Here is a 144,179-nt window from a genome sequence, read left to right on the forward strand (position 1 = left end):
GGAGTAGTAGGTGGGATGGGAGTGGGGTGAGAGGGCAGGTATAGAGGGAAGAACTGCTATATTCCAAAAGCTGTACCTATGAAATTTATGTTTATTAAATATAAGCTTTCTTACAAAAAAGTACTCAGCACTGAAAAAGCATCATTCACCTGTGACTCAGCTGAGGCAAAGCCCTGCCTGAGAAAGATACAAGAAATGAACACTGCTCTTTATTTATACAAATCAAGAGTGCAAACTAAGTATGTGACAAAAAATATATAAACGCATCTTCTCCCAGGAAAAAAAAAAGCCAGATAGAAGGAAACGAATATCTTATTTGTTTTTAATATTTATTTATTTGAAAGGTAGAGTTACAGAAAGAGAGAATGACAGAGAAAGAGAGAGAGAGAGAGATCTTTCATTTGCTGATTCACCCTCAAAATGGCAGTAATGACCATGGCTGGCCCAGAGCAAAGCCAGGAGCCTGAGGCTTCATCTGGGTCTCCCATGTGGGTGTAGCAGATCAAGTAGCTAGGCTATTTTCCAATGTTTTCCCAGGTGCATTAGCAGGGAGCTGGATCACAAGTAGAGCAGCCAGGACTCAAACTGGTGCCCATACGGGATGCCAGTGTTGCAGGCTGAGGTTTAACCTGCTGTGCCACAACACTGGCCCAGAAATGGACATCTTTAAGCCAAGAAACGATATCTTATTTGCCTTTCAGAAATACAACTTTGGCTGTATGGTAGAGAATAGATGGAAAGCAGGTTCGATGAAGGGGAAACTCCTTAGGGGATGGTAACAGGGAGGCAGGAGGGAGATGAAGAGAGCTTGCACTCAGACAGTGGTAGTGTAAGTAGAGAGGGAGAAATGTCATTGAGAGCCACGTCCATGTTCTCATGATTAATTACCATGGGGCAGGATGGAGAAGGAGTCAAGGATGAGTCCCATACCTCTTGCTTCCAAGATTGTGTGGAAAGTTGTTTGGGAAAAAAGAGAATCCCAATTTCATTCAGTAGACACTATGAAGTACTGAACTCTCATTTCCTCAACAACTTGCATAATAGAGCAAATCGACAATGGAGTAGGACAAGAAAGGGCAGGAGGAGAATGAGGGAAGAAGTTGATGGAGGAAGGGGAGAAGGAAGATTGTATAAGGATTTAGGTGGAGCTGGGAGGATTTCAAGGGTTTTAACAGCAGATTTTTACGATTTGCCTTACACATTTAAAAGATCACTTGGATTTTGCTGTATAAAAGAAACCATAATTGGATGAGGTTGGAGGCAAAGGGACCAGTTAATGAGACTGTTGGAGCACTTCTGGTGAGAGAATGGTGGTCAGAACTAGGCTGGTTTCATGGAGAGATATGGGAAGAGGTCAGATCCTGAACAAGTTCTGAAGATGGAGTAGAAGTATTTGCCAACAGGTTAATCGGAGGGTGGGAGAAAGGGTCAAGAGAGAGTCCCAGCCTTTTGGCCTGAACAATAGGAGGATAGAATTGCCATCAAGTGAGAAGGTGGCTTTGGGAAGCTGTGGTAGCATTTGGGAGTGGCAAGTTTAAGAAGCCTACATACCATCCTAGTGGAAATGCCAAGAAGGCAATCAGCTGTGCAAATTTGTAATTCATTTAAGAAGTCTAGATTGAGGACATAAATCTGGGAGGTTGTCAGCATACGGGTGTTACTCAAAGACAAAGGACAGGTTGAGCTCAGTAAGGCTCTGTGTGCCAGTGAAACAGAGAACAGGATAGACTGAGATCCTGTTATATTAGGGTCTTGGGAAGAAGAGAAGAAACTGTTGGTCTAATAAGCACCTTAATTACTTATTTTCCCAACATTTTTACTCATTTTCAAAATGGAAATAAAGTACCTACCCCATAGATTTGTTGTGAGGTTAAATGCTCTGTTTAAGAGCTATACTGTGTTTGACACACAGTACACACTCAACAAATACTCCCTGTTATTATGATTAAAATGCTTTCCTATGTTCCCTGGGATGGTGCGAGAGTCCCAGTAATACTCATGGTAAGAATCACCAGGAGGGACCCCCAATGTGGCATAACTGGTTAAGCCGCCTCCTGTAGCTCTGGCATCTCATGTGGGCACTGGTTAGAATCCTGACTGTTCCACTTCTGATCCTGCTGCCTGTTAATGCACCTGGGAAAGCAATGGAAGATGGCCCAGGTGCTGTGGCCTCTGAACTCATGTGGGAGACCTGGAAGAAGCTCCTGGCTCTTGACTTCAGCTTGGCCTAGCTCTGGCCATTGCAGCCATCTGGGGAATGCACCAGTGGATGGAAGACTTCTCTCTCTCTCTCTGCCTTTGCCTCTGGAACTCCACCTTTCAAATAAATAAATATTTTTTTAAAAAAATCACCAGGAACATGAGCCTGAAATTTATCTGAGTTCTAGCACAGCTGGTCGAGTTATTCTGTAGATCACCCACTCTTTCCAATGAGCAGCGTCTGAACTCCCAGCCCATTCCTCATTGTGTTTCTTCCCAATCCAGAGTATTTATTATGAACAGTGGCACTTGATGCTGGAAGACTGTAGTTTGTTGTAGTTCTGACCAGGAAGACAGGTTGTTACTAAAGGGTCTAGTTTCTAAGGTCTAGTTTGTGGGAGTGTGCTAATGTTCAGGATAACAATTTAAAACATAAAAGCTCAAAATCAGAACAACCAGATTTTCTGTGGTCATACTTGCTTGAGCTCCTACTTCGAGAGCCTACCAACATGGGTCTTAAGTACTTCCTGAAAGCTTCTTCTGTGTGCAAACCTAGGCAGAGGAAAACAACTGCACCTGCCTTGCAAGGCCCAAGAAGCAAAGGCCCTGTAGAGCTAGGTAACCACACATTGCATCTACAGTCAGCTGTTCTTGGGCTTCATCATAAAAATTATATATGCATGTAAATTAAGAATAAATGATGACACAAAAAGAAATATTGGGAAAATATAATTTAAAATACTGTAACAGCTGACAGATTAGTGGGTTAGAAAAAAATGCAGCTACAAGAAGACAGTTCTGAAAATAATGAAGCAACTGAGAATGAAGTTAATGAGATTGAGAAAATGAAAAAAGAGGATTTACAGTATTATCACACACAAAAAAATCAAAATACGGGCTCCAGTCTGATGGATCCTGATAAAACAAGGCACTCTTGTCCCTCCCTTTTTTCAAGTTCTGGATGATGCGGTGTCCTCCACTCATCTAGAAAGCAGACTGTATCAAGGCCCACCTTCAGTAATCCTCCAAGATCGAGCTGTTTTTATGCCCTCTCCTCCTGTGGTTTAGAAGCAATTTCTAACCCACAAATGAGACAGCAAAGTAAAAAAATATATAAAGCAAAAGCCCACAATTTATCAAGTACCTGTCTCCAAACTACATGATTCTGCCCCTAGGTGGGTCAGGATTCTGTAAGTCCTGATGGCTGTTTTATTGTTGTATATTATTCCAAAGGCCTGATCCTGCCAAATGTGGGTAGTCTGGTGAGTTTTTAAATTACTTTGAAATGAGAACTGGAATCAAGCTATGAGATAATCATGTGAAAAATGCCATGTATTTGGTCTAACAGTTGAGACTGTGGGTTAAGATGCCCACATCCAGCGTTGTGATATAGCTGATAAAGCCACCACCTGTGACACCGGCATCACTTATGGGCACTGGTTGGAGACCTGGCTGCTCCACTTATGATCCAGCTCCCTGCTAATGTGCCTGGGAAGGCAGCAGAAGATGGACCAAGTGCTTGGGGCCCTGCACCTACGTGGGAGACTTGGAGGAAGCTCTATTCTCCAGACTGCTGGTTTCAGCCTGGCCCATCCCCAGGCATTGTGGTCACTTGGGGAGTGATCCAGCAGATAAAAGATTTCTCTCTCTCTCTCTCTCTCTCTCTCTCTCTCTTTCAAATAAATAATTATTTTTGTAAGAAAAAAAATGCCCACATTCCATAATGGGACCTGGGCTTGAATCCTGATTCTGTTCCAAATTCCAGCTTCCTGATAATGTACACTCTAGGAGGTGGCAGAGGTTGTTTAAGTAGTGATGTCTCTGCCACCCACACAGGAGACCTGGATTGAGTTCCTGGCTCCAGCCTCAGCCTGGTCCAGCCTTGCCTGTTGCAGGCCTTTGAGCACTGAACCAGCAGTGGGGCTATCTCTATCTCTCTGCCAAACAAAAATAAGAAAATAAAAGTTTTTAAGTTCCTTTCAATTTGTAGAAGGAAATGTGAACCATTTTCAAGTGATTTTCCATATAATCTATCATTAATTAACATATTTAACAATAGTTACTGAGCCTCTGCTGTTTTTAATCACTGCTCAAGGGCCAGGAATACAAAGAGAAATAGAACACAGGCTTTCCCTTCTGTGACCCTATACCTTCAGCTAAGACAAGTGTACAGCATGGTGCAGAATGATGGGAGCATTATGGATGTGTGCTCTAGGTACTGGAGAGGCACTGATGGAGGAGCACTGGGGCACCATGAGAAAGGGGTTCTTGTACTGGGACTTGAGCCAGCTGAAAAACACCAGGGAAGGCGTTGAATATTTTGGGTGAAAAGGCCACATGGAGAAGATAGGAGAGATCACAGCTTATTCCAGGACAAGCACCTGCTTGGCTTGGCTCAGGAGGCAGGAGTAAAGAAGGGACTAGAAACAGAGAATTCCAGAGACACACCTGGATGCAGTCATGAAGGACCATGTGCACCTGCTAAGACATTCAGATGTTTTCCAGAACATGGACCACCTTTGAACAACATCGAGGATTGACATGGACATATTGGACTTTTGAAAATGTTAATCTGGCTGAAGTATGATAAATGGTTTAAAGTTTATATTGACAATTCTAAGGAAATGATCAAGTTAAGATAAGGGATACCAAGACCTTAAATTAAACCAGTAACAACAATAGCAAAAATGGGGAAAGAGTATGGAAAATGAATTATTTACATGGTTGGTTCAAGCTGTAGAATATAATTATAATGAAAGATGAGCAAGGCAGGTTTGATGGCTTACAGTTTAAGAAGTAGGCAATTGATAAAATTATTTGTGAAGATAAGGAGTTTAAGGGAAGGAGATTTAAGGTGTCAAGGAATGAACTGTTTTTTTCACTATTTATTTTGAAGTGACTTATAAAAGAAGAGGCAGAACACATATAGGTGAAGTCATTGAGAAATGTATGGACCCAAGCTACAGATCTGGGGGAACTTAACATAGCTAAGCCAGAAGAGTGGATGAGGTTTTCCCTCCGTGTGCATGAAGAGTGAGAATAAGGGCTGAGAACACAAACATGGGACCACATTTAAGGGGACAATAGAGAAAGCATGATCTTCAAAGTGAACTAAGAAAAAGTAGTGAAGCAGTGGGAAGACACTAGAAGGGACTGGAGCTTTAGAAGCCAAAGTGCATTCTGTTCAACAGGCCTGGTGAGAAAGGTCTCAAGTCAGCCATTGATTCTGGCAACCACGAATTCAGCAGTAACTCATTCTGAGAAGTTTCTGTGATGGGTTGAGGAGATGAAGACAAAGAAAATGGATGATTTTTAAATAAATTTTGTCCTGAAGAAATGATGAGAGAGTGTGGTAGGTTGAAGGCAAGTTAGGATGGAGTTATTTTGGGTTTACATGTTTTTAAATGATTTTTCTTTTAACATGGAAGCCATTTGCTTAGTTTACACACTGAAAGGAAGGGACCAGCAGTAGTAGAACAGTTAAAAATAATGGAAGAAGTACTAAGTAGAACAAAATTGATCTTCTGTATATAAAGATAGTTGAAAATGAATCTTGATGTGAATGGAATGGGAGAGGGAGCAGGAGATGGGAGGGTTGTGGGTGGGAGGGAAGTTATGGTGGGAAAAATCCATTGTAATCCATAAACTGTACTTTGGAAATTTATATTTACTAAATAAAAGTTAAAAAAATAATGAAAGAAGTAAAAGAAGGAGGAAAAGGAGGAGAAAGAAAAGAAAGAGAGGATGACAGCCCTTAGAGCAACATCTCAGAGAAAAGAGAGGGGGAGGGGTTGATTATAAAATACGATTTATCTTACCCTCAACCAAGGAGGAAGACAGAAGGAATCTAGCAATGAAATATTTCTAAATATTCTAAGTAAAGCTTTCTAAGCTTCAGTTTACTTTTTTAAGAAATGGAAGAAGTAGTCATTAATATCTCATAGGGTAGGAAAAAATAGTTGTGATTATTATTTTCATAGGAAAGGCTGTGAAAATGTAGTGAAATAATACAAATAAAATGCTTTGCACCAAGAGTTATGCATAGTTAGTTACGGATATTGTTTTAATTAGATATCAACTTCTTTCTTATTTTCTCCTGATCTGGACTGACTCATCACCACCACCATCAACACTCCTGCCAACATCACAATCCTTTCACCAGGATTTATCATGCACATCCTATAAAGAGAAGCTCAAGGTCGACATTTCTTCATGAAGACATCTTCAAGTCCTCAGTTGTATTGAATTCTGAATGCACTGAGTTCCTATCACACAATTTAACACTTAAGTTGTTCCATCTATAAAATGAAGAATTTACTCATGATAGGCTATGTTATGCTATGGTAACAAATATCTCTAACACCTCAGTAGCCTAGCACACCAAAAATTGTTTTTCTATCTTATGCAAAACTCCCAAGATGGGTAGAATAATCCTCCCCACTCCCCATTCCTTCATTCAGACTCTCCGCTTTCCACCATGATCCTCCTCCATAATTGCCACATCAAGAAAAGAAAGGAGAGGCCAACACTGTGGCATGGTGGTTTAGGCCTCCACTTGCAGTGCTGGCATCCCATATGGATGCCAGTTCATGTCCCACAGCATGCTCTTCTTCTGATCCAGCTCTCTGCTGATGGCCTGAGAAAACAGTGGAAAATAGTACAAGTGCTTGGCCCTTGCACCTGTGTGGGAGACCTGGAAGAGGCTCCTGGCTCCTGGCCTTGGATTGGTTCAGCTCTGGCTGTTGCAGCCATTTGGGGAGTGAACCAGCATATGAAAGACCTTTCTCTCTTCCTTTCCCTCCCTCTGTCTGTGGCTCTGCCTCTCAAATAAATAAATAAAAATCTTTTTAAAAAAAGAAAGGAAATGGGGACTTGTGCTCCAAGTCTTACATCCTTCCAATGTGGGACATTCATCCCTTCCCTTTGTATTCTCCAGCCAAAGCAGTTCACATAATCTACTTCATGCTTGAGGGGTTGAGAGATGCAGATTTTCCAGGCACTAAGAAAGAGAGGGAAGTCAGGCATATTGGCTAATGGCAAGAATATGTATTTCAAGGACACTAGATTACATGGACTTTAAGGTCCTTCCAGATCTGTTATCTCCATTATCTCATATGGTTTTTTTTACCCTCTTCATAAAAGTTGCAAGATCCATGAGACTATGTCAAATACAGCTGATTCTTACCTCATAACACATAGCTCAGGGTTAGACTTCAGTACTCACTTAGTAATTAATTGAGTGACTGATACTATTTTTACTTAAGAAAAAACTGGTTCACTAATCAAATTTAGTTTATTGTATGCATGCTATATCGAAATATAAAAAGTTAGTTTCTCAGAAAGAAAACATGAGATGTGGTCCCTGATTAAAATTTTTTTCCTATTTATTGATCAATTACATACATTGTTGAAAAGTATAAAGTGATGTATACAAATGAGAAAAATAGTGAAATAGCCTTGAAGGTGGCAAGGAATGGCACACCATGGGTCTTGGCACTTGCTTTCTGAGTCACTGACATTTTACCATGATACAATTATGAGCCCTTTCAGGGTCCTGTAACTCTTATGGGATAAAGGTTGAGGGTCACAGGTGCAGAATGCAATTGCTTACTTGGGGTTGACTTGGCTGTAGAGTTAAATCAGAGGTTGAACTCATTAATAAATTCAGCTGTTAGGAGACTGGCCGGTCCAGGGAAGGCTGGTTCAGCAAGGTCAGAATCAAAACTGCCCCTTCCTTCTTTTTTGTAAATCAAGAAATATAATTGAAAGGGGAAGATTTATTTGTTGGGGGAGAAAACAAAAGTCCCCCTATGAAATTTTCAAACTCAGAATCGTAGACAAAGTATTTTACTTGTAAAATGCCAGATAAAGAGACATAAACTCATCTCTACAATGAAAATTACAAGACATTAAAGAAATAGAAGAAAACACAAAAAAATTGAAAAAAAAAACTCACATGCTTGTGCATTGGAAGAGTTAAAAGCATTGAAATGTCCATGAAACTCAAAGCAATTTACAGATGCAATGTGATCCTAATCAAAATACAAATGATATTCTTCTCAGATCTAGAAAAAGATGCTAAAATTCATATGATAGCACAAGAGACCACAAATAACTAAAGTAAACAGCAAAAACAAAACTGGAGACATCACAATACCATATTTCAAGACATACTGCAGGGCAGTTATAATCCAAACAGCCTGGTCCTGGAACAAAAATAGACATGTAGACCAATGGAACAGAATAGTAACTCCAGAAATTAATCCATGCATCTACAACCTATTAATCTTTGACAAATGAGCTGAAATCGATCCCTGGAGAAAGGACAGTCTTTTCAACAAGTTGTACTGGGAAAACCGGGCCTATATGTACAGAAATATGAAACAAGACCCTTACCTTACAACTCATACAAAAATCAACTCAAAATAGATCAAGGATCTAAATCTGTGACCTGATATCATCAAATTGCTAGAGGAAAACATCAAGGAAACTCTACAAGGCATTGGCATAGGCAAAGACTTCTTGGAAAAGATCCTAGAAGCATATACAATAAAAGCAAAAATAGACAAATGGGATTACATCGAACTAAGAAGCTTCTGCACTGCAAAAGAAACACTTGACAAAGTGAAGGGGCAACTGACAGAATAGAAGAAAATATCTGTGAACTATGCAACTGATTAAGTATTACTATCCAGGATCTATAAATAGCTCAAGAAATTCAACAAAAGAACAAAAAATCCAATTAAGAAATGGGCAAGAGTCAAAGGGATCACATAAACAAGACTAGTGTCTACTAATACTAACTGATAGAACAAAAAGGGGAGAGAACTATCCAACATGGGAAGTGGCATACACAGCAGACTCATAGCATAGCAGATGCCCTAAACAGCACTCTGGCCTCAGAATCAGCCCTTAAGGCATTTGGATATGGCTGAAGAGCCCATGAGAGTATTTTAGGCATGGAAAGCCAAGACACTCTGGGGAAAAAAAAAAAAAAAAAAACCTAAATGAAAGATCTCCACGAGTGAGATCCCAGTGGAAAAAACAGGGCCATCAAAGAAGGAGGTACCTTTCTCTGAAGGGAAGAGAGAACTCCCACTTTGACTATGACCCTGTCAGAATAACATCAAAGTCGGCGAACTCAAAAGGCTTCCATAGCCTTGGCAACTCATGACTAGAGCCTAAGGAGATTACTGACACCATAAACAAGAGTGTCAAATTGTTAAGTCAACAACAGGAGTCACTGTGTACTTACTCCTCATGTGGGATCTGTCCTTAATGTGTTGTCCAATGTGAAGTAATGCTATAACTAGTACTGAAACAGTATTTTACACTTTGTGTTTCTGTGTGGATGCAAACTGAGGAAATCTTTACTTAATATATACTAAATTGATCTTCTGTATATAAAAATAATTGAAAATGAATCTTGATGTGAATGGAATGGGAGAGGGAGCGGGAGATGGGAGGGGTGCGAGTGGGAGGGAAGTTATGGGGGGGAAGCCATTGTAATCCATAAACTGTACTTTGGAAATTTGTATTTACTAAATAAAAGTTAAAAAAAGAAATATGAAAAAAAAAAGAAATGGGCAAAGGATACGAGCAGGCATTTTTCAAAGGATAAAATTCAAATTGCCAACAAACACATCAAAAAATGCTCAAGTTCATTAGACGTCAAGAAAATGCAAATAAAAATCTCAATGAGGTTTCAGCTCACCCCCAAAATCAAAGAACAATAAATGCTGGCTAGAATGTGGAGGAAAAGGTACTCTAATACATCATTGGTGGAAATGTAAACTAGTACAACCATAAAACCATTATGGAAGACAGTATGAAGTTTCCTCAGAAATCTGAAAATATATCTACCATATGACCTAGCCATTCCACTCTTGGAAATTTACCCAAATTAAATGAAATAAACATATGAAAGCATTATCTGTACCCACATGTTCACTGCAGCTTAATTCACAATAGCTAAGATAGGGAATCAACCCACATGCTCATCAACTGATAACTGGATAAAGAAAATGGTGTATATATACACAATGGAATATTACTCATCCATAAAGAATGAAGTGTTGTTTTTGCAACAAAATAAATGCACCTGGAAACCATTATTCTTAGTGGAATAAGCCAGTTCAAAAAAGAAAAATACTGTATTTTTTCTCTGATATGTAGAAGTTAATATAGAACACAAAAAAATAGGAATGAAACAGACATTTTTTGATATAATTGTTTTTTAGCCATTGTTTTTACTCCTGTGGAACTGTTGTCTTCCTACTTTTTAATTGTTGAATATTATGGTTAGTGGTGAATTAATCCTGTCATCAGAGAGGGGATTGAAATAATATATTTGTAAAAATCAAAGAAAATAAGGAAGGAAGGAAAAGGGAGCATTGAAGGAGGAAGAGAGGGAAGGGGGGGAAGTAGGTTATCATCTTAGATATGTATTAATGAAATACATGAAATCTGTTCTGCTTATATTAATAAAATTTTTTAAAGTGTATAAACTCTCCAGCCATCCTGAAAGACTGTGTGAGGGGCAGGGAATGTGTGCTTTCATGCATGACAACAAAAGGTGAGGCACAGAAAGGCAAAAGAAATCTTGCCCTTGCCTATATTTCTGCTAACCTAGGCTCTTTTCATTTTTTTGTTATTGTCGTTGCTGTTGTTCTCTTTATTTGGTGGAACATTAAGCCATTGACTGTAATATAAGTTAAAAATATATCATCTCAAAAACAAAATAAAGAAAAAGAAGGAAAGCGAGGGAGGGAGGGAAGAAGAGAGAAGAAAGATGCGAGAGAAAAAGGAAGGGAATGTCATTATATTATAGAATTATGTTCACGAACTACATCGAATCTGTTAAAAACTAAAAAACAATCTGAAAATAAATTGATTGATTTTTTAAAAGGGAATCTAAATGCCATCTGGGGACTGCTTGTTGGGTGTGATGAGAACTGAGAGTCATTGCTCAAAGGCCGTCATCTGAAAGCATCTGGGAAGCAAACCAACTACCTCATGCCAAGCCACCAGGGGTCCACCTGAACCACTCTGCACATTGTGTCAGCACCTGTCTGGACAGGAATGGTGATGGCGAGAGCCCAATGAGCACAGGCATGTGAACCTCTTGGACAGAGTTGCTGCTATGGTAGGATGACCAAGAAGATTTCTATGAGCCAGACAGCAAAACAAGAGGTCAGGAAGGACATAACCTATGGCTGTCAATCTTGACAGGAGAAAACAAAGTCTAGAAGCTAAAACTGTATTCACAGCAAAATCACAGGGGGTTGCCTGTAGGCAACCTGTTTTCTGACTTCTCTTTCTAAATTTTAAGGTTATGAGGGCAAAAAGAAAAATCTTACTCACCTACGTCTTCAATACCAAGCCCAGTGCCTGCATATGGTAGGTGCTTAATAAATATTTGTAGAATGAATGAGTGAAACTGTGCACAACCTTGCTCCAAGCAAGGTCCTAAAGTGGGAGAAGCAAGAACTAGGATGGCCTAGTTTTAGGGTGAACTCTGTGCCTAAATAACCAGTGACCTTGTGCAAGGCCCTTAACCTTGAGGGACTTCAGTGTTCTTAGCTGTGACATGGCAGACAAAGCCAGGCGCTCTTTGGGATTTTTGTTATTTTGTTATGTTTTCTTTTGTGTTTTAATGCTTTGTTTTGTATGAAAAGCACAACGACAGAGACAAAGAACTTCCATCCACCAGTTCACTCCCTAAATCCCTGCAACAGTCAGAGAAGGGGCAGACCAAAACCTTGGAGCCCAGAACTCCGTCTTACTCTCTTTTTTTTCTTTTTTTTAAGATTTATTTATTAATTAGTTAGAATTACAGAGAGAGAGAGAGAGAGAGAGAGAGAGAGAGACCTTCCATCAGCTGGTTCACTCCCCAGATGGCCACCACAGCCAGGGCTGGGCCAGGATGAAGCCAGGAGCCAGGAACATCAACTAGGTCTCCTACATAGGTGCAGGGGCCCAAATGCTTGGGCCATTCTTTGCTGCTTTCCCAGGCTCATTAGTAAGGAGCTGGATTGGATATGGAGCAGGCCAAACTTCAACCAGTGCCTATCTAGGATACCAGTGCAGCAGACCACAGATTAACCTGCTGCACCACAGCACCAGCCTCATCTGATTCTCCCCGGTGGATGCCAGGGACCTAGCACTTGAGCCGTACTCTGCTGCCTCTCAGTGTGCACACTCGCAGGAAGCTGGATGGGAAGTAGAGGCTGGATTTAAACCCAGGCACCCAACACACAAGGCCAACCCCAAGTGGCAGCTTATCTGCTGCTCCAAATGCCACCCCCATTGAGCTTTGATTTGCCCCTGTTTCCTGTGATCAGTGACACCTGCCTAGACAAGAGGCCCCTAGCCTTAGTTAGGAAACATAGGGTGGGGGCAAGTGCTGTGGCATAGTGGGTAAAGCTGCCGCCTTCAGTGCTGACATCCCATGTGGGTGCTGGCTCAAGTCCTGGCTGCTCCACTTCCAATCCAGCTCTCTCTACTATGGCCTGGGAAAGCAGTAGAAGATGGTACAAGTCCTGGGGCCCCTGCACAGGTGTGGGAGACTAGAAAGAAGCTCCTGGCTCCTGGCTCCTGGCTTCCAATCAGCACAGCTCCAGCCGTTGCGACCTTTGGGGAGTGAACCAGCAGATAGAAGACCTCTCTCTCTCTCTCTCTCTCCCCCTCTCTCTCTGCCTCTCCTTCTCTCTCTAACTCTGACTCTCAAATAAATCAAAAAATCTTTAAAAAAAAAAAGAAAGAAAGAAAACATAGGATATTCATGATAAGGTTGGCTTTAAGAATAAACCTTGCCTTCTCCCTAAAGTTCCTTTTTGGGACAGAATTGAACTGGCTGCATAACCCATGCTTTTCAATCTCTGATTTGCTCCTTTGAACACACAGACCTGAGTTTCTAGCCATGTTTTTGATGCACAAATATGTATTTATTTTTCACATTAACCACTATTGTATTATTATATCCTTAAGTTTTCTTTCCTCAAATGTAAAAAGTAAGGGAGCTATGCCTCCAAATATGCCTTATCAATTACAAAAACAATAAAAATCCTGTGGGTAGGAAACAGCCCCACTTAGTCTTCCTTCCTCTAAGTCATAGGACTGTATTTATCAGCCAGTTGAAGGAAGAGTTACCTGGGATGGAATATGTATTAACAGGCAGATCCCTGGCCACCATCTGGAATTACTAGAAGTTTCAGAGGGCAGTCCAGAATTCAGCTTGGGTCTGAAGTTCACCCAAGAGCATCTTCTGAGACCGGTCTTTGGGCAGGCAGAGTAGGAGACAGTAACATTAGACAAGAAGGTAATGCTGCATAAGGATCTTGGATGATCTCAACTCCAGAAAATATTTCATCACTGCAAGATGACACAAGTTATAATGGAGACATCTGAGGATGGCATGCAGTGCCACCAGTGAGGCTCTGCCTAGGCCTCTCTCCCCTTTCCTGGGATAGTTGCAGGGACTCTGATCTCAGCCATGCACAGGGGAGGAGAGACTGGGCTGCAAGGAGCTGGGGAGAGTGAACAAAGACAAGCAACATAAACTACTTCGAAAAGGAAGCATTATTTATGTCGCTCAAGGTTGTTCATGGAAAACGGGGCCTCTTTTCTCATCTCTCTGTAATGACAGAAAGAGTTTCACAGCCAGGGGCATCTGGAGTCAACTATAAATTGTTTCCCTTGTTGTCATTTTGAAATATGCAGAGTGGAGGAGTGGAGATGGGAGAGGGCCTGTCTTTATCATCCCGGGGTCTGCCGCAGCCTCCTGCCCTTCCTGGCTTCTTCTCACCACGCTAACATCCTCTCCAGGGACCACCTGGAGGGTGGAAAGCATGCACTTTACTCATTAAATTCTCTTGAAGTTAATTTGGTTTTACACAAATGCCCTATCAAGGGTCTGGGACCAGGTGTGGGTTTGCTCCCTCTCTGACATTATTAGAGGAGGTTTCTGTCCTCGGCTCATTCATCTTCATACCCTTCGCAATGGGTGGATTTAATTCCCCGTGTTCAGCAAAGCCAGTTCTGTTGAGGAGCGCTGGTGCAGGAAATCTGCAGTGCAGGGTCCTGTGGTAGGTGCTGATGGGGATAGGAGAAGTCATAGGAACCTAGTGTAGCTGCTCACAACTTGGTATGAACTCACAGACGTCACTTTAACCAGGGTGGATGCAAACAGGAGCCTTCGAAGAGGGAAGATGTTCCTTTCATCTGCAAGATTTGGAAAGGAGTTTTAGAATTGGGTCCATACCAAAGAGTAACAGCCAAGTCCTGGAAACTACAGGTTGGATAAAGTCACTAGGTTGGATATGCAGAGCAAGTTCACGGAATAACGGCTTTCTATATGCAAGCACTTGGTTGGAATGAATAACGTCAGCACTGATTCACTCTTGGCAGGAGTTACCTACCGCGAGGAGCTGTGGTTGAATTGCTATAAAACAGGACATCTTTTTAAGGTGAACTTAGATGAGAAGGCTTCGCAAGACAACTTTAAGAAGCCACAATATCCTCCTAATCTCATTCAGTTAACTGAAGGATAATGGGAGTAAATGATGGACTGTGCCTGTTAACCGACATAACAGGAATGTAAGCTCTGCACAGAATTCACTCGCTTTAGGCAGTTATTTAAGAAAAGTCTCTAAAATTATTTCCATATCTTGTTTCGCTCAACAAGACTCTTTTTTTCAAAATCTTTTATAATTTTATGCTCAACTAGACACTAAGTTTATGCTCATGCTTTCTTCAATTTCATAATTCTAAGTGGTGGAGTCTTATGCATATATATACATATGCATGTATCTGTCTTTGTTCAAAGATAGCAGGTCTGCACTGTCTAGTATGCACAGGAAGTACACAAAGGCATTACATACAGATATAGACATGGCAGGTGTTCTCCAGTATATTCCAGATGTACATGTTTTCCAGATGTAGTCTAGTATAGAGTATAAATCAATATTTTTCATGTATTTTTGTATCTAGTCAATGGATTGCTACAGCTCAATTTCTTGTATCGCATTAGTTCTATAACACAAGGGAGTTTCTATCTTTTTCTAACTCCAGGACAGGCAAAAAAATAAAAAATGCCTAAAGAACATGAAATTTCCAACAGTGATCTATATTGACGTGTCTAGAAGGAGTTTGACTGAAACTCACACAGCAAAGAAATTCAGAGTTAAGGTTAAAACTCATTACTTAACTCACCCAATGGTGCCCTGCAGGGATCTCAGAGCAGTGGGTGGTCTCTCATCTCATCTGTGCAGAAACTGGGGACATGAGAGCTGACGTTGAGGGAGTGTTGTGCTTCATTTTAACTTTATTCATTTGAGCAAGTCTAGGTCAATGTTAGGTGTTCAGAGGTGTTGATAATGGGTGTTTTCTTCCTTCCTCCCCCCTCCCTTCCTTCCTCTCTCCCTCCCCCCTTTCCTTCCTCTCTCCCTCCCCCCTTTCCTTCCTCTCTCCCTCCCTCCCTCCCTCCCTCCATCCCTCTCTCCCTACTCTCCTTCCTCCCTCCTTCTTTTCTTCCTTCCCTCCCTCAATTCCTCATTCTCCTTCTCCCTCTCTCTCTCTCTCTCCCTCTCTCTCTCTCTCTCTGTCTGTCTCCTTTTGTTCTTATAGCTTAAGAAGCTTTTGATACTGCTCCTAGGAACCTTAATGGAGTTGCCTTGGGGACTTGAACAACAACCCTGTGTGTGTTGCATAATTTTTTTTTAGCTGCAGGTAAACCAAAAGTTAGGTTAAGTGAGAAAGCAAAGGTAACAGCTGCTGAATTCTTTTTGCTAGCCCAAGGAGACTTGATACTACATGTTACAAGCTGATTGGCAAAATTTTAACCTCCTCTGACCTGTAAAAATAAGAAGAAAAAATCCTCAGGCTTTTTTCAGGGGTGCCATTCCATCCATAGTTTAAAAAAAAAAAGTGAGGGATGATTTCTTTCTTTTTTTCTCTCTCTTCTGCTATTTTTCAAGGAGAATGGCCTGGTAGTAAAAGAATAAATTGAAAGGAAATCAGGTAGAAAAGGTCTGAATACTGGGAACGTAATTTTACAAGACTCGTTTCTTTTACTCTGTGTTTTTCTCCTTGAAGGAGATAACTCGATTTTATACTTTACTGTCTTATTAACAGAATGCATTTTGGAACCCTGCCACTGCTAACAGTATCAGAAGGATTTAAGGCTGCTGAAATACACTTGAAGATTTAATTCTGCTGACTTCAGCTTGGATCTGAAGTAAAATCTAACCATAGATTAAGTGTTTAGCACCGTATATTGCGATTGGTGCTGCCGGTCATAAATACTCGTGTCTATTTCTGTTTCAGACAGCTCTCGGTAGGTTTCCCACTCGGCATGGCACACAATGCTTGCTTCCCAAATGAGGTTATTCTCTATAAGGCTACCCCTTATATAACTCTTTTTATAGACTTGAGCCTCTGCTCTGTTGTGCAATTCATTATAAACTCCCTCGTGCGCTTTGCGATAACAAACACTGGGTTACTGGGAAGAGCCTTCTAGAGAGGGAAGCCTGTATTTCCTTCCAGACAATATTTAATCTCATAGCAGCACTGACTAATAAAAGCAAAAGATCAATACGAAGCTGTATTGCTAGGCTGAAAATTTACTAACATAGTCATTCCTATCACAGAACATCTGGTTAAAGCTTCAGGGCTCCCTTCCTTTCTTAGTTATGATTTTATGGGTCTCTCCAGACTCCTTTTTAGGGTTTTAGCAGGCATTTATAGCAGGCTGGACATTTTAATCTTTTTAATGTGGTTATCTGATCTACACTTGGCTTTCTCACACTGACTGGTCATCCTCTCCACTTCTCGCTTATTGCACTTGAATCAAGTTATGATAAGCTCACCCGGTAATAGCCGCTAGTTCTAAACGGGCCTAACTTCATGTAAGTGGCCTCCTGAGCTGCTATTTATGGCCATTTCTGTGAGGCACTGTCTTTAAAGTCTTGGCATTTAGTGCCTTCTTCCTATCCCATGACTTGGAATACATAAGGACGATTATAAATCATATAGCCAGACCAGCATATATACTCTATGCTATGAGAGATTTTGAGGGCCTGAGAGGCAAGCCAAGGAGTTCTGGTTTATAACCCTGAAGCAGACAGACATGCAGGAGGTTGACCAGATGACTTGGAGCATGTACCAGCCCAACATGGAACTGGCTTGTGATCTCCTCTATGGTAGGGGAACTTGTCTGCAGTTGAATCTGATGTTTTATTGTGTATGAATCAAAACCTGGTCCCTTCAGGAGACAAGTTGATTTGAAATTGGAGGTAAATGGAATACTAAAACCCACAGGCTAATTCAACAAAATGATCTGAAATATAGAAAGTAAATGTCAGGGTAAAGTTACATTAATGATTCCACAAATCCAAGCATGATGATGTTTCAGGAAGAGCCAGAGTACCAAGAGCTGTGGCACTTGCTATGGACAGATCCCTTCACGTGTATTGGAATATTTAATTTTACCATTATCTGAGGTGGATATTATTTGAACCAGGACTTGTTTATCGAATGCTTACTGCAAAGCCACCCTTGGGGCCAAGCAGCTTAAAACATTTGTGCTTCCTTGGCTCCTCATAACAAGTCAGCCAAGTCGGTAACATTCTCTCCTTGTTGGGAAAGTTTGGAAACTGAGTCTCAGAGACAATCAAGGAATGTTTTTGGGCCAAGCAGCCAGCAAGGGGCAGCAGCAGGATTCACACCGGTGTGTCCGAAGGGGTAACCTTTTCACAGAAGGAATGGCAATATTCTAGTGACTGAGAAAAAAGACAGAAGGCTGTAGTGTATTCTCCCCCAATCTTCTAAAACACCTCTGCTGTTTTTCCGTATCACCAGGTCATCTACTTCTGTCGAAAGCAAATGTGTCACATCTGTTTCCGAAGATATGCATTACCACAGATCTTCAGACAAAAGAAACAACACTAATTCACTTAGTCACACATTTTTCAGAGGAGGAAATTGAAATTCAGTTTTCACTCAATGATTTTGCTTTTTCTTACCTGGGAAGACCAAAGTCATCCCACCCTGCTTCCCCTCTCTTTACTATTTCAACCATGTCTTGATCAGGCTGTGGGTGAGCCACCTTTTCTCCCAGTTCCTCTGGGTCAAATAAAATGGAGAGACTGTTCTCTGCAGATGGGAAGGCTTTGTCACGCATCCGTTCCCCAAATTGGCTGCCTGGCACAGAAGATGATTTAAGGAAAACTGAAATAATTTGCAAAACTGAAACTTAAGCTCTTTAGCAACACGAGCCAAGTGCCATTTGTCTTGGACCCCCAACACTTTCTTGGCACCCATTAGCAGCTCAACTGTTCTTCGTTCGGTCACATTCATTAGCACAATCGTCCTAGATGGGCAGGATGGATAGTGTGCACAAGATTCTGGCAATCCAGCCTGTCACAAACCTTTGCTCTCAGAGATACTTCCCAGCTCCATCCCAAGGGACATTATGGAACAGCACCATGCAGGGACTGTTCTTTACACAGCCCAGTGGGATGACCGAGCAGTCTGCTCTGATGCAGGGGGGTCTGGGACAGAGAGGCTGTGGCAAGCCATGGAGGTGCCCAGAGCATTCCACGACAGGAGAGCCCGTGAGAATGCGCTCCTCTTAGCTCTGAGCTTCTCTTCTTCCCTGTTGCTGCTCCGGCCTTCGGTGATGACACAATCCCCTCGGAATGGAGCCCAATCTCCCCGACAGCTGGGCCCAGAAGGCTGTCAGTTCCAGACCTTGGCAGCTGGTGAGCCGCCAGCCAGCCAGTGCTGGCCTTGAGGTACCTACAGTGCCTAAGAGGGGAATGCAAGGATTGAGTTTCTCAGCACAGAACTTGACCATGGCCTCCAAAGACTGACTCACAAGAACGCACAATCTCACACAGGATTTTCTGATTATCAGCAAACACATTGTCCCCATTTTCTGTTTAAAGAAGGAACCGAGAAAAACTGGCTGGGGGCTCCTACCGGGCCAGAGAGCCTTCCTCTGGCTCTCCTTCCCTGCAATCGCTCTACCTAAGGGACTCTGTCAGCCTTGTCAAGAAATCCAGATTGAAAACGGTGACACGGGAAATTCTTCGTAATTATAGTTTTCCCTGGGGTGCAGAATGGTTTTGCTGGGTTGTAGGAGAGGATCAATACCTCCATGGAGGCTCCAAGAGTTGGCTTTTAGCAATGGCAGTGTTTGATGGAGTCAGATCCCAGCCATAAGGCCAGGATCATCCTGGAGTTCCAAGTGTTGTTCTTGTGGCTTCTGTTATCACAGGGGCTACAGCAGGGCTCTGGTGTTGTACCATCCTGGGCTCCAATTTCAGCTCTAACATTGACCGGTGAGAATGTCTGTGGATGAGCAAAGTCAGTTCTCTTAGGCTAAATGGACTCACCTGTACCACTGGATTGATGAAGCCATCTGTGCAGGCTGTTGGGCCAAGAGACGGAACAAGAAAACACAGGTAAAGTTCCTGGCGCAGGTAAGCACTCACTCAGCAGGGGGCTTCAAAATGACTAGGATTAGTATGTTATATTCACAATACTGCTGCACGTGCAAAGTGCGGGTCTCTTGCCTCTTAGAGGGAGGCTCACGTCTCAGGATCTCTCCAAGTGCTGGAGACAAAAACCAAAAAAAGCCCTGTGCTGAGATTTGTTGAAAGGCATCTTTCCCTTCCCAGATTCCCTGCCCCTCCGTGCCCCTTCTGAACATCTGGCCCCTTTTGTCCTTAGCTTTCCCTGCGCTATGAAAGCCAGTCCCCATCCTGAGCCACTTCCTGTCGACCTAAACATTTTTTCTTTATTATTCTTCACCTTAACACTTCAAGATGATCAGAACTGAAAGGCTAAGGACAAAGATGAAGGTTGAGCTTTTCTTTCTCCAGGGCTAATTTGATGCCAATAGCACTTGAAAAACAAAAACAAAAAAATCTCAAATAATATAATTTTAGTTGTTACGAATGAAGAAAGCATGATTCTTTTTTTTTTTTAATTCCCCTCCCTGACTTGAGAAAAAAAAAAAAAAAAAGGAAGAAAGAAAGTTGGTGTCTGGCAAAATATTCTTGGTGGACTGATGTGGTCATTCTTTTATCCAGAATATTCTCCGGGCCAGGTGCACGCAATATTGTTACATGAACTCCACTTTATCTGCTTGCTAACAGAGCAGAGGGATTTGTCAGGAATTCAGGGTCCTAGAACAAGTGTGCTTTGCGTCTTTCCCACAACCAACCCTGCTAGTTCCTGCAGGATAAACTGCTTGAAGTAAAACTCTCTGTGAAGAGCATGTCTGAATGGGAACCAGAAGAAACTTCGAGAGCTTTTATTTTTCCTCCCTGCCACCCGCCTTTTTTTGGGGGGTGGGGAGGGGGAGGTCCACACTGAGTGTCCTTTGCTTGGATTAGGCCACTGCTTATTACAAATTCAAATCCTATCTATATATTGTTCATGGTTCCTTTGTGTCATCAGGAAATTAAAGTTTGCAGCTGGCCCCTTCATCTCGGCTAATCATGCGGACACAAAGTCCTTAAAGGCCCTCGGAGTGGCCCCTGCGGGGGCCCCACTCAGCACCACTCTTCAGCGGGACATTGTTCTTCAAGCGGGCTTTCATCCTTTGCCCCCGGGGTATTAAGCTCCTGCTGCTTTGACCCCCCCCCCCCGCCATCAGACTGTCATCTTATCACAGGCAGTCGGACACTCCGCAGGAAACCGTGAGCCCGCAGCGCTGGCCTTGCTGCCCAGGGTGGCAGGGCCTTCTCCTGCGTGCTGTTCCGTGTGGCTGTTGTGTCCTGAGGCCCCCCACCCCGGGGTGGCCAGGGTGGAGCAGAGGGGTCCTTCCGCTGCCTCAGCCTGATGAGGGATTGCAAGTCACGCTGGCTCCCGGTCCAAGGACGGTGATTATGCGGACCTGGTACGGAAAGACCAGGCTGCTGCGGGGCAGCTGCCGATTTGCCAAGCGCCTCGAAAATCGATCCAGCGTGCTACAAAACCCTAAGTCTCTTCTCAGGGATCTTTTAATATCCGGCAGAGTTTACACCTGGTTGCTGAGATCCCTTGAATTAATTGGATTCTCATTACAATACTTCCTGCCTTTCCCTCTCCACCCTTGAGTGTGCATGATCCGGAGTTCACTGCGCTGGAGAAACTCAGCATCCCTGGAGTCTTCCATTTCACCTCCCACAGCGCCCCGTGCTCTCTCTCCTCCCCAGGGACGCCAGTCTCCCTCTCCTCTCCGACTGACAGTGGCGCTCATTACCTGCTCACAAGCAGCCTCATATTTGTGCCGTCTGACTGTCACGTCTAATACTCTTTCTGCTGTGTATTCCATAGGAAGTTTTCTATTCCAATGGCCAGGCTTTCTCATTGGCATGAGATACACTGTTGCCTTCAGTACCTGGGCAATGGCGGCTGTATTTGTGCTGTGCATCGTCATAAACATTCACTTGCCAGGAAACAGGAAAATGTGAGGCTCTTAAAAGCTGATTCTGTCCATATGCACAATGCGTGTCCTGCACATTTGTAACAATACCCACCATACATTCATCGTAGGACACAGTCTTTCCTGATGTTTACCATCTGGGACGGTTCAGGGATGGAAACCATTTTACATATCTCCCACAAAGTTGTAACTGTTTTATTATGTTGAGGCTAATTCCTTCTTCTTAAAGAGATCTAATTTCGCTTCTGATTTGCATTGGAATTTTTACCTCAGCTACAGCAGGCATAGTCTCAGAGTGACATCACCCTGGCTATAACATGGGAAGAAGAATGTTGATGGCGGAAAATTACTACATTGTCTAATCATCAGATTTGTAAGGCAGAAAGATCCGAGAAGAGAAACACCAAAGATATTAAGATTCCTTTTTGACTAGGTAAAAACACACTCATATGCCAACACTCAGTTCAAATGCCACTTTTTCTCTACCTCGTGTAACATCCCTCTATCCACCACCCATAAATCCTGTAGCCTGTCTTCTAGCAGACCACCTGTAAGGTTTTATGAGCAAATTTCCTTACACATCTGTATCCCCAGCAGATGGGAGCTGTCTGAGATCCGGGACCACATTTAAGTCCGAATTATAATCCCTTCCCCTGGAAGAGTGCTTATAGTTGAATGAATGAATGAACACATAACTGTCCGTTATATTCAAAAGTGAGCTACAAGCCTTTCTAACAGCAGGACCAGACCCAGAAGGAAAACCGTCATTTCAGCAAGCCCTTCTCCTGCCTCCAGCCACAGCAGGTGTTCTCAAAGATCAGGACCCTCTTCCTAGCAGTATTGTCTCCTACACCAACACTCCTTGTCACCTTATTCTCCTCAGTTTTCATTTTCTGGTCTCAGCTTTAACGTGACTTCCTCCAGAAGATTTCTCTGATTCCATAAAATAAGCCTCTTGTCTTTGGTGCCTGTCTATGGCTGTGGTCCCGACATGTCCTAGTAACACATCATGCTTAGAATCATGGGAACTTGAAAGAGTCTGCCTTCTGCAGGCAGAGGAGGACTGGAGCCTGAGATAAGACAAGCTGGGGACGGGGATGGGGATTGGGATGGGGATGGGGACAGGGATGGGACTCCAGAGAGCCCACTGGGCATGCTCGGTTCCTTCCTCCCCCACAGGTTAGCTGGCTCTACTCTTGGCAGACGGGCGAGGCAAGGAGAGAAAGGCCAGAGATGTGCCTGTGAACCCTTCCTGAGTTCCTGTGAACCTTTCCTGAGGGGTGGAAATCCCTTTCTTGCAGAAGTCTGCTCTTCTCCCCGCTCCAAGAAGCTGCTTATTTAAAATATAAATGCTAGGGATCTGTCGTTCTTCTTCCCCACTGCACCTCTGAACCTGGCAGAGTGCTTGTCTCGGCAGCCACACTAATCTACCAGCAGAAGGAAAGAAGGGAAAGAGGGAAGGCAGCCGTCCCTTACCATGCTCCCCAGCTCATCAGGTACAGTATCAGGCTAGATCTAATTTAGATTTACGAGAAGATAGGATTGTAGAAAATCTAACTAGTTTAGGGAAAACAGAAGCAATGCAGGCCTCCCTGCCACACATAAACACACCCACTTATACCTCTAGGCACCAAGGCTCTTACGCTGAAAATTCCAGGTTAGACCCAGAAAGCTGCAGCTTCAGACGACTTCCTAAGGGGAACTGCATGATCTTCAGAAGTAAACTAACATTTTCATTAATAAGTTCAGTGATCCTGGTGGCTCCTAAGCCTCGACCAGCAATTCCACCTCGATTTTTTGTGTCTTCTCTTACTAGTTGTTATGTTAGCAAACACTTTGTGAGGCTTCAATTGAGGGCAAGCTGTGGGCTGGGAACAGTCAGGTGCATGACATGTTTGTGGTTGTTAAGAAGTTTGCTGTGGAGTGAAGGGGACAGACAAGGGACAGGCAAGTATAACAGAGTGTCACTAGTCGTTCCATGGAGCAAATGCAGGAGGCCAGAGTGACCCCACATTTCAGAGGTCAGAGACAGCTTCTCCTGAGAAAGGGACACTTAGGCTGAGATTTAAAGGATGAAAAGAACAGGCCAGCAGCAGGGGGAGAGGCATTCTGAGCAGATGGAATGACACGTGCACAGGCTCGGAGGGGGGAAACATAGAGGATGCAGAGGGAAGCCCAAAGCAACCCTGACACGCCAGGGGACAGCTCTGGTCTTCCCAAGGGACGTGAGGCCATCTCTCCCGCCCTTGTAGAGAAGAAGGCCATACAGCTGGTCTAATGCCTGCTCTGCGTCCCCGTGGCGTCCGCTGAAATGCCACAGCCAGCCCTTCCGCACTTTAAGAAATTGGTAGAAGTTCTCCTTAACTGGCAACTAAATGAGGCTGCTGCTCAAGGAGCTGTGAACTTAAAGCTGGGGCGGGCAGTGCAGATGTCCAGGGACCACTGTAGGCGAGCACTTGGGCATGTGGCAGTCCTGCCTTTCAAGGCTACTCACGTGACGGCCTGGCCTGTCCGTGTCTCCTGCCCTTCTTCTCTTCTATCACACTCTGCTCATTATCACTCTCACTTCCTTCTAATCACGCGATCTTTGCTGCAGATACCATCTGCCTCAAACCCCTGCCCTCACAGCCATCCGCCCGTTCTCTACCTTCCTCCTTGCTTCCAGATCTCCATGTTGTTGACATCCTTGGAGCTGACCTGCCCTTCAAGGGAGGCTGACCCCCTCCCCAGTCAATGGTGGCAGATGGGGCAGGGGGAGAGTGTGACTGTAGAATGATCTAAGTCCTTGTGGGTGTCAACCATGTGACTGTGATGTGATTCTCCCCACTTAGACACAAGGGAAGGTCTTTGGGCTTTCTTGAGAAAGAATGCAAGACAGAGCTCGCATGTTTCTTTCTGAGCAGTGCCACCTGCCTACGGTACCTGTGGGCACCCTGTTGGGCCATGAGGAGAACCAGCCTTGGAGGAAAGCATCATGTGCTCAAGGAGACAAAGCTGAAAGCAGACAGAACCTCAGTTCTTGAAGTTGGAGTGGAACCAACCAGCCTTGGAGCCATCTTATCTGTGGCCTTCTCATTATTTATTGAAGCCATGTCTTGTTGGCACTTGTACCTTTTAGCATCCTGACATTTGAGGCCAGAGGACATCTGGACTTCCATTTTAAAGACAAGAAACAGATCCCGGGAGTAAGAGGATTCACCCTTTGCCCCATAGGTAGTGAACCATGAAGATAATACCTGACTTCCTACTCAGATTGTTTGTCACAGCATCTGTCCCTGTGGTAGATGGCTTGAGTTTCATGGGTCTCTAAGAAAAATCTCCACAAGTGCTAATGGAGACTGATTGACTTTACTCCAGAAATCCAGGACAGGATAATAGAGGAAGATCTTTTTAGAAAGCTAAGCCATTTGGTATCTCTCTAATTGAGTATATGAAAATATTTATTCCCTTACTCCTTAGAATATATTTTCTGCTGAAGCCATTTATTCTTTACACATCTATTTGTCAAGGCCCTGGAAAGATATGATGAGTAACAAACTTGATCCTTGCTTCATGATCCTGAATTTAAAACATCACCATTCTCTATCTGCTCCCATAAAGTTGAGCCTTCATTCTGAAAAAGGGAGAGGGCTCTCACAGTCAGCAAACAAACATGAAGAAGGAAAGACCTACAGCCAGAGAAATACAGCAAGGCCTGTTTGGTCTGAGCCCGACAGCTGAGAGAGAAGAGACAAGAGGGCTAAAGGGTTAGTCCCTTCTGATGTGGCTTGGTCCCTAAGGAACCTTGGGGAGAGGAGATTTGAAAGCTGTCTTTCCCTGCCAGGGTTTTGTTTGTTCCTTTGGGACAGGGACAATTTGGCCCAGTTTTGAAGCAGTTGGGAAATAAAATGGCCTTAAGCATAGCTGGGAAGAAGCATGCCCCTAACTCTGGAAGATGAAGCTATACTGAATGCCAATGGCAGACTCTACAGGGAATTGATGTAAGAGGATCCATGTTGAAGGTAAACAAGTTTAAACTTATACTTGGAAACTGATTCCCTTGGGACTTCAGATCTCCCATTCATGGGTGGAACACATTCTAAGGCATCCAGAAAGCCCACATTCCTTCCCTCTTCTAGTCCCCAAGGATTGGGTACAGCAGAAGCCTAGTTTGGGACCATCCTGTCTCAAAATCAGCAAAACAAAAGACTCTCTTTGAAAATTGGCAAAGGGTTTCCTTTTGGCTGAATCCAATCTCTTTATAATTCAGAAACTTAATGCAGTCACCATAGGCCTCTCTCAGTTGAGAAATAAGAGGAAACATCTACCTAGACCAAAACCTCAGCAAAGGTAACATGTTAGTCCAGTTTCAAAACATTGTAAGATACTAAGCATACAGCATACTCTGCTTCCAAGCTAACGCTTCAATAGGGGTCAAATTAAATGAAAGTAAACTCTAAGAACAGCCTTAGAAAGGTAGTCTTTGAAGAGAAGCCTGAGGGAAGTGGTAGAGAAGATGCAGTGCACTTGCCTTGCTTTGTAAATGGGTATGCAGTAGGATGATGGTGTCTGACTGTATACTGTGCAAGTCAAGAAGGAAGGTCCTGGAACCAGATGATTTGTCCACCAATTAGCTTTGTGATCTCCACAAGGTCCCAGGCCTCACTGTCTTTCTGTTTCATCATCTCTAAAATGGAATAATGATTCTCTCTGCTTCCTGCACTTGTTATCAGTTAGATGAGTTAATGCATTGGAAACATTTTAAACAAGTCCAGGCATAGAATAAGCACATCCGAACTGTGAGTGTTGCAGAATAAGCTGATCTTTCCACAGCAGCTGATGTTCCCCTTCTTGTCCTACCACCGTCTCTGGAAGCACCATCACCTTTCTGGAGGCCTCCTTTCAGAAGGTGCGGCCAGACGATCCACTCAGTTGATTGCTCCATAGGCCAGCTCTGGTTCTGGTGTCTCAAGATGATGGTTATCATCCACGCCAGAAGCTGACACACTTCCTGACCTCTAGGAGGCACTGACTACGTATTTGGTGAATGGACCACAGCACTTGCTAGTGGAACAGAGTAGAAATTGCTGAGAAGAGAATCTAAAAAGAGAAATGACTTGATGCCCAAACTTCCTAAGGCAAGATAGCCAGGGATCCTCCACATACCTGTCATAGATATGTTATTTATCACTACAGATGGGCCAACAAGACAGTGATGGGAAGAGTAGGGGTTCAAGGTCATCAAAGGCCAGGAGGGGCCAACACAAAGCAGGTATTCGTGCCTGGCATAATGACCTCAGCCTATTATGCATTTTCCTTTAATTCTAACCCCAATCATCCACGGTGCATGGTGGCTCCTCTTCTAGTCTAAGTTTGCTCTTTGGTGAATTGCAGAGTCAGAATCAAGTCCCCTGTGTTTGGATTCAAAACTCGGGGGCTTCCTACTGCACCAAGCAAGCTAGCAGTTTTCTCTCACTTCAGCAGAAGCTGGAATGCTGAGCTCGGTGCCCTGTGTGTTCTACTACTGGACAGAGTGTCAAGGAGCACAGTAGCTTCTTCCTTTACTGAAGGGTTGAATTCTGGCTTCTCCAAACTCGGAATCCTCACTCATCACCGCCTCCTTCTCTGCCCTCCCTGCTCTTGCTGGTGATCATTCACACTTCTGCCACCATCAGTTCTGAAAGCAGTCACAGAAACAAACACTGAGTGCATTTTTAGCCTCAGCCTCCAAGGCCAGCTCATGGTTGACCTTGTAATGGCTATTGATATACACCACCAACCCCACCTCACACCTCACGGGCACCCTCCTGATGCCACTGATTGGAGAACTGTGGGCCTAGACAGGCTGCAAAGGGTCCCCTAGGGGTAACAGCCAAAATCAAGATTTCACTCAGTTTCTTATTTGCCAAGAAAGGCCATGTTCAGTTAGGGTGGACAAAGCTTCCTGAAAACATAGTGATCAGACTTAATCCTTTCCCTAGGATCTCTCTGTCATTCCTTACACTTGGCTGTCTTGCCACATTCTTTAAAATGGCCTTGGTTATTTGGTAGTTTGCTCTTTGGAACTCCCTCAATGTCATACAGACACAATATGTCTCAACTTGAAATGAGTCACAGCTGTCCTCAGGGCATACAAGTCCATTACCCAGCAGGGGCTCATGCCCAAGCCCAATAACAATAGGAGAGTGTTATCCCCACTTTGAGCAGCAGTAGGATCTTGGAAACCACCCCCCAACACACACCACCCCCAAATACTTACCATTGGCTGTTTTGACAGCATTCCTTCTCTTCTTGCCTTACAATTATAATCCATGTCTGTTACATGGGTAGTGAGAGGGTAGAGGACATAACATCAAATATCAGATAGGGAGAATTTGGCAAAATCATCTTTTGTGGTTTTGATTGGCCTTTCTGGATGACTCCTTTCGAAAACAAAACAAAACAAAACAAAAGGAATCAAAATCACTCCTTGCATTTATGGACTTCTCTTATGTTGTAACGCAGCAGTGCACATGGTGCCCTGTCTCCTGCAGAGGGTCACGGTGAACACCCTGCACTTGGCGTGGCCCCTCGCTCTGCATGTCATTATCAGAGCTCTGGCCGCCAGATTCCATGTGCTGCTCTTGCTTAAGTTTTCACATCCAGTTTCCTCACCTCTTTAAGTTTTGCCAAGCACATGTTCGCCTTGCCTTTGGGGAAATATTTAAGAGTTAGATGTAGAAAACTGCAATATCAAGAACTGTGTTGGCAACTCTCTAATAGTGTTGAGAAAATTTACCCTATTACATCAAAATTGTGGTTATTTTATACACCGCCGACACCAATGCTCTGCCTATAATGGATGCTTTTCTTCCTTCAAGCTGGGATAAACTCTCCCAAGCCCTCATTGGGGCATTGGGTTTTACTTGTCCTCTTTTTTGTTGCCTTCCTGCTGTCACAATTGAGTTTGTACCAGACACCCAGACTTATCTGCTCATTTAGGACCACTTCTTAATTCCCTCCACACTGTGTTTTTTTCCCATGACCTCCACCTATTATTTCCAGAGGGAATCACCCCTCACCGAAGCCATGACAGGCTGCTTCTCCACTGCATGCCAAGATAAGACTATCGAATTCGGCCTCACTCAATATCTCTTAACTTTTGCCCTTGGCATCCAGACAACTCTTCGATTCTCAGGATGCTTGCCGCTGAACTTCCTGTCTATATAAATGCGCTTGGGGAGTCTCTCGTGCCTCTAGCCTGCTTCTTCCTCCTCCCAGAGCTTCCTTTTCCCTTTCCATGCCGAGCAATTATTCTTATTAATTATTCCAGCCAGCAGTAATTATCGGCAGTACATGCCCCAAGCCACATTAATAACAGAAATCTCTAGGACACTGAGCAATCAGCTGGGAGGCCCCTCTGCCTTCTGATTTGCCTGGCGCTGCAAGTTGCACTCGCTGCTCCCCATGCCCTCCCACCATACTCTGCTTTGTCTCAGTGGTCCGCAGCTGCCACCTTCTCCAGGCCTGTCTGATGGTGTGATGAACAGGGCCAGCGTCATCTGTGTGGTTATGAACACCACGCAACTGTGCTGGCACGGGGGGCATCCAGCCCTGGCACAGCTGAAAAGCATCTGTAAACAGCCTTCAACACTGCGTCCTGAGCAGCCTTGAACAGTGTATTAACCCCTCACCCCTTACCTGCAAGGGTTTTCAATTTGTATTTGTTCTTGCCCATTGCTCATTTGTTTTGCATGTCAATCTCAAAGGTAGGTGGTTGTATTTAGGTGGCCAGTGAAGACTCTTGTTAGGATATGCACATCCCACATAGGCATGCCTGGGTTCAATTCCCACCCCCAGCACCTGATTGCAGTTTTCTTTTAATATGGACAAAAGGAGGCAGCGCTGGTGGCTCAAGTAGTTCAGTTCCTGCCACCTACATGGAAGATTTGGAATGAATTCCTAGCTCCCAGCTTTGGTGCAGCCCATTCCAGGCTGTTGCATACATTTGGGAGTGAATCAGCAGATGGGAGGTCTCATTATATATATATATATATATATATATATATATATATATATATATTTCTCTGCCTCTCAATTTAAAAAAAAGTAAGAAAAAAATGAATAAAACTTGGGGTTTTTTTGGAACAATTTTAAAATCTATTTGGTTTGCACAATTATTTTTTTAAAAAAGATGCATTTATTTATTTGGAAAGTCAGAGTTATAGAGAGAGAGGGAGACAAAAAGAGAGATCTTGCATCTGCTTGTTCACTCCCTGGATGGCTGTCATGGCCAGCCCTGGGCCAGGCTGAAGCCAGGAGCCAGAAACTTCATCCAGGTCTCCCATGTGGCTGCAAGGGCCCAAACACTTGCACCATCCTCTGCTGCTTTTCCAAGGCCATTAACAGGGAGCTGGATTGGAAGTGGAGCAGCCAGGACACAAACCAGTGCCCACATGGGATGCCAGTATTGCAGCTTTACCCACTATGCCACAACACCAGACCTGGTTTGCACAATACTTCGGGTAACTTAGATAATGAAGGAAGTTCTTCTATCTCTTCTTGGGGAAGTGTGTTATTGATGGCCTTCTGAAAAATGTTGAACTTGACCTGATTGACTAAAATATTTTGGGAGAAAAAGCAGGAACAGAGAAGAGATACAAGCAATTTAGATGGGTGCACATTTCTTCCTGATGTGACTTCAGGTATTGAAATGAATGTGTGTGCTTGAGGAATGAAATGCAGCATTTCACTAACTTAGCTCCTAACCATGATTCGGAAACCATCTGCCCTTTGGAGCCTTCTTGTTTTTAGTGCAAAACAACGAAGTTTGGAACACTTGGATATCGCGTCAACTTTGACTTACTACAATTGCAAACCATCAGCAAGTTTCCAGAGAGGCTGCGATGCAAGGTGCTAATTTGCAGATGTTATAGCAAAGATCTTATTACTAAACCACTACAGACCACATGTGGCAATGGTAAGAACCAGGTGGGAAAGAGAAAGAACTTTCAGCATCCTCAAAACAGTGCCTCTATCAGTTGGTGCCAAGTGAACAACAAAAAAGATAAGCCCTTCACTTTTACTTTTGTTTTTTTTTTGTTTGTTTGTTTGTTTTAAGACAGGGTGGGACAAGTTGGGGAGTGTGAAGCAATCTAGAAAAGATAAAATTTGAAAGGTGACACTATCTCACTTGGAAGAGGCCAGGAATACCAAGTGAGGCCCATGCTGACACGGTGCCTCCTGACTTCCAGCAGGAAATACCGACGCATGATTGTTGAGGCCAGTGGTAAAAATTCAGTCCTTTGCAAATTTATTTAATTTAAATAAGCTTCCTCAACATTGGGGGAATGTGTTCTCTCAGTGTGCTTCATTAGTGTAGCTTACACCACAAAACTGGCTGTATTGAGAAAGATTGCACCATTATCAAATAATTAGGAATGCCTTAGCAGGTGCATACACTTACCTTAGTAATTAAACCCTTGTTAAAACACCAAAATCCAGAGACTTTAAATGGTTACAGCATCCCAAAGGAGGTAGCCCAGAAAGTGATTCTATAAGGTAGTGTCATTTGGGAACAGGGATATTGAGCAGAGTCTCTTTCCCTCTTGGGATGCTTACCAAGCACATCTGTGCACATCATGAGCTGCAATAAAAATTGCAATGACAATGTTAAGCAAACACCCACCGCACAAGCTGCTGGGCATCCCCAGCGCCATCCTGCTTGGAAGCAGATCCTGTGATTGGGCTTTTGCTACCATCGTTTCAAGCATGGATCATGAGACAAAGGGAAATCAAAATGAGAATCACTAAAACCAGACTGAAGCTCCCGCTCTTCCTTTTAGCGAGAAAAGGGCAGCTGATACCAATCACTCACCAAATGCCTTCAGAGAACTTGAAGTTTTTCTCTGATAGAATGCAAAGGTTGGATTTTTTTTCCCCAATGAAATGAGGCCTTGGTCCATGTATTTAGAACAAGCAGCCACCAATAAGCCAACATTCATGAGCAGATCCTTAATATCTTGCTACCAGGAATGTTAGAGGAGTCCATATATCTACAAATTAGATCCATTTACTGGTGTCTGGTTGTTGAAGCAAGAACTCATCTCCCATACAGAAATATAATTGTGATAAATCTGGACTCAACAGCCATGGGGCATTTTGAAGATGATATCTGGGGGTTGCCATGACAACTCCCTAGCATTCCTGCTGTCTTTCCATGGTGGAGTTCCTACATAAAGCCTGGAAGGTATCTGAAATAAATCATCAAAAGGTAGGACAGCTGGGATTGGCCCATGGAAGAAATCCGAGTAGATAAGTCCATAAGTTCTGTGGTAAGGAGGTTGTCACTTGAGGACAGATTTCTATCACGTTGTGGAAGTTAGCCTGAGTATTGGAAGCAATGGCACATTCATGGAGCTCAGTGTTCCTGAGGCTGAGGTCTATGGAACAGATACCAAGCACCTCATACAATGGCTGATGTCCACACTTACTGGAAGCAAAGCATCACACACCCCTGGGATGTGCACATGGCCCCAGGAGCTCTAAGAACTCAATCATGTGGCAAAAGGTGCCAGCCCCATAAACAGCAACCGTTTTAACTTCAGAAACCACTCTTTTTTTCTCAGAGGCCTTATGATGCCAGCAGTGGGGTTGGAATGTTGACTGTCTTCCTGGTTTGGGTTCTGTGGCTCAGAGAGCTGTCAGTGACTCCTAGTTAAACCGTTCATTTTACAGGAGACCTTGGAAGTCACTATAGCCATTTTCTGCTTTTGGAAAAAGAAAATAATACACTGACTTCAATTGGTAATTGAGACAACTGAATAAAAGACCAAATATAAAACACCTAACACAATGCCTGGCACTCAGTAAATACTCAGTGGATTTCCTTTTCTTTTTATTCTCCCCAAAAATATATAAAGCATGATACAAGTGTAAGACAAATATTATTATTGAATTCCAGAATCTGAAGATCATCGGGCATTGAATCAGTACTTGGACAAACCCATATTTCCATGCCAATTTTCATTGTGCATAAGAATGCAACTTTTCCAAGAGTGAGAGGAAGTAGTGGTTGCTATATCATCAATATCAGCAGACACACACATGTCATGTGATACTTTAAGTGATAAACAGTTGAGTGCACCAAAGCATTTGAGTCATCTGTATCTTCACATTGCAAACTTAGAAAAGTGGGGGTTCTGCCTCTTTCTCCTACCCTAAAATAACCAAAAGAGTTACTTAAAAGCATGTAGCAACTCCAGACCTGCAGGGATATTTCTAATATGTTGTTCACACAACCAAAGTATTATGTCATCCTATAAAATAGCATATCCACTAGAGCAAATGAACCCTCTGTTTATCCTGGTAAACATTTTGTTGAAGTATAACACATCTAGGAAAGAGACAAATCAGAAACGCATAACTTGATGAATGTATGCCAATGATAATTATGTTATGTTTTAATGTCAATATATCCTATTTACTACAACAAGTTAATATTTTGGCTGAATATATTATAAAGATTTTAGAATTTAAAGGTGACAAAGTTTTTATTTTTCTCTTTTTACATTTTAAAGTACAGTGATTTCTGACCTTTTTTGTTTACAATTCAAAGATTTTTAGTTCCTGTGTATATTCATGAAATTACCACCACAATCAAAATACAGAACATTCTATCACCCTAAAAATCTCCTGGAGCTATTCCTTTATGGTTGACTGCCAGCGATCATTGACCTTCTCTGTGCCATATAGTCTTGTCTTTTCAAGAACATCATAATATGGAATCATATTTTGAGTTTTGCTTCTTTAGCTGTGTGCAATACTTTTGCAATCCATCCATCCTGTTGCTTGTACCAATAATTCATTCATTTTTGCGGCTGAATAGTATTTCATTATATGGATATTCACAATTTGTTTATCCATTCATTCCCTGAATGACTTTGGGGATGTACCCATTTTGGATGCCTATAAATGGAAAGATGAACATTTGTATGCACATTTTTGAGTGAACAAAAGTTTTCATAAGTGTAAATATGTAGGAGAGAGATTACTGTTCTCAATCATGGCTGTGATTCAACAAATTCTACCTGGCATTACAGTCAATATTATATGGATCAATAATCTCGTTCTTTCTTGGGACAGGCAAAACTGCAAGTCTTTGAGAGATGGAAATGTTCCCTTATGATCTTCAGATCAGAAAGTGCCATTTCAACAATATAACATTCTATTTTGTTTTTATCATTTTGCTAGGTTTCAATTTTACTATAGGTAACATGGATCTTCCCCTGGCTCCTTACAGGATTTCTTTGCCTTTTATTTTCTTCAATTTGTATATGATAGTCCCAAGCGTAGTTTTTTTGGTTTGGGGTTTTCTGTGTTTTACCTTGCAGAGTATTTACCCATTTATCCTGCCTAGTATTCCCTGAATTTGTGAGGTGGTACCTGACAGTAACATGGGCATGTTATTTCACCTCTATTGTTTCAAATATTTCCTGTTTATCTTTCTTCTCCTTCTCTTACAGACATTACACACATGTTATACTTTTTGTTCTCATCCCACAGTTATTAGGAAAGCGGGGGTTCTGTTCTAGGTTGTTGGAAGATTTTTTCAGTCTTTTTTCTCTTACTCTTTAAGTTGTGGGGATTTCTACTGAGTTCTCCAGAGATTCTTTCTTCAGCTACGTCAAATCCACTATAAGCCCATCAAAAGCATTTTTCACTTCTTTTACAGTGATTTTGACCTCTAGCATTTCATTTTGATTTTTCCCCGGTGTTTTCCTCTCCCTGCTTACCTCTCCCCTCTGTTCTTGCCTGCTGTCTATTTCATTCATCAGAGCCCTTAGAAATTCACATAAATGTTTTGAATTCTTGGTCTGATAATTCCAATATCCCTGCCATAGCTGAAGCTGGTTCAGGGGCTTCTACTGTCTCTTCAAACTGTGTTTTTGCCTTTTAGTATGCCTTGTAAGCTTTTTCTCACCAGCTAGAGGTATGCAACAAAAGGAACTGCTGTAGCTAGGTCATATGTACCCTGAAGGCAAAGGACTGGGGAGGGGAAGGGCTCCAGCATCACATCAGTGGTCCCAGTCTTTCACTGAGCCCATGTCTCGGGCTGCAGACTTCACATGTGTTTCCCAGTCACCCCCATTCTCCCTTAGGTGGGACCAGGTGGCTAGAGTAGGCTGCAGTTGGTATTTCCTCTTCTCCATAGGGAAGGCTAGAGCTAGATAGAGTTGGGTACTTCCTTTCCTCCAGGGCTGTTATGCTCGGTTAAAACCCAGCAGGTGAGATTCTGATTAAACGGTCTCTCCTGAGGGTGGAAGCACAGAATCCTCTGCTGTGTTTCAAACTCCTTCCATTTTGCCCTCCCCTTGCTGGAAGCACAAGGGGATTTTTCCCCTCAGTATTCGCTGTGACAAATTGGTGCTGCTCCTAGAAGTGAAATTCAGGAAAGTGAGGAGAGGGAGCCCTCGATGACTGAGTCCCTTGGCAAGTTTGACTCTCAGACTTGTCTGAGCTAAGCCTCCAGCAATTTGTCAATTATTTAGTTTGGCTTAGGTTTTCCTGCCCCAGCACTGGTTCCCAAGAAGTTTCTGCTCTGGGTTTTTGTTTCTGTATCTCCAATTTGGGGGAGGCAATGATTTTCCCTATAACTTCACTTTCTTTCATCACTTTCATCACTTAACTTCCACTGATGGATCTAGATAGAGTTTTTGTGTTTGTTTTTTTCAGCTTTTTACTTGATGCTAGGATAGAATCCTATGATTCCGACTCTCAAGCTCCTTCCATGATGAGACAGAATCAGGAAGCCCCTATGATCAGTTTTACAATGTCATCTCTATCAAATCCATATGTAAATGTCTCATTATCTCAGACTGACCTTCTACCATCTTCAAGACCAGATCTGGGATCCAATTTAGTTTCAAGCTTTGCATTTCGTTGCTGTGTCTCTTTAATTTCCTTTAAACCAGAAGAATCTCACACACACACACACACACACACACACGCACACACCATCCCTGTTTTTCTCTTTGAAGACACTGACATCTCCTAGAGTTGAGACCAGTTGTGTTGCAGACATGCTTCCTTATGGTTGGACCCAGGCTAAACATGTGGCATAAACATTATTCCAGTGATTTATATGTTTCCAAATGCAGCATATCAGGGGGAACTTACTGACCATTTTGTCAGTGTAGATGATACTAAATTTGATACTTGTTATCTAAGAGATTTTTCCATTATAAAAAAATTTTGTTTTCTAATTAATCTGAAATGTCTCCAAATATGTATGATTATCTTGGTTTTCATCAACCCCAATAGTTTTAGTATCCATTGACTCTACTTGCCTAAAATCATTATTACATTACTATTTACATGGTAAAATGATGAATTTCTAATTATATCATTCTCTTACATGTGTTGTAAAGAATAGCTGTTCCCTTCTTTTGCTCCAGCTCTCTGTCCCACTGTGGATTTAAGGACTCTTTCTATTTTCCCTACTCGTTATTATTTTTGTTTCTTAATTGTCTCCAGTCCAGCCAATGAAGATGCCTGCAAGCCAGTTCTTGTGACTCCCTGTGTCCTGTTGACATGAGCACATTAATCTTTGAGCATATTGTTGCTCTCTAGCACAATAAGACGTCCCAGGCTCACCTTGTACTTTCTCTGCCCCAGCTTTGGAATCGGACAAGATTGAATGTTATTTAGAAACCAATATCTGGAGCACCAATCACTCCATCTGGATCAGACGGGTGATCAGGCAGTTTGCTATGCAACTCTCTAAGACTAAACCTGTGCAGTGTCCCTAAAGCAAGCTTCCTAATGCAGCCCCATCTATGCCTTCTATTCACACTGTCAATATCCCTTGCATCTGGTTTCTTCACAACCCTGTCTTTTGGCCTCTTTACCTCAAATCCAATGGAACACAACTTCTGCAGTGAGGTCAGGAGGAGAAAGCCATTTGGAGTCTTACACACCAATGCTTTGATTGACCCCAACTCACTATCCTGCTGATGGCATGACCTTTGGTTAACTACCAAGTCTTTCTATTTAAAAAATATATTAATATAAACACAAAAGATTTCATTCATCCCATCGATACAATTCCAAGAAGACAACCATACTTCCCTCAGTCCTCTGTTCCCTCTCCCTCCTTCCCCTTCCTTCATCAGGTTTTGCAAAGACATATTTTAATCCACTCCATATTCACAGGCTTAATTTGCCACTAATAGTAATATTCAGCAAGTAAAAAGCAGGAAGACCACTGTTCCACAGGACCTAAAAAAAAGTGGTATGGAATACTACTCAGCCATAAAAAAGAATAAAATCCAGTGTTTTGCAAAACAGTGCATGCAACTGGAAACTATTATGCTTAGTGAAATAAACCAGTCCCAAAAAGATAAATATCATGTTTTCTCTGATATGTGGCAGTTAATGTAGAATACAAAAAAAATGTATAGGAATGAAGTGGACATTTTGGGATATGATTGCCGTTTTTACTAGCAAGTCTTTCTAAGCCTCAGTTTCCTCATCTGAAAAGTAGAGATAAGAACACTAAGCCTCAGGAAGTGATAATTATAGATAAGCTGCATAACCCAACCATCTGTGAAAGCCAGCCGAGCCTTCAGCCTCTTCTAGAAGCTCCATCCTGCCCGAAGCCGCTGGAAAGAGAAACGTGACATTTGAGATGACCCCAGCAGGTTGACCAGTCTCTTTATTTTCATCCTCCTCAGTTTACTTCACATTTTATTTTTTCCTTTGTTCTGCTCAAAATATCAGAATACCACCCAAGGATGAGTCCTTAACAACTCGAGTCTGCTGTAGTCTGTGATGATGTTCTCTGCACCTAAGGCTTCAGGTTATCACCTCGAGATGAACAACTCCACATCTTCATTTCTGACCCATGGCTCTGCTGAAATCCTGACTCTTATTGCTGCTCTATCACCAGAGCATCCCCACTGGGATGACCCCTAGAGAAATCCAATCCCTTTGTCCAAACTGAATGCACTGTTTTGTCTTGAGAACCAGCTGCCTTTCCCCTCAGTCACCCTTGTCCACTCAATCAGTCATGCCAGGAAGCTGGGGATTGCCCTGAGCACTTCTTTATATGCATTCCTGACATCGAAGAATTTCCCGTCTGAATCTCTGAAATAGTCTGCCTCTTAACCCCTGTGTTGTGCCTGCCTTCTCAGGGTCTCTGCACCTCCTATCTGGTTTAGTGATCCTGCCAGCAAGTCTTCCCTGTAGTCAGCACCTCTGTTCTCCATCTAGCTGCTGCCTGAAGGTCTCTACACCACACATCAGATGATGTCATTATTTTGCTGGAAATTCCCCCATTGAATAAGACTGACCACCAGCCCTGTCATCTTCTTTAGTAACCTTTTATTTTGCCTGGATAGAACTCTTTTCAACCATGTACCGTCCTGTGGGATAGTCCTATTAATTGGATTGCTTTTTCACTGCTTAACACACACACACACACACACACACACACCATTTTTTAGCTAATTCCTAACCAGACCATGTCACACAGGCATGTCACCTCTCCCAGAACATCTAGGAGAGTCTCGTTGCATTCTGAACAAAACCTAAGCCCATTATTCAGTTTATAAGTGCTGCGTTCTTCTTGATCTTGCTTTCTACTCATCTCCCCATTGCTCTCTGCTCCCACTATAGACATCCTCTTTCTACTCCTCAGGCACACATGGCTTTAGCTGCCCAGTATTTGGAAAACCTATTCTCAGTGTCTAGATTCTTCCTCCTAATCTTCATATGACTAATTTCTTTTTATCATTCAGGTCTCAACTTAAAGTTTACATCTGAAGGTGGCCTTATATATATACTAGTTGCTACTACTAATGACATGCATAGACTTTGGAGTTTAACTAATAAGACTTTGAAACCTACCAGTGCCACTTGCAGTATGACCCTAGACAAATTTATTAATCTCTCTATGCCTTGCTATCCTCATTTATAAAATGATGACAATACAGCATATCAAAACTTATGGGATACAGCAAAAGCAGTGTTAAGGCGGAAGTTTACAGCAATTGGTGCCTATATCAAGAAATTGGAAAAGCATCAAATAAATGAGCTATCAAAGCATCACAAGGATGTCAAAAAATAACAGCAAACCAAACCCAAAATTAGTAGGAGAAAATAAATAATTAAAATTAGAGAAGAAATAAGAAAAATTGAAAAAAAATTCAAAAGATCATTGAAATGAACTGTTTTTTGAAAAAATAAATAAAATTGATACACCATTGGTGCAGCTTACCAAATAAAAGAGAGAGAAGACTCAAATTAATAAAATCAGAAATGAAAAAAGAAATATAACAGTGGATACCACAGAAATAAAAAATAATCATCAGGAATTACCACGAAGAGCTGTATCCCAACAAACTGGGAAACTTAGAAGAAATGGATAGATTCCTGGACATATACAATCTACCCAAATTAAATCATGAAGATTCAAAAAACCTAATCAGATCAATAACTAAGACAGAGATTGAATCTGTAATAAAGACCCTCCCAACAAAGAAAAGCTTAGGACAGGATGGTTCACTGTTAAATTCTACCAGACTTCTAAAGAACTAATTCCAATTCTTCTCAAGTTATTCAAAACAGTTGAAAGGGGGGGAACCTCTTAAATTCCTTCTATGAGGCCAGAACTACCCCTAAATTAGGTAAAGATACAACAGAGAGAACTACAGACCAATATCCCTGATGAACATAGATGCAAAAATCCTCAACGAAATACTAGCTAATCAAATCCAACAACATATCAGAAAGATCACTCACCCAGACTGAGAGGGACTTATCATTGGTATGCAGGGATGTTTAAACATCTGCAAATAAGTAAATGTAGTACATCACATAAACAAACTGAAGAATAAAAACCATATTATTATTTCAATATATGCAGAGAAAGCATTTGATAAAATATAATGTCCTTTCATGATGAAAACCTTAAGCAAACTGGTTAAAGAAAGAACATTCCTAAATGCAATCAAGACAATTTATGACAAATCCACAGCCAGCATCTTATTGAATGGGGAAAAGTTAGAAGGAGCATTTTCACTAAGATCCAGAACCAGACAAGGATACCCACTCTCACTGTTGCTATTAAATATAGTCCTGAAAGTTTTAGCCAAAGCCATTAAGCAAGAAAAAGAAATCAAAGGGAAACAAATTGGAAAGAATGAAGTCAAATTATCTTTATTTTCAGATAACATGATTTTATATAGAGAGGAACAAAAAATTTGACTAACAGACTATTGGAACTCATTAAAAAAGCTTGGTAAATTGGCAGAATATAAATTTTTTTTATTCTTTTATTTAATAAATGGGAATTTACAAAGTGCAACTTTTGTATTGTTGTGGCTCCCCTCCCCAACCTCCCTCCCTCCCGCGGCCCTCCCCTCTCCCACTCCCTCTCCCATCCTGCCCTTCATCGAGTTTCATTTTCAATCACCTTCATATACAGAAGATCAACTTAGTATACACTAAGCAAGGATTTCAACAGGCTGCACTCACACAACTTCACAAGGTATAAGGCATTGTTCAACTAGTAGTGTTGTTTTTAAGTTTCATAGTAAAACACATTAAGGACAGAGATCCTACATGGGGAGCCTGTACCCAGTGACTCCCGTTGTTGATTTAACAATTGGCACTCTTATTTATGACATCAGCAATCACCCAAGACTCTTGCTATGAGCTGTCTAGGCTATGGAAGCCCCTTGAATTCACCGACTCTGAACTTGTTTAGTCAAGGCCATATCACAGTGGAGGTTCCTTCCTCCCTTCAGAAAAAGGCACCTCCCTCCTTGATGGCCTGTTCCTTCTGCTGGGGTCTTGTTCACCAGGATCTTTCATTTAGATTGCTTTTTGCCACCGTGTCATGGCTTCCCATGCCTGTGAGACTCTCATGGACCTTTTAGCCAGATCCGAATGTCCCAAGGGTTGATTCTGAGGCAGGAGTGCTGTTTTGGGCATTTGCCATTCTATGAGTCTGCTGTGTGTCCTTCTTCCCCTGCAGGATCATACTCTCCCTTTTAATTCTATCCTTCATTATAAATACACAACCGATCAAAAAGATAGGGTAAGTGTTGAAGAGATTTCACAAATAAGACCAGTGTAAGCAAATAATGAAGAATATAAAATTAACAAAGAGAAATCAACAGCCTTTGTAAGCATAGAAAATGCTATGGTCAAGAAAGAACTTGGAAGATCAATCTCATTCACAATAGCTACAGAAAAAAATTAAATACCTTGGGGCTGGCGCCACAGCTCACTAGGCTAATCCTCTGCTTGCGGTGCCAGCACCCTGGGTTCTAGTCCCGGTTAGGGCGCCGATTCTGTCCTGGTTGCCCCTCTTCCAGTCCAGCTCTCTGCTGTGGCCCGGGAAGGCAATGGAGGATGGCCCAGGTCCTTGGCCCTACACCCACATGGGAGAGCAGGAGGAAGCACCTGGCTCCTGGCTTTGGATTGGTGCAGCGTGCCAGCCGCAACACACTCGCCGTAGCAGCCACTTGGGGGGTGAACCAACAGAAAAAGGAAGACGTTTCTCTCTGTCTCTCTCTCTCTCTCACTGTCTAACTCTGCCTGTCAAAAAAAATTAAATACCTTGGAATAAATTTAACCAACAAATTGAAAGAGCTCTATGATGAAAATTACAAAACATTAAAGAAAGAAACAGAAAAAGACAATGAAAAATGGAAAAATCTTCCATGTTCATGGATTGGAAGAAATAATATCATCAAAATGTCCATATTACCAAAAGTAATTTGCAGATTCAATGTAATCCCAATCAAAACACCAATGACACGCTTCTCTCTTCTCAGATGTAGGAAAAAATTATGCTAAAATTCATATAGAAGCACAAGAGAACCCGAATAGCTCTAGCAATTTTATACACCAAAAACAAAGCCAGAGGCATCATGATATCAGATTTCAAGATATACTACAGGGCAGTTATAATCAAAACAGCCTGGTACTGGCACAAAAATAGACATGTAGACCAGTGGAACAGAATAGAAACTCCAGAAATCAGTCCACACATCTACAACCAACCAATCTTTGACAAAGGAGCTAATATCATTCCCTGGAGAAAGGACACTCTTTTCAACAAATGGTGCTGGAAAAAATGGATCTCTGCATGCAGATGTATGAAACAAGATCCTTTCCTTCCAACTCATACAAAAAATCAACTGAAAATGGATCAAGAATCTAAATCTATGACCTGACATCATCAAATTACTAGCGGAGAACATTGGGGAAACTCTGCAAAATATTAACATAGGCAAAGACTTCTTGGAAAAGATCCCAGAAGCACAAACAATAACAGCAAAAATATGTAAATTGGATTACAACAAGCTAAGTAGTTTCTGCACTGCAAAAGAAACACTCAGCAAAGTGAAGAGGCAACCAACAACAGCATGAGAGAAAATATTTGCCATGAAATGATAAAGTATTGATATCCAGAATCTATAAGGAGCTCAAGAAATCAACAACAGCAAAACAAAAAATCCAGGTAAGAAATAGGAAAAGGACTTAAACAGGCATTTCTTAAAAGAGGAAATTCAAATGGCCAATAGACACATAAAAAAAAAAACTCAGGATCACTAGCCATCAGGGAAATGCAAGTCAAAATCACAATGAGTTTCACCTCACCCAATTACAATGGCTTTCATACAGCAATCAACAAACAACAAATGCTGGCACGGATTTGGGGAAAAAGGTACCTTAATACTCTGTTGGTGGAAATGCAAACTAGTATAGCCATTGTGGAAGACAGTATGGAGATTCCTTAGAAAACTGAAAATAGATCTACCATATGATTCAGCAATCCCACTCCTGGAAATTTATTCAAAGAAAATGAAATCAGCATATGAAAGAGTTATCTGTAACCCCCATGTTTATTACAGCTCAATACACACTATCTAAGATATGGAATCAACCCAGATGTCTATCAGTTGATGACTAGGTAAAGAAATTATGGTATATATACCCTATGGAAAACTGCTCAGCCATAAAAAAGAATGAAATCCTGTCTTTTGCAACAAAATGTATGCAACTGGAAACCATTATACTTAGTAAAATAAGGCAGTCCCCAGAAGACAAATGCCATATGTTTTCCCTGATCTGTGATAACTAGTAGAGTAACAAAAATGTAATTTATAAGAGTGAAATTGACATTTTGAGCTTTGATGATTGTTTACAGCCCTGAAAAGTGTTTCTTTTTCTTCTCCTTACTATTTGTTATACTCAGTATTAATCTTATGAGTGTAAGGTAAACTGAAAGTAGATCATTGTGAAAATTAAGAAATGGATTAGGAGAGGAAGGAGGAGGAAGGGTGAGAGCATGGGCAGGTAGCAGGGTAGGGTGGGAAGTATCACCAAAAAGGAAACCTGTTAAAGTGAAATGAACACTGTGAGAAACGGTGACTTGATCAGCCCTCGACCTGACTGTTGATGAACAACTTAATATGTTATCCCTCTTAGTATTTTTTGTTTGTTCTACTTAATACTTTTGGTTGAATACTGTAATCAATACACAATTCTTCTTAAGTGCTGAAACTTAACTGAAAAGTGATCCCTGTTAAATATAAGAGTGGTCGCTGTTAGGAATTTGGAAAACATTATGCTGAGTGAAATAAGCCAATCCCAAAGGGACAAATACCACTTTTTCTCCTTGATAGGTGACAACTAACTGAGCACCAAAAAGGAAACCTGTTAAAGTGAAATGAACACTATGAGAAATGGTGACTTGATCAGCCCTCACCCTGACTGTTGATGAGCAACTTGATATGTTATCCCTCTTAGTATTTTTTTTTGTTTGTTCTACTTAATACTTTTGGTTGAATACTGTAATCAATACACAATTCTTCTTAAGTGCTGAAACTTAACTGAAAAGTGATCACTGTTAAATATAAGAGTGGGATAAGAGAGGGAAGAGATGTGCAATTCGGGACATGCTCAAGCTGACTTACCTCAAATGGTAGAGTTAGAAACATACCAGGGGATTCCAATTCAATCCCATCAAGGTGGCATGTACCAATGCCATCTCACTAGTCCCAGTGATCAATTTTTGTTCACAATTGATCATACTGATAGGACTAAGAACCAAAGGGATCACACAAACAAGAATAGTGTCTGCAAATACTAGCTGGTAGAATAAAAAAGGGAGAGGATGATCCAACATGGGAAGTGAGATACACAGCAGACCCATAGAATGGCAGATGTCCTAAACAGCACCCTGGCCTCAGAATCAGCCCTTAAGGCATGCGGATCCGGCTGAAAAGCCCATGAGAGTATTTCAGGCATGGAAAGCCAAGACACTCTGGAAAAAAAAAAAAAAAAAAAAACTAAATGAAAGATCTCCGCGAGTGAGATCCCAGTGGAAAGAATGGGTCATCAAAGAAGGAGGTACCTTTCTTTGAAGGGAGGAAAGAACTTCCACTTTGACCATGGCCTTGTCTAAAAATGATCAGAGTCAGTGAACTCAGGGGGCTTCCATAGCCTTGGCAGCTCATGACAAGAGCCTAGGTTGATAACTGATGCCATAAACAAGAGTGTCAATTTGTTAAGTCAACAACAGGAGTCACTGTGCACTTATTCCTCATGTAGGATCTCTGTCCTTAGTGTGCTGTACATTGAGATTATTAATGCTATAACTAGTACTCTAACAGTATTTTTCACTTTATTTTTCTGTGTGGGAGCAAACTGTTGAAATCTTTACTTAATGTATGCTAAACTGATCTTCTGTATATAAAGAGAATCGAAAATGAATCTTGATGTGAATGGAAGAGGAGAGGGAGTGGGAAAGGGGAGGGTTGTGGGTGGGAGGGACGTTATGGGGAAGGGAGCCATTGTAATCCATAAGCTGTACTTTGGAAATTTATATTCATTAAATAAAAGTTAAAAAAATAAATCTGTATACATGAAATTTGTATACCTTAAATAATTTTTTAAAACTTTAAAAATAAAATTTACAAAATTGCTATGAATCATAAATAATTCTAGTACTTGACTTATCTTAAGTGATTAACCTATTCAAGCAATCAGTATTTTTAAATGGTAGCTATAAATATTTTTTTTGGTGCATATCATTATCAATGCTGATAGCATTGTGTGACTTCTGTGGTCCAAAAAGCCTCAAAAGGGCTTTATTCCTTATACCATTAAATAAACAACAACAACAACAACAACAAAAAACATTAGAAAGGGGTCTTCACCAGCAACACCAGCATCCCATGTCGGAGCACCAGTTTTGAGTCCCGGCTGCTCTGCTTCTGACCCAACTACCTGTTAATGTGCCTGGGAAGGCAGTGGAGGATGATGCACGTGCTTGGGCCCCTGACCCCCATACAGAAGGCTCAGATGGAGTTCCAGGCTCCTGGCTTGGGCCTGGACAAGCCAGGCAGTTTCAGTCATTTGGGGAATAAACTGGTAGATGGAAGAGATTCCTCTCTCTCTCTCTCTCTCTCTCTCTCTCTCTCTCTCTCTTTATACACACACACACACACATACACATATATACACATATATATATATCACTCTACCTTTCTAATAAATATATACTGATTTATTTGAAAAATTAAAAAGACTTTAGTCTAATTCTAAATTTTCTAAACTTATCAACTATTCTCCCTCACAAACTACAGCTCAGCTAATCTGGGCTTGCTTACAGGTCTTCTGCCTTTGTCTTTGTATGTAACAAGGAGACCTGCAGAAACTGTAGGCATTCTCAACTTTCTTTCTCAGCCCCCTTTTTTCATCTCCCAGAGTAAATCCTGTGTGTTGGAAATGTGTCTCTGACTGCTCCATTCTTCCTCTTAAGTATCCCAGGGACCTCGGGTTCAGTGGCTCTAGAACAGAATACGTCATCTTTTCCAGGCATTCCTATTGCTTCTTCTGCGTAACAAGTCTTAGGGAAGGTGCTACCTTCTGCTTGCAAACTTAGTGAGAAATCTGGTCTCCCATAACCATTCACAGAGTCTTGATGATACCCTAAGCTTCTTATATTATTTCCTAAACATCTTGTTTCTCAAAGTGCTTTGCTTCCGCTCCACTATTATTGTTGACTCAGGTCAAACCTTTGCCATCCTCTCCTGCATCAGGGCAAAGCCTTACCCCTGGACTCCCTGCCTGGCTTTTGCCTGCAGAGCAGTGGCTCTGGAGAAGAGGTTTAGCCATCTCTCTCTGCTTTCCTGCTCCACACATGCCAGGGGCTCCTACTTCAGAACCAAGTCCAAATTCCTTATCATGGCCCACATACCTGTCATTATCTCTTTCACCTTTCTCGTAACAGGTAAGTGTTCACCTCATTTCCTCCACTTATTACACAGGTAGTACATTTTAATTTTAAAGAAAACAGGAAATGTAGATAAACAAAGGAAGTACATATACAACCTCCATTATACTTCTACCCAGAGATGAGCCATACTGTTTTTTTTCGATATTTACATATAGATTTTTTTAATCAAAGTAGGGATACTAAGAATATCTAATATTTTACAACTTGATGAATTTTACTTAATTGCAAATCATGAAGAAGAACTCACTATATTATTTAATGTTATCCTTTAATATTACATTTTGCTGGATATGAAGAAGTCTATTGTATGACAGTACCGTAACATTTAATAAATCCTCTGATGTTGGATATTTAGACTACTCCTTTTTTACATAGCTCTAAACAATACTGATGAACATTGTTACTGATGAAATTATTTGAATGTAAATTTTAATTTCCTTTTTATAAATTCCTAAAGGTGTATTTTCTGACTCAAAAGATAAGCACTTTAGTGCAAATTGCCAAATTGCTCTCAGAAAGTTCATAGCAATAATTAAATAAAATATTTTCCAATTTAGTGGGTGAAATGGGGATTTTGATTTATTTTGTGTTTCTTTGTAGTGAGGTTAAGCATTTCCATATATTTCACAATCATTTACATATCTTCTTTTGTGAATTACCTTTTTCCATGTTTTTATTGGACTATTTAAGTTATTGAAAGCAAACTGGAAAAAGTGTTATGGCATGAACACTATACTGCATGCTGAAAGTACAGATGCTCCTCAATTTATGGTGAGAATGTGTCCTAATTAACCCATATTAACCCATTATAAATTGCAAATGTCATAAATTGAAAATGTCTTGAATACGACTCACCTACCAGACACCACAGCTTAGCAACACTGTACTCTGCAGCTTATCCATTGTTTCCCTGGTGATGATGCAGCTCACGTGGAGCTCCACTCACTGCCAGTGCCCAGCATCGCAACAGGGCATGGTGCCACATATTGCTAGCTCAACAAAAGATCAAAATTCAGGGGCAAGTGTTGTGGGCACTGAGGTGAGCTGCCACCTGAGATACCTACATCCCATATCAGAGCACCGGGTTCAAGTCCTGGATGCTCCACTTCCAATCCAGCTCCCTGCTAGTGCACCTGGGAAAGCAGCAGAACATGGCCCAAGTGCTTGCACCACAATCACTCATATGGGAGACCAGGATAAAATTCCTGGTTCCTGGCTTCAGCCTGTATCAGCTCCAGCTGTTGCAGCTATTTGGAGAATGAACCAGCAAATAGAAGATTCTCTCTCTCTCTCTCTCTCTCTCTCTCTCTCTCTCTCACTTTGATTTTCAAATAAATAAAAATGAGTCATGTAAAAAAGATCACAATTCATGCTTGAAGTACAGTTACTACTAAATGTGTCTCTCACATTATAAATTTGAACAAATATATATTGATCCATCATAAATTGGGAACTGTCTATATTTTGCCAGATTATTGTCTGCCTTCCAATTTCATCTGTGATGTTGTTTGGATGCTGGAGTTTTGCAATGTAGTCACTAGTCTGTGGAACCAGCTGTTGAGCTTAGATCTGAGCTCCAAGTGTAACAAATCTTCCACTATAGGACTGTTGTAAGGGCTAAATGAGATCATGCTAGGACAGTGTCTAGGACACTGTTTGGCACATGTTAATGCCTCCTGATAGACAGGTTACATCAACTGTAGTTCAGCTCTCAAGTCACCAGTTCAGGAGCCATCTGAGTCCTCGGTTGAGTAAACTTCTGTCCATCTGACTTTCTGGGTCGTTTTTCTTAATACTGCAAATTTTCATAAGATATATTCATGTCCCATTCTCACCTCAATGGGCTGGAAACTAATACAGTGGTCAGGGAAGGTGTTTTACTTTTTGCCAGTGTCCACCATCTGGCTTCTTCTGGTGGGTGCTCATAAAGTGTCTGAGACCTGGGCTGTAGCTCTTCAAGGTCACTCTTGAAGCACATACTTCCCATTCCTGTGACTTACAGTTGTATGTGTGTGGGGTCGGTGCTGTGGCTCAGTGGGTTAAAGCCCTGGCCTGCAGCACCAGCATCCCATATGAGTGCTGTTTCAAGTCCCAGCTGTTCCACTTCCAATCCAGTTTGCTGTGTGGCCTGGGAAAGCACTAGAAGATGGCCCACGTGCTTGGGCCCCTGTACCTGTGTGAGACCTAGAAGAAGCTCCTAGTTCCTGGCTTCAGATCAGTTCAGCTCTGACTGTTGCAGCCAGTTGGGGAGCAAACCAGTGGATGGAAGACCTCTCTCTCATTCTCTCTCGCTCTCTCTCGCTGTCTCTCTCTGTAACTCTGTCTTTCAAATAAATAAAATAAATCTTTTTTTTAAAAAAGGGGGAAAAAGCAATTAGAGATCACACATTCCTTAAGGGCAAACGTTTTATTCTAGGGCAAAATTAATAAGGGCAAAATTCTTTTATTTCTATAAAACCCATCTCTGGGCCTAAAATATTTTCAGTGCTCAACAAATGGAGGATGGCAAGAGGTTGGGAGGAAGAAAGGAAGTTATAGTTGTTGTTGTTGTTTGTTTTTTAGGAAAGAAAAAGGCAGAGTAGTTTTCACGTAAGTTATATACAAGCATTTTAAGATGTTGTGTTGGAATATTACACATCAGGTTATTGAGTACAGTCTAGTCCAATCCATAGTCACTCCATGAGCCAAATAGGAGATAAAGCCCCCAACCCTAGCTATACCAAATTGTAGATAGCTACTCAAGTCTGCATCACTTTAATTAACCACATTGTTTTCAGAGCACCATGCCAGCTCCTGCCCCTGGCAACTTCCCCCTTCCTTGCTTGTGCAGATTTGAATCCCAAGTACATTCTTGACCCAAGGATCTGTGAGTGCCTCATTCACAGCCCTGGTTGACGGGCCTAGGTGTGAAGTGATCAGAGCACATATTACACTTGTGACCTCAAGTGCATTCCTGGCCTGCATCAAAACAGGTGTCAACCCAGATGTCTGAGCCTACTATTCAAAATACCAACTCTGTATTTAATGTGGTTTCATAGTCATGACAGCCAAATTGGTAGGGGGAAAAGAACTCTTCATTCATCTTCAGTGGCGACATTGTTTACTCCATGGATTATCCCAGAGCTAAAATCCTTACATATTATCATAGGTCATAGTTCCTTCTGTAACCCATTTATTTATTCACCTTACTTAACAAACCCCTCAACAAATATGTAGTTTAGTCTGCTAGTAGAACACAGGAACCAACACATAAGAAGCCTTCAGTATATGCCAAATGAATGAGTGGGTTAGATGGTGGGTGACTGGGTGGGTGAAATGACGCAGTGATGAATGGATGGATGGGTACAGGGAAATCAAAATGCCTAGCACTGTCCCTTCACCCCCATCTTCTCCTGACCAAGCTGGGAGAGAAATCAAGAAAATTTATATTTATTTCTTGACATTTTCATCTCCCACTATAGGTTCCTTAAGGGAAACAATTATGTTCTTCCCGTAGGGTCTGGCACCAGGCATGCCCTTCTGGCTTTAAACATATGTGGTAGGCGACTATGTGCTCTTACTTCCATTCCTTTCCATCAGCCCCATTTGGCCCGCCCTTTCTTATGCCTGCTGATTGGGACTTGGCAGTGGCAAAGTCGGCAAAGTGCTCCAGTTTGGCCCATGCCCCAGCACAGAGTCTGTCCTTCACCAACAAGTCCTGCCTGGCACCAAGGTAATTTCCCAGACAAAGAGAGACCTGGTTGGCAGCCCTGGGAACCTGGGTTCTTCACACTGCCCACATTGAGGGTGGAAGGAAACCACTTAGGAACTGTCAAGACACACAGTCTGAAGTGCACAAATTATTAGGTCAAGACGAACATCAGGCTTATCGGAGATTGGAGCAGTCCCATGTAATTGGGCCAAATTGTGGTTTATTAAGCTAGTTTTTATCATAGTGACTCCTGTTAGTGCAGTGACAGCTAAGGGTCTGTCAGTTTTTCCATTATAAGATCCTGTTTCCGAGGCTTATAACTGCCAGGGAAATTCACTGCTGCCTGAAACTTGACACATTAGAGTGCTGGTCGCCGTTGGGTATATTTTGAAAATAAGAATAAAATAAAAATGACGGGGTTATTTCATTGAGCTATGGTTGGCCTCGGCCTGCTAGCTTGTGAGTAACAAGCTGACCTCGCGCAGGCAGTGGGCAGTGGGCTGACGTGACAGATAGCAGCATTTTCACATTTTCCTCGTCGTCGTTACAGTCCTGTTGTCAGTAATCTCCCTGTTAAAGAGCACTCAGTGACATGATGGACAATAATGGTCCCCTTGCAGTCAGCGCTGCCCATCACAAAGTAACCCAAGTTTCCGAGATTCCCATACATGGCACCCAAATGGGCTGTATAAAAGGCTGTGGAAAGGTTTTTGATAGAGCAGAGATGGGATCAGTTGCCCCTCCTAATCAATTCCATGGGTGACTGTAAGACCACAGGTGTGGTACACCTGCCACTATTCTGGGTCTGGGTTTATATGGATGATAATGAAGTGTGTCTATTTTCTCCTAAGTTCTTTGCTTGCAATGATAATCTGCCGCCGGCAGCCGGTCTGTGGTTATCTGGTTAGTGCCTTGTGTTCCAAAATAAAGGTTTTCCATCAGGAAAGGGGAACAGAAAATCAATGCACCTCTTGACTCTCAGACTTAACCCAAAATTGATACACAATTGGAGCAAAGGGTGAGAAATGAACACGTAAGCAAAACTTGCCACCTAATCAAGGCGCCCATCACCACCCCACTCCTTAACTTTACCTTGAGGCTTTAGCATGTCTTCTACTAAGAAGTTGTTCTGGTACAATGGCTAGAACGTGGCCTCTGACGTCAGCTGCTGCGGCTTACAAATTTTTAGTCCAAAATCTTTGAGCTCTGATTATGGGAAAGCTCTTAAGTTGCTGAGGGTCTCTGTTTCTCCCTCTTAATCCATAAAATGGGAATTTCACACAGAATTGCCATGAGTATCTATGAGAACAAGCCCCAGTCACAGCATCTTTGATGTTGTTCCTCATCAGTAAAAAAAATCTGAGCATACACATCTCAATATATGTAAAATATATTTCTACATCAGTAAACTAAATTGTGTGCCACTGAACTAAAGTACTATCTACAATTATAAAGCATACACAAAAATGGACATTTTAAATGTCTGAAATGAATAATACTTTAAATTATATTGCCATTCTGTTTTATTAATAACACAGATCATATTTTTGCACTTAGGGGAACTTTACTGTACTTGAATAACATTTTATATAGTGGTCTTGAACTAATATTTTTAAGAGAACAATATAATTAAAATGAGGCGCTTTTGTTGAATCTTACTTTAACACAATGATACAATTAATTTGAAGGTCTGTTTCCACTTTGTTTTAGTGACCATCACAGCTTAAAATATACTTCACTAAGATATGCATGTCGAAATGAAAGGCATAAATTTCTGGCTATACTTATTAAAATTTTCAAACTATTCACCAGTTATGAATAACTGTTGTTGGAATTCAATTAGAAATTATCCTTCTTCTCTAGTTTCAGTTATTGAAGAAAATAATCAGAAATTATCATATATTATAGAACACGTCCAAAGCACTCTGAAATTCTCCATCTGAGAGATTTTAAAATGGGTAAGAGCATTTTGTTTCTAGAATTGGTAGGTAACAGAAAACATTTTCAGCAAAAGAGAAATATAATGATAACCGCATTTCTCATATCATTTTCTTAAAAATTTATTAATTTTCACTTTATTTAAAAAGCAGAAACAGAAAGACAGAGAAATATGTTCTGTTTGCTGGTTTGTTTCACAAATACCCACAACAGCCAGGACTAGGTCAGGTGAAGACCACAGGCCAAAACTCCACGCAGATGTTGAACATGGGTGGTAGGGACACAAGTATCTACCGCCTCCCAGGGTGACCATCTGAAGCAAGCGGATTGGAAGCAAAAAAGCCGGAATTCAAACCAGGCACTCCGATATGGGAAGCAGGCATCCCAAGCGTAGACAACAGCTGCTCCAGGTGCACAATCCTAATATCCATTTTAAATGTTCTTTTTGGGCTGGCAATGTAGTATAGTGGATTGATGTGTGTGGCTTGGCCTGTGATGTCAGCATCCCATACAACAACCGGTTCAAGTCCTAGTTGCTCCACTTCCAATCCATCCCCCGGAGACCTGGAAGAAACTGCTGGCTCATGCCTCCTGCCTCCTGCCTCCCGCCTCCTGGCTTTGGCCTGGTCCAATCTTGGCCCAGCCTTGGCCATTGCAGCTGTGTAGGGACTGAATCAACAGATGGAAGATCTCTTTCTATGTCCCTCCTTCTCTCTCTCTAACTCAGCCTTTCAAATAAATAATCTTTTAAAAGAATAAATTTTTTCAAAGTTCATTTAAGGGATCTAATGCCTGGGAAACCCACATCCAATACCAGAGTAGAATTCTGGGCTCCTGGCTTCAGCCAAGCCTAACTCCAATTATTGTAGGCATTTGGGAATGTACCAGCAGATGGAAGATTTCTCTCTTTCTCTCTGTATCTCTCTCCCTCTCTTTCTCTTCTTTTTTTAAGAGACTGATTTATGTATTTGAAAGAGTTGCAGAGAGAGAGGGAAAGACACACACACACACACACATACACACAGAGTATAAGAGAGCGAGAGAGAGATCTTCCATCTGCTGGTTCACTCCCAAAATGGCCACAAGAGCCAAGGCTGGGCTGGGCTGAAACCAGGAGCTGAGAACTTCTTCCAGGTCTCCCACGTGGGTGGCAGGGACCCAAGTACTTGAGCCCTCTTTTGTTGCTTTCCCAGGCCATCAGCAGAGAGCTGGATCAGAAAAGGAGCAGCTGGGAAACGAACAGGTGCCCATATGGGATGCCAGCCCTGTGTCTCTACCTTCCAAGTAGGTGAGAGTAAATAAAGTATTTTAAAATGCTCTTTTCCTAACAGATATTTCTTTGGCAAAATTCCTACTTTTGTCTCTCAAGATACAGATGACATGTGCTGACTCCTCCGCCTGACCCAAAATAAGCTGCCAGAAAGCATGTTATTGATAGGCATTCACAATTTTTCACAGGAAAGAAAGTAGCAAATTTAGGACATATTTTTGTAGAAAAATGTGAAATTCTTGATGAAGTTTAACAACTCTTAGGATATATTTCCACAATGTCATCTGAGACCCTCTGAGTGGGACCACAGCCACAGCCATGTTGTTACACACTACAGCTGGTCCTTGGTTGCTTCTGGGAATTGCTTCAGGACCCCACTAGATCTCAAAGTCCAAGGATGCTCAAGTCACTCATAGGAAATGGCATAGTATTTGTGGACAAACTACACACACCTTCTTGTAAGTTTTAAATCATTTCTAGATTACTTATAACACCTAATACATATTACAATCTAAATGCTAAGTAAATAGTTGTTGTACTGGTTAGGGGATAATAGCAAGGGGAAAAAGTATGTGTATGCTTTGTACTCACACAATTGTGTTTTTTCTTTTGTTTTAAAAAGATTTGTCTATTTGAAAAGGCAGAGTGACAGAGTAAGAGAGAGTTATAGAGAGACAGATAGATATCTTCCATCCACTGATTCACTCCCCAGGGCTGCAACAGCCTGGGCAGGCCCATGCTGAAGCCAGGAGCCAGGAGCTCCATCAGGGTCTCCTGCATGGGTGGCAGGGGCCCAAGTAGTTGGGCCATCTTCCCAGGCACACTAACAGGAAACCGGATTGGAAGTGGAGTAGCCGGGACTTGGCGTTTCAGTATGGGGTGCCAGGTTGCACCATAACACCTGCCCTGCAGTTATTTTTTCTTTTCAAATATTTTCAACCTGCTATTGATTGAAGGCATAGATGCAGAACCCATGGGTATGGAGGGCTGACAGTTAGCGAGTCTACTCTTTAAAGAATACAGCCAGCAGACCCATTCATCTTGGTCCATATCACTATTATGTGCCACAATCCACTTAGAAAAAAAATGACTAAGTGCTAGACCTACTGCCAAATGCCCTTGTGCTTTGTGAAATTCCCATGCTTCCTCAGAACCCCTTAATCTGGCCTATGAATTGAGAGATGATATCAACCCAGGTATTAAGCATCAGTAACGATCATTTTTCTGTCACAATAGGAAATAGATAATTATAGGGTGGGCATTTGATGTGGTGATTTAGTCACCACTTGGGACATCCTCATCCCACATCAGAGTGCCTGGTTCTAGTCCTAGCTACTCCACTTTCAATCCATCTTCCTGCTGTGCACATCTCAGGAGGCAGCAGGTGATGGCTCAAGTACTTGGATTCCTGCTACCCATTTGGGAATCCTTGAATGAGCTGCAGGCTCCTGGCTTTAGCCAGCCTAGCGTTAGCTGTTGTGGGTATTTGTGGAGTAAATCTACGGATGGAAGGTTCTGTCTGTCTTTCTCTTTCTCTCCCTCTTTCTTTCAAATCAAATGAAAATAAATAACTTGAAAATTAGAAAATGAGTGAACTATAAATAGAATTTCAGCATTTTCTTCCCACAGTTTACTGGACTGTCTTGCTTGTCTCTGGAACAGGTAGACTCTACATTGGAACTACTGGCTCAGTGATGCACTGGGACACATGAACATTCAACAGTCGCCAGAGACTGCTTTTATCCTTCTGATATACATTGGTTCCCGGGCCAGAGGATGTGTACGTGTGCCCACCTTGACCTGATGCTGAAGACTGGCACTCCGCTTTTCATATCTCTGTACAAGGAAAGACATCTCTTGTATTTTTCACTTGTTTCTGCCTTGCTTCCCCCTAACGTTTAACTCTCCTTATACTGAATTCCCATAGGTCCTTGAAAGTCCCTCTGAAAAAGAAGAGAAAATCATGGTGATTTCCCCACGTATCTCAGCCCCCGATTCCAGTCCCACATGGTACACATTGTACTAGCAGAAGGTTGTGTGAGTCATCCTCCATCAATACGTGTGCACAAGGGTTAACTGGTTTTTAAAGTCTCTCTCTTTCCTCCTTACCTTCCTGAAAACAAGGTTTTTCTCAATCAGACAACCATCTTCCTGGGGGGAGATTATAACATGGACTGAAGATGTGTAAAGGGAAAGATCGAGTAATATTCAGCTTTGGAAATTCAAAGTCAGGCTAAAGCCTCACAAGTCAGGCTGTTGTCTTGAGAACAGATTTTCTAAATTCCCTTATCTCCTGATGTCAGGTAAGCCTACTCCTCAGTAGTGAGAAAACGTGGCACAGACGTCAAAGTCACAGCCTACCTTTTTGCTAATTCAGGGCATGGCAGGAAGAATAAAGGAGAGAGGAGGGGAGGAGAAGGGAGAGTGGGAAAGGAAACACCCTCATCACCAAAATGGTCCGGCACAGAGAGACCTGAGCACATAGAATTTCAAGCCACCCTTGGCTCCTATGTGGCATGGAACTAGGGCCAGAAAGAAAGTCTGGATCTACGGAGGGAGATGGTGTCCATGACTGGATAGCTGAGTATCCAGGGCAGGAGAGTGCATGCCTGGGGCACCCACGGGAGTCTCAGCAGACACTGAGGGCTCTTTAATACTAGCTGAATTAGTGGTCGAGTCTCCAGGGTGAATCACGAGGATCTGAAAGACAAGAGACACCAGCAAGCCCTGAGTGAGTGCAAGAGGCACCCGAGGGCTAAGAAGGATCATTCCAGAGACCAAAGGAAGCAGAAAAGATTTTGCTGTAAGAACTTGACCCTTCCCTACTGCCCTGGGAGGCTACAAAGGACACCCTTTCCTCATCCACCCAGCAGCGTCTGACACGTGAGCATGTGTATCCTGGAGAGATTGATCAGTACCTGTGTGTATGTTATTGGATTGGAGAGCTGGGTTAAGCTGGGTTAGACATTTAGTTAATGGGTTTCTCTCTCAAGCCAGGGGTAGGTGGGAGTGTTGGTGGAAGGAGGAGATGGTGTATGGGGGTGGGAGAGAGGGCACACAAGTCATAGCCAGAACCAGACTATGGTGTTTCCTATGCAAGTGTGAGTTGCAGTGGGAACCAAATTTGGCAACTCTGCAATAGGAGGAATGCAAGGCCACTCCCCACAGCTTCAGAGCAACAGAAGTTGAGGTTCATGAACCCATGCCCCTCTAAGTTCAGTAAAAACTCTCAATGCTGCATAACTACTGATTTTGGAGATAGAAAAACTAAGACCTCCCTCCCCGATTCATGTACTTGGAAGACCTACAATTTAGTTCTGTTTTGATCCTATTTATAAATGCTGACTTGCCGAGGTATCTCTTGGTTGATACCGGAAGACTCGGATTGGGTTTCTACTTATGTTATTGAATCCCTGTGGAAAAGAGAGTACTGTGTTTGTACAATCAACACACGGTGCTAGACTCTATCCCTCTGCCACGGATATTTTAAAAATACCTGATGCCACATTTGAGAGACTATCATAAGCTATCATGAAAGAGTCACATTAAACCCTGTCACAGGGGGCAAGAAGCTAGAGAGGGCAGGGACAGAAATGGAAGGACAGCCATGAGCCTGGTCTCCATGCCTTCTGTCACCATCTCTATTAAGATTCTCAAGCCCTTAACATTTTAACATTAATTATTCATTAGAATTAGACATAGCTAAGGAGTCATTTTAATGAGGTTTAATGGCAAATAGCCAAAACATCAGGCTGCTCCCCTAGTGTGTTACCTGAGGGGATTCGCTCCACATCCTTCTCTCTTCATCTGTAATAAAATACTGTTAACCCTTAATACCCCTAGCAGGGTTGCTCAGTGGCCTGGGGATACCATAATTGCTTCCTGAAGGGGGGAAGCAGGAAGAGATGAGGTGCATAAGAAATAGGAGAGAGACATGGTGTTTGGCCAAGCAGTTCGAATGCTGCTTGGGATGCCCACATGCCCATGGAGGAGTGCCAGCCCACTCCAGATTCCAGCTTGCTGCTAATATACACCCGGAGAGGCAGCAGGTGATGGCTCAGGTAGATGGGTCCCTGCCACCCACAGGGAAAACCTGGATCCAGTTCCTGGTTCCTGCTTCAGCCTGGTTTCTCTCTCTCTCTCTCTCTCTCTCTCTCTCTCTCTCTCTCTCTCTCCCCTCTCGCTTGCTCTTGCTCTCTCTTTCAAATACATGAATGAATTTTAGGAAAGAAATGAGAGAAATACCAAAGAAAAAATGAGAAGACTAGATATGCCAGTCATTGCAGGAAATGCTTTGACGACATCCTCGGCTGTAGAAAATCATAACGTTAAAAACCGTTAAGAAGTCTTAGAAGTATGGCATAGGTGAAGTTTAGGTAGCAAATTATTTTTCTAATCTTTCAAAAATAAGAATTCCACTGATAAAATCTATCCATTGTTTAATATTCACACATACGACTTCAGGGCAAATTTTCAGGAACACATCTAAAAGTGTAGACTTGCTTGCTTGCTGAATGAATGGATCTAAGGAATAGAACCTGGAGGTGGTTTTGGGAAAAGTTACAGGATTCCATTAGTAATTAACATATATTGCACTTCTTGACAGTCTCACTGTCACTCCGCCCTATTCCCAGCTGTATTTACCACTGAAAGCACATGCAGTGTGTATGCACACTCTATCGTTCTTTGTCTGAGCCACTTCCTGGTAAAAATGAAGAAGCTGACGAAGTACATTAGCTTTTGTGGGCCTGTCAGGATTCTTCATAGTACATTTCCTATGAAGCACGATTAGGGCCCCAAAAGTTTAAGTGAATTTGAATGCGTCTCCAAATACTCAGATTACTTTCTGAAAATGACTTGGGCACTGGGGGGGAATAGAGTGCCTGCATGATTGTATTTGGCCAGGTTGAGTGGTAGGGCAAGCTGAGCAGAAACAGACATGGGGAGCTGAGGTTCTGGGAGCTCTCTTTTTATGTCTTGGTGTGACTGTAGCTCTGGCAGGGAGTAAGTAACCAGAAGTTGCTGCTATGACTCTGTGGACAGAAATGAGGGAGATAACAATTTTAACATCACGCTTGCCTTCCCAGGATCAGCATAGCATGCACAAATAGAACTTTGAGGCCCGGTCGGAGTGCTAAAGAGATAGACACACTTCCAGTTGCCAGATGTCTGGCTATATAACTTTTTGGCACTTTCTGCAACATAGAGGCAGATCTATGGATTGAATCTATAAACATTACAGTTACCATCTGACAACTGTTCAGTGGCCTCAGTCCAGTTTCTAGTGGACAGGTGTTTGAATTACCAAAAAAAAGAAAAAACCCACACACAACCCTCGCACAATTGGAGCTACTAATTGATACGCTTATTGGAAGGCTCAGAATCAAGGCCAAGGCTTGAACAGGCGTGAAGGGAGAAATGTTCCCCCTTCCTGGTGGTCTGCCCCAGTCTGGGGAGAGGGTTGCCTGGCTGTTATGTAGGCCCGAGATGAGATGGCATCAGTTTCCGCTGTTTTGAATTTGGGGCATTGTCCAAACCCTTGATTAACTTTTAAAAATACTGAAGATTCCAGAGCTCCCTTTACCAGTCCAGCTTTCACAGTTTCTGTGGGGCCTTGACTGATCTGCAAACTTGACAATGATAAGTAATTTAGGCTTTGTTTACAGCTCAGAATAGACCTCATGCATCACTGCTGGTGTGTCTCTAAGACACTGATGCAGGGGTTGCTCCAGCCATAAAGACCCACCCAACGCTGGGCATCCTGGGGACATCCATGTGCCCCCACGCCACCAGAGACAGAAGAACATTGGGTCTAAGGGTCCATTAGTAGAATTAGAGCATGTATGAATGTGCCATACATTTAATGGTATATGAATACATTTGAATTTCTAAAATTCCCTGTTTGCCCTTATAAGAGCAAAATGGAGCATTATTTATTTCATCCTGGAATCTGCACTGCATTTACCAATGAAGCTTTGAAGAACAAAGAGAACTCACTATTCTTTGAAATATAGGCACTGAAAGAGCAAGTCCTACTTTTTGCTACCTGATAAATTTCTTCCTTCACAAGTTTCTAATTCAATGTGCCTCTGAATCACAATCAATAATGGAGCCAATGCTGATAACAGCATTGGCATAAGAACACTTTCCACTTTGGAGGGGTTCCTGTTAGGGCCAACAGTTTTGAAGCTGAAGCTGATATTAATGGTGACAAATGAGGGCTAAGCTTTCCCTGTTAACTCTTTTCTTCAATGTCAATGTGAGTATCAGACTTGAGGCACAGCATTCTTGTTAAGTTTGCATGAAGAAGCACTGTGATGACTAAGAGACCTTGAACACAGGAGTAGATGCACCACTAAAAGCTGATGCTTGGTCATCCATTTTCCATAAATGCAACACATTTAGGATGGCTTGGGGGGGTACTAGTAATTTGAATTACAAACAATAACAAAGTTTGCTTTAAAAATAAATTATATCAGGGGTAGGCACTGTGTCACAAAAGCAGGTAAAGCCACTGTCTGCAATGCCAGCATCCCATATGGGTGCCGGTTCAACACCTGGCTGCTCCACTTCTGATCCAGCTCTCTGCTGTGGCCTGGGAAAGCAGTGGAAGATGGCCCAAGGCCTTGGGCTCCTGCACCCATCCGGGAGACCCAGAAGAAGCTCCTGACTCCTGGCTTCGGATTGGCACAGCTCCTGCTGTTGCAGCCAATTGGGGAGTGAACCAGTGGATGGAAGACATCTCTCTCTCTGCCTCTCTGCCTCTCCATCTCTCTGTGTAACTCAGACTTTCAAATAAATAAATAAGCCTTAAAAATAAATTGCATCAAAGAGCTGTATCTCAGTAATCTGGAAATATTTCTAAGCACCGTTTTTGTTCTACAGCTAGAAAATTGATCAATTACATTTTTACTGTTCATTTTTAAATGCATTTTTTATTGTATTTGAAAGGCAGAGAGACAGAGACAAAGATGTTCTATATGCTAGTTCAATCTCCAGATGCTCTCAACAGCCAGGGCTGTGCTACACCAAAAACAGGAGCCCAAAACTCAATCCAGGTCTCCCAGGAGGGTGGCAGACTCTACAAAGAGATCAAGAAACTCCACAACAACAAAACAAACAACCCACTTAAGAGATGGACCAAGAACCTAAATAGACATTTTTCAAAAGAGGAAATCCAAATGGCCAACAGACACATGAAAAAATGTTCAGGATCACTAGCCATCAGGGAAATGCAAATCAAAACCACAATGAGGTTTCACCTCACCCCGGATAGAATGGCTTACATACAGAAATCAACTAACAGCAGATGCTGGCGAGGATGTGGGGAAAAAGGGACACTAATCCACTGTTGGTGGGAATGCAAACTGGTAAAACCACTATAGAAGTGAGTTTAGAGATTCCTCAGAAACCTGAATATAGCCCTACCACATGACTCATCCATCCCACTCCTTGGGATTTACCCAAAGGAAATTAAATTGGCAAATAAAAGAGCTGCCTGTACCTCAATGTTTATTGTAGCTCAATTCACAATAGCTAAGACCTAGAATCAACCCAAATGCCCATCAACAGAAGACTGGATAAAGAAATTATAGGATATGTACTCTATAGAATAATATACAGCAGTAAAAAAAAAATGAAATCCGGTCATTTGCAACAAAATGGAGGAATTCGAAAAACATCATGCTGAGTGAAATAAGCCAGTCCCAAAGGGACAAATATCATATGTTCTCTCTGATCAGTGACAACTAACTGAGCACCTAAAAGGAAACCTGTTGAAATGAATGGACACTATGATAAACAATGACTTGATCAGCCCTTGTCCTTACTGTCGAGGAACAAGTTACTGTTTTATTCCTTTTAGTATTTTTTTCTACTTAATACCATTGGTTGAACTAATTAACACACAATTATTCTTAGGTGTTTAAATCTAACTGAAAAGTGATCCCTGTTAAATATAAGAGTGGGAATAAGAACGGGAGGAGATGTACAGTTCAGCACATGCTCACTCAGACTTACTCCTAATGATAGTGCTAGAAACATGCCAGGGAATTCTAATTCAATCCCATCAAGGTGGCATGTATCAATGCCATCTTGCTATTTAAAGTGATCAGTTTAAGTTCATAATTGATAAAAAAGATGGGATTTAGTGTCAAAGGGATTACATAAATAAGACCAGTGTATACAAATAATAATTGATAGAATTAAAAAATAGAAAATGATCCTACATGGGAAGCAGGATACACAGCAGACTCATAGAATGGCAAATGCTCTAAACAGCACTCTGGCCTCAGAATCAGCCCTTAAGGCATTCTGATCTGGCTAAAAAGCCCATGAGAGTATTTCAGGCATGGAAAGCCAAGACACTGTGGCAAAAAACGAAAAAAAAATTACCTAAATGAAAGATCTCTGTGAGTGATATCCCAGTGGAAAGAACTGGCCATCAAAAAGTAGGTACCTTTCTCTGAAGGGAGGAGGAACTTCCACTTTGACTATGGCCTTGTCTAAATAAGATCAGAGTTGGCGAACTCAAGAGGCCTCCATAGCCTTGGCAGCTCATGACAAGAGCCTCGGGTGATTACTGACATCATAAATAAGAGTGTCAATTGTTAAATCATCAACAGGAGCCACATGTAGGATCTCTGTCCTTAACGTGTTATACTATGCAAATTAACGGTAAAATTAGTATTCAAACAGTACTTTATACTTTGTGTGTCTGCGTGGGTGCAAACTGTTGAAATCTTTACTTAGTATATACTAAGATGATCTGTATATGAAGATAATTGAAAATGAATCTTAATGAAGAATGGGATGGGAGAGGGAGTGGGAGATGTGATGGTTGCTGGTGGGTAGGAGGTTATGGGGGGAAGAGCTGCTATAATCCAAAAGCTGTACTTTGGAAATTTATATTTATTAAATAAAAGCTGAAAAACAAACAAACAAAAAATGACTTTGCTGTTTGGTTGAAGAAGAGACTGGGTTTTGCCTGTGACTTAACCACAGTCTGGATTTAGCTACACACTGGTAGTTATATTCAAAGCTGTATTAGATTAGTTTGAGTTTCTGATTTTCCATCTGTAAGTAGCTTCTTTAGCAGGGGCGGAAGGTCTGGTGCCTCTCTTTGTGATCTTAGCAGCAATGGCTACACCTGCCCAGGTCCAGCAGAATCTAACTCATCTAATTCCATAGGACTCACCAAATGGTGCCACCTAAACTCTATCATTCCACATTCATTCAGTTGCTGGAAGACTTCTATATAGAGGAACTTCCCTCATGAGCAGCTAAGTTATGTTGAAGTATGGTTCACATGAGAGGGAGCCCAGCCCTCAGCATGTTCCAAGGTGAGCAGTGAATTTGCTGCTATTCACCATCACAAAATTGTGGATTTAAGTGTGTCTCACATGTTTCTGTCCATTTTCTTGCTCTCCTTACCACTGATCAAATTGTACCATTTTGGTTATGGTAGCTCTTCAAAATGACTCCTGAATGCTTTTGATGCATCCTCTGTCATCTTTAAGAGTTGCCTTCAATGGTTCCAATGTCATATTTTTCATTTCATGCCTAGAATTGGAACCAGCCATTTATCCAAATATTTCTGGCTCCTTTTGTGATTAAAAGGTTTGTAAAGACCACAGATTTGGGCAGTAGGCATGCTCTTTGCTCCTGAATTCATAATTTTTCTTTCTGTCCTTTCTGTAGATAAATCTAGGATATATGGAGAAAGTCTTGAAAAAGTTCATGGAAAATACATGAAAAAAAATTTGGATTTCAATTTTTGGCACCAAAATAAGTTCATTTTCTAATGCTATTTTCCATAAACTTTTTGAAGTATTTTATAACAGAATACAAAATTAAAAATATATAAGCAGAGATAATAACATAATAAACATCTCTCACTCCCCCAACTTCAAAGCAATTCACTCACACACACACACACACACACAAATATAAACTGTATATAAAAATAATTGTCAATTCCTATTACTATTACAATACTGCAGTTCAACCTTAGAACTATAGTTTTTTTATTTAACCTGAGAAATCACATTTGGTGGTGACATTGACAGTCACTGGCTTGATCCCAACAGTCTCAGAACAGCAAAACCAACACTATGACCAATACTGTTTTGTTATATTTTTTTTTGTTTGGCAGTTCTTTTGTCTTCAGTGTGTATCTCAATAGAGATGAACCATGAAACAACAGTTTGAAAATCAACTAGATGCTTCTGTAGGCATTTTGTACTACCAACTGGCATCTTTTTTTTTTTTTTACCATAGCTCCCTGTAAGTAGGTTTTGGGTCAAAGAATAAATACATAAATAGTGTTACTGGATATTTCTAACTCTTCCTCATAGGTGTCAAACCGTTTTCACCCCTTCCTGCAGAATGTGTCTGTTTCCTTTCAGTCTCCTCAGTAGAACAGTTTGTCTAACTGTGGGATTTTGTTAATCTGATAGGAGGAAACAACATCTTGACAGTGTTTCAATATGTATTTCATTTATTATGTGTGACACTGGGGATGGGCAATTGGCCTAACAGTTAGGGCTGCATCTCATCTTGAAATGCCTGGGCTTAAGTCCAATCTCCAGCTTCTGACTCTAGCTTTTTGCTAATGCAGATCTTGGGAGGCAGCAACGATGGCTCAAGTAGTGGAGTTCCTGCCTCTCATGTGGGAGACCTGGAGTCAGTTCCTGGTTCCTGTCTTCAGCTTGGCCCAATCTCACCCACTGTGGACATTTAGGTAGTGAACCACAAGATAGGATCTGTGTGTGTGTGTGTGTGTGTGTGCACGCACGCATGTCTGTGCTCCTCTGCCTCTTAAATTAAAAAATTAAGAAATTGAGCATATTTTCCCATGTTTAAGAGTCAATTGATTTTTCTCTTGTGTGTACAGTCTTTTTCTTATGCCTACCCACTTTAGGGCTGCTGGTCTTGCTATGCTTTATTTTTAGGTCATTGTTTATTAGATATATTGATTGGAATATTAACATTAAGTACAAAGAATTTGCCCAGTGTAATTTGTCTTTCTTATTTTTGTTGTAGATGCATACGCCTATGTAAAAATATTACCTCATTTTGCAGAACCAAATATATTATTATTTGCTTTAGTGATTCTGAATCACGTACTTTAGAAAAGTTTTTTTACTCTCAGATTAAAGAGGAGTTCACTTGTGTTTTCTTCTTGTGTTCTGTGATTTGGTTACTTGTATTTAAATTGTGATTCATTTAGAATTTAACCTATCATATATGTGATGAATGGGTCTACTTTCATCTGTTTCCATATCACTCTCCATTTACCAATACTTCCTCTTAAATAGTCTAGCCTTCCTCTGTGGTTTGAAATGCCATTTTTATCGTACTATATTATATATATATATACTTACAAATTTTTACTACTATAAATTTCACATATGAGTTCATTTCTTGATTTTCTATCCTATCCTACTGCACTTATTATTAATATGCTAATATCAAAATGTTTTAATTATGTAGGCTTTATCGTGTATTTTAATACTTAATATCCCTAGCCCCATGCTTATTACTTTTCTTTTTCAAAGTATTCCTGTTAATCTGGTTTGGTTGTTCCTCCTAGAGGACTTCATATGTAATTTTTCTTTTTCTTCTTTTTATTATTTTTATTTTTTTTGACAGGCAGAGTGGACAGTGAGAGAGACAGAGAGAAAGGTCTTCCTTTTTTCCATTGGTTCACCCCCCAATGCCCACTGCTGCTGAGCGCACCGTGCTGATCCAAGGCCAGGAGCCAGGTGCTTCTCCTGGTCTCCCATGCGGGTGCAGGGCCCAAGCACTTGGGCCATCCTCCACTGCACTCCCGGGCCACAGCAGAGAGCTGGACTGGAAGAGGGGCAACCGGGACAGAATCCAGCACTCTGACCAGGACTAGAACCTGGTGCGCCGGTGCCGCAGGCAGAGGATTAGCCTAGTGAGCCATGGCGCCGGCCCATATGTAATTTTTCTAAATGCAGAAAGAAAAAAAAAAAAAACTAAAAGCCTGACAGTCTTCATGTGAAGAATCTTTTAGTTTATAAATTAATTTAAAATATAAGCACCAATTCAATATCCTCAATTTTGTCTCTTGGTCCTCAAATTCTAGAATATTTACTATCTGGCCCTTTATAGAAAGACTTTTCCAACTACTGCTGTAGATTATATAATTCATTAGATAAAAAATAGTGAGCTTATATTTTTTCATAAGGGCATGTTATTCTTCAATACCTGCATGGGAGACCAGGAGAAGCACCTGGCTCCTGGCCTCGGATCAGCGCGGTGCGCTGGCCACAGCACGCCAGCCGCAGCAGCCATGGGTGGGGGGGGTGAACCAATGGCAAAAGAAGACCTTTCTCTCTCTCACTGTCCACTCTGCCTGTCAAAAAAAAAGGATTCCCTATGTTAGGTGTCCAACTTTCGTTGGATTAAATTGACTTTAATTTTCTTTATTTCTTTTTTTTTTTTTATTTGGAAGGCAGAGTTACACACACATGCACACACACAAGAGAGAGAGAGAGAGTGAGAGAGAGAGTCTTCCATTTACTGGTTCACTCCCTAAATGGCCACAATAGCCTGGGCTGGGCCAGGCCAAAGTCAGGAGTCAGGAGCTTCTTGTGGGTCATTCACAGGGGTGCAGGGGCCCAAGCATTCGGGCCATCTTTCGCTGCTTTCCCAGGCACATTAGCAGGGAGCTGAATCAGAAGTGGAGCAGCTGGAATTTGAACTGGCACCCATATAGGATTCCAGTGCTGCAGGAAGAAGCCTAACCAGCTGTGCCACAGCACCAGCCCCTGAATTTTCAAAAACTACCCAGTTGAACACATTGCAGACTAATTTTTTATGAACATAGTAAGTTCTCATTCCTCTTTTCCATCACTTTACCAATTATTGTTGCTTCCTGTAGGGCCCCAAAACTCCTCTCCTATTGACCTCAAATGAGACTCACACCCGGCACTGCCGTTGTCACCTCTTATTGATTAAGTGCTTATCTAATGCTCCTGCTCCCACTTTCCTCACAGCCAAAATCATTTTACTCCCACCCGAAGCCTTGATAGCTACATAACCTACCTTAACCCCTTTTTGAAAGAAAGAGGCAGGTTATAAATTATGAACACTGGCAAATGTAAATACGAAATGAATACCCTCTTCATTTTTAATCATGGTGAGTTACAGTTTTATAATAAATGAATTTCTAGGTCAAAAGAAAGAATTTTTCATACTTGAATACTGAAGAACTTTCTAACATTGCTTCAAGTATATCAATATTTAAATAAATTACCCAAAGCTTCTTGTTAGAGTGCAGAGTACTGTTGATGCATCAGTCATTCACAGTGTGATAATTTGTTGAATTTCTGTACATATTATGAACCATAGTGAAATTAAGCTGCAGGTTAAGACATGTTTTTCAGGTTTACATAATGATTTTATTGCTTCAAAAATGGGCATGGGTCCAGGGAGGCCCCCTACGAGCGGGAAGTCCACCAAAATTCTCCTTGACTTTTTGTTTTCTTTCATTTTACATTTTATTTTATTTTATTTAAGATTTATTTATTTTACTTGAAAGTCACAGTCACACAGAGAGAAAGGGAGAGGGAGAGAGAGAGAGAGGTCTTCCATCCACTGGTTCACTCCCCACTTGGCAGCAATGGCCAGAGATCTGCCAATCGGAAGCCAGGAACCAGGAGCCTCTTCTGGGTCTCCCATGCGGGTGCTGGGTTCCAAGGACTTGGGCTATCTCCTACTTCTTTCCCAGGCCATAACAGGGAGCTGGATTGGAAGTGGAGCAGCCAGAATTCAAACCAGTCTGCACGTGGGATGCCGGCACTGCAGGCGGCAACTTGAGCTGTTATGCCACAGCACCAGCCCCATTTTACATTTTATTTGTTTAAGAGGCAGAGACAGAGAGCACACAAACTTCCATCTGCTGCTTCACTTTCCAAATGCCCACCACATCCAGCGCTGGGCCAGGCTAAACCTCAAAGCCCGGAATTCTACCCAGATCTTCCACATGGGTGCTAGAGACCCAACCACTTGGGTCATCACTTGTGGCCTCACAGGGTCGGCATTAGCTGAATGGAAGCGGAGCTAGAAGTCGAACCAGATACTCAGATAAGTGTCCCAAGCAGCTTCCTAATCACTGTGCCAGATGCCTGCCCTCTTCTCACTTTCCTCATTTCAAGGTTGGTGAGGAGCGTCTTCACTTCCTGTGGCTCTCTGAGGCTGACGCAGTTGGTTGCTGAGCAGCACCGAGTACCTGACTACTCCACCCTAGACTTTTACTGACAGGGAGCTCCTCCCAGCGCCCAGCGCCCAGTTTCCAATCTGCCTTGGGGTGGGGGTGAGGGGTGGATCGCCCTGGTTCTTCTGTAAAAGCAACAGGACACACTGTCCTTATCCACCCATGTGCCCCAGGCCCGCTCCTAGGGAAGACTGACACTTGTCAATTAAGTAGTCCTCACTTCACATTGCTCACATGGGTTTCTGAATCATCCGCCGGAATAATTTGTGCTTGTATCATCGCAGCGGCTGCATGCTGGAGAAGCCTTGGAGAGCCAGTGTAACCCTCTCATTTCTCACAGGTGGACCAGAGAGGCCACGCGGATGGCCCAAGGTCACCGAGTTAATTATGGCAGGAAGGGGGCCGCTCTCCGGATTCCTGCCTTCCCGGGGCAGTGCTACTCCACGGCACAGCGCTGCGGTTCCTCGTGATTTAGCCGCTTTCCCTCCGGGTAATAGAAGCCTGAGAGCAAATGTCTAAATGCGGTACATTATCTAAAATTAAATTTGCACAATCACAGCCCATTCAATTCAAGAAGCTCTGAACTTCAATTCACTTGAGTCATACTTCTGCAGACAGAATTGTGGCCAGCAGGCCGTCTAAGTTCGGAGGACAAGCTGCACCCGTGGACATGGCTTAGGCACTCCTTTGCTAAAAGGCAGCCCATGAGACAAGTCTGATCTGCCCGTCGGCCAATGAGATCTGGCCCAGTGTGTCTGTTCTTCCAAGGAAGAGCTCATATTTTTAATATCATTATTAGGCTGACAAACCTGGGTTCGTGCGCCACCAATGGTGCTGCAAACATGTATAATACAAGGGCTCAGCAGAAAGTCATAGAAAATGCACCTTATTTAAAAAACCAAGCGTAAAGTTCAACATTTGTTTTACAGAAAAATATCATCCTTTAAGTCCATTTTCCTTGAACTTTTGCAAGTATCCCCATACTTAGTGGCTCTGTCACTCCTTAATGTTAGAATTTAGCATCCATATTAGTCATTTGCAATTTTTTTGAATGAGAGAGTATGTTCTCCAAGTTTTCACAGGCCTTTTCAGGAGTGATGATTGTTAGATTCCAGCACTTGAAAAGATTTGGAGGATTTCTATGGCACTTACAAAGAGCTGAAGAGACGATGCTTATTTTTGTAAACTCATATGTTTTTCTCACATATATTAACTGATTTTAGTTTTGAAAGATTTCATAATTTCACTTTAGGATGTTTTGAAGGTTTCTCAAAAGTATTCTAATTTTTTTTTAAGATTTATTGTATTTATTTGGAAAGCAAAGTTATGGAGAGAGAGAGGGAGAGCCAAGAGAGAGATCTTCCATCCATTGGTTCACTCCCCAAATGGCAGCAACAGCCAGGGCTGATCCAGGCCGCAGTCAGGAGCCAGGAACTTCATACTGGCCTCCCACATAGGCGCAGGGGCCCAAGCACTTGGGCCATCTTCTAATGCATTCCCAAGCACATTACAGGGAGATGGATCTGAAGTGGAGAAGCCGGGACTTGAACCGACACTTTACAGGATTCCAACATCACAGGAGGCAGCTTTACCCACTATGGCCACAATGCCAGCCCTGAAAGTACTATAATTTTATACCTAGAGTTTTAATTTGGATATGAATAATTTAAATTCTTTTAATAAGCCAACAATCCCTTGTGATGTCTTTAATTGAGATGAAATAGGCAAAAGTGTGTATTTCCAATAATTGTCTTAGAAATGAATTGTATCTGGCATACTCAATCCTCTAAAATTAGTAGCATAATTTGTGAAGTAGATTTCCTAAAATATGGAGAAAATTAAAATCAATACTTTGTCTTACATTTTTAAGTTTAAAAAAGATTGAAGGAGAAGAAAACTCAATAAACATAGATTTTGCTTTTTTAAAGATCAACTTAAAAACAAGTGTGTAGCTTAGCAGTTAAGATGTCCGCAGGCTACATCAGAGTACCTGCGTCCAGTTCCAGGCTCTGGCTCCTCACTCTAGGTTGCTGCTAATACAGATCCCAAGGTCAGCGATGATGGCTCAAGTAATTGGGTTCCTGCCACCTATATGGGAGGCCTGGATTGAGTTCCTGGCTCCTGGCTTCAGTATGGCCCAACCCCACCACTGCAGGCGTTCAAGGGGTGATCCAGCAAGTGAGAGCTCACTCTCCCTCTCTATGTCTCACATACACACACACACAATAAATAAATCTTAGAAGATGCATTTTAAAAAGAAAAGATTAGCCCCAGTGTTTCCAATACTGAGTTCAGGAAGCTGTATCCATTTGCTTAGCCTTGAAAGAAGTCTCTTTAAGGAACACAAATTTTTGCATACATCTCTGGGTGACTTGCATTGCAAAGAGCAAATAAGAAGGTAGCCAAGACCCAGTTTGAATCTCAATTTTTTGTTTCACTAGGAAAGCAGGAACTTCGTAGAAATTGCAATGGTGGCAAAACAGGAGCCCCCTGTGCAGTTTCAAGTAAACCTTTATAACCGGTGTCCTCCTGCTGGGATAACTGAAGGGTCATTCTCTCTAGAGAACACAGCTGCTTCCACTGATGGCCTCATGGAATAATGTGCAGAGCAATGCTTGCAAGTTTCTTGAATATGATGAGCTGAGTTTCCCTTCCCTGGACTTCTGACACTCTGGGTGTGTACTTGTGGCTAAGCAGTGAATCTTAGTGACTCAGGGCACATTAGCATGACCTGGGTCACAAAGCCAGGCATCAGAGGTGACATTATGTGCACTTATTCTGTGTGTTCCCAATTATCTTTTGCACATCATCCAAATACCTCGTGTATCTCCTTGCAACTATTTGAACTAGCTGAAAGCAATCATTCATTTGAACAAATCGCATCCTCTCAATGGCAAATACAAGTCATTCACACCAAAATGTGAAGGGATTGAGGAATGAGAGTGTGAAAAGCTATGGGTGAAGATGGATTTTAAGTGACGTATCCAGGTGGAGAGATTTAGAAAGCTAGAATCTGGGTTCTCAGCACAAGGAAGGGGGGGACAGTTTACAGGAACAAAGGTCATGGCCAGATTCAATATGGAAGAGTTACAGTGTGCTCAGTGTCTCAAGGGACACGTGTGGATGGCAGCTCCAGCTGAAATGGCGGAGCTACGTTGATGATGAAAATGGGAGAAAAAGAGCATGGAAATTTGAGAAATTTCCCATCTCCTGTTTTTGTCTCTCTTGCCAGAACATGCCAGTGGGTGTTCAATAGCAGCATTTCTGGAATGGTGCTCCAGGTGTCAACGATATCAGAGTCACCTGGGCAGGTGTTTAAAAAAATTAAGATGCCTGATTTCCTGCACTAAAACTTCTGGGGATGGGCCACTGAATCTACATTCTGTATTTACTTATTTATCTATGCATTTATTGGAAAGGCAGCAAGACATAGATCAACTCCTATCTGCTGGTTCACTGCTCAAATGCCCTTAACAATCAGGGCTGATCCAGGCCAAAGCCACGAGGCTGGAACTCCATCTGGTCTCCCATATGGCTATTAGGGACCCAAGAATTTGGGCCATCACCTGCTGCCTGCAAAGGTGCACATTAGCAGGGAATCTACCCCAGACACTTAGATACGGGATGCTGTAGTCTCAAGTAGTATCATAACCCACAGTGCCAAATGTCTGCCCCTGAATCTGAATTTTAATCAGATTCCCCAAATGAAGACTTGAAATCCGAAAACCTCTGGAGTGGTTCATTGGATGCATCAGATGAGTTTTTCTCCTTAATAATATCTGCTGATATTTACATTACACTTTCATTTTCTAAATCCTATTGACATATATATCATCTCATTTTATTCTCACAATAATCCTTGAGATATTCTAATCCCAGTTTTACAACAAGTGAGTTAAGAATCCAGACTTCTAAGTGGCTTGCCCAACAGTCCACCTCCAAGTAGTGGCCCAGGAACTTGACACTGGGTCTGGACTTCACATTGGATGCCATATCTGTCCAAGTTTGCTCCCTCTCTCTCATCTGCTTGTCTTCAAATGAGGTGAAGTCTCACCAAGCCAATGTGTGTGCTTCATCCTAGGCCTCAGGTAGAGCTTACGGTAATTGCAAGCCAGTGTGCAAGAGAAAACAAACAGCCTCAGGAGCACAGGTCTTGAAAGTTCAAGCCTATAAACCTTAAAGGGATGAGAACTATCACCCCTCTGAGGCTTACAGTGCTGCTTTGTTCCATCAAAGCAAATTACACAGAGATATGAATTGATGCAAATCTGGTCCAGTTATCTTCAGCCTCTCAAGGGGCTGCTCCACAGTAACATGAGCCATGCTTTTCTTCTGTTTATTCATTTTCTCTGTAGTTTCTTTCGCCTCCTTTTGGCCATTGTGTGCCTTATGGGTACTTCCAGTACCCTAGGTGCTGTGAGAAGGAAGAGAGCAGAAAGAGAATGGAAGGAGTCTTGGTGCCTGTTAGCAGTGTCGTGGGAAAGCAGTTGCAATGATCACTTTATGTCAGGTTTTGGAATCACTTGTGTGTTCCAATTATCCTTGTGGCACACATTCCTTATGATCCCAGCTCAGTATTACATTGCAGTAGTGACATAGCCTCTTCACAAGTGGGCTGCTACTTGTTCAGTGCAATAAGCTCTGGTAATTCATGACTCAGTTAGACAAACACTGCACAAATTATTTCAAACCAATTATCAGTTATTCAAGGTTAATGATCCAGAATCTGGGGCTTACAAACACTTGGCTCTTTCTCTGTCTCCCTCCCATACCTAACTTTTTTTTTTAATTTGAGAGACAAAGGGACAAAAAGGGACAGTCAGACAGACAGACAAGAGAGATCTCCTATCGGTTCATTTACTTCACAAATGTCCACAACAGACCAAGCCAGGCACGGAAGTGGGGAGCTAGGAGCTCAATCCAGGTCTCCTCTATGGGTTGCAGGAACCCAATTACTTCAGCCATCACCACTGCCTCCCAGGGTACACACGAGCAGAAAACTGGAGCCAGGTGTTGGACCCAGGTTCTCCAGATTTGGTACAACGGGCATCTTAACCAGTATCTTAACTATTAGGCAAAATATTATCCCCTGCTCCTTATCATCAGGTCACTTGGTTACTGAAGAGCATTTTCTCTAGAGAATATTTATGTAAAATTAAACTCAAACTAATCTATTTCACTGTGCTGATGGCTCTTGATGTAAACTGTGATGAGAAAAAAGGGTCAAAAATATAATCCTCCATTGCTTTATACTTAAATTTAAAATCATACTCTTTCTCTCATGAACATACTTACACAGGATACAGTTAGCTTTAGATATAGAAATATGCTATTTTAATCCTGTCCTCTTAAAAATAATCTCTCATTCAGCTGCTAGGTACATTGAACAAAAGTACCGGAGTTCTTTAACCAAGCGTAAAATATAAGTTCACTGATAGACCAGAGAGTTCAGAAAAACTCTGAATTGCCCAATAAAGTATCCAAGCAATTCAGCTCAGTGTGAAAGCCAAGAAGTAGTCCCTCCAGTAGATCAACTGCCTTCCATCTTCTCCCCTTTTCTGTGCCACTCTCTGTGGGAGGGACTAACGAACAGGGGAAGGTCCCCAGGTGAGCCCTGCAGACGCTGGAGAGGGGGTGCACCTGGCCCCAGACAAGTGAGGCGAGACCCACTCAACTTCTCCTCCCCCTCCTCCTCACCTCCAGGAACTGCTCTTCCTCCCCATCTAGACAGAGCTCAGAGATCCACCGACTTCTCTGCCTGACTCTTGTTGCTGCCAATAGGCTTGTGTCACCCCCACATCAAAAGTGGACAACTTCTGATAGATACCAGATGAACAACAACCTATTACAGAGCCATGCATGTCATTGCAGGCCTAAAACCCTTCTGAGGGAACCTTCTGGACCTCCGCATGTTCAGGGTATGTGGGACTCCATGTGGCGTCTTCTTCAGCCAGACCCTCTACTGTGTAGTAGGAATGTGTGGCTAAGCATGGAGTCAGCTGTCAGGCAGAAGCGAGGCATTTTCTAGCATTGGGTTCTGGAGTGAAAGATCTCTCTGCCTCTTTGTGAACATATTGCCCTCTATGAGTTATCCTAGGGAGGGACATAGGAATTGTGCTGATTAAGAAGAATCCAGAACAAAACAGAAGTCAATCACCTGAAAAAATATTCACAACCTCTACCAAGGAAATAGAGAGAAATATAATAAATAAATAAATAAATAAATAAATAGCTAGCAGAAACCAGCCCTGGCTAATTTCCAAAAACATGTATTGTATAAGAAAAGAAACTTTGGGGGCCAGTACTGTGGCGCAGCAAGTAAAACACCAGCCTGCAGCACTGGCATCCCATATGGGCACCAGTTCGAGTCCAGGCTGCTCTGCTGCCAATCCAGCTCCTTGCTAATGCACCTGGGAAAGCAGTAGAGGATGTGCTTGGGCCCTTGTACCCATGTTGGAGAGCCTGAAGATGCTCCTGGCTCCTGGCTCCTGGCTTCGGATTGGCTCAGTTCCGGCCATTGCGACCATCTGGGGAGTGAACAAGTAGATGGAAGACCTCTCTCTCTGTCTCTACCTCTCTCTGTCACTCTGTTGTTCAAATAAATAAAATAAATCTTTTTTTAAAAAAAGGGGGGGTGCCGGCACCACGGCTCACTAGGCTAATTCTCCACCAGCACACCTGGTTCTAGTCCCGGTCGGGGCGCCGGATTCTGTCCAGGTCGCTCCTCTTCCAGGACAGCTCTCTGCTGTGGCCTGGGAGTGCAGTGGAGGATGGCCCAAGTTCTTGGGCCCTGCACCCACATGGGAGACCAGGATAAGTACCTGGCTCCTGCCATCGGATCAGCGCGGTGCGCCGGCCGCAGCACACCAGCCGCAGCGGCCATTGGAAGGTGAACCAACGGCAAAAGGAAGACCTTTCTCTCTGTCTCTCTCTCTCACTGTCCACTCTGCCTGTCAAAAAAATAAAAATAAATAAATAAATAAAAATAAAAGGGGGGGCTGTTAGAATGGAGCACTTGCAATGTGGGTGACAGTTTTACTTAGGAAGAGAGAAACCAGAAAATCTGTCAGAAATAGTAAGATTTTAGACTTGTTTTAGATGGATATACCAAACAAAATGGCATTGTGGACTACTGTGAATTTCTTTTTTTTTTAACTTGTATTTAATAAATATAAATTTCCAAAGTACAGTTTATGAATTACAATGGCTTTTCCCCCCAATAAATTCTTTTTTATTTAATAAATGTGAATTTACAAAGTGCAACTTTTGTATTGTTGTGGCTCCCCTCCCCAACCTCCCTCCCTCCTGCGGCCCTCCCCTCTCCCACTCCCTTTCCCATCCCGCCCTTCATCGAGTTTCATTTTCAATCACCTTCATATACAGAAGATCAACTTAGTATATACTAAGCAAGGATTTCAACAGGCTGCACTCACACAACCACACAAGGTATAAGGCATTGTTCAACTAGTAGTGTTGTTTTTAAGTTTCATAGTAAAACACATTAAGGACAGAAATCCTACATGGGGAGCCTATACCCAGTGACTCCCGTTGTTGATTTAACAATTGGCACTCTTATTTATGACATCAGCAATCACCCAAGACTCTTGCTATGAGCTGTCTGGGCTATGGAAGCCCCTTGAGTTCACCAACTCTGAACTTGTTTAGTCAAGGCCATATCACAGTGGAGGTTCCTTCCTCCCTTCGGAGAAAGGCGCATCCCTCCTTGATGGCCTGTTCCTTCTGTTGGGGTCTTGTTCACCAGGATCTTTCATTTAGATTGCTTTTTGCCACCATGTCATGGCTTCCCATGCCTGTGAGACTCTCATGGACCTTTTAGCCAGATCCGAATGTCCCAAGGGTTGATTCTGGGGCAGGAGTGCTGTTTTGGGCATTTGCCATTCTATGAGTCTGCTGTGTGTCCTGCTTCCCCTGCAGGATCATTCTCTCCCTTTTAGTGAATTTCTATATACTTCAAATTTCTTGACTGGGTCATATTCTGAATCTAGTCAAGACTTTCTACTTAATCTAAACAAGAAATTCTACCTTTACTTTCCAGAGATAAAATTAGAAAGACATCATAAAAATAAGACTTAACATCACTGCACAACCTACAATTAATTTCAGACTAGGATGGATTCACACTAGTCAGAGAAAAATATATTTTTGCAAGATGATAAGCTTTATTTTTTTCTTTTTTTTCTTCTTTTTTATTTTTTTGACAGGCAGAGTGGACAGTGAGAGAAAGAGACAGAGAGAAAGGTCTTCCTTTGCCGTTGGTTCACCCTCCAATGGCCACCGCGGCCAGCGCACTGCAGCCGGCGCACCGCGCTGATCCAATGGCAGGAGCCAGGTACTTATCCTGGTCTTCCATGCGGGTGCAGGGCCCAAGCAGTTGGGCCATCCTCCACTGCACTCCCTAGCCACAGCAGAGAGCTGGCCTGGAAGAGGGGCAACCGGGACAGAATCTGGCACCCCGACCGGGACTAGAACCCGGTGTGCCAGCGCCGCAAGGCGGAGGATTAGCCTAGTGACCCGTAGCGCCGGCCGATAAGCTTTATTTTTAAGCTTTCAGGATGAATCCTTAGAAATGTGTGTGTGTCTAAATTTTTTTCTCCTTTCATTGATGATGTACCTCTGGGGCCTGCGTTTGGTGTAGCAGTATAAGTTGCTTCTTGGGACGCCCACATAGCATATCAGTGTGCCCGGACTGAGTCCCGACTACTCTGCATTCAGTCCAGCTTCCTGCTAATGGGCATCCTAGGAGGCAGCAGTTGATGGCTCAAGTACTGGAGTCCTTGCCACCCATGTGAGACCCAGATGGAGTTCCAGGCTCCTGGCTTCTGTCAGGTCCAACCCTGGCTGTTATGGGCATTTGAGGAATAAACCAGAGGATGGAAGATCTCTCTCTCTCTCTCTCTCTCTCTCTCTCCTTCTCTGACTCTCTTACACACAACAGAAAGGGTATCATTTGCCTCATTTTATTAATCTATAAAATGGGGTAATAACTGCTGACATTTTTGATAAGTCCTGGCCAGCAGCATAAACATTATAATAATGTAGGCTTCCTCTCCCAGGGGTAACTTGAGAATGAATAATAATCAAAGCATTCAGCCCAGCATAAGAAAAATAATATCATGTGGACCTCGCACTGCATGATTTTATTAAATCTAGACTTCATGTCTCCATGGCAAGTGGATCCCCAAAGCCCAAGCAGCCAAAATGTTAGTGCTTCCTTGGAAGATAAAGTTAACAATATCTTTAAACACACACACACACACACACACACACCCCTTTTAATCTGTTGTCATTGTTTTGCAGAACTTGGCTGTGGTGTGTTGGGGTGGGGGCATCTGTTTTCTTTAAGATGTGTTATCCATCTTCCTCAGGCCCAGAAATGACATCCTAAATAATTAAAGTAGCAATGCACCTGCACTGACACTGTCTCCACAGTGGGAATCTGGACGGCGGGGGGAAGGGGCTGATGGCAGCCGGCGATGGAATTAACCTTCCTTTTCCGTAGAAAGCAGCTGAGTTTGGAATCATTTTCTTTATGGTTTTTCCTAATGTTCTCAGAGGAAGCAATCTACAACGCACGCGTCCCCAAGTATCCCTCCTGACACCATGTGAGATGAGATAAGATAAGGTGGCAACACGGCCGCCTGACCCCTGCGTCCACGTGAGCGGTGACAATTCTGCACTGGTACCAGGAATTCTCATTTACTGTGCACAGCACAGATGCAAACAGGTCTGATATTAAACGAGTGAGGATTACGCGGATGCCCTGCTTTGCAGGCCTCCTTTGAAGACTCCAGGGGCTCTCCAGGCATTCAGCCGTTTCCTTGGCTTTGTCTCCGGCGGCATCTGGCTAAGTCAGGTGGCGTGCATTCCACACGCTTCCATTTATTGCGTGTTCTCTCTGTGTGTTGGCTTTTCCCCTTCCCACCCATCTATCTGGCCTGGACTTCCCCAGACATCTCTATCCAGGACCAAACATTAGATTCGTTTCTGGGATTTCCATCAGGACAAAAAAAAGAGAGAGAGAGAGAGAGAGAGAGAGAGAGAGAGAGAGAGAGAGAGAGAGAAAGAAAAGAGAAAAGAAAAGGGAGCAGGTTCATGTCAGGGACACGCCCCACAAAGCAGAAACTGTAGAGTTGGCCGAACACACAGGCATGGGGAGAGGCCCCAGCTGCCTCTCAGGGCATATATTGGCCTTATTCATCTCATGCAGATAAAACCTGCTTTTATTTAAGGAGGGGGGATTTATTTAGCCACTGCCCAGATATAAATCATATTTACCTCTCTCAAGAAGGCAGGCTCCTTGGCTTTCAAGTATGTCCTGAAGAGGGAAATAGCACTTGGTTAAGCAGTGGCTATTCTCAGGGGTGCAGACTGCTGGCCTAGCTCTCTGGTGGACACACAAAGCCCAAGCCCAGGCGAGTCTGTGAGCGCTGGCCTCAGAAGGTTGCTGTCTCTTTGCCATCCTCTGCATGGATTTGCAGCCTACGGGCTGGAATGGCGTGCAATGCATAATTTTTCTTTGGCTTGTAGAGGACACTGAGACGGAGGGAGGTGACATCAAATGGATGAAGGTCAAGTGCTTCCAGACCTGTCCTGAAGCACGTCTTCAGGCCCGCAGTTCACTTCTGCAATGTGCGTGCTAATTAGCATCCATGCCCGTTCCTCCTGTGTGGGCTTCCTTCCTGCAGGTGCATCTGTAACCCATGGTGACCAGTGAGGGAAGAAGGACTGAGGGGGGCATGGGCCGGAGAGCCCAGCGGCAATCCTCTTCCTGCTCGCAGGAGCAGCAGGGGCAATGGGAGCAGAGGTGGTTATTGAACAAGGTTATTTTTTCTCTCCTTTCCCACAGTTTGTTCTTCCTTATTAATATGCTTCCAGAGGGCAAGGACAAGTTCTAGATACCAGGACCAAGCCCTTGTTGTGGAAAATTAGATATATTTTTCTCCACTGGAATCATGGTTTATTTGGATGATTTTCCTATTTATAATTTTTTTTTCAGAAAAACAATATGCATGCCCAAGGCTAAAACCTATCATGAAGGAAAAACCAACATATAATGAATAGGACCTTAGTTCCAGTTCCCCTCCCCAGAAACCACACGTGTTATCAATGTTTATATATCCTTCCAGAAATAGTCTGGATGCACATGCATTTATATACAAGAAATCTATGTGTGTGTTAATTTAAAACATACTTAATTATTTGAAAGGCAATTACAGAGAGTAAGAATGATCTTCCATCCACTGGTTCACTCCCCCCATTGGTTGGAACTGCCAGGGGTGGGCCAGGCAGAAGCCAGGAGCCTAGAATTCCATACAGGTCTCCCATGTGGGTGGGTGGCAGAGGCTCAAGTATTTGGCCATCCTCTCCTGCTTTCCCAGGAGCTTGATCAGAAGCAGAGCAGCTAGGTCTCCAACTGCATGCTAATATGGGATACTTAGCTCCTTGCAGCACAACACTGGCCCCTGTGTATGTGTTTAGATGCACAAGCATTTCCTTGGTCAGCAACTGCAGGCAGTTAGGGCACCACTAGTAGAGGTACAGAGTCACAGGCATTGTCCCTTCATACGGCTGTGTGTAAACAGAAGGACACCCCATAGCCCTGCATCCTGGCTGCCTGGATTACCCTGGGCTTGTACCCTTCTAGAGAAAAAGATTTTTGTTGTTGTTGTTGTGTCTTTTAAGAAATAACGACTGTATGTACATATATTTACTTTAGTAACAAATAGAGCCTGTGTATATACTATTGTTCATCTTGTTTTTAATTTTTTTAAATTTATTTATTTAACTTATTTGAAAGGCAGAGAGACAGATAAGCAGGCAGAAACAGAGAGAGAGAGATTCTGTCTCCCAAATGCCTGAAAAAGGCAGGCCCTGGCCAAGCTGAAGCCAGGAAGCTGGAACTCAGTCTGGGTCTTTCCTGCCTGCCTGCAGGATCCCCAGGGAAAGTAAGAGTCCCTCCCACCTTTGTCCCACAGATGCACGAGGGGCAGGGAAAGGTGACAACCCAGGGAGGCGGAGCTTTCTCTTGGTCGTCGCTGTCATCCTCTCCACACCCCCAGGGGAACAGACAGAAGCCAAGGTGTGACCCTGGAAGCTAAAGGTATTCAGGGATGGAGGCAGAGATGGGTCAGCTTGGACATGGGACACATGTAAGTTCAGTGTACTCATCTATAAACTCAGGATGCTCTCAGCAGTTACTGCGAGGATTAAATGGGCTGATACATGGAACGACAGAGTGCACGATCAGTGTCTCACTAAGTGATTTCCAACCCTACGAGCATGGTGGCTTTAAGTTAATGTGACTTGACTTACGTGAATTTTCTAATTATAGTTACTCCCCTAAATTATTTCTGAGAGTCTTCCAGTTCAAATAGTATATTACTGTGTGCTTCCAGAACTTTTCTGTAAATCCCAGGTGCCCAGGTGTCCTGGAGACACCTAGGGCTGGCCCAGGCTCTGCCAGGTTAGAGTGCAGGGTCATGGGTCTGGGTAGGGGTGGTGCAACTTCTTCTACCATGAGTTGTGGCTCCTTGGGCAAGTCTAACTACTCTTTCTCTGCCTCAATATCCTCATCTGTGAACTACCAGAAGTAATGGTTTCTGCCGTGCAGAGTTGTGAGCGTTCAGTAAGAGCACGTGTGTGAAAATGCTATGTAGCAAGGAGTATACAGTAAGTGCTCAAGAAAATGGTAGCTGTTCTGTTATGTGGCTATTAGCTGTTGACCCCCAGAATTGCTGAAGGTGACTTATCAAGATTATCTAGTAAACTGCCCCTTACTTGGTCCCAAGCTTCATTTTGTTAATGAGAAACTTAGTCATAGACAAGTTAAGTGATTCCACAAATGCTACAGGGTCAGCTGCAGAATCAGGACTGTAATCCAAGGGTTCCGGTGCCCACATCTGGGCTCTGTCACACCTGCAGCTGGCCAGCTTCATGGCTGAAAGAGGGTGCTGCTTTAGGCAATCCCTGCTTCCAATTTATTTGAAACCTTGTACAACCTGTACTCAAAAGGGATCTGAGACTCAATGCCAGGCCTTGAGTTTGGGTTTTCATCTCAAGGACTTAGCTGGCTTTTAAAAATTCATTGTTGTTGTTTTTTTTTTGGGGGGGGGGGAGTGGCATGTTTCACTCAGCCCCTCTCTACCCTCCTACTTGGCTGAGAAAGTGGCTTTGCCTTCTCTCCCCACTGCCCGCCTTTTTATACTGTAGTCTGTAGTGGAAACTCCCCTCTCTCAAGTGAAATGAAGCAGCTGGCACCTTTAGGGCTCTCCTATTATCATTATTATCATTTAACATTTATAAGTGCTCACAGTATGCTAGACACTATAACATACAGTAGTAAAGAACTTGCCATCTAAATTAGACACAGATAGATCCACATAAAAGAGAAAGAGAGAGGCAGGGGGCGAGGGGAGAGGAGGAAGCAAGGGAAAAAGTCAGGGTCGCTGCCACAACCCTTCAAACTCGTGCTGAGCCAATGGCTCAGGAAGACTTGGGAAGACACGTTCAATTTTCAGCAAAGCGATATAAAATTGCCCTAAAGGGACTGTGTGAAATACCAGGGTGTGTGTGTGTGTGTGTGTGTGTGTGTGTGTTTTCCCCATTTCTGCCAGAGAGTTTAGGAAAAGCACCTCCTTGTGAACAGAATTGCTCCAAATCTTCTCTCTGCTGCCTTTTTCCATCAGCTCCCCCGGTCCCCCCACAGCCCTCCTCCCTGTGCACTTTGGGTTTGAACTCAGAGTGCCAGCAGGGAGGCCAGGGAATAAAAGTGTGGGGCAGCCGGCATGTCTAATTCCATGACAGACGTGTGGTGAGTCTAAAGGCCACCCCTGGGAGCATCTTTGATCTCTGGAGCCCTCTCTGCATTGCATTTCCCTCCTCGAGGTCAGTGCCCGTGGTGCCGGCCCCTGCTGCCCCTGAGCCGCCCCCACCCCCTCTCTGTCTCCTCTCTTTGGAAGGCCAGTGTTGCCTCTGGTTAGGGATGTATTCTTGTGTCGCATCCTTGGCCTCAAAATTGTGACTCTTCCTCATCTTCCTCATTGTCCCTCTCTCTGTATTTACCCTTTAGGATTTGAGAATGGAAAGCAACACCATTCATAGCTACAGGGAAATATTTAAGCATAAAACTAAATATATTTGTCATAATCAGAGCAGGATCAATCATGGAGCACTTGATTGAACTAAGACAGAAAGTAAATATTTTTAGTGGCACCACTCCTAATAACCTGCTGCTCATGAAGGTTTCCTGGGGGCTGTCCCAAGGGATCCCCTCAACTGAGAAGAGGCACTGCAAGGTTGCTCAGAGTTCCTGTGCTCTAGATTTAACCAGCCACTTGGTATTGTCTCCTTAGCAAGCAGCAAACAGAAATCAAGAACCCTCTATGAACAGTGTACCTGCCAAGCCAGAGGGAAAAAACAGAGGGCACCTTTCTCTTTTCCCAGCTGCCCAGCCTGGCGTTCTGTAACCAGCTGAGAGAGGGCAGGTGCCATTTTGGATGTGGATAACAAGTACACCAGCTTGTGTCTGCACGCCTAGCAACCAGATGAAAGGAAGCACCTTAGTCTGGCTGGGAGAATTGACAGGGGTCTGGGTGCTCATGACTATGGGAGCTTTGAGTGCTGGGACTGTGAAAACACTGTGGCAGCATGGGAGTACACAGGGTGTGGCTGGGATTTTGGGTAGTCACTGTGATCAGCTCCACATGCTTGAGGTCCCCTGATTCCCTGGAGAGGGTCACTGATGCAGAACCACACAAAGGATCTGTGAAGTCCGCTGTATGAACACAGATCCTTTGTGTGGTTCCTGTGGAAGCACAGATGAAAATCGTACCCACTGGGGCTGGCGCTCAGGCATTGGTCTCTTTTGGGAAGAGAAGGTGAGCATGAGACTATGCCAACAGAGCTGAATAAACCTCCCTTCTGATGAAGAAGAAGAAGAAGAAGAAGAAGAAGAAGAAGAAGAAGAAGAAAGAAAGAAAGAAAGAAAGAAAGAAAGAAAGAAAGAAAGAAAGAAAGAAAGAAAGAAAGAAAGAAAGAAAGAAAGAAAGAAAAGGAAAGGAAAGGAAAGGGAAGGGAAGGGAAGGGAAGGGAAGGGAAAGGAAGGGAAGGGAAGGGAAGGGAAGGGAAGGGAAGGGAAGGGAAGGGAAGGGAAGGGAAGGAAAGGAAAAGAAAGGAGAAGAGAAGAGAAGAGAAGAGAAGAGAAGAGAAGAGAAGAGAAGAGAAGAGAAGAGAAGAGAAGAGAAGAGAAGAGGGGAGATTTACTATACCCTACTTGGGTGCCACTTAGACACTCCCCTCACCCCGAAGCACTGAACAGAGCACCCTGGCCACACTCAGCACACACCACAGGATATTCACTGAAAGAGCAGACACTCCACTAAGCCACAGAGGCTATTTCAAAAATAAAAGTCATTCCATGGAGGAAAAAAATAACAAGTATCACTACAAAAGCCTAATAATAAATAGCAATGCAAGAAACAAGAATAAGGAAGACAACATGATTCCCTCAAAAGAACACAACAGTTCAATAATAGAATGTGAAGATAAAGAGATTGACAAAGTGTCAGAAACAGAATTCAAAAAATTGATCATAGGATTACTTAGAAGTACGCAGAAGCAAACTCATGAATTAAAGGAATCCATACATGGCATGAATGAAAATTTTTCACAAAAATTGAAATTTTAAAGAGAAATCAAAATGAAATATTGGAAATGCAGCATTCAATAGAACCAATAAAATATACAGTGGACAGCCTTAAGAACAGACTTGGTGAGGCAAAAGAAAGAATATTTGAGTTAGAAGATAAATCTCTGAAAATTTTACAGTCACACCAAAAAAAGAGAAAGAGAGAAAGAGAAGGAGGAGGAGGAGGAGGAGGAGGAGCAGGAGGAGCAGGAGGAGCAGGAGGAGCAGGAGAAGAAGAAGAAGAAGAAGAAGAAGAAGAAGAAGAAGAAGAAGAAGAAGAAGAAGAAGAAGAAGAAGAAATAAGAAAAATAAAAACAAACAAAGTCAGAGATTTGTGGGATACTATCAAATGATACAACATACGGATCTTAGGAGTACCTGAAGGCAAGGAAAGAAAGAATAAATTAGAAGTTCTTTTTACTGAAATAATTACTGAAAACTTCCCTAGTTTGGAGAAAGAAAGGGATGTCCAAGTACAGGAAGCACTTAGAACTCCTAATAAACATAACTAGAAAAGATCTTCCCCACAACATACTGTAGTCAACTCTCCACAGTAAAACATAAAGAAAAGATTCTAAAATGTGCATGAGAGAAATGCCAGATTAGTTTCAAAGGATCTGCAATTTGACTCACAGCTGACTTCTCATCAGAAACCCTATAGGCTAGGAAGCAATGGCAAGAAATAGCCCAAGTCTTAAGAGAAAAAAACTGTGAACCCAAAATACGGTACCCAGCGAAGTTCTCATTTATGAGTGAAGGGGAAATAAAGACCTCCATAACAAGCAGAAATTCAAAGAATCTGTCACTACTAATCCAGCCTTCAAGAGATGCTTAAGATGTGTTACACACAGAAACACAGAAACATTGTCATCACTAAGAAAGAAAGTGAAGGCAGAAAATCTCCCAATAAAAGTTCAAAGGAAATCCAAAGTAAACAATAGGAATATTCATGGGACAATGGCAGGCCCAAATCATTACTTATCAATAGTCATCTTGAATGTAAATGGCTTTACTCTCCAGTTAAAAAATACAGACTGGCTGAATGGATTAGAAAACAAGACCTATGTATTTGATTCCTACAAGAAACACCAAACAAAAAGTACACATAGACTGAAAGTAAAAGGATGGAAAAATATATTTCATGCTAATAGAAAACAAAAAAGAGTGTCCTAATATCAGACACAATAGAATTTAACACAAAAACTATGAGACAAAGAAGAGCACTATGCAATGATTAAGGGATCAATTCAACAGCAATATATAAAACTATGATAAATGTATCTTCACCTAATTACAGGGCACTTGGCTATTTAAAAGAAATGTTAATGGATGTAAAGGGAAACATAGACTCCAATACAATAGTAATGGGAGACTTCAACATTCCACTTTCAGCAATGGACAAATCAACCAGTTGGAAAATCAGCAAGGATGGGGCCAGTGCCATGGCTCACTTGGTTACTCCTCCACCTGCAGCGCCGGCATCCCATATGGGCTCCAGGTTCTAGTCCCGGTTGCTCCTCTTCTAGTCCAGCTCTCTGTTGTGGCCCAGAAGGGCAGTGGAGGATAGCCCAAGTGCTTGGGCCCCTGCACCCACATGGGAGACCAGGAAGAAGCTCCTGGCTCCTGGCTTCAGATCGGTGCAGCACCAGCCATAGCAGCCATTTGGGGAGTGAATGAACAGAAGGAATTCCTTTCTCTCTCTCTCTCTCTCTCTCTCTCTCTCTCACTGTCTATAACTCTACCTGTCAAATAAATTAAAAAAAAAAAAAGAAAGAAAAGAAAATCAGCAAGGAAACAACAGTTAATCGATATTATAGGGCAAATGGACCTAACAGATATCTATAGAACTTTCCATCCCACGGATGCAAAATAAACATTCTTCTCACCAGTAAATGGAACTTTCTCTAGGATAGACCACATGCTAGGCCATAAAGCAAGTCTCAGCAAATTCAAGAAAATCAAAATCATACCATGCATCTTCTCAGAACACAATTGAATGAAGCTGGAAATCAACAACTCAAGAATCTCTAAAAAATATGTAAACACATGAAGACCAAACAACAAGCTCCTGAATGAACAGTGAGTCATTGAGGAAATCAAAAAATAAATGAAAAAAATTCTGGAAACAAATGAAGATAAAAAAACAACATGTCAAAATTTTATGGGATATAATGAAAGTAGTGTTAAGAGGAAAGTTTATAACAATTGGTGCCTACATCAAAAAACTAGAAAGGCACAAAATAAATGAGCTATCAGTGTGTCTCAAGGACCTAGAAAAACAAAAGCAAACCAAACCCAAAACTAATAGGAGAAAAGAGAGAATTAAAATTGGAAAATAAACAAAATTCAAACCAAAAAAAAAGTACAAAAGATCAGCAAAGAGAAAAATTTATTTTTTAGAAAAATAAACAAAGTTGACACACCATTGATCCAATTAACCAAAAAAAGGGAGAGAAGACTCAAATCAATAAAATTAGAGATAATCAAACAAATGTTACAGCAGACACCACAGAAATAAAAAGAATAAGCAGAAATTACTATGAAGAATTGTATGCCAACAAATTGGGAATCAACCCAAATGCCTATCAACTGAAGATTTGATAAAGAAATTATGGGATATATACACCATGGAATACTGCACAGCGTTAAAAAAAATGAAATCCCGTCATTCACTACAAAATAGATGAAACTGGAAAACATCATACTTAGTGAAATAACCAGTCCCAAAAGGACAAATATCATATGTTCTCCCTTATCTGTGAGAACTAATAGAGCACATATAAAAGGTAATCTGTACAAGTAAAATTAACACTTCAAGATGAAATGACAGGGCTACTGCTGTGGTGTAGTGGGTAAAGCCACTGCCTGCAGTGCTGGCATCGCATATGGGCACAGGTTCAAAATCTGGCTGCTCTACTTCCAATCCCGCTATCTGCTATGGCCTGTGAAAGCTGTAGAAGATGGCCCAAGTCCTTGGGCCCCTGCATCTGTGTGGGAGACCCAGAAGAAGCTCCTGGCTCCTGACTTCAGATCAGCCTAGCTCTGGCCATTGCAGTCATTTGGGGAGTGAACCAGCAGGTGGAAAATTTCTCTCTCTCTCTCTCTCTCTCTCTGGCTCTACCTGTCTCTGTGTAGCTCTGACTTTCAAATAAATAAATAAATCTTTTTTTAAAAAAAAAAAGATGAAATGACATTGAACAGCCCTTGTCTCGACTGCTGAGGAACATTTCTTTTTCATACAATTTGTTGAACACTTCGATTAGAGTAGAATTAATCACATGTGCATAAATTTAATTGAAAATGGATCTTAGTAAAAAATAAAAACGGGACTAGGAGGGGAGAGGACGAGGTGTAGGAGTACAGGTGGGAGGGCAAGTACAATGGAAAGAATCACTATATTCCTAAAGTTGTATTTATAAAAAGCATGAAATTTATATTCCTTAAATAAAAGGTTTTTGGAGAAAAATGTAAAAAATAAAATAATACACAATTATTCTTAAGTGTTGAAACTTACCTGAAAAGTGATCCCTGTTAAATATAAGAGTGGGAATAAGAGAGGGAAGAGATGTACAATTTGGAGCATGCTCAATCGGACTTGCCCCAAATGGTAGAGTTAGAAACGTGCCAGGGGATTCCAATTCAATCCCATCAAGGTGGCATGTACCAATGCCATCTCACTAGTCCCAGTGATCAATTTCAGTTCAAAATTGATCATAATGATAGGACTAAGAACCAAAGGGATCACATAAACAAGATAGTGTCTGCAAATACTAACTGAAAGAATAATAAAGGGAGAGAATGATCCAACATGGGAAGTGGAATACACAGCAGACTCATAGAATGGCAGATGTCCTAAACAGCACTCTGGCCTCAGAATCAGCCCTTAAGGCATTCAGATCTGGCTGAAGAGCCCATGAGAGTATTTCAGGCATGGAAAGCCAAGACACTCTGGCAAAAAAAAAAAATGACCTAAATGAAAGATCTCTGCGAGTGAGACCCCAGTAGAAAGAACAGGTCATCAAAAAAAGAGGTACCTTTCTCTGAAGGGAGGAGAGAACTTCCACTTTGATGACCTTGTCTAAATATGATCAGAGTCAGTGAACTCAAAAGGCCTCCATAGCCTTGGCAACTCATGACAAGAGCCTAGGGAGATTACTGATGCCATAAACAAGAGTGTCAATTTGTTAAGTCAACAACAGGAGTCACTGTGCACTTACTCCCCATGTAGGATCTCTGTCCTTAATGTGCTGTACATTGTGATTTAATGCTATAACTAGTACTCAAACAGTATTTTATACTTTGTGTTTCTGTGTGGGTACAAACTGTTGAAAGCTGTGCTTAATATATGCTAAACTGATCTTCTGTATATAAAGATAATTGAAAATAATCTTGATGTGACTGGAAGGGGAGAGGGAGCGGGGTGGGGGGGTTGCGGGTGGGAGGGAAGTTATGGGGGGAAAAAGCCATTGTAATCCATAAGCTGTACTTTGGAAATTTATATTCATTATATGAAAGTTAAAAAAATAAATAAAATAATAAACCTTAAACTCCAAGAGAAAAAAAAAAAACCCTGTGACAGCAGCTCTGAGGGTCATGAAATTAACAAAACCACATTCCCATCCTTGAAGGGACTCATTCAAGCCAAGGGCCTTCTTTCACTTCAATTACATAAGATGGAAGTCCTTTCTCTGTGTCTCTCCCTCCCTCCCTCCCTGTGTGTGTGTGTGTATCTCTGCCTTTCAAATAAATAATATATATACATTAAAATAATATATTAAAATATATTAATTATATATAATATAATTATATAATATATACTGTGTATATTATATAATTATATATTATATATTAAAATATTTATATATAGAGAGAGAGAGAGAGAAGAGCAAAGGAACCCTCAGCTTGAGAACCATACACAACAATTAGCACTGTTTCATTGTAGAAAATCTCATGGTATTAGAGCCACATTTTCCATCAACCTTGACAGATTTCTGCATGTAAACACTCAATGTGGCTGTCCTCTGTGATTAAGCACGCATGTGCCAGGAACTGAATATATAGCTACCCATGTGAAACTTCACAAAAACCTTATGAGCTTGCTATGATTAATTTGGTTTACAGACAGAATATTGAGTCTTACCAAGATTAATGTCATGTAACAATTGTTAGTGGAGCTAGAATTCAAGCCTAGATTCTGTTTCCAAACTATGCATGTATATTATTTTGGAAACCACTTTTTGATTGTAGCAATTTCTAATATATTTAGTTACTATTAAGTACTAAAGTAGTGTTGTTATTTTCTCATACCACATCACTAAAGAAGAAACTTCCCATAAAACCACTTCAGACTTTGCAGTCATGCAAGAAATTACTTAGGAGCAAACCCTAAGCCCCCTTCAGCACCTCCCTCCCACTTTCTAAGGGACCAAGGCAAAATTTTTTCTGTTTATTGAATTTATGGCTTCACAGTACAGCAACTCCAACGGAATGCCTTTCTTGGCTACAGGGAGACAGTTCCTCTGTAATCAGTTCCTTTGTAATGCTCGGTAATCATTTATATTTTCCAACCATGTCCTGGCAAGAAAGACCTAGCTTATAGCCACTTAACTGTGCCAAAAAACAAAAGCAGCAAAGTTCTGCAGTCCCCCAAGGATGACGTTAATAACTGACATCAGGTATGCCTACCCATCCTTGACATACGTTGAAAACATTGTAGGGGCCGGCGCTGTGATGTAGCAGGTAAAGCCGCTGTCTATAGTCCCAGCATCCCATATGGGCACCAGTTCTGGTCCCGGCTACTCCTCTTCTGATTCAGCCCTCTGCTATGGCCTAAGAAAGCAGAAGAAGATGGCCCAAGTCCTTGGGGCCCTGTGTCTTCGTGGGAGACCCAGGAGAAGCTCCTGGCTCCTGGCTCCTGGCTTCGGATCTGCCGAACTCTGGGTTGAGGACACTTGGGAAGTGAACTAGCGCATGAAAGACTCTCTCTCTCTCTCTCTCTCTCTCTCTCTCTCTGTCTCTCTCTCTGCCTCTGCCTCACTGTAACACTGCCTTTCAAGTAAATAAACAAATCTTTATAAAAAATTCTAATAGAGCAGTTAAAAGTCCCAACCAACACTGCATATTTCAATTTCACCGAAAAGATATCAGAACAACAAGGCTTGTTAGCTTAATTACAAAGGAGAAAGCACAACCACAATTAAGTATTAATATGCAAAAATATGTCATAGCTAATGGGAAATGTGGCTCTAATACTCTGAAGTTTTCTCTTGGAAAGCCTAAAAGGACCCTGTCAAGTTTGACAGGCCTAAAATGCAACACCCACACACCGCTGGGTGCAAATACTACATTTGCCTTTTGAGAAAAGCCTCTTGTTAGATACCTCACTATCAGTCTTTGGAAATGATCGCAAGAGAAAAATAAATAAATAAATAACAGAAAGCTTTGCAGCCCTGATCCCCTGCTAGGTTGTGAGAATAGATTTGGCAAGAAGAGTGGCACTCAAAATCACAACAAATCCGAGGAACCTGGCTGGTTTTTCTGCAGCCAGCTAAGGACAGGGATTTTAACAGCCTTACCACCTTTCATTTTGGAGGCCTCCTGGGTTTTCACTGTCAAGAGAGCATGCCCAAGTGAAAATAGTGATAATAGTAATAATAATTCACTCAACAGCCATGAGCTATGTCTTCAACTTGTTCCCTTCTAACCATATACTTTAGGAAAAGTATTTCTTTTATTCACAAAGCAGTCGTAATAAGTAAGCAGACCCATCCCCAAGACTGGCAAAGATATGCAAGCAGAAACTGGTGCCACTCACATTCCCATATCGTAAAGGATGCAACACTAGGAAAGACTCCTACACACTAAGTGGCTATGCTTTCCAGGGGTGGGGAGCATCTGGCCGGTGAACCGTGTAAGGTCTGCAAAATGATGTGGTGCAGCCCTGCCAAAGCAACTTCAGGCAGAACTCAAAATTCAATACATCTACAGCAGGCTCATTTTTAAGTTGATCATTTTGTATGGCCCATGGATGATGTTATAAATATCCAAATGGTCCTTGGCAGAAGAAAGGTTCCCCACCCCTGAGGGTTAGCTAGGCAGTAGCTTTCATCTTGTAGAAAGCTAAAGAAAGAAAGCAACCAAGGACTTCCATAGCATGTGGTTTAAATAAAAAGAACCCAGGCATCAGTCCTCTGATTTTTCAATTCCACCTCCTCGAATGCACTCTCTGTTAATCTCCACAAAGCATTGTTTGGATAGTTTGACAATGATGCAGTATGTATGTATTGAGTGCCTACTCGGAACTGCCTTCCTCCTTTCAGAGGAAGGAAAGCTCTCTCAGGGAGGGGCGCTTGCTCAAACATGTCAGTGTTTCCCCATTACTTACAGAATCAACTGTAAATTCTTTAGCCCATTATTCAAGGTTCTACAAAATTTGACCCCAGCCAACCTTTGCAGACTTTCCCCTCACTACTGGCCTCCACTATCTGTGTTATCCAATATGGTAGCTGCATCCACATGTGGCTATTTTACCTCAAAATGCGGCTGCTCCAAATTTATAAGTTCTGTGAGTGCAAGATGCATACAGGAGTTTAAAAACTTAGATCAGGCTGGCGCCGTGGCTCACTAGGCTAATCCTCCACCTGAGGCGCCGGCACACCCGGTTCTAGTCCCAGTCGGGACGCTGGATTCTGTCCCGGTTGCCCCTCTTCCAGTCCAGCTCTCTGCTGTGGCCCGGGAGCGCAGAGGAGGATGGCCCAAGTGCTTGGGCCCTGCACCCACATGGGAGAACAGGAGGAAGTGCCTGGCTCCTAGCTTTGGATTGGCGCAGTGCACGGACCATAGTGGCCATTTGGGGGGTGAACCAACGGAAAAAGGAAGATCTTTCTCTCTGTCTCTCTCTCTCTCTCTCTGTCACTGTCTAACTCTGCCTGTCAAAAAATAAATAAAAAAAATAATTTAAAAAATGAGACGAGAAACCAAATTTAAAAATGAGCAAAATATTAACGGACTTCATGCCAACGAAAATATATGAGTACAAAAGGCAAGCATCATAGAAAAATGCTCAGCATTATTGGCCAGTAGCTGAGCATAAATAAGAACAATAATGACATAACTGACAGTGAATCATGGATGTGAATGTGAAGACTAAAACTTCAAACTGCTTAAAAGAAAATAGCAGTAATCTTGAAGAGCATAGATTAGGAAATAATTTTTTAAACAAAATACAAGCTACAAAACTAAAATATATAAATTGAACTTCTCCAAATTTAAACTCTTTTTCCATTTCAAAGAACCCCCTCAAAAAAGCGAAATGAGAAACGGGTTAGCTGCCTCTTGGAATGCCCCCATCCCATATCAGAGTACCTGGTTCAAGTCCCAGCTACCACCTTAGCTTCCTGCTAATGTGCCTGGGAGGAAGCAGATGATGGCTCAAGTACTCGAGTCCCTGCCAACTGCATGAGAGACCTAAATGGAGATCCTAGCCCCATCTTCTCCTGGCCTAGCCCTGTTGTTGTGGACTTTAGGAAGTAAACCAGCAGTAGGAAAATCTGTCTATTCTCTGTCTCCCTCCCTCCTTCCCTTCTCTCCCTCTCTTTCACTCTGCCTGTCAAAAGAATATTTTTTTTTTTTTGGACAGGCAGAGTAGACAGTGAGAGACAGGGAGAAAGGTCTTCCTTTTCCATTGGTTCACCCCCCCAATGGCCGCTGAGGCCGGCGCACCGCGCTGATCCGAAGCCAGGAACCAGGTGCTTCTCCGGGTCTCCCATGCGGGTGCAGGGCCCAAGGACCTGGGCCATCCTCCACTGCACTCCCAGGCCACAGCAGAGAGCTGGACCGGAAAAGGGGCAACTGGGACAGAATCCGGCGCCCTGACCGGAACTAGAACCTGGTGTGCCGGTGCCGCACACAGAGGATTAGACTAATGAGCCGCGGCACCGGCCAAATGAATAAATTTTTTAAAGTTTATTTATTTATTTGAAAGTCAGAGTTACACAGAGAGAGAAGGAGAGGCAAAGAGAGAGAGAGGTCTTCCATCCACTGGTTCACTCCCCAGATGACCACAACAGCTGGAGCTGTGCTGATCCAAAGCCAGGAGCCAGGAGCTTCTTCCGGTCTCCCACGTGGGGGCAGGGCCCCAAGGACTTGTGTCATCTTCTACTGCTTTCCCAGGCCATAACAGAGAGCTGGATTGTAAGTGGAGCATCCAGGACTCAAACTGGTGCCCATATGGGATGCCGGCACTGCAGGCAGCGGCTTTACCTGTTATGCCACAGCAACGGCACCCAGAATAAATATTTTTTTTAAAAAAAGTGAAAAGACAATTCGGATGGCAGAGCATATTTGCACATTATATATGTAGTAAGGGATTTGCATACAAAGTAGAAATGTTCCTCAACTTACAACAGGGCCACATCCTGATCAGACCAGCAGGTTACCCAACACCATTCACTATAGAGTATCCGTTGCTTATCCTCATAATACGTGGTTGACCAGGAGCCAGTGCTCACTGCTGCCGCCCAGCACTGAGAATCCATTGTGTGGGATATTGTTAACCCAGGAAGAGATCACAATTCAAAATTCAACGTATAGTTTGTACTAAATGAATACAGTTTTTACACTTTTTTCTTTTTTTTTTTTTTTTTTTTACAGGCAGAGTGGACAGAGAGAGAGAGACAGAGAGAAAGGTCTTCCTTTGCCGTTGGTTCACACTCCAATGGCCGCCGCGGCTGGCGCGCTGCGGCCGGCGCACCGTGCTGATCCGATGGCAGGAGCCAGGAGCCAGGTGCTTTTCCTGGTCTCCCATGGGGTGCAGGGCCCAAGCACCTGGGCCATCCTCCACTGCACTCCCTGGCCACAGCAGAGGGCTGGCCTGGAAGAGGGGCAACCGGGACAGAATCCGGTGCCCCAACCGGGACTAGAACCCGGTGTGCCGGCGCCGCTAGGCGGAGGATTAGCCTAGTGAGCCGCGGCGCCGGCCTCAGTTTTTACACTTTTTTAAAATTAAAAAAAATCTTAATTCAAGCCATTGTAAGTCAGGGACAGTCTGCACATAGGAACTCTTAAAAATCAACAATGAAAAGACAAATAATCAACTTAAAAATGAGCAAAGATTTTGAATAGATATTCCTCAAAAAAAGATATATGACTGGCCAATACGTACATGAAAAGATAATAAAAATTGGTGGAGGGGCCGTGCAATTCAAACCACACAGAGATCCCACTGCACATGGCCTAGTATGACTAGAATCAAAAAGATTAACAATAATAAATGTGGGCATAGATACGGAGAATTTGGAACACTCAGATAATGCTGGGTATGGGGGCGGGTGATAGAATGTAAACTAGCACAATCACCTTGTCAAACAATTAGTGAGCTCCTCGAAAAAGTAAACAGAGAGTTGCCAAATGACCCAGCACTGCCAGTTTTAGGTATATGCCCAAGAGAGTTGAAGACATATATCCAAATACTAACCTGCAAAAGTTTGTGGCAGCATTATGTATAATAGCGAAAAAATGCAAACAATCCAAACTTCAACACCTAATGGATAAACGTGCTGTATCAGTACAATGAACTACAATTCAGCCACAAAATGAATGAAGTACCAATACATGCTACAACCTGTGTGAACCTTTAAAACATTCTGATAAATGAAAGAAGCTAAATACAAAAAGTCACATACTGTACAATTTCACTTATATGAAATATTCAGAATGGATAAATCAATAAGTACAGCAAGTATATTAGTGATTGCCAGAGGCTTGCAGAGAGGGAAGTGGAAAATGGCTGCTAATGGGTATGGTTTTTCTTTTCAGAATGACGAAAATGTTCTATAAGTAGAGAGTGGTGATGTTTGCATCTCTTTGTGAATATATAAAAACAACTGAACTGTACACAAGAAGATAGTGAATGTATGATATGTGAACAACATCTAAATAAAACTATTATTTGGAAAAATTAACACAACTAAATTAAAATAGCTAAAAGAAAAAAACCCACAATACTAATTGCTGGTGAGGATGTAGGGCAATGAGAACTCTTCATTCTTTGCTGATGGGGATGCAAAATGGTACAGTCTATTTTGAAAACAATTTGACAGTTTCTCACAAAGCTAAATATAATCTTACCACCTGGCCCATCATTGTGATCCCAGGTTTTTACCCAACTGATTTGAAAACTTATGTTTATTTACCCTGACACCAGAAAAACACAAATGTTTATGGCACCTTTATTAATAATCTCTAAAAACTTTTCAAAGAAAATTATTAATACATTAGATTTTAGGGTCACAGCAAATGCATGATAATTACAACACAATTCTCAACAATTTTCATATTAATGTGAAGTGAAATCAACCAAGATATCTGTCAATAGGTGAATGGATAAACAAAATATTGTACCTCCAGACAATGGAATATTATTCAGTAATAAAAGGAATGAGCTATCAAGTCATATAAATACATGGATGAATATTCAATATATATTGCTAAGTTTAAAAAAAACAGTTTAAAAAGCTGTGTAGTGAAATAAAAGTTAACTCAAAATGGATTAGAGATCTAAATGTAAGAGGCAAAACTATAAAACTCAGAAATAAGCATATGGGAAACGCATCACGATATTGGACTTGCCAATGCTTTCTTGGATATGACCCAAAAAGCATAGGCAACAACAACCAAAAAAACCTAGATAAACTGGACAGTAAAATTAAACCTTCTGTGTATCAAAGGGACACTATCAACAGAGTAAAAAGTCAACTGACAAAATTGCAGAAACAATTTCCAAATCAAACATCTGATAAGTGGTTATTTTCCAGAATATACAAAAATTTCTATAATACAACAAAACAACACAATGTAAAATGAGACAAAGGGCTTGAATGGACAATTGTCCAAATGTATGTAAATGGCCAAGAAGCACATGGAAATATACCCACCGTGACTAATATTAGGAATATAGATCAGAACCATAATGGAAAAGCACTTTATACCTTTTAGGATAGCTGTCATTTAAAGAAAACAAAAATAAGGAATAGAAAAAATGACAACTGTTGATGGGGAATGTGGAGAAACTGGAACTCCTGTGCACTACTGGTGGGAATATAAAATAATGCAGCCACTGTAGAAAACAGTATGGAAGTCCTCAAAAACTTCAACAAAGGATTACCATATGACCCAGCAATTCTAATTCTAGTTATACATTAAAACAAGTTGAAGTAAGGAGCCAGATATGAGTACACCCATGTTCATAGCAGCATTATTCACAATAGCCCAAAGGGAGAATCAATTCAAGCATTCTTCGGTAGATGAATGGATGAACAAATCATATATATATATATATATGATAAATATTATTCAGCCTTAATAAAAGGAAATTGCAACACATGCTACAACATCGAAGAAGCTTGAAGACTTTTTGTTAAGTAAAATAAGCCAGTCACAAAAGGACAAATACTATATAATTCCATTTACATGAGGTACCTAGAGTAGCTAATTTTAGAGATAAAGGGCAGAATGGCAGGAGGGAGAAGAGGAAAGAGGGAAGTAGTGTTCAGTGGATACAGACATTTTTGGTCATGTGAAAAGTTCTGGAGCTACATGGTGTTGATGGTGGATCAACAAAGTCAGAGCACTTAATGTCACTGAAGTACACACTAAAAATTATTAAGATGGTAAATTTTATACTATAAATACCTTGATTAAAATTTTAAAAATATGATTCCATGCTTACAACATTCTGAAAAGGACTCAACTACATGCTGGCAAACAGATCAGTGGTTTCCAGGGGTCTCAGAGGGCCAGGGTGTGTTCATGTTGGCCGGGATGGGGATGAGGGTGCAGAGATATAAGTTATAAGTTAAACACAATGAATTTTTAGGACATTAAAACTCTCGTGTGTGGCACTGTAATGGTGGATATGTGACACTATCCCTTAGTCAAAATGCACAAAAATACAGCATGATGAATGATGCTCATTGTAGGAAAGTTTTAAAAAATTATTTAGAAGGTTGGAGGATCTGAGGAGAGAATGAAACTAGACATGAGAATTTGACTGTATTAGACATGTGTGAAGCAACATCGCTGAAGGAGACAAAAGATCATGCTCTAACTACCTTGGAGGCGAGTGGAGCCCATAAGACCAAAGGCAAAAGGCACCGGACATAACCACTGGACTCTAGTAGACAAAATCATTTTTCCATGATAAGGGATTGATAACCTGATGTCACCTTATTTATACACTGTAACTGAATAATGTAATAAGTGCACAGTGATTGATGGAGGCCACATTTTTCACAATTAGAATAAGAATTTACAGATAAGTAAGGGGAGGAATATAGAATTAGCCATTAGTAATAGAGTTGAAGACACAGTATGAATTTATGTTTGGTTTAACATAGGTACAGCTTGCTGCACATAGAAATATTCAGAGAAATGTATATACATGTGGATTGGGATACTTATAAATATGCATATAGAAGTATAGAAGTATTTAAATTTTGTGGAAAATGGAAATTAAAGGTAAATTTATTTTGGTGCAAAAAATTTTGAGACTCAAATGTAGCTTTATCATAATAAATATTTTCCACTAATTTTAAATTTTAATGGGTTTATTTGCCTGAAAGAGAGGGGGCCAACTCTGTGGCATAGTGGGTCAAGCTGCCACCTGCAGCGCCGGCATCCCATATGGGCGCTGGTTCAAGTCCTGGCTTCTCCATGTCAGATGCAGCTCTCTGCTATGGCCTGAGAAAGCAGTAGAAGGTAGTCCTTGGGCCCCTGCACCAGTGTGGGAGACCCAGAAGAAGCTCCTAGCTCCTGGCTTTGGATCAGCTCAGCTCTGGCTGTTGTGGCCATTCGGGGACTGAAACACTGGATGGAAGACATTCTCTCTCTCTCTCTCTCTTTCTCTCTCTCTCTCTCTCTCTCTCTCTCTCTCCTTCTCCCTCTGCCTCTCTGTAATTCTGCCTTTCAAGTAAAATAAATGAAGCTAAAAGAGAGAGAGAGAGAGAGAGAGAATGTCCCATTGATTGCTTTACTCCCAAATGTCTGCAACAGCGAGGGTTGGGCCAGGCTAAAACTAGGAGCCAAGAATTCAATCTGAGTCCTCTACATGGGTGGTAGGGACCCATGTACTTGAGCCATCACCTGCTTCCTCCCGCAGTGCATGTTATCCGGGAGCTGGAATGGAGAGCAGAGCCAGGATTTGAATTCAGGCACTCCAAGTGGCTTGTTCCATCCCAAGCAACAGCCTTATCACTGCATCAAATACTTGCACTTCTATAATTTTTTCAAGATCCTTTGCATGCATCGATTTAAAAAAATGCACCAAAATAAGCTTCTCTTTGAATTCCATTTTTCTATGAACCTGTTGGAATACCTTCATTTTTCCCCTCTGTCAATGGAGAGAAGTTAGAAGCAATGACAGTCCAATAGCAACAAGCATTCCTTGATTTCTCATAGTATTCTCCTGTAAGAGGAACCAGAGCTTTTTGAAGAAATAGCTGATTCTAGAACTGAGAGCAAGAAGTATACAAAATAAGGTTGGAGGACTTTGTACCATTAGAGAGTAAGAAAGTGCTCAAGGAAAGGGCGGATGTACAAAGGTCACAGGGGTCAACTAAAGGGGCCCCCAACAGTTAAAGCTGGAACAATTTGAACAACAAAATCAAGTAATACTGGATTATGATCCAAAATATAAAATAAATGTCCCTAGGTCCATACTGATATAGATAAATGATTGAACAAATTAGTAAGTGGGTAAGAACAGACAAGTTTTCTGTGCAGTAGAATTCCAAATAATTTATGTAGATCATCCCCAAGGAAGGAAGCACAATTTCCCATTCCTTTCAAGTGAGGTCACAGCAGTGACTCCTTCAAAAAGAGTATAGATATAAAAGGGCGGAGGGCAGATAAGTGTAAGCTGAGAAACCTAATGAATACTGCTCAGCCTAGTGATAAAGGTTAAACTCACCATGCCAACAAATTAATGTCAAATCAAGAGTAAGTGGCTTCTATACCCACAACCTCAATGGAATAAGACAAAACATCAGACAATCCCAAATTAAGGGACATTCTATAAAGTATTTGGACAGTATTCCTCAAAACTGTCAGAATGATCAAAAACAAGAAAAGCTGAGAAAATGTCACAGCCGGGGCCGGCACTGTGATATAATAAGCTAAGCCTCTGCCTGCGGTGCTAGCACCCCATATAGGTGCCGGTTCAAGTCCCAGCTGCTCCACTTCTGACCCAGCTCTCTGCTATGGCCTGAGAAAGCAGTGGAAGATGGCCCAAGTCACTGGGCCTGTGCTCCCGGAAGAAGCTCCTGGCTCCTGGCTTTGTATTGGTGCAGCTCCAGCCTTTGCGGCCATCTGGGGAATGAACCAGCGGATGGAAGACCTTTCTCTCTCTCCATCTCCTTCTTCCTCTGTGTAACTCTGATTTTCAAATAAATAAATAAATCTTAAAAAAAAATACTGTTCCTAATGTAATATGTAAACAATAGAAGAGGCTGAATGTGGGCAATATTGGAACTCTCTATTATCTTTGCCATTTTTCTTAAAGTATAAGGCTAATCTAAAAGTAAACATTTATTAAAATTTTAAAAAGAAATTGTGTGTGCTTCCTAATCCTTCTGAGAAACTGGCCAAGATTGAAATTTCAGTAATACTTGGAACACTTACATCTTTCATACCCTCTCTGTTCTACATTCTTGAAAAAATAGGTCTTTAACTGTGACACTGTGATTTATAATAAGATGGATAAATGTTGACTTCATCTTCATTTCCTGGCACAGAGTTCCTAAAACTCTCAGAATTTTCAGAGAACTGGGAGTGCCTTTTGCATGCTATATGATGACTCTGTCTAGGGCCAGTCACCAGAAAACCAAAGCATGATTATAGGGTTTCAACTTTCAACCCCAAACCCCGATCTCCAGCAGGGAAGAAGAGCCAAAAGTTGGGTTGATCATCAATGGCCAGCGGTGCAATCAACCATGCCTATGTAATAAAACCTCCATGAAAACCCAAAGGGACAGGAGCCAGAGAGCTACCACATAGATGGCTAAGTATGTGGATCTCCCAGAGGGTAACAGGCACCGCAAGGGTATGAAAGCACTATGTGCCTTCTCTCAAATCTCACCCTATACACTTTCTCCATCTGACTCTTCAACTATATCCTTTAATAATCTTCTGTAGTGGGGCCAGTGCTGTGGCATAGTGGTAAAGCCACCACCTGCAGTGCCAACATCCCATATGGGTGCCGGTTCACATCCTGGCTGCTCCACTTCGAATCCAGCTCTCTGCTTTGGCCTGGGAAAGCAATAGAAGATGTCCCAAGTACTTGGGCCCCTACACCCAGATGGGAGACCCAGAAGAAGCTCCTGGCTCCTGGCTTCGGATCAGCCCAGCCCAGCTCTGGCCATTGGCCATTGCAGTCATTTGGAGAGTGAACCAGCAGATGAAAGACCTGTCTCTCCCTGTCTCTGTCTCTGTCTCTGTCTCTCTCTCTCTCTCTCTCTCTCTCTCCCTGCCTCTCTATAACTCTGCCTTTCAAATAAATAAATCTTTAAATAAATAAATAAATAAATGCTGACCATAATGTAATCCTGTTTTGTACATACACACACACATACATTATACAAAAAAAATCTTTTGTTATAAGCAAGTAAGTGTAAGTGTAGAGTTTCTCTGAATTTTGTGAGCAGCTGTAGCAAATTCAGCAAATGCATACAAGTCATGGAAACCCCAACTTATAGCCAGTAGATCAGAATTCCAGACTAATACAATTTGTAATTACTATGTGAAGTGGAGGGGGTGCAGTCTTATGGAACTGTGTCTTCAACTTGTGGAATCTGATGCTATTTCTATGTAGTTGGTTTCAGAATTGAATTGGATTAAATTCTGGTGTCCTCTGAAGAATTTCTTGGTGTTGAGGAAAACCCACACACATCTGGTGCCAGAAGTGTTCTGTTGAGTGGAGAGCAGAGTAGGGAAGCACTGTGTTTTCCCTGGATGTGTTCTACTAACAGCCACTAATTGTGAGTTGCTCTGTCCCGGCTCCTATCCCAGCACCAGCAAGGACAAAAACCCAATCATTACCACTTTCTGTTTTCCCAAGCTACCCCTTCCCCCTACTCTCTGTCACACACTCTACTACCTTGTCCTGTTTTTCTTAGCATTCCCATCCTTAGAATTTCCAGGAGAACATTTATAGAACTTCCATTTTGCTAAATAAATAAGAACAATACCTGAGATACCTGGGGAAAATACATACACAGGAAAATGCATACACAGAATAATTCTATCATCTTTCAAAATGAAAGGCTTCAGAGAACGACTCAGATCTCAAATCTCCTCCAGAATCAGCAAAGATTTTCTTTCGTCACATGTTCATTTACCTCTTTCTTGCAAAATGACCTGAGTTAAATTTTACAAACTAAAGCTTAGACCACAGCAAACAAAATGATCTAATAACTGAGAAAAACAGTTAGAAATGCACCTTATGGAATATAAAAAATATTACATAAATAAAGATGTAATTGGCCAAGTACTGGAAATTAAGTGGGCCCAGAAACTGTCATTAAAATCACTTATGCCTCTAATTTTTACCTGCCAGTTAAGCCAGAGGTTACCTCTGAAATATCAAATGGCCAGTGTGAAGGAATTTATTGTGAAAGACGTAATTCCCAATTCTGGCTGGTAAAACAAACTTTACGGAGGCCTCCTGGACTTTTATAATGATGGAATACAACCCGAGGCAGTATAAATTCATAATCTCTTAGGACAAATAGCCTTTAAAAATTCAACTTGGTATCCAATTCGCCATTGAAATGAGTGGAATTTTCTGTAGAAGTCATGTGACATACCCATTGTATGGCTTGAAACCTCCCATTAGCAGGAGCTCAGGCCTACCTCTCCATTTACTCTAATTTTACAGGGTTCATAATAACATCATTGAACACATACATTCTTGTATGTGCATGCTTAAAATGATAAAAGTCTTAAGTAGTAATTACCCATCAGAAATCTGTTATCACGGCCTAGTGGTGTGTACTCTACGTCACTTTGATATTATACAAAAGGGACCTACCTATAATACTCAAATTGTCATTGTCACTAAACAAATTTCTTTAAATAAAGGCCTATAAAAATCCAATTAGACTGTGCATGGAGCACTGTTAGGTTGAAATGCTGCAACAGTAAAAGTCAAGATTAACTTAACCTTTTAAAAAGATTATATTACAGGCAATGCCACGCTGGCATGTGGAGGACTTTGTGCTAACTCTGTGTCCTGGAAACACCGGAAAATGGCAAATGTAAGTGTGTCTTGAAAGTCCCCGTGGTATCCTGGAGCCTGGCTACCATTTCCTCCTCCCTGGGGTTCACAGCTCCAGCCATGGGGGCCTCAGGGCAGGGCCCACTCTGTACCCTCTGATTTCTGCAGCACTGATGCTGCTCCATCCCCTGAAGCTTTTGAAGTGAAAGGAAACTAGTAGCTATGTTGGCTCCACTCCTTCCAAGGGATTTTTCTGTCCCAGGGTATTTTAAACACTACCAGATCCAAAAAGAGCAGGTTTGTGATGGCTTACTACCACCTTAGGTCTTGGTGACATTGAGAAGAAAAAAAAAAAAGAAAGAAAAAAAAAAAAAACCACACAGACACTTTTCAAAGATCACAAGATGAGAGGGTTTGGCCAACTAATTCAAATTCCCACATGCTGTCTCCTTTCTCCCTTATCAGATCCGACAATCCAAGTAGAAAATACACTATCTTGAGAATTATTTGTAATGTTACGGCACAGGTCTAATTGCTAGAAATATCCATTGTATTGAGCCAAATTCTGCCTCCCAATGGCTTATACTTATTGGTCCTATTGGGTCCTTGGGAACCATAGAAAATAGGCTTGCACATTCAACTGTCACACACAGCTTTTAAAATATTTAGACAGGGCAGATGTTTGGTGTAATGATTAAGATGTCCTCATTCCCTATCAGAGTGCTTGAGTTTAGGTACTGGCACTGCTCCGGATTCTTGATTCCTGTTAGTGCACACCCTGGAAGGCACCAGGTGATGGCGCAATTGTTAGGTTCCTGCCCCTCACATGGGCAACCCAGATTGAGTTCCAGCTTCTCCTAGCCTACCGCTGGCTGCTGTAGACATTTGGGGAGTGAAACAGTGAATGGAAGATCTTTCTCTCTCTTTCTCTCTATGTCGTTCTGCTTTTGAAATAAATAAATAATTTTTATTTAAGTTTTTATTAGATATTTAAAAATTTATCCAATGTTTATTTTTTTTTATTTTTTTGACAGGCAGAGTGGACAGTGAGAAAGAGAGACAGAGAGAAAGGTCTTTCTTTTCCATTGGTTCACCCCCCAGTGGCCGCTGCAGCAGGTGCGCTGCAGCCGGCACACTGCACTGATCTGAAGCCAGGAGCCAGGTGCTTCTCCTGGTTTCCCATGCGGGAGCAGGGCCCAAGGACCTAGGCCATCCTCCACTGCACTCCCGAGCCAAGCAGAGAGCTGGACAGGAAGAGGAGCAACTGGGACAGAATCCGGTGCCACAACCGGGACTAGAACCTGGTGTGCTGGCGCCGTAGGCGAAGGATTAGCCTAGTGAGTTGCGGCGCCGGCCCCAATGTTTAAATTTTAAATACATATTTATTTAAAATTTCATTTATTTTAAATAAATATTTTTTAAAAAATTAAAAAGCAGTCAACATAATTATAACAGAAGCCATAATCATTCCCTGAGCATCTACTGGGAGACAGTACTCCACTGGCTATTTTATATATGTAAGTAGAGGATGTTTTGTTTCATATGTGTAAGAAGAGGTGATCTTCACCTGAATGCTTCATGGCAAGGCACTGAGTATGTCTCCAAGAAAAATCTGAAAGCCCTTGGGAAGAAATAAGTTTGCTAGCTAGGGTAGGTTCTGCTGCATCATCAGGTGGCTGTTTTGCTGAGAGTCATCATTAGGTTTTTTGGGTTTGGGGATAGGAACAAGGAGAAGGAGAAGGAGAAGAAGGGGAAGAAATGCAAAGATTTCAGGGTCTTGGAAGGATAGAGAGGCGTCAGTCAGTGACTTTGCAGAGATCTGCAGGGGGCTTTAAGCTTTTTCTTCTGAGGCGTGTGCAGTGTATCCCTCCTCATTCTGTCTCTGGCTCATTCCATCACGATCCTTATTTGACTTCACTGGTCCCTCCCTCACAGTCACCTCTCCTGAGTTTTGCATCTTCTCAGATCCTCAGATTTGGCTTCGAATCCCCTGTGCTGTCTCTCAGTTCTCACTCCCTAAGCAAGGTCGTCAAGTCCCATGGCTTGAAATAGCATCCATACAGGAATGAATCCTGCATCTCTATCTCTAGCCTTGCCTCTCCTGAACCCTGCCACAACCCCATACCCCTGCTGCCTGCTTGGCATCTTTTAGATGTCTAAGTAGAGCTCAAACTAAGCGTCCCAAAGCAACTGCCTGATATTTCCCTCCAAATCTGCTCCTTCCACATTCTCCCCTCTTTCAAGAAGTAGAAACTGCACTCTGCCATTCACTCTGCAGACACTTTAGGCTCTTCTCTCTTTCATACCCTACTCTGCAAGGCAGACAACAGAGCACACTGATACTCTGTTCCCAACCATCCTCACCACCAGAGTCTAAGCACCATCACAGTTCCCTGGGGTATTGCAGTAACCTTCCAACTGGCCTTCCCACGCCCATGATGCCACCTCACTGTCATTTTCCACACAGCAGCCCCAGGAAGCATTCCAAACATAACTCGCTCCGCGACACTCCTCTGCCCCAAGCCTTGCAATGTCCCCCACTTCCCTTGGAGTAGCTAACACTCCGCACTCTGCCATGGCCTGCCAGCCCCCACCAAGACCTCACGGCCTGGCTCTAGAAATCTCACTGACATCACTTTGCCTTCACTCCTCCTATTTCAATCCCGTTAACCTTGCTGCTTCCTGGTCCCACAGACACTCCTGCTGCAGAGCTTTTGCCCTCCCAATTCCCCCAGCCTAGAACATTCTCCCATGTATCTGTGATTCCTCAGGTCTCTGTTGACTCAAATGTCACCTTCCCAGAGACACCTTCCCTAACCACCCTCTACACAACACTGCCTCCCTTTCTCTACAAATCACTCCATGCCCTCACCTCACTGTCTTCTTGTGTTACACTTGTCCCATTTCATTATAATATTCTAAGTGGGTTTTATTGGCTTTCTTCATCTTTCTCCCTGAAATACAGAGAACAAAGTTTCTATCTTTTTCCCCCCTCACTCCTATACTACCAGTGTCTCATATGTGCTTGGCACATACTAAGAATCCAATGCGTATTTGTTGACTGCATGAACTAATAAATGAATGAATGAATCTCTTGACAACAATGGGTTGGTCTGGAGAAGAGACCCACAGCTCAGAATTCCCCAACTGGAGAGCAGAGGGGCTCTGTCTCCCATTGCTGGTTGCTTATGAGTCCCTCAGGGTTTGAATGCCCCATGAGTCCCAGGCAGCTCTGCTGGTGCACAAGAGAACCAATTGGCACAGCCAGGCCCTCAGGAACTTCCTTTGCTTCTGCTCCTGCAGCCAGAGCCCTCCTTGAGAACAGGGTTCCCTGCCCGGGGTGCCTCCCTGTGCCTGAAGCAGGAAGCATGCTGGGAACCATCTCCCAGTGCTGAAATTAAATGTAGAATTTCAAAAATGGATAGGAAGTGGTGCAGGGGGACATCAACATCCTCTGCTATGAGGATCAATAGTCTCATCTTTAGGAAAAATAAGCATTTATTTATATGCAAGCATCTATACCAGACTCTGGGTTGTAGACATGCACAAATCAACACAGTCCTGTCCTCATGGAACTTACTCTCTAGCAGCTTAGAGGAGTCAAATAATTGTCCTTGGATCACACAGGCAATGAGTGCTAGAGCTGGAACTCAAATCCACATTGGTCACCACGACTCAGCCTCGCTTTGATTCACTTTTATCCGTTATTAGATGTTTGAACTGTATGGACACTAGACATCACCAAATTACTGTCTGACTTTGTTAACTTCAGAAACTGAGAGCCCCAAAATCTGTGTGCTTGTAAGAAAACCATCGGGCACATTTGAGGCAAAACTGGGTCTGGAACTCAGATCTCAGATCTCTTGGTCTCCATTCTAGTTCACTGTCAAGTAGAGTCCTTCATGATGCCCCCTACAAACTCATCTTACAATTTCCATTTTGTAACAGCTTTCTTGGGATACAGTTGATATATAATAATTTCCATTTTAATAGCTTTATTGGGATAAAATTGATATACAATAAGCTATACAGGTTTAAAGGGTACAATCTGCTACATAATAAATATCGTGTGTGTGTGTGAGTGTGTGTGAGAAACCATCCGCATAGCCACGATCATGACCACAATTCCATCCCCAAAATGTTCGCCTGATTCCCCTTCCCTCTCATGCTTCCTGGTTCACCTCCCAACCCCTGCATTCACTGAGCTGCTTTCTGTTTAGAGACTGGTTCATACTTTCCAGAATTTTAAAGAATGGAATCATCCAGTGATTCTAATGTCTGGCTTCTTTCAAGCAGTATAATAATTTGAAGATTCATTTATGTTGTAAGTATCTATAGATTTTTGTATTGCTGAGTGGTGGAATGTAATGATAAATATGTGGATAAGTGATGAGTTCTTTTTTAAAAAAAAGTCCATTCACCCATTGATGTAGAATAAGGTTTATTTCCAATGTTTTGCTATAACCATAAAGTTGTTAATAACAAATAAATCAAAAGGCACTCCACAAAGTTCATGAAAAAAATGGAGGTAGAAAATAATGCATATTTTTGTGAACAGTTTGAAGTACCCTCATATCTAGGAATGTAATCCCTATAAATGGAAGGGCTGGGTCATATGGTAGGTGAGTGTTTATCTTTTTTTTTTTCTTAAAGGTTTATTTATTTATTTGAAAGTCATGGTTACAAAGAGAGAAATGGAGAGGCATAGAGAGAGAGTGAGGTCTTCCATCCGCTGGTTCACTCCCCAATTGGCCATGTTAGCCGGAGCTGCGCCAATCCAAAGTCAGGAGCCGGGAGTTTCTTCCTGGTCTCCCAACATGGATACAGGGGCCCAAGGATTTGGGTCATTTTCTGCTGCTTTCCCAGGCCATAGCAGAGAGCTGGATCAGAAGTGGAGCAGCTGGGACTTGAACCAGGGCCCACCCACTACGCCACAGCGCCAACCCCTGCATATCTTAAAAATTAAAAGACAAGACATCAGTAACTGCCACAATAATCTTGCTACTTATTTTTTATTCACCCTATCTCATCTTTGTTCTTTTTTCATCTTTTTCTTGTTTCATTTGTAAAAATAGAATTTTTTGATAACTCTCTTTTATCCCCTCTGTTGGCTTATTAGCTACAACCCTTTCTTTCATTATTTTTGTTACTACTTTAAGGCTTTTTATACACACCATCTTCCTTCAAGTGATATTCTAGCATTTCACATTTTAGAAATGTAAATTATTGATATTATACATTTTATCTTTATATATGTTAAAAAACCCACCAATCAACTTTCACTTAGACATTTGAGTAAGAAAATTTTTTGCATATTCACCATGTAGTTACCAATTTCAGGATTACTTTTTCCATTGTACAGGTTTGTATTTCACACAGCAACATTTTTTCTTTCTGCCTAATATTCATTATAATGTGATGGACTATTAATAAATTCTTACCATTTTTATACATCTGAAAATGTCATTACATTGTCTTTTTTTGGGGGGGGGAAGGCTTTTTTTTTTTTTTTTGGCTGTGCATGGAATTAGAGGTTGAGAGTTTTTTTGTTTGTTTGTTAAGAATTATTTTATTTATTTGAAAGGCAGAGTTACAAAGAGAGAAGTAGAGCCAGAGAGAGAGGTCTTCCATTCCGCTGGTTCACTCCCCAAATGACCACAACGTCCAGAGCTGAGTTGATCTGAACCCAGGAGCCAGGAGCTTCCTCCGGGTTTCCCACGTGGGCACAAGATCCCAAGGACTTGGGCCATCTTCCACTGCTTTCCCAGGCCATAGCAGAGAGCGGATAGGAAGCAGAGCAGCTGGGACCCGAACCAGTGCCCACATGGGATGCCAGCGCTGCAGGCTGAGGCTTTAACTCGCTGCACCACAGCAATGGCCCAGAGAGTGTTTTCTTTCCAGACTTTAAAGATGTTGCTCCATTGTCTTCTCACTTACTTTAATTCTAATGCAAATCTATATTTGTTCTTCTGTGTGATTTTCTAATTATTACTAGTTTTTAGCAATTTTGATTATGGTATACCTCAATGTATTTTATTTGGTGTTTATTTTTTTAAGATTCATTTTATTTATTCGAAAGGTACAGTTAGAGAGAGAGAGACAGAAAGACTAAGAGAGAGGGAGAAAGATCTTTCATCTGCTGACTCTCCCCCAAAATAGGTGCAATGGCTGGGGCTGGGCCAGGCCGAAGCCAGGAGCCAGGAATTCTATCTGAGTCCATTACAACACCGGCCCTTCCTTCATGTTTCTTATGCTTAGGGGTCATTTAGCTTCTTGGATCTGTGGTTTTATGAGTTTCATAAAATTGGAAAACTTTCAGCAGTTGTTTTTTCAAATCTTTTCTGTAGTCCCCAATACTTTCTCTGCTCTGGAGTCTTCAGTGACATGCATATTAGGCCACTTGATATTTTGCCATAACTCAGTGATGCTCTGTTCATTGTAAAAAAAAAAAAAAAAAAAGTTTTTCTTTATTAGCGCTATGTTGTCCACTTCACTAATCTTTTCTTCTCTGATGTCTGCCACCAATCCCACCCGTTGTAGGCTTTTTTTTTTTTTTTTTTTTTTTTTTTTGACAGGCAGAGTTAGACAGTGAGAGAGAGAGACAGAGAGAAAGGTCTTCCTTCCGTTGGTTCACCCCCCAAATGGCTGTTACGGCTGGTGGGCTGCGCCGATCTGAAGCCAGGAGCCGGGTGCTTCCTCCCAGTTTCCCATGCGGGTGCATTTGGGCCATCCTCCACTGCCTTCCCAGGCCACAGCAGAGAGCTGGACTGGAAGAGGAGCAACCGGGATAGAATCTGGCACCCCAACCGGGACTAGAACCCCGGGGTGCCGGCGCCGCAGGCGGAGGATTAGCCTAGTGAGCTGCGGCGCTGGCCCCATTGTATGTTTTAATCTCAGATTTTATAAAATTCATCTTTTGAAATTTATACTAAGTCGTCTAAATATTCTTTCATGTGTAGTTAACTTTTGGGTCATATAGAATATAAATTTGTCAACTATTTTGATGCTTCTGCATACTAATTCTAATATTTGTGACAGCTTTGATTAATGAACAAGTGGTTATCAGGCCTTGTGAATTTTGCTTTGTTGAGTGATGGATATTTCTGTACTTCTAAATATTCTTGAGCTTTGTTCTAGAATGCAGGTAAATTGCTAGCAAAGTGTTGGCTTCTGTCAGTTCTTGCTTATAAGATTTTGTTAGGTAGGACTTGAACAGTGCTCAGTCCAAAACTCATTATTCCCTCCCACCAAGGAAGACCCTTCTGTGTACTCCACCTGATATCCTGTGACTCTTAAAGTTTTCCAGCCTGGCTAGTGGGAACAAGCACTATTCCTAGCCCTTGGGAGCATTGGGCATGGTTCCTTTATTCCAGGTTTTCATTTTGTTAATGGTTGTCAGAACTGAAATGGGGCAGGGGTAAAGGAGGGGGAGTGGAGATAAGTGCTACTGGCATCTGCTAAGTAGAAATCCCCATATCCTACAGTGGAGGGCAAGTGTTTGGTCCGGCAGTTAAGACCTTGGTTGGGGCACTTGCAACCCATATCAGAGTGCCTGGGCTTAGGTCCCAGTTGGGCTTCTGATTCCAACTTCCTGCTAATGTGCACCACTGTAAGGCAGCATGGATGCCCAGGTAGCTGGGTCCCTGCTACCCACATGGGAAACCTGGGTTGAATTTCTGGCTTCTGACTTCAGCTTGCTAAGCCTGTGTCTTTGCAGGCATTTGGCGGAGTGAATGAGTGGATGGGAGCTTTATCTATCTGTCTATTTCTTTCTGTCTCTGCCTCACAAATAAATAATAAATAAATATTTTTTAAAATTCATCTATTCCTTTATCAAATAATCTGCAATGCCCAAGACATTCCTTATATCCCTCACAGCAAAGCATGATGAAGCCATAAATGTCACTAGTGCCAAAACTTAGAAACAGTGTTCTAATCTTTTGATGACTCTTTCCCCAGTCTCCTGGAGTTCCATCAGATGCCTGCGTCAATCAACACTCACTGAATACTCAAGAAGGACTCTCTGCAGATCCCTGGGGCTCTTCTCCGTGAGATTCCTCCTCTTGAGGACTCTGCCCTGTAGACTGTGTGGCCCCTGGTTTTCCCTGGACTATCAGGTCTATCTTCTCAACTCAAAGTCTCCTGGACGTGGTTGGGTTCCCCTCCCTGCACCATGACCTGGCCACTCTTCCAAGGCAGTAAATTGGGAAGGTCTTAGGGCCACCTAGTCTGTTGCCATCTCTCAGAGTCACTGCCCTTTGTCGCCTGCTGTGCAGTGTTCTGCAAACTGTTCTTATGTGTTGTTCACATTTGGTTGTTCCTGGTGGGAAAGTGAAGCCGGTTGCTGTTAACTCCATCTGGACCCTACGCTCAAGGACCCAGGTTTATTTTCAAATGAATTAGATCCTGCCTTTCCTTCCTGTTGACTTGCCAGTGTGATGTAGAGCTGTGTTAACTATGCAAGTACACAGCATCTGCAGGAGTGCCTGCTTAACAGCGTCTGCATGCATGCGGTGCAGAAATACAACAGCCGCTATAACAAGCCTCACCTTGCTCACCTTCCCCTGCACTATTCTTCCTGGGATTCTTTTATGGCTCTTGAATTTTTAAGATGGTTTACCCAATAATAACTTTAAAATTTCAAAAAATAAAATGCCCTTGGCCTAGGAATTCATATGCCAGTTGTAAGTTTTATTTGATGGTAAATGGTTGAAATAGATGCCCTGGAGAGAACGGGTCCTTTTGGCAGCACTGGCCTTAGGCGAAATTGTTAAGTAGGTGAAGTATATCTTCAGGGAACTCCTGGATTCTGTCACCCCCTCTCCCGTATTCCAGAGCCCTTGAGTTCTCTCCCTTAATGCTGGAGCCAGTGCTACTTTCAATTTTTTTTGGCAACATTTAGTTGTCAGTGACTGATAACTTAAATTTTTATTCTTCAAATATTTGCATTTTCATAGAGAGCAAAGCTCTAAGGCAGATAGAGGGAAAATGGTTTTAATGCTTCTAATTGGCAGTGGCTGCTCATAGTACTGTGTAGAGAAAGGTGATTCAGCAGAAAAGAACAGTGATTGATTAGTGATGCCTGCATGTACAAACACAGGAGTTGAGAAATTTTCCATCTCTGCCCTAATCTAGAAGTATTTGTTCTACTGGAAAATTTCCAAGCACTAGAAATCAAGTGTAAAAAAGACCTTTGGGGGTAATTGAAGCTCAATAATGCCCTTGAAATCAGCCCAAATAGGACTGTTGTCTGGCATCAGATAAAAACTTGAGACTGCTTTTTCCAAGTGTAACCAGAACTTGGTGAAATATCATAAATAGAATACAATGCCATAGTTGTCTTTTATAGTAATCCTCCAGTCCATGTGTGACCTTAAAGGATTTTCCTTGTTGTTCCTACTCTACCTCTCAGCCATCTTCTTTGGGCCCGTATAGTAACTTGTACACAGTAAGTACCTCCAAAACCACTCAAGTCTGTCTTAATGAACTGAATGAAAACACAAAGCCCCAAACATTTCACTTACTTATTTTCAAACCATTTGATGGACATATTAAAATGATGAGTGTTGGGGCCAGCATTGTGGTATAGCAGGTAGAGCTGCTGCCTGCGGTGCCAGCATCCCATATGGGCGCCAGTTCGAGTCCCGGCTGCTTCACTTCTGATCTAGCTCTCTGCTATGGCCTAGGAAAGTAGTAGAAGATGGTCCAAGCGCTTGGGCCCCTGCATCCATGTGGGAAACCCGGGAGAAGCTTCTGGCTCCTCGCTTCGGATCAGTGAAGCTTCAGCCATTGCAGCCATTTGGGGAGTGAACCAGCAGATGGAAGACCTTTCTCTCTACCTCTCCCTCTCTGTAACTCTGCATTTCAAATAAATAAATATTATTTTTTAAAAAGATGAAAGTTTTCTAAATTAGAATGCAATGTATTTCTTTCTGTCTGCTTTTCCAGAATATGAAAAGATGAGGCACATACAAGCATACGTCGGAAAGTTCGTGAAAAACAATGAAATTAAAAGATAAGTTTATTTAGGTGCAAAAAATTTGAACTCTACAGTTTTTCATAATATGCCTTTGCATGAGTTGTTTTTTTAGACCTCTCCCATTAGCTTCTATGGCATAGAATCACAGAAAGGATAAAGTTCTAGGCTGTTCTTTGTAAAAATCTTTTCAATAGAGTCTCTAGGCTAGCGTTTTCACATAGTTTGCCTCGTTAATCCTGAGACTCCTCCAGGGAACCCCAGGACATCCGCATCACTTCAAGTCACCTGCTTGTCTTAAAAATCCCACTGGCCTAGGGCAGGCCAGGTGGTGCAGCAGGTTAAGCCCCTGCTTTAGACGCCCGCATCCCATCTCAGAGCACCACTTCTGGTCCAGCTCCCTGCTAATGCACCTGGGAGGCAGCCAAGGATGACTCAATCACTTGAGTCCCTACCACCTACTTGGGAGACTCTGACAGAGTTCCTGGCTCCTGACTTCAGCCTGGCCCAGACCTGGCTGCTGTAGCCATTTGGGGAGTAAACTGACAGATGGACGAAGTCTCTCTTTCTCTGTCTCTCTGCCTTTCAAATAAATAAATGTTTACCAAAATCCCACTGGTCCGCAGGTGTGAGTGAGATCGTGCTGATGGATTTCTGGCTCAAAGGCCCCATCTGCTTTGGGGTCCCTGTCTTGCCTTCCACAGACCTCTGGGGATATTGGAAAAACGGTCACGATTCATCTGCTCATATTCTCTGCTTCTGTTTCCTGAAAGCCTCCGGCTGCTGGCCACCCAAGGAAGGCCCTTGCTACCGCCCTGCTGCCAGGGCCCTTCTTGGGAACATGATTCCTCTGCCTAAAGTGCCTTTCTTGGAGCTCCAACCTTCCATACCCCATGTCACTAAGTGGTACTGGGGTTCCTGCAGTCTTGACCCTTGTGGGCACTCTGGGTGCAAACTGGACTACGTGGTTCACTCCCCAAGTGTGGAGAAGAAAAAGAAATCCCTTAGAAAACAGCTCCTTGAGCATCTGTCTGGAGCCCTGGGCTGACTGAAGACATCAACTTAGTCTATTTCCCAGTCCTCCAATAAAAGAACTTCCTCCTTTCCCCTATGCACATTAACTCATGCAAATAAAGACCGAGGTGAGGAGCAAATCCCCCAAACCTGAGTTGTTGCCCCTTGTCCCTAAATCCCACCATAGGTTTGGGTTTGGTGTGCAGGTATTGATAGTGGAGGAGACTGAGAATCAGAGGAGAGAGGGCTGGCCTGAATCCATGCCATTGGCAAGCCTGCCCTGCAGGCTCACGCCCATGCCCACTCCCATCACCAGCCAGGGCCACACGCCAGAGGGAGGCTGCCTTCCATCTCAGAGAGCCCTCCTCTCCATTTCCCAGAGGCATTCACACCACTCGGAACAGTGAGTGGCAGAGTGTGGGGTTCAAGTCCCTGCTGCTGTCTTCTTGTCTCCTGTCACTGCTTGTGATTCAAAATGCCCAATATCAGGTTTCTTGGTATTGTAGGCAACTTGTGCCACGGCCAGGTGGGATGTGCTCTGAGGGCTGGAAAGGAGGCTGGGGAGGACTGCAGCTGTGGCTCTCCTGGCGGCTGCAGCCGCGTCACTGCTTAACTCTTTCCTCGTGCGAATACAGCGTCTTGGGTTGTGGCGTTGTTTTGCAAGGAACTGGTGTTTGATTACCAAGTTTCCAGAAGCTCTGGGCACTGCCAACAAGGTGGGCTGTAATGAGCCTTATCTGTCAAGGAAATGCCCAGGTGGTGGTGAGTCCTCACAGTCAATGAGCCCCTCTTACTAGGACACAGATTTCTTTCCACACAGAACTGCAATGAGCCTGAGGGGTAATGTCCGTGCCCACCGATGTTAGCAGCCAACCACGTTCATTTCTGCATCTAACAGAGAGAAGCCAAGACAGGGGAGAGCAAGAGAGAGAGAGAGGGAGAGAGGTGATGATGATGATGTCTTCTGTACCCCAGCAACCATGTTCAGATTCAATAGCATTCCAAAAAAATCCACATGTACATTACCCAGTTTTTAAAGGCTATATTATATGTCTGTCAGGAATTTCATAATTTTCAAGAAATTTTGATGGAACCATATGAATATCCTCTTCAAGGTAATAATTGATTTCCTGGGGAGAATTTTTTTAAGTTCATTAAAAATCATGTTATTGAAGAGGAGAGAACAATACCAAACAGGAACTCAGCACATAAGCTACTTGACAGCTACGTCTTTCTGAGGATTCAAAAGGAAAATGAGTGCTTCAACCATTTGCACCTCAATATTTGTTGCAGCTCAATTCACAATAGCTAAGACATGGAATCAACCTAAATGTCCATCAATGGATGATTGGATAAAGAAATTATGGGATATGTACTCTATGGAACACTATACAGCAGTAAAAAAAACACATACAATGAAATCTGGGCATTTACAACAAAATGGAGGAATCTGGAAAATATGCTGAGTGAAATAAGCCAGTCCAAAAGGGACAAATATCATATGTTCTCCCTGATCGATGGCAACTAAACGAGCATCTAAAATGATACCCATTGAAGTGAAATGGACACTATGAGAGACAATGACATGATGAGCCCTTATCTAGACTGTTGAGGAACAACTTACTATTTTATTCCTTTTAGTATTTTTGTTGTTGTTGTTGCTCTGTTTGTTCTACTTAATACCACTGGTTGAACTCTGTAATCAATACACAATCATTCTTAGGCATTTAAAATTAACAGAAAAGTGATCTCTGTTAAATATAGGAGTGGGAATAAGAGAAAGAAGAGATATATAGATCGGCACATGCTCACTCGGACTTACCTCCAATGGTGGAACTAGAAATGTGTCAGGGGATTTCAACTCAATCTTACCAAGGAGGCAGGTACCAATGCCAGTGCACTTGGTAAAGTGATAAGTATAAGTACATAACCGATCAAAAAGATAGGGTAAGTGTCGAAGAGATTTCACAAATAAGACTAGTGTAAGCAAATAATGAAGGATAGAATTAAAAGGGAGGCCGGCGCCACGGCTCAATAGGCTAATCCTCCACCTAGCGGTGCTGGCACACAGGGTTCTAGTCCTGGTCGGGGCGCCGAATTCTGTCCCAGTTGCCCCTCTTCCAGGCCAGCTCTCTGCTGTGGCCAGGGAAGGCAGTGGAGGATGGCCCAAGTGCTTGGGCCCTGCACCCCCCATGGGAGACCAGGAGAAGCACCTGGCTCCTGCCTTCGGATCAGCGCGGTGCGCTGGCTGCAGCAGCCATTGGAGGGTGAACCAACGGAAAAAGGAAGACCTTTCTCTCTGTCTCTCTCTCTCACTGTCCACTCTGCCTGTCAAAAAAAAAAAAAAAAAAAAAGGAATTAAAAGGGAGAGAATGATCCTGCGGGGGAAGCAGGACACACAGCAGACTCATAGAATGGCAAATGCCCAAAACAGCACTCCTGCCTCAGAATCAACCCTTGGGGCTTTGGATCTGGCTAAAAAGCCCACGGGAGTCTCACAGGCATGGAAAGCCATGACACGGTGGCAAAAACAACCTAAATGAAAGATCCTGGTGGACAAGACCCCAGCAGAAGGAACAGGCCATCAAGGAGGGAGGTGCCTTTCTCCGAAGGGAGGAAGGAACCTCCACTGTGATATGGCCTTGACTAAACAAGTTCAGAGTCGGTGAACTCAAGGGGCTTCCATAGCCTAGACAGTCACTGGGTACAGGCTCCCCACGTAGGATCTCTGTCCTTAATGTGTTTTACTATGAAACTTAAAAACAACACTACTAGTTGAACAACACCCTATACCTTGTGCGGTTGTGTGAGTGCAGCCTGTTGAAATCCCTGCTTAGTATATACTAAGTTGATCTTCTGTGTATGAAGGTAATTGAAAATGAAACTCAATGAAGGGCGGGATGGGAGAGGGAGTGGGAGAGGGGAGGGCCACGGGAGGGAGGGAGGTTGGGGGGGAGCCACAACAGTACAAAAATTGCACTTTGTAAGTTCACATTTATTAAATAAATAAATAAATAAAAGAATTTAAAAAAGGAAAGAAAATGAGTGCTTCAAGAGCAGGTGCCTGATTAAGAATTTGATCTTCTAGATCTGAGTGCAATAGCAATATTTTAATCATGTGACATCTTTGTTTTTAATTTATTTGACAGATAGACAGTGAGAGAGAGACAGAGAGAAAGGTCTTCCTTCCAATGGTTCACCCCTCAAATGGCCACCACAGCCGGAGCTATGCCAATCCAAAGCCAGGAGCCAGGTGCTTCTTCCTGGTATCCCATGTGGGTGCAGGCACCCAAGCACTTGGGCCATCCTCCACTCCCTTCCCAGGCCACAGCAGAGAGCTGGACTGGAAGAGGAGCAACCAGGACTAGAACCCAGTGCCCACATGGGATACCAGCGCCGCAGGTGGAGGATTAACCAAGTGAGCCACGGTGCCGGCCCCAATCATGTGACATCTTACTGCAATATATCCCGATTATCACCCAGTGCTTATGGTGCAAAGGTGTCCAGTCCTAGGACCGGTTCTGTGGAGAAGCGGGTAAAGCCAACACCTGTGACCTTAGCATCCCATATGGGTACCAGTTTGTGTCCCAGCTGCTCTACTTCCAACCTAGCTCCCTGCTCATGGGCCTGAGAAAGCAGCAGAAGATGGCCCAAGTGCTTGGGCCCTAGCCACCCATATGGGAGAGCAAGATTAAGCTTATGGCTCCTGGTTTTGGCCTGGTCCAACAATGGCCATCGCAGCCATCTGGGTAGTAATCCAGCAAATGGAAGATTCTCTCTCTCTCTCTCTCTCTCTGTAACTCTTTCAAAATAAATAATATATATGTATATATATATATATATATATATATATGATGTCTAGTCCTGTCACAATGTCACAAGGCAGCATAAACAGGAGCACAAAATGTTTGTTTGTTGGAAAATCTAACATGAATCTGCAGTACCCAAATCCCTGGACTTCAGCTCCAGTCAGAACTGGTTGACTTTACGATGACATGAAAGTGGTGTACATTCAGTGAAAAACATACTTTGACCACTTTCCCCTGGCTAGTGATATGCATATGTTACTCTCTCAACATCACCCCTGCTGTTGCAGGGAAACCACCCACAGCAACAGTGGGCTGTGCTGCTAAGCTGATGTTCTATAGGTTGGAGCTGGGAAATGCATTTTCCACTTAACATGGGCTCATCGGGGCAGAAACCCTTGGTTCAGACGAGGAGCATCAACACAAGTAAGTTTCTGGGATTGCAGGTCAATTCTCTTTTTCTTCCTCCTCTCCATGTCATCATGCCCTTCTCACAAGTGGCTGATCAAATATGGAATTGTGATGCTCCTGCAGTTAGTTTGTGAAGATGTGACAGAGTGTGTTTATTAGGGACAGTTTGTAGGAGCCTTAGAGACACACTTCATCTTCCTAGGGTCCCATAATTGGCAATTCGGTGTGGAATAAACATAGTTACCTCATTGTGGTTTTAGTATGCACAAGGATCACCAAATATTACCTTGATTGAGAGTTGTGCTATTAGAAAAATGGAAAGAGGAAAGAGAAGAGAACTCAGTTTCAAACCCATCCCCTCCTCTTCAGCTGGTGTTGCTCCCCATCGATGAAACTATTGCTGTCACCTCTCAGGGCCCCTGTCAGGGCTGCTCAGCCATCTGCCTGCCTCTTCTAAATATTTTTCCTTGGGTGACATCCCTGGTACATGACTGGTGCATCCATCGACAGTTGGACATGCCATATGAAATCAGACGACTTTGATTGCAAACACTGATGACCCTGATTCAATGGTGCAAACAACAATAAAACTTATTATCACTCATGACAAGAAGTCCAGAAAAGCAGCTCAACAAATTCACCAGGGATGCAGGTGTTTCTTTCTGATAAAGCTCTTCCCTCTGACATTCTTAGCTCAGGCATCACCTGAAGGCTAATTCTGCTCATTGTTACAACGTGGCTGTAGCAGCTCAGAGACAATAGAAAGACCAGCATTTTCTGGTGCCTTTAACAGTGAGACAAGTTCTCGCAGGGGCTCCCAGCAGGCCTGGCCTCCCCTTTCTTAGGTGACACCCACATCACAGCCAGGCTCCACGCTAGGAATGCAGATGAGATTACCTAGACTACCCACTGTCTGTCCCCGAGGTAGGGGTAAGGTCATCATCTCTGAGAGTTGGTTGCTGAACAAGAACAGGCCTCTGTTAACAAGGATGATGTGAGAGATGCGGGGAGAAAAAGTGGCCATGTACGTCTGCTCATTGCTGCACGTGTCAGACCAAACAAAAGAAAAAATGAAATCCTCCCATGCATCATGTTTTTACGCCCCCAAAAGCTATTTTGTATATCTAGCGCCCATTCAAAATCTTAACTTATATTCTCCATTATATATAGCTATCAGTAAGTGTGTCTGTGAAGAAAATCATACTACCCAGATTTTTTTTTTTTTTTTGACAGGCAGAGTGGACAGTGAGAGAGAGAGAGACAGAGAGAAAGGTCTTCCTTTACCGTTGGTTCACCCTCCAATGGCTGCCGCGGCCAGCGCACCGCGCTGAATCGATGGCAGGAGCCAGGTACTTCTCCTGGTCTCCCATGCGGGTGCAGGGCCCAAGCACTTGGGCCATCCTCCACTGCCTTCCCTGGCCACAGCAGAGAGCTGGCCTGGAAGAGGGGCAACCGGGAAAGAATCCGGCGCCCTGACCGGGACTAGAACCCCGTGTGCCGGCGCCGCAGGCAGAGGATTAGCCTATTGAGCCACGGCGCTGGCCACTACCCAGATTTAAATATCTCTAAGACCGTCCATATTATTCCAAACAGATCTGTAATTTTATTGCAAGTATGTCGTAGTATTTGATTAATATGACTGCATCATGATTTATTTGGCTAATCCCCTACTGATGGACATTTAGATTTTTTCCAGGTTTTGCTGTTGCAGTTTTTAATGTTAAAGATGATTAACCACGGACTCTCATTGCACTCTCAACTAACTAGTTATATTTTGAGAATATATTCACAGTGTATATTTCCTATGGTACAACTGTTTGATATTTTAAAATTTTGATAAATGTTCCTAAATTGCTCTTCAAGAAGGAAGCATTAATATATTTATTCAAAATATATTAAAATTTTCAACCACATCCTTGCCTTGGTCTTTATCATACTGTTTCCTTTTTGTCAATATGTTAGATGAAAAATGGTATCTCACCATCATTTCTCATTTTTACTTTTGACTCTGGCAGGTCTGTGCCCTGTTTGGATGCTTTGATGGTTTTCCTAGCACACAGGTTTGCTGCTTGGACATGGCCTGTGTGCAGCTGCACGACTGAGCCCTGCTCACCATCTGTACCACTGCATGCTGCTTGTCTCCCAGTTCTCTATGTTCTTAGCCTCGTGGTATGTTCTACTCCTAAAGCCTTTCCCCCCTCATCCTATTCCATCCTAGCAACACCTAACTTAGACTCATCCCTCATACTTCACCTAAATACCATATCTTTATGATCCTTAGTCTAGTTAGGGTCTCCCTGTTAGGTCCACCCATTTGTGTTGAATAATATGCATTTATTGCATTATGTGTAAGTGCTAGGCTGGCATTGTGGTGTAGCAGGTTAAGCCGCTGCTACTGGGCACCAGCTCATATCCCACAGTGTCTGCTCTACCTATGATCCAGCTTCCTGTTCATGCAGGAAAACAGCTGGGAAAACAGCAGAAGATGGCCAAAGTACTTGGGGCCCTGCATCCATGTGGGGGACCAGGATTAAGCTCATGGCTTCAGTCTGTCCAAGCCTTGGACATTGCAGTCATTTGGGGAGGGAACCATTCAGTAGAAGATATCTCTCTCCCTCTCTCTCTCTCTGTCTGTCTCTCCTTCTCACTCTCTAACTCTTTCAAATAAATAAATGCATAAATAAATCTTTTTTAAAATTGTAAGTGCAAAGTTATTGTGATTCTCTTTTTAAATAAATGTCCCTCCACTACAACACCACCTCCCTCCAAGAGACCAGGCCAAAGCTGAATGCCAGGAATGCAGTGTAGATTTCCTTTGTGGGTGGCAGAGACTCAGCTACTTCAGCCATCACAGCTGCCTCCCAAGGTGCACAAAAGCAGGAAGCTGGGATTGGGAACAGAGGCAGGACTGCAACCCAGGTCCTCCAACATAGCATATGGGTGTCCCAAGCAATGTCTTCATAACCTCACAAATGTGCTGAAAACACATATTTCACTACATAGCCTAAGAAATCATTGAAAGTTTTTGTTTCTGAAGTACACACCAAATATGTCTATCATTTGAACTTGAATTCAGAAAAAATTTACCTTACATTTTCACTACATTCTATGCATGAATAATACTTTTACATAATTATTGCATTTAATTTCCATAAAATGGTACTTTTAGTCCCACTTTGCAGGTGGAGACACTGAGTCTGAGAATTTAATTTTCCCAAGTCACATAGCTCGAGAGCACTGACCCACTCTTCCAAGTCAAGTTTTCTTTTTTTTTTCTTTTTTTGTTTTGTTTTGTTTTTTTTTTTTAACTTTTATTTAATGAATATAAATTTCCAAAGTACGACTTATGGATTATAATGGCTTCCCCCACATACCGTCCCTCCCACCCACTACCCTCCCCTTTCCCACTCCCTCTCCCCTTCCATTCACATCAAGATTCATTTTCGATTATCTTAATATACAGAAGATCAGCTTAGTATACATTAAGTAAGGATTTCAACAGTTTGCTCCCACACAGAAACATAAAGTGAAAAATAATAGATGATTTTTTTAAATGATGATGAAATCAGATCAGACCTATTGTCATGTTTAATCCCAGTGAGAGTCAAGTTGGGAGTTGATAATTTCTTTTTTTTTTTACAGAGGATCAGTTTAGTATATATTAAGTAAAGATTTCAACAGTTTGCACCCCCATAGAAACACGAAGTGAAATATATTGTTTGATTACTCGTTATAGCATTAAATCTCAATACACAGCACATTAAGGACAGAGATCCTACATGAGGAGTAAGTGCACAGTGACTCCTGTTGTTGACTTTACCAATTGACACTCCTGTCTATGGCATCAGTAATCTCCCTATGCACCAGTCATGAGTTTCCAAGGCTATGGAAGCCCTCTGAGTTCTCCGATTCTTATCTTGTTTAGACAAGGTCATAGTCAAAGTGGAGGTTCTCTCCTCCCTTCAGAGAAAGGTACCTCCTTCTTTGAAGACCTGTTCTTTCCACTGGGATCTCACTCACAGAGATCTTTTGCCAGAGTGTCTTGGCTTTCCATGCCTGAAATACTCTCATGGGCTTTTCAGCCAGATCCGAATGCCTTTAGGGCTGATTCTGAGGCCAGAGTGCTATTTAGGACATCTGCCATTCTATGAGTCTGCTGAGTATCTCACTTCCCATGTTGGATCACTCTCCCCTTTATTTATTCTATCGGTTAGTGTTAGCAGGTACTAGACTTTTTTATGTGCTCCCTTTGACTCTTAGTCCTTTCATTATGATCAATTGTGAACTGAGATTGATCACTTGGAATAGTGAGATGGCATTGGTACATGCCACCCTGATGGGATTGAATTGGAATCCCCTGGTATGTTTTTAACTCTCCATTTGGGGCAAGTCAGCTTGAGCATGTCCCAAGTTATACATCTCTTCCCTCTCTTATTCCCACTCTTATGTTTAACAGGGATCACATTTCAGTTAATTTTTAACACTTAAGAATAACTGTGTATTAATTACAGAATTTCTCTCATTCCAATATTTGTGCCCTTTCGTTGCTCGTATGGTATCAATAATTCTGTGATGGAAAATCCAGATTCTGTGATGCAAAATCAGAATTGTAGGTGAGCCTATAAAACACTGGAAGTGAGAAAGCAGTAGGGAAAAATTGCTTGATGCAAAAGTTTGGATGTTAAAGGAGGAAGTGAGTTTGGAAGTAGCTCCAGGGAAAAGAGAAATGAGGAGACTTCTGGTGAAGTCAGTGGTTCTCAAAGCTGAGCCCATCAGCATCGCCTAGAAGGCTTGTTCTGCAGGACTGTGGGGCTCTGCTGATGAGTTTCTCAATCCCTAGGTCCGGGACGGGTTCAGGAACTTGCACTGCTAACCAGTGCCCAGGGAACCTTGTCCTGCTGCTGTGCAGCCTGCGCTTTGAGAAGCAATTTTGAAAAAGGGAACATCTGCGTATTTGCAAAGGAGGATGAAGGGAGTAAATATAGAGTGATCGACTGAAGACGCTGTGGAGGTAAGAGATTTTAGGAGAGCAGAGACAGGATGGAAGAGTTCCCCACGATGCAGCCAGCTTGAAAATGAGGAAGAAGACTCATTCATCTGAGAAAGAAATGGAAAGAGAGGATGAAAGCTGAGCCAGAGAAAGAGCTGGAGAGGAGAGGAAATAGGGAAATGGAGCCAGGTTGTCTTGTCTGAGTTTCATCGGTTGTTTTTATTCATTTGGGTGAAGGTAAATTCTTTTCTCAAGTTGGCTAGAACTCAGGAGGAGGATGGGGAGGGCTGAGCAAGCACACAGCGGGGGTGTGCTGGGGTGGCATGGGGGTGATATCAAGAATCCTGAGCACCAGGAAAGGGCTGGCTGGAGTTGAAGGCCTCATTCTGTGAACCTGATCTCCTTCATGGGCCTGTGCCCATGGGCCTGACTTTTCCAGCCTGTGAATAAATGTATTATTAATTATTCTATTTAAATTATGAGACGGGAAATAACATTTGCTGATGCTGATTTTAGATATTTGCTGAGCCATTTCTTTATCACTCATCCGTGAAGAATGAGGTCAGAGAACATCACTTGGAAATGAAGTTAACTCACCTTAACCTATAGACATTGGAACAAGGGAAGTGCCAAACCACTGTTTGCTATCATCACCCACACATATGAAACCACAAACAAGGGCCAGGCACACAGGCCAAGTTGAGTCACTTGCCTGGTGTGCGTGGCACAAGGTGAGAGATTAGTTGTGGCAGGAGGAAAGTGAGGTAGGTTAAGCAGCCTCACCTGTGTGGCAGTACTTCTGGGACACCTCTGGATATTTCCTGAAGCCCGTGGTCAGCCACTGCTTGGCCTGTGTAGAGACACTTGCACACAGGTACTCGATAAACGATTATTGAATGAGTGATCGTGATCATTCAACAGCATCGGATGAACAACTCCATTCCAGGAGGAGGAAGAGGGACTAGGGAAAGCAGAAAGAAGGGGCAGTACTGACCCAGACTTGCAACAGCCTGATGTTGTGGAGGCTTGCAGACCATGTTCCGGGTGGGGAGAGATGGTCAGTTTGGGCATGAGATTTGAATAAATCCAGAAGTTCTAGAGCATGAAGAAGGACTAGGAAAGCCAGCTTTAGCCAGGCTGCAGGGACTCAACAGAGTGTGGAATGTACACGTTTATTTCCTTGCAGAGGATGGAAAAATCAAGTTTCTTGATCATTAATTGATTGTCTAGAATAGCACTGGAAGGCCTTTCACTTGCTATTCTTGCGGAATAAGCACAATAACGATGCGAGCTTGGTGTCATTCCTCTCTGTAACTGGGCTGGCAACTTCTCAGAGTGTGGCCCACTCCTTGTAGGACAGGTGCAGAAGCCAGGGCAGAGGTTTCTGCAGGAGTCAACAAGGGCAGGAGGAACCTATAGCTTTCTGAGCCAAATCCTCCACAGATCTGACTGCCTGAGTCCTCGCTGCTGTGCTGCCAGGCTGGGCCACTTACAGGTGAGGGAAGCACTGGGAAGTTCAGAATTTACCCCCAAACACATGCAGTTTGTAAGCGATGAAGTGGGGACTCTGAGATATACTACAACTTAAGGAAAGAGCAAGAGCCAAGACCCTGTGCAGAAGTCTTGAACAGCTTTGAGACCTTATGCAAGTGTCTTACCTTTCTATACATCTGTGTGTTTATCTGACAACTGAGAAAAGGGTGTTTGCTTCCAAGAATTCTTAGGACTATAACTGTTTCATGAGTACCTGGTCCCTTAGGTGGCACCACATTGTTGCTCAAGGAATAGTAGCTATGATTCTGCTGTGTTTTATTTTTATTAGCAGCTCATCTAGGGTCTTGCAGTAAAGGTTAAAGCTGGGCTTTAGAGCAGTTTCCTTAGACAAGGAGTCCTGCCTGTCCACAGCCCATGCTTGTTCCTGCTCCAATATTCAGCTATGTCTTGAAGAGAAACAGGCCCTATGTGTCAGTGTTACAGACTCTCATGCCCAGGTTTTGGAATATCACAGCCCTGGAGCTGAGTCCCCGCTTCATCACCCAGAGTTTGCAAGTTGCAATAACTTTGGGTAAGTTCCTGAACCTCACCAGTCCTTCCTTATCTGTAAGTGGCACAACCTTGCAGGATTGGGGTGAAGACACACGAAGTCTCCTTGTGGAGGATTCGGCTCAGCAAGGAGCAGATTCCTCTTGCCTTTTCCATATTCATACAGAAGCTTCTGCTCTGGATCTTGCACTCCTCCTCCAAGAGTGAATCATATTCCGAGAGAAGGTACACAGAGTATAAAGGATAATAAACATAGTGGTGACATTTGCATGCCTGCCTAATTCTTCACATATGCAGGTGTGCATGTGTGTGTGTGTGTGTGTGTGTCTCAAGGTAGCTGAGGAAACAAAGAACATCTTTCATTGTTGATTATCTCTATTCTCAAAATTGTTCTAATGCCATCTTACTAGTTAAACTGATCATTTTAAGTGTATAACTGATCATATAGATAGGGTTAAATGTCAAAGGGATCACATAAATAAGACCAAGTGTCTGCTAATAACAATAGATGGAATCAAAAAGGAGAGAGGGAGCCAACGTGGGAAGCAGTTCACACAGCACACTCATAGAATGACAAATGCCCTAAAAAGCACTCTGGCCTCAGAATCAGTCCTTAAGACATTTGGATCTGGCTAAAAAGCCCATGAGAGCATTTTAGACATGGAAAGCCAAGATGCTATGGCAAAAAATGACCTACATGAAAGATCTCTGTGAGTGAGATCCCAATAGAAAGAAGGAGCCATCAAAGAAGGAGGTACCTTTCTCTGAAGGGAGGAGAGAACTTCCACTTTGATTATGGCCCTGTCTAAATAATGATGGAGTTTGTGGACTCAAAAGGCTTCCATAACCTTGGCAGCTCATGACAAGAGCCTCGAATGTCAATTGCTAAATCAACAACAGAGTTAATGTACACTTACTCCCCATGTAGGACCTCGGTCCTTAATGAGTTGTGCTAGGAGAATTAACAGTAAAACTTGTCTTCAAACAGTACTTTATACTTTGTGTGTCTGTGTGGGTGCAAACTCTATTCTTAGTATAGAGTTGGTCTTCTGTATACAAAGAGAATTAAAAAATGAATCTTAATGAAGAATGGGATGGGAGAGGGAGTAGGAGGTGGGATGGGAGTGGGAGTGGAGTGGGAGGGTGGTATGGGGAGAAGGACTGCTATATTCCAAAAGCTGTACCTATGAAATTTATATTCATTAAATAAAAGCTTTCTTAAAAAAATGTTCTGTGATTAAAAAAAAAACTAGAGGCATTGATAGGTCTTCTGACTTTTCTGAACTTTGTGATAACAAGCTAATTTCTACAGGACTAATTAGGATTTGGCTGCATGTTAGGAATCATAAACATGCCCCTCCCACATAGGCACTGCAAAGACCTGGAAGCAGTCTTTCTAGTACCCATTTTCACTTACCCCAGTGTCCGTTCACCTGACTTCAACTCCAGACAAGCTGCATACGTCCTGACCCTTCATGAACACAAACTGCGTGTGATTCAACACTGTTCATTCACTGGGTACCCATGCCATCAGTCGTGAGGAAAAATTGGAAGTGAGGCAAGACTTACGCTCAATAAGAAGAAATGGAAGTTCAATCATGTCTTTCAGAATATGCCCAAAGGCTTCCAGGAAATGTCCATCTCTCTCTGCCTTACATATAAAGTGAAAACAAAGAAATAAGTAAATAAAAATTTTAAAAGGGCCATATACTTCAAGGTTTTGAATAATATGAAATGCCTTAATCTCTAATATGAATACATCATCTTAAACCCTTTGGTAAGTTGTTGTGCTCAAATATGAAAACTTACTCTTTGCTTTTTATTCTCAGACAAGGAATAATCAAATATAAACATGATTAAAAACACTCTGGCTAATAGGAAATTCACATAGTAACATAATGCTGGGTTCCTTTTATTAAAAAAGAAATTTCAGAAATAAGACAAAAAATGATGCAAACCTCAGATATACTGATCCTTGCAGGAGTGGGGAACCTTTTTTCTGCCAAGGACCATTTGGATATTTGTAACATCAATCGCAGGCCATACAAAATGATCAACTTAAAAATTAGCCTGCTATATATAGATTTATTGAATTTCGAGTCCCTCCTGCTGTTGCCTTGGCAGGCAGGGCCAGACCAAATGATTTTGCGGGCCTTGTATGGCCCACAGGCCAGGCATTCTCCTTCCCTGCTTTATAGAGTAGATTTTTTTTCGTCCTCTCGATTAAATGATAGAAGAGATATCTGTGACAAGCACACATTAACTTGTTTCCTTTATTTTTTTTTAAATCAACATGGAAACCAAGGAGCTAATATAATTTATATCCCTTTAAAAGCATTGAAAAAAAAAGTGCCCTTGTTCTTCTTATGTTCTTAGGATCCAAAAGCTCCATAGCATGTCCTGGATAATGTTCACCTACACATCTGCCTGTATAATAATTTGAATAAATTTCTAAAGGTTGAGCCCTAAGCCAATGGCAGGCAAGTTATAATGCTGGCTCCACACTGACAGCTCATCAGACTAGGCTGAGCTCCGTTTTCTGCCTGGATGTCATCATTCTGTGACTATGAAAGCATAAAACTGGAGACTGTTCCAGCAGGTCATTGTCGCTACAACTTGCTCAAACAGAAATAAAACAGCTTTTCATGCTTATTGATCTTGGACTTTCTGCCATTTTTATGCTCCGTTGACCTGAAGCTCAGTACGGATGTATTTTGTAAAAGGAGCTGGAAGTTTTCTCCCTCAATAGATGAGACAGTTCACATTTTGGCTGCATGCAAAAACAATTTCAATTTTTTTTTCCAAATGCATTCTCTCAGTGACTTTAAAAGAATAGTTGATCTTTAAGTAACACATGTGATATTAGTTTTTCCATTTTAAAATAATCACATTATTGCAGACATTTTAATAGCTGTAGAGGTTGCTATGTATTAACATGATTCATGGTCCTTGACAGCGCTGTCTCTGAAAATCCCCCAGGAATGCAAAATACAAAACTCCGCACACGTTCAAATTTTACTGCCTGCAGCTAAAAGAAGGGAAAGAACTTAAAACTGTTGAAACCCTTCAACTTTAAAAGCATTAATAGACGGTCCCAGGGGATTAAATCTAAATCTTAATGTGTAAAAATCAAGTTAATAACCAGAGAGATTAATATGGCTGCATTTGATTATTGCGATAATGCAAACAATTAGTACTGCTAAAGTGAGACGTCTTAGCCTCCTACGTGGCCCTCACATCAGTGAGGAACGGGAAACAAATGGAAATAAAACATTTTACTCCCAGGGTTCCCCCCCACCGCCTTTGTTTCTCCTTCACTGTAGCTGATTCCGTTTTGAGATTTTAGTTCAGAGTAGAATCATCTTTTCAGTTTGAAGCTACGATTTCTCAAAAACCAATGGCAGTGAACAAGCATCAGCAGTTTAACGTCAGAAAATTATGCAGAACTGCTTCCTTGATACTAGTGTCTTTATAACCCTCGTGATAGAGGAAAACAGAAGCCTGTGTGCCGTTGAGGTTGAGAGGGGAAGGGAAACAAAGCAAGGGGAAAGGTACAGCCACGTGAGGTCTCTACCGGTGTGTCTTCAGCATCTGAGGTTTTCAGGGGCCCATTACCTTTTAGTTGTTCAAGTTCCACGTGGCCTGAAGCATCTGACAACATTCAATAAGCATTTTCAGGAGTGGCTTCAAGAGACAGGGGGACACTGCAGCAAACATGCCTCTGACTATAGGGTGTTCCTTCCTTAGTCGCCCCTGCATTTGCCTTAACCTTGTACTAGACCAGAAAAAAATAATAATGGGCCACAGGTTTGTGGGCAGTGAGGAAGAAATCCCCATAAACAAAGGAGTGGCTGAGTAGGAGTAAATCTGGCCATGAGAATGAATGAAAAGAGGCATTCGGCCAACAATTAACTGAAGTTCAAAGACATCTGCCCTTCAAATTAAAATTGACAGGAAAGAAATACAAGCCTTATTTTAAGAAGTCATTTTGATAGGGAATCTTGTGAAGTATCAGCAGTAAGCAGTTCATTTGACACAGAATCCACTATTCTTTTGGGGATGGGAGTTGGATACTTTTCAGGTCTTCAGATTAAAAAAAAATTGCTACTGAAGTAGAAAGGTGAAATTAAGGTAGAAGGAGCAGGGAGTTAATAAGTTGTATTCTGAAGCAAATGGAAACAAAGGAAGCCTACTTAGAGAATGGGCATGTTCGTGATTTATTTGGGGGGAAGGTGCTCAGCCGTGTTCTGGCCTATGTCACTTGAAACCTTTTATTTTGCTTCTTGGTTCAGATCTGTGTTGTGCATCAAATGGGGTGTCCCATTCGTTATTTTTGTTTAAGCAGGCTCTGCAGGGAATTCTAGGGGACCATTTTAATAAACAGCAGCAACAATGGAATATTTGTTCCCTTTTCTTCAGCGAAGTATGTGAGGAGGGTGTGTGCAGAGGTAGGCAGTGGGTAGCTGTCAGTAGCTGCTGCTCCCTGGGCCTGACAGCCCCGTGACAGTTTCTAATATCAGCAGATTTAATGTGTTTAGTCTAGTCGTAAGTTTTGTGATGTGTTTTTGATTTCCTGCTTCAGAAATGCATTTTGGCTAGAAAACAGTGAACTATACAATTCTTCTTCTTACTATATCACGCTCAGGCAGTTGTTGCCTTTGTACCCAATTTATGTTACCTAATAAGTTACTTATAGGCATGCGAAGATTCTCACTTGTTGGTTATTTAATCAATGTGTGAACCAGAGTAAAGAGGTAATGACTTTGGAGGCACGTGCGTGCGTTTCAGAGAAGTCAGTCCCCACCTAGGCTGGGTCAGGATTCACAAAGTGCAGGTTAGTTTTCTTTCTCATTGAGCCTTCAGGTTGCCTGGAATCTCCAGGGACTGTGCAATTGCCTCATTGTCTTTTAAAATCGCTAATGTTCTCTGCTGCTTCAGAACCAACTTGGAAAGAATGTGCAAGCCACCTGCAAAACTCGAACCACGCACTTCTCACGTTTTGCTGAACAGCAGTGAGTGGTTTATTGCAACATTTTCTTGCAACTCTGAGAGTTGTTTCGTTCCTTTTCTTCCCATCAATGAGAAGACATGAAAGAGAAGGGCAAACCCCTCATAGTGAGCTCTTGTGCCCTTCAGAGAATGCAGTACTGCTCTCTGGCTTATTCTTCCTCGTTCATGCTTTGTGACGAGTAACCAGATTCTGTTCTTAAACGTGGTGTTTTACTTTGTGGTGCATTATGTTTGAAAAGCTTGGGATTGAAAGTTGGCATGACTGGTACTTTGCAGTTTATGAATCCGATTTATTTCAACCAAATGCTGTTTAAACAAGCACATATTGATAATTACACTTAATTTTACTTTGGTGCAAGAGAAAAAACATTGGAGAAAGGCATTTTAAAATTAGCTCTCTACGAAATAGTTGTATTTTGTATTTTTTTAAAAATCTCATTTTAGTTTCAAAAATTTTTTATTAATATACCTATGTACCTTTTGTACTAATCAGTGCCTAAATAACAGAAATTGTGAAAACTAGGCTGAAAGTGGTTAATGCACTGTGAGAAAAGCTTCCTTGCTCTACCATGGAACAACGTAAAATGTACACAGATATAGATTAATTGCATATTTTAAAGCCACGATAAATAGCTTTTTAAAAACTATAATACAAGACAATCTCATGAACAGCTTGGGAAATGGGGGCAGAGCTCATCCAGTCACCATGATAAAGAGGACAAGTGCGAGCGCTTTTACGTTTTTATTTCCTTTGTCTAGGGCAATCAGTGTTCATTTCTTTGTGCTAAAAACATACTTTATATTTGTTGTTTCACAGTTCAGGAAGGAGAGATCTTGTTTCTATAAAGCAGAGCTCCTGGAGCCCAGCTTGACCGAAGGGGAACTGGGAGCGGGCTCGGGTCGGTGTGGCAGGTCAGCGAGGGGCGGGATGCACCCATCCTTCCCGGGGCGGGAGGATTTCCTGCTGTTTTTTCAGGAATGACCTAGAGGGAGGTTAATGATTCTAAAGAAGGACTTCTCCCTCCGGGAAAATTTAATCTTGTGACCTTTTTCTCGATCTGTCCATTTCTCTTAAGTCCAAACTCCCTTCATTTAACTTACATCAAGCTGCTTTATTTTGTTCACAAACACGGCCAAAGTGACTGCTTTGCTTTCCTTTAACCCTTGGACTGGATGCATTTCAAAATGAAATCTCTGCATAGGGCAAGGGCTCACAATCCTCTTTCCAAATCTCTGTTTCTCTCTCACAGAAGAATCGGCAGTCTTTAGAAACACTGATCGCGAAGGCCAAGATCAAATGCTATGTGTGTTACTCTTGGAATTGTCTTTCCTCATAGCTACACACAGACACGAAAGTGTAAACAGTAAAGCATTGACTGATACATTAATAATGGTCTCTAAACTACTGTTTGAGGTTTGCGTGTATGAAAGAGAGAGAGAGAGAGAGAGAGGGAGAGGAGTTACTGGTATGCTCCAAGTGCTAAGATCATTTGCAAGGAAATTTTTATTAAGAAATATGTAAATGACAAAAAGATCTCTTTAGAGAGAATTTAAGATTATGAGAAAATATCAGCTTTATCTAGCCAAATAGTTTCATTTTTTCTCCTTGAAATATGCAGACATTAGTGAATCAAATTCAGTGTCAGAATATAGTAAAATAAAACTATAATTATTTTATTATTCTCAGGGGTTCAGGCTCCTGGTGCACTGAGTTCTTGAGGGTAAAGTGAAAACAGAAACTGCTTTGTGCTCAAAATTGTCATTTTTTTAAAAAACAACTTTTTTTATTCTGCAACAGATCCAGAACATTTTCAGCATGATCATATTACTCAGTTTTACTGCCAACATAAATTGAAAAGAGTATTTCTTAATTTTTTGCATTATAATGTTCCACTTGGAAACACAGTAAAATCCAGAATATTGTGAATCCGGGTAATGTATAACACAGCCCATGTATAGATTCTCTAACATTCAATATGCTCTCTTGCCCAAAGAACTCTTCCCATTCTTGGATTAAAAGCTATTCAGAGGCAAATGAAGCGAGGACAAATGGAAAAAAAAAAGCAAACAAACAAAAAAACATTCCAGCTGATCAAGTAATTGATATCTATAGGCTCTGTGCCCCCCAGTAAACAAGGATTGATAAGCTGCTGTGTTCTTACCACTGTGCTTCAAGCATAGCTAGAACTGGCCTTCAAGTTATCATGAAGCTGAGAAAACCATTATCATTACCAGGGGCAATTAAAGACCTATTACACATGAATCATTGTAGTACCAATGAGGAGTCCAACAGGATGAAAAAACAATAGCATATGCTGAACACCATTTTGCAACGTGATTTTACACACACAATTACAGTTGCCACAAGTCACTCAATGTTGAACTTCTTGGGAATAGTCATACTTCAGGCATTGCTCACAGGGCTGTTAGGAGAACCAGGTGAGATGGAAGTATTGTATGCAGTAAGGAGACCAAAGTCAGAAAATGACACAATTTGCTAAGGGTACAATAGGTAATTAAGTGCAAAGCTGAGAATGTTTAACCTTCTATCAGTGTTCAATATCTGACAGTGTTCATATTAGAAGTCTAAACCCAAGTTCACTGTCTCCTCCTTGACACCTGTTCTGCCTTTGCTAGACTCTCACTCAGTGAATGACATTCCCTTTCCCTGTTCTACTCAATCCTGGGATCTAGGAGTCATCAGATCTCCCTTCATCTCCCACTCAACCAACCCCTGAGGATTAGGTTCAGTCCCCAGATTTGCCCTGAAAGACCTACAACTTTATCCCCACTGTCAAAATTTGTTCATGAGAGTTCTGACTCCCAAATGCTTGACTGATTGAAATGGTCCCCCAAGTGATTTCTGCCTTGCTTTCCCACTTCCAGATCCTCCCACAATGATTATTCCTAAGCACAAATCTGATCCTGTTATTCCTCCACTTCCTTCCTTCAGGGGCCCCTGCTGCAGCTCCAGTCATGCCTCCCAGTCCAGCCTGACCACCCACTGCACCTCTGTTCATACCTCTTACCCTCTGGTTTCAGCCTAATCAGAGTTTTATGCCTCTCACATTTTCATCCTTTGTAAATTGTGTCCATGCTTGAGTATTTGGAATGCCATGCCTTCGATATTATCTGAAGAGCAAACCTTTGGCCAGCCCATAAATCTAGGTTCTCGTTTAGGAAAGAAGTCCCTGCTTTTCTACCTCTAATGGTGATAGTCACTCCATTCTCTATGCTACCTAAAGTTTCTATGCTAGAAACTTTCTCTTTGCACTCATTACACAGTCATGAAATTAATTTATTGACATGCCCACAAACATGCTTCCCTCTTGCCCCAATAAACTGTGAACTCCTTAAGGGAAAGAACCCTTGTTTTCCAGTATGTATTTCCAGTGTCTGCCATGTAAGCTGTCTGTAAAATATTAGCTAAATTCCAAGGTGTAGTAGTTAGCTTCTCATGACTACAACAAAATACCTAATACAGCTACTTATGAAGGAAGGAGGTTGATTTCCTGTTACAGTTTTGGAGGTTCCCAGTCCGAGATTAGGCAGCCTAATTTATTTGGTATCTGGTCAAGGTATTTTTTTTTCTGACAGAGTCGAGAGGTACAGGACAGTCAGGGCAAGAGGGAGAGTTGTGTCTATGTCTTTCCCTGTAAAGCCACCTCGATTTCATCATGGATGGGTCCTCCACCCTAGCAATCAAATCCAACCTAATCACTTTCCAAGCCCTCAAATTCTGACACTGTGATTGGATTAAGTTCTACAAGCTTCATATGATTAATATAAAATGTTGGCAACCAAGCCTTTACTGCACGGGCCTTTGGTGACATTTAACTTCTAAATTAGTAGCTAAACCAGAACCCAAATAATGAGTGTTCTTCAGAGCTGAACACTGCAGGTAAGTCAATGAGAGAAAAGATGGACACCTGGAAACACAGGTGTTGTTGATAACGTCCCACAGGCAGAATCATAGAGAGGTGGTCGGGGCATGAACCAGGAATGGATCATCAGGATTTCAGGGTAGAGGCTCAAGATCATGAAGATATGGGTTTTGAGATTACTTATTTTTAAATGATAACTTATTCTTGTTGCCTATCAATGTCCATTGAAACTCTTTTGAAGCATAGACATTGAGAAAGTCTCTGTGGTATAGTGCTCTACCTGCAGTCTGGCATTCCCATATGGGTGCCGGTTGGTGTCTCAGCTTCTCTTCTTCCAATAAAGCTCTATGCTGTGGTCTGGAAAAGCAGTAGAAGATGGCCCAAGTGCTTGGGCCCCTGCACTCACATTGGAGACCCAGAAGAAGCTCCTTGTTCCTGGCTTCGGATTGGCTCAGCTCCGGCTGTTGTGGCCATTTGGGGAGTGAACCAGCGGATGGAAGACCTCTCTGTCTCTCCCTTTGTCTCTCTGTAACTCTACCTCTCAAGCAAAACAATAAATCTTAAAAAACTAAAAATAAAATATATACGTTATAGTCCACAATCTAGCAGTCTAAGGAGCTTGTTTGTAAAAAGTAACAATTATTTTCCAGAATTTTCTTGGCTATAACACTGCAAGCTCAGCTTCAAAGTATGCCTCTAATTCTAGTATTCCAAGATTAAATAAACAAATATGAAAGTTTTATATTAGACTTTATAATTTTATATGATGTTACCATGTGGCTAGTTGCCCACCACTTACAACGTTTTAGGCAGAAGAACACAAACAATCCTAATCTCTACAGAAATGGTGGGCCAACACTTAGCGTTGTGCAGACTGGTTTAGAGCAAGGGCGCCTGTTGAGTGCCCACTCAACTCAGCTGTTCTCTCCTCACCAAGCAAGGGGCAGGGTGTCCACTGGGAGACACCAAAGCACTATTTCTAATGTTGCACTGCAGGAATCCCAGCATGGTTATTTTATTTTATATGCCTTTCCCCTGACCTGTCTCTACTCTGTTAAGTTTTTATTAAAGTGGAGCCAGCAGAATTACAGCAATATTTCAGCAGTAGATGCCCAGTGGCTTTATATAAGGATTTGCTGATATTTTCTAGTATTTTGTTGACTTCTTGGATGAAACCGCATAAAACTCACTTGGGTCTATGGACCTGCTCACACATACATTTCAGCTGGTGTGTTGCAGCCAGCACACTTCAGCTCCTGAAATCAAGTCTACTTATCTCTTCCCAGCTCAGCAGTCTGTGACTACTCATTGGTAGCTTGAAATTTGTCAGAGTAGGAGAATTTACACCAGAGACATTGACCACTACAAATCAAGACTTCTTCCATCCCCCAGAAAGCTGTTGCTGCAGCATACCGGTGTATATAACTTTTCGCAATGCTATTACTTCTTAGAGCCTATCATCTTTTAGGAAAAGGAAGTTGAAACTTCTATTGCTTCTACTGTAAATGCATTCCTTTACAATTCTGACTTTGAAATCTGTATGCTCCTTTGTAGTTGGAGCAATACCTCCCTTAACTCAAGAATGGAATACTAATAATTCATGAAAAAATATTCTATCCAATCCTCTGACAGTTCAATTTGTAGTCACATCTTTGTATGAGACTCTTCTAAAAGCCATGACTGATGGGTTGAATTATTGGCTTCAGTTTTCCCCCATCCAGTATCCACATCCTTTGCTGTGTTGTTTGGCCAAAAGGCACAGTGTGCTTTCCCTCTTTTGACTTTGGCCTGGTGCATATGACTCCTTTTGACTAATGAGACATTAGAAGATATGCTGAGAGCAGAGGCTGAAAATGAGCTTATGCAGTTAGGCTTGCTGTCTTGTGCCTTTGCCATACCCAGGAGGATAATTTGCTGGTATAACGAGGATGAGAGACAAATGGCACAAGTGTGGGCCCAGCCTGGCCCTTGGAGTCAGGCCCAGCTTAGATCTAAAGAAGCAAGGTTGGCCCACAGATATATGAGCAAGAACATATCATTGCTGTCCGAAACCAGTGAATTCTAAGGTTGGTTTGTTCTGCAGTATCATTGTGGTAACAGTTGACTGATGCATCAGGTGATTTGTATCAACATCAAGAATTTTGCATAAAACTCCTATTTTGTTTTTTGATCTAAGAGCTCATGAGCACCAGTCACTATTTTAGGAGTTAAAGTGTCAAGGGGAATCAAGAAAGAGGATTTCTGGTCTCCTAGGAGGTGATATTTATAGCTGTGCTATCCAATAAGGTAGCCACCAGCCATGTGGGTCTATTTAAATTAAATGTAAAACTACATAAATAAGAAAATAAATTACTTCAAAATATGGTTCTCACTGGCCACATCCCAAGCATTCAGGAGCCACCTGTAGCTATCATATTGGGCAGCACAAGAACTTTCCATGGTTGCAGGAAGTTCAGCTGGACAGTGCTATTCTAGAGAAAGGAGATCAACAGCAAACAGTGAACAAGGCAATTTCAGACAACGAAGAAGGAGACAGAATGGGTGGAGGGCTGGTGAAGAGGATGCTGAACAGCAAAAGCAGCAGGGAGGCCAGGCTCTGGGACAGATCCCTCCATCCTTCTATGTGCCCGGACCCCGAGGTGAGGAGCTCAGTGTGCTTGAGAAATGGAAAGGTCAGGGTAGAATGAATGAGGTTAGTGAGGCAGGAGAGGGGAGTGGAAGGCCACGAACTCAGAGAGACCCAGGGGACACTTCCATGCTGTGGCAAGGGGGCCAGGATTTTGGTCAGTGCAATGCAAAAGTATTGGAGGACTTTAAACAGGAGTGGCATGATCTGATCTGCATTCTCTAAAAGACTGCTTTGGCCACCTGGAGTATATCTTGTAAAGGTGAAGTTCTGGATCCGGGCAGTGAATTGGATAAATGGATGTCTACAGACACAGGGGGAGAAATAAAAGGGTTATGATGGTAATAGAATCTGTGTATATATTTTAAGTTGTCTACTCATTCATGCCATGATTACATGCTATCTCCAAATCATTTCTCAACTCTGTGTGGGCCCCTCTAAAAAGAAGAATACAGTTGTTTCAGAAAGAATTGCTATGCCACAGGAGACCCTTTCTCTCATGCCTCTGTGGCATCTGCAGAGCAGCAAGAGTGGGGGGGCACTGGCATGTGGTGACAGCTGGGATGTGGGGAGCTCAGCCCAGGCAGAACAGTGGATTATCCTGGAGGGACCCGCAAAAGGTCACAACATGGAAGTGCAAAAAAAAAAAAAAAAAAAAAAATCAGGAATATTGTTTGTCACAAAAAGAATAAAATTCTGTTCTTTGTGGATGAGCCTAGAGGACATGAACTAGGTTAAATAAGCCAGGCCCACAAAGGCAGATGCCCCCATTATACTATGTGGAAGTAAAAATTTGATCTCACAGAAGTCGAGGGTAGGGGCCCTTGTGCAGTGCAACAGGCTAAGTCACATGCTGGCATTCCATACTGGAGTGCTGGTTGGAGTCCTGGTTGCCCTGCTTCCCATACAGCTTCCTGCTAATGCTCCAGAGAAAGCAGTGGAAGATGGCTCAAGCACTTGAGCTCCTACCTCTGGTGTGGGAGGTTAGGATAGAACTCCTGGCTTCGACCTGCCCCAGCCCTAGAAGTTGTAGCCATTTGAGAAGTAAACTAGAGGATGGACAAACTCTCTCTGTCTCTCCCTTTCTTTCTCTTTCTAATAAATAAATGAATGAATAAATCTTAAAAAAAAAAAAGTCAAAGGTAGAATAGTGGTTACCAATGGCTTAGATAATGGGTGCCATAATACAGGTACACAGGAGAAGTAAGTTCTAGTGCTCTAGAGCACAGAGGGTGAATATAGTTTACAGTAATTCATTTTACAGATGGGTGATCTTCAAACAAACTAATATTTTAGCTTCATTGCCCCTCAATTTTTAAAATCTTTTATTTCAAAATACCTGAGAGGACTTTAAATGTTCCTAACATAAAGAAATGATAAATGTTTGATTTGATAGAAGTGCTAATTACCCTGATTCAAGCATTACACATTGTACACACATATCATAATATCATCTGACCCCATAAATATGTACAATTATTTTGTGTCAATTAAAAATAAAATGAAAAAACCAGGAGCAGCAAATCACAATCCACCACCAGAAGAGAATTATGAAGTCCTATGTGTGGAAGGATCAGTGAGCAGAGAAAACAACTTGAAAAGGAAAAGGGAAGAAAGCGCACCTGGGACTATGGATTAATTCCCTAGGTTTGCAGAGGTCCCAAAGTCAAAAATAAAAGTTAGCAAAGTAAAATTAAGTTCCTGATAGGAGGAAGACCAAGTCATTCATGAACAGTATGGACACACAACCATGGCGTTTGTCAGAACAATGTTATATGTCTTTTAACAAAATAAAGTGGGACAAGCGCAGGTGTGTTCCCAATCCCAGCTTCCTGCTAATGTACACCCTGGGAGGTGGCCACAGGATGCTGAAGTACTAGGATCCCTGACACGCACTTAGGAGATGCAGATCAAGTTCCCTTCTCCTGGCTTCATTCGGGCCCAGCCCCATTTATTGCAGGCATTTGGGGGATGAGCCAGCAGTTGAAAGATCCATGTCTCTCTGCCTTTCAAATAAATGGAGAAAAAAAATGACTAGGACGGATTCTTCTGGTGACTAACTCTCTCGGTGACTCAAGCAAATCCCTTGACTTCTATTGTTCTTTGTTCTTATCTCAACAAGTGAGAAACACAAGGTTAATTCTTACGCCCCTTTGCCCTCTCTTTCAGCCCTAAAATGAACAGATTTGGAGCTGGCGTGGCACAGCGGGTTAAGCTGCCACTTGCAACACTGGCATTTTGTATCACAGCACTAGTTTGAGTCCTGGATGCTCTGCTTCCAATTCAGCTCCCTGCTAATGTGCCAGGAATGGAAGCAGGCAATGACTGGAGTGCTTGGGCATCTACCACCCATGTAGGAGACCAGAATGGAGTTCCTGGCTCCTAGTTTTAGACTGGCCAAGAACTGGCTGTTGCAGCCATTTGGAGAATGAACCAGAGGATGGAAGATCTCTCTCTCTCTCTCTCTCTCTCTCTGTCTCCATTTTCTGCCTTTCAAATTAAATCATTGATCAATCTTTTTAGAAAATAAAATGAACTGACTTTGAGTCCAGACAGATGGTTTATTGAAATATCACAAACTCTGGGGTATGTGTGTGCACATACAGTTCAGAAATAGGCTACTTTTCCAAAAATTTCTGAATATTTCTTTTGAAAGAGTTATATAGAAAGTGGGAGAAAAAGAAAAGGAATTTATGACTGAACTTGGTGCTAATAGCTTATTTTTGTCAAGGGAAATACGCATTTATGTGGAAACAGTAGCTGGTTTATAAGATATGTAAGATGCATGCATGGCTAAGGAGGTAAGAAGAACGAAGCAACCTATTTGCCTGGAAGCAGCGTGCCTGAAAAATTTCTCCCCATTTCTCTCTGGCAAAACCCTATCCATCCTTCAGGATGCAGGCTAAATTTCACCTGCTCTGTGAAGCCTGCTTCACCTTCTCAGGCAGAATCAATTTCTCCATGTGTTGTGCTCTCAAGTATTTTGATTTTCCTCTTAGGATCTTGCTTATATTTCATTCCAGTCTTAGAAGTTTCCCTTCTTTGCTGGCTCTTGAACTTGATTCTTTTTGTCCCTGAGGCTCTCACACAGTTCCAGTCACAGAATAAACATGTCCTAACTGTGTGTTGAATTAATGATGCGTGCTTAAAAACGTGTAGCTGATCTGAAGCACATAGGTAGAAAAAGAGAAAGGAGAAAGGCAATCAGTTATGATAGAGGCTCGGAGAAGACTCGAGATAGAACTATTGTGGCTGGGCAGAAATACTCTATAAGGTCAAAGTATAGACAAAGTGAAGAAGCAAAAATAAAGAAAACTGGTAATTTGAAAAATAAAGATGTTAGGAATGATAGCAAAAATGGGGTAGAGGAGCAAGCTTGGGAAAAATCCAGGAAAACCAGCTACAGGAGTCCTGTGCAGCCCCTTCTGTCTCAAGCACAAGGCTGGAGAAATTTCTGGAACAAGAGTGAATGAGGCTTATGAGGATATCAAGCTATAATACAAGGAAAAATGATGAGACTATAAAGAGTAGGCTTGGTGGGTGACTTTTTGTTGGGGCTGAAATAAAGAATATAGGTTACGAGTAAAGAAATCTCATGTTCATCATAATTAGCTCCGCGAGAGTAAGGGTACCATTTTGAAAGCTTATAGAAAGAAAAGTTTGAATTATTACTGGAAAACACACATGAAAAAAGGGAAAACCTACTCACTGACTGGGCACTTTGTAGATTTATTCCTTTAGACAAAAATACTAATCTTATGCTTTTTCATACTTTAGGGAAAATTATATAAATCTACCATTTTACTTCTCCCATCTGACTAGAAAAGTGGAGGACGAGTAGATGGTAAGAAGGCAATCGTCAGTATTTACACTTAGACCATCAGTCTAGAGAGTTTGTGCTAAAAGAGAAATGCAGGTGGGGAGAAAGTTTAAAAAGAAAAGGAAAACTCCCTACAAGAGAATCCTTCTAGTTCTCAGGAAAGAGAGGAGCTGCCCCTCGAATGAATGAGCGTCTTACCTAGCTTTGAAAGCATTCCTCTGCTGCTTGGTGCGGCCATTTGTCACCTGGGCCCCTCCCACATTGGAGCCCCTTCCCTTCTGGGTGACTGTGGAGGAACTGATCCAGGAACCCACTGCCATTTTTCAAAAGGGGAGTTGTTCTCTCGCCCTCTGCACCCTGGCAGGGGCAAACAAGCATGCAAACTCAGCTGCAGCACTCAGAACTGCCCCTCTAGGGAGCAGATGGAGGGGCCCCGTGGCAGCAGAGCCATCCAAGTCTGGCAGCTCACAATGTCCTACAACGTCGTGACCAACGTCCCCAACGCAGGGCCTGCACTGGGCTTTGACAGACTGAATCCCTCTGTTGCTTGTGCACTCTCTGAACATCCTCCCCAGCCCATCTTGATTCTAGAAGCTACCTGTTACCCTCTCAAGGTACCGTTTTCCTGTTTCAGTCTGCCCATGTCAGCTACCAAGAAACCCAAGTGAAATGCCAACTTACTGGCATTGGTTATTAGTAATGTTTTGGAGAAAGGTGAATTCTTCATTCAGTCACTCAATATATATTTTCTGAATATGTTATAGTTCAGGCATTCTGCAAGTTCCTGGTGAAATGGTACTGATTACTTCATTAGAATACTATTGCTTAGATAAAGACAATCTGATATGTAAACCACTTACAAAACCACGTGTATTAGCTATCTATTGATGTGTAGCAAATTACCCCCAAAGTAACACAAAATAACAGACACTGATTAGCCCACAATTTCTGTGGGTGTGGAATCTGGGAGCCGTTGAGCTGAGTCTTCCTAGCCACTAGCCTCTCTCACAAGGCTGGGAAGAAGCTGTGTCTCCTGGGGTACAACAGTTCACTAGAGGGTCTGGCCATGTGAGAAGCTGGTCCCAAGCTCACTCTCAGGTTGCTGGGCTGGGGGCCTCAGTTCCTTGCTGATGGCTGGTCAGAGCTGGGTCTCCTTCACTTCCTTGTTATGAGGGGCTCTGTACAGCGCAGCTCATCATGTGACAAGGGGCTTCTCTCAGAGCGAGCAGACAGGGAAAGCCAGAGAGGTAGACAGAGAGCTGGAGGTAAACAGAGCAGATGCAGGTGCAGGTGGGTGTGGGGATACATGCAGGAGAGGGAGGAAAGCAGAATTCGAGGGAGGGTAAGGGAGATGAACTTCTGTAATCTGACCTCAGAAGTGCCATCCCGTATTCTTCACCCCATCCTGTTTGCTAGAAGCAATTCACTCGGTGCAGGCGCACTCGGGTTGGGCAGACATAGCAATGGGAATACCAGAAGACAGGGATCACTGGGCCGTCCGACAAGCTGCCCACCACAACCGCGGTAACTGCACCCACTTTCCGCGGGTATCCAAGGCATGCACGAGGGTCAGGGTGGGGAACTGGCAAGGGGTGGAAATCAAAAAGAGGGAGGGGGCCGAAAACCCAGGGGAAGCTTCCAGGAAAAAGTACAACTTTCATGAAGTCTGTGCAAAAAGGGTTATGGAAGATGTTTCTTAAGAATAACCAAAGGAGGGTGTGAGAAAGGTGAAGCCCTTAGGGCATTAGGTTACATCCTGTCAGCTCCTCTGCCTGAATCTGCAGCATCCAGATGACAAGGAGTACATACTGCAAGTTGGGGTAACATCAGTAGTGTAACAAACAGGGCAAAGAGGAAAGGTACTTGAAGCCTCCACTGGAACAGGGACAGGTGGAGCTTCAGGAATATCCAGAAGGTGGCATTCCACACAACAGGGTGAGCTCTGGTTTTGTACCATGAAATTTCAGGGTCTAACATCCAAAGATGTGCGATGGAGATCGAGAAATGTGATTGGGGAAACGGGTCTGGTTGAAAACAGGTTAAAGCACCAAAGAAAGATAAAATAGATGGCCTAGGCACACTTCTGTCCTGGCAATACCAGTCTGTTTTGCCAGCTACGCAGTGAATTGAAAGCCAGTTCATATAACCAGTCAATAAAAGAAAGGAAATCTTGTCTGAGAACTTGTTTCCTACGCAGTTGATGCATCGGAGAAGGTAGAATGTGGCTTCTAATTAGTGTGAATATTTGCAGAGCGTCAGGGTACAGAGTCAACAGAAAATAAATGCAGAGGCATGTGGGTAAGAAAGGAAAACAGTAGGAAATTACGAAAGCAGGCTCCTTTAGAATCCTAAGGGTATGTCTGGGAGAAAGAACCATGTAAGACAAAATTAAGCAGACAGACAAGAGGAAGGCAATGAGAAAATAAAGACTTGGGAAACATGGGCGCATGTCTGCATGTCTCTACAGAACTGATTCTCTCTCATCAAACGTTTTTAATTCCATTTTTTATACATAAGTTATAACTGGCAACCTCTGTTGAGATGGTTTTTTTTTTTTACTGACTTATGGAAAAGCAAGGCCAAGATGATTAAAAGGCAATGTATTCACCTCTCAGGGAAGGAGACCTGGGGACGATGAACCCAGGGCTTTTCTTCAGAGTGACATCTTTATGTTACAATTTTAATTAAAAAAAAAAACACACACACACACACAAAGAAAACAAGGAAGAAGAGTGGGCAAAACAGTTTAGGTTTCATCTTCCTCGCTTTGAATGATAGTGGGAGAGGCCAGTATTCTTCGGAAAGAAGAGAAAAGGGATCCCTTAGAAAAGGATGGGATATGAAAACAGCAAAGCAACAACACAAAGAGGGGACAGAGAGGGGGACTTAAACACCCACACTGACAATCCTACATAGGAAACCGAAAAGACTGTTCACATACGGTGAAGTCACGGTGTTGCATGGGAAATAATGTGGAGGCAGCGCGCACACATTTTGCTTGCCATGCCAGCATTCCACACTGGAGCTTCAATTCCAGCTCTGCTGCCTGCAGTGCCAGCATTCCCAAATGAGTGCTGGGTCGAGTCCTGGCTGCTCCACTGCCATCCGGCTCCCTGCTGATGGCCTGGGAAAAGCAGCAGAAGATGGCCCAGTCACCTGCATTGGGAGACCAGGATGAAGCTCTTGGCTCTTGGCTCTTTGCTCTGGCCTGGTCCAGCTCTGGCCACTGCAGCAGTCTGGGGAGTGAACCAGCAGAGGGACGAGCTCTGTCTCTTCCTCTCTTTCTGTAATGCTGATCTTCTATATAAAGAAATCGAACTATGAGAACCCCAGTGTTGAAGGGCAAATAACACTGGTGGACAGGTCTATATGGCATCAAAGGTGAGACTAAGGATGTTATCAACATTCACTTCCTTCTCCATCTGTATTTTTTTTTTTAAGGATTTGTTTGTTTGAAAGGCAGAGTGACAGAGAAAGAAAGGGGGAGAAACACATCTTCCTTCTTCTGGCTCACTGCCCAAATGCCTGCAAAGGCCAGGGCCTCGCCTAGGAAGCAAGGAACTTTCTCTGGGTCTCCCATGTAGAAGGCAGGGGCCCATGCACTTGAGTCATCATGCTGCCTTCCCAGGCACATTAGCAGGGAGCTGGCTTGGAACTGGAGCAGCCAGGACTCAAAATGAAGCTCTAACATGGAATGCTGGCATCATTTTTTTTTCTTTTTTCTTTTTTTTTTTAAGATTGACTTTTATTTATTTGAAAGGCAGGATTACAGCGAAAGAGAGAGAGAGATGGAGGCGGGGAAGAGAGAGAGAGAGAAAGAGAGATCTTCCATCCACTGTTTCATTCCCTAAATGGCCGCAACAGCTGGGGCTGGGTCAAAGCCAGGAGCCAGGAAACAGGAACTTCTTCTGGGTGCAGGAGCCCAAGCACCTGGGCAAGCCCCCACTGCTCTCTCAGGCACATTAGCAGGGAGCAGGATTGGAAGTGGAGCAGCCAGGACTCAAACTGGCGCCCATATAGGCTTAACCCACTAGTCCACAGCGCCAGCCCCATAGGAACCAGCTTAACCCACTATGCCACCATGCTGGCCCCTCCATCTGTATTTTGACGAATCTAATGAACTTTAGAAATTACCGAGCAGGAAGTTTTGACCATGAGCATTGACTGACAGGACTCCCTATGGTCTTAGGAATAAAAGTAGGAAAGACTAGAGGACAGAAAAACTTACACGGACGAGAGAGAGATTTAGGCTTGAATTTGGGGATTTTATATTTAAGCAAATGAAGCTATCAACATTGAAAACAGTAGGACTGGCACTCAGGCAGACCAGAAGGAACGTCTGTTCACAGTTAAAGCTCAGTGGACATGGCCTTCTTTCACTAGAGAGCTTTAATAATTGGTGTCTCTGCAGGTCTTGATTATAGGGGCGATGAATGTTCATAAACATTAATTGAAAGGCACCAAAAATTTATGAAGTACCTTCTCAATCAGCAAAGACAGGTTAGATGCCATCCAGGAAAACTGCGCAGGAAAGTGAATACCCTGTGTTCTAATTATTTGAAAATTGTTAAACCATTTAATAGAGAGCATCAATTTCCAAACTGCAGGACTGCACACAGTTTATTGTATTTAACTCTTCCAGTTTCCAAGCACGTATGAGAAAAACCTGCACACCTAACACGCTGTGATTTCCACAGCGCCTCTCGTGCAACAGAGTCTGTGGGTCTCCCCTTTACCAAAACCCCAGTCTGATAAGAACCTCTGGTGCATTTTCATAGAAACCTAAAGGAAAAAAAAAATCCTCCAAAATTATTCAAACTCCAGTGAGATTACAGCACTGAGTTCTTTGGAAATAAAATACAACCAAAACTTAATATAGGTTGTTTCTTGTCATGAAGGGTGATTTTATTAACTTCATTCTCCTACTACTCTATCACAGCAAAGAGGCATGTAGATAATTTTTACAACAAACTTCCAAAATAGCTGGCGCTCACAGATGGCTATATTTTCCCTTTGCTATGTGCAGATTTTACATTTATTATGATCCTTTTTATTAACTATAATCATCACTTACTCTTACGGGATTTATGATCTCCAAATTTTCATGACCAATATCTTTTAGTAAATTGTAGTGTTAACAGATATTCTGGTATTTTAATAGTTATGTTAAACAATGGTAATCAAAGAAATTTGTGCTCATTTGTACAAAAACTCAAATATAAAATGTTGGGGGTATAAACCAAACTACATGTTACACTTCAAATGCATAAAATTCAACTGTATATCCAAAATTTTAAAAACACTTATCCATAGGCATTGTTATCTAGTTACACATAACTCTTGAGACATTTTGCTCATAATAAATTTTTCAAAAAGGGAAAAACATAATTGGTCTAGGAAATATAATTTTCCCATTTATGAATTTTTATTTCTGCTTCCAGTGATAATTTTTGGTTCGTGCATGTAAGTTCTACAAATACAAATTGTTCACAATACTTAAAAAGATGAGTTCAATTTGTATCAGCTGCTTTATTTCTCTCTGGTCCCTTTTAATAGACATGCTCATTTAT

The sequence above is a fragment of the Oryctolagus cuniculus genome, chromosome 10, assembly GCF_051225735.1.
Source record: "Oryctolagus cuniculus isolate XC-2025 breed Fujian yellow rabbit chromosome 10, ASM5122573v1, whole genome shotgun sequence".
Lineage (NCBI taxonomy): Eukaryota > Metazoa > Chordata > Mammalia > Lagomorpha > Leporidae > Oryctolagus > Oryctolagus cuniculus.